This window comes from Meriones unguiculatus, chromosome 7 (assembly GCF_030254825.1).
Source record: "Meriones unguiculatus strain TT.TT164.6M chromosome 7, Bangor_MerUng_6.1, whole genome shotgun sequence".
Taxonomy (NCBI): Eukaryota; Metazoa; Chordata; class Mammalia; order Rodentia; family Muridae; genus Meriones; species Meriones unguiculatus.
In genome coordinates, this window is record NC_083355.1 from 103973285 (window position 1) to 104080465 (window position 107181).

The 107181-nt window shown below is 40.0% G+C and overlaps 2 protein-coding genes and 1 pseudogene across 4 annotated transcripts; 1 reads left to right on the forward strand and 2 right to left on the reverse strand.

Moving 5' to 3' along the window:
* Nucleotides 1-15251: 15251 nt before the first annotated feature.
* On the reverse strand, nucleotides 15252-73737 carry Galc (galactosylceramidase). Of its 3 annotated transcripts, none has more exons than XM_021641714.2 (17): nucleotides 73507-73737; nucleotides 68742-68810; nucleotides 68508-68571; nucleotides 59980-60093; nucleotides 57708-57847; nucleotides 51959-51997; nucleotides 47327-47457; nucleotides 43694-43849; nucleotides 41447-41571; nucleotides 39590-39717; nucleotides 34483-34572; nucleotides 28934-29020; nucleotides 27052-27202; nucleotides 25591-25771; nucleotides 21510-21673; nucleotides 20359-20435; nucleotides 15252-17289 (listed from the first exon to the last, which is right to left on the reverse strand). In XM_021641714.2, the coding sequence occupies exons 1-17, from the start codon at nucleotides 73702-73704 to the stop codon at nucleotides 17143-17145; spliced, it is 2061 nt and encodes a 686-aa protein (XP_021497389.1). In that variant the 5' UTR covers nucleotides 73705-73737; the 3' UTR covers nucleotides 15252-17142. The 3 variants fall into 3 exon arrangements, with proteins under 3 accessions (XP_021497389.1, XP_060243980.1, XP_060243979.1); XM_060387997.1 differs by lacking the exon at nucleotides 73507-73737 and adding an exon at nucleotides 73103-73339; XM_060387996.1 differs by lacking the exon at nucleotides 73507-73737 and adding an exon at nucleotides 72250-73076.
* On the reverse strand, nucleotides 66651-67752 carry LOC110551252 (nucleophosmin-like; annotated as a pseudogene).
* Nucleotides 73738-79618: 5881 nt separating the features above from the next.
* On the forward strand, nucleotides 79619-88705 carry Gpr65 (G protein-coupled receptor 65). The gene is made up of 2 exons (XM_060387998.1): nucleotides 79619-79692; nucleotides 84379-88705. The coding sequence occupies exon 2, from the start codon at nucleotides 84799-84801 to the stop codon at nucleotides 85810-85812; it is 1014 nt and encodes a 337-aa protein (XP_060243981.1). The 5' UTR covers nucleotides 79619-79692; nucleotides 84379-84798; the 3' UTR covers nucleotides 85813-88705.
* The last annotated feature ends 18476 nt before the right edge of the window (nucleotides 88706-107181 follow it).

The following is a 107181-nucleotide window of genomic DNA, read 5'->3' on the forward strand; positions in this document are numbered from 1 at the left end:
GCGATTTGGAAAGCACCATTTCCCTGTGACATTGCAAAGCCATGAAGGAAATGCAGCTTGGCTAGGGAGAGAAGGATCTGACAAGATCAATGGTGTAGGATGCCTGAAAGAAGCAACAGGCAGCAGAGGGCTGGATATAAAGTCTTCTTCCTGAAAGGAGGACCAAGGGCTTTCTCTCCTGCAGATGCACCATTCACATGTGCTGTGAGATGGAGATGCTCCCAGCCCTCTTGCTGATCACCCCAAGAGCAGCACTGCTCCCCACTTCTCACCTTGCTCATTACCCACATTCTCCTTTGCCTCCCTTCTACCACACCGGCTACCTCTCTGCTTCTTTGACTCGTGTCTCCCCTCCTTAACCTCCAGACCGAAACTGACAAACATCCCACATCTCAGTCCTTTCAGCTCTCATCTCATTATCTCTAAGTCTCTGCCTGATCTCACCTAGAGCTAAAGAATTATACACATGTCAGTCCCCGGGCTGTCTTTGGAAGGTAACTGTAGGTCTTGCCCCTCATCCTAGAAGCTCCTCTTTACAGCAAATGGAGATCATTACAGAAAAACACAACTAGACATACCCAGAGACCAACAGATCATGGGAGCCCAGCCCCACTGGATACATCTACAACATAATTCCTGTACCTGAGGCTCAGGGAACAACTAGGAAGAGGAGGCAGGAATATTATAAAAGCCAGGGGACCAGAAATCTGCTGTGTAATCCTGTCTCCTAGAAATGACAGGGAAGCTACACCCATGATACCACAACAACATGGCTGCCTAATCAAGTACCAGACAAAAATAGTATCATCAATATACATGCTAACAGGGAGAAAAAGAAATACAGAGAACTAATGACTACTGACAGTGGGAGAGCTTGTCTTCCCTAGAGACGAGCCTCCAACTAGTTATAAAATACTATGTGGTCAGCACTGATATCATGACATACAAGCCACACTAGACAAACTCAGCAGGTTATAATTATAATGTTATGTTTATGTATATATAATCATAGAAAAAAGAGGCTATGAACATGAAAGGGGCTTAGGGGAGACATAGGATGCACCAGACAGAAAGGACATGGAATGGGTTAGAGGAAGGACAGGGATGTCAATATGTTTTAACTAAATTTTTTGAAAGAAAACAAGGGAAAGTAATTATGTACCTGCCAATGAAACTCAGACTTGTAGCACCAGATTGCTTAATCACAGATGAGTACCTACAATGGCCTTTCATCATCTTCAGTAGGTATCTGGTCTACAGCTTAAAAAGTCACAACCATCACCCTTGGTCTTCTACTCCAACTCTGTTCATCTCACCTTTGATCATCTCAGGAGAAGGAAAAGGCATTCTTCCAGAGGAAGGGTAAAATCTTAAGGCCTTCCTTGGACTTTGCTCTATCTGATATGCCTTAAATCTGGACCATCAGAAAAGTTTATTTCATCTACCTTTCTATCCCCAGGACTCATTCTGCTGTCTGAGTAGCTCCATAGCAAAGTCTTTTCCCCTTACTACAATAAGTTGAATAAATGTTTCATGTAATTTTTAAACAGGTATCCGGTGCTAATTTTTTTTTCCTTTACACTGTTCATTTGCAGATTGTTCATGCTGATGTAAGTGCTACAAGGGCAGGGTTCAGTCATTAAAATAGAATGCATAATCTTCAAATCCGAAAATATTTACTCTCTAGACACTTAAGCTGGTTGATCCTTGCAATCGATTGTGAACTCCACAAAAATAGAGAATTTGTAGATGTTTGGTAAATATTGATTAAATAAATAATAAAAGTGAGATTAAAATTACAAAGTAGGAACTGGTTTTCTAACAAAGTGATCAGGTTGGAACAGGTAAGCAAATACGGCCTTACTGCCATGATTATAATAATAAACATTATATTATTATGTATATAATAATATAGAGATATATGTATATCTCTAAACACAAATTTAAAATCTCTGATGCTACAAATAGTGTCTGCTTCTGAAGGAAGGAGATGTGAACTTATTTTCAAAGAAGATTATACTTTAATTTAGGAAAACTATCCCACTCATCTATAAATAGTACCCCATCTGGTACCATCAAGAACTGTGACAGTCGAGCAACCAAATGTTTAGGCCCTTGATGCTCTTTCATAAGGCAAATAAAGGTGTGTTTCTGTAGAGTTGCAGGCTTTAGATTAAGGTAAAGTGAAACTATTTATACCCCCTCTTTCCTGATACTGAGTGAAATATTATGGGCTCTGAGCAGCCAATATGGAAATAGCTTAGGCCTATAGTGAGTGGTACAGATTTTAATCTCTGTGGTTTTCTTGTCTTTGAAATGCTTCTGTAAATTACAGGAAAAACGTGGCCCAGGTAAGAGATGGAATGGCAAGGTCTGGGTGACAGCAATGTAGGTGCATCATGTAGAGGCTAGAAAATGAAAGGAAGACTTGGTCCTGAGTACAGCTGAGAGACGGCCCTCATAAAGCATCCAGGATTATGCTGAAAATGGGATTTCTAAACGTACAGTGGGCAGAATGGTCGAGTGTGGATGCTTCAAGGGGAAATGTGACCCTATTTAAACCACACACCACTGTCTTTTTCCTGTTTCCTAAGTTGATTAGGACAAGGTTTCTGGGAGTCTGGGAAGTGTGACCCAGTAGGCAATTCTGTTTTAGAAAGATCTGAAAAACAGAATGCCACCCCTTCCTAAGCACCCAAGAACTCTACAATGATCCTGCCATGCTCATAAAATGAGAACAGCTTCACTGAGCTACCCTGTGCCCTGTGCTCCTCCTTAAGACCTTGCTCCACACTTCCTCAGTGTTAGAGCATGGGCAGAGAAGACAATAGATGACCCCCACTTTGCGTCCATGTTAGTGGAGATGGGAATGGTTTAAGCAGCCTTTCTGGATGTTGGGGCAGTCTCTTCTGAGAGATGACCTCTTCTCTCTTTCCATGGAAATCAACCTCTTACATCCATAAGAGAAATGATTCAACAGGAGTGAGTCCGGATCTAATTGGTGTCTCCTAAACCATGGGTTAGTAGACAGACTGCAAACAATACACAGAGGGTCCACTACTTTGAGGTCCCAGTTGCAGGGTTTACTGGAAATGCTAGAAAAAGTGAGTCCACTCCTTACCTGTCTATCAACCACACCTTTTTATTTTTTTTTAATAGCTTAAGACCGAAAATTTTATACTTTCTGGGCAGACCTCAGAGAAAATCACTCTTTATCTTTGGCTAGAGCTCTCATAAATCTCTGTGATGTCTCTTTTGGTAAAAGAAGATAGCTTGGATCTGTCAGCAGTCAGACCACACACTCACTAGCATGAACTAAATGCCCTCCAGATTTCAATGTTGGGCCACCTGAAAGTGTGATGGAATTAGGAGATGCAACCTTTGGGGGCAATAAGGCAGAGATGAGGTCAGGAATGTGGGTGGTGTAAGAGCTATATATGGAAAGAGACCATAGATCTGGCTGCCTGTCTACCTTGTATGGACACAGCAAAAACATAGGAAAAAAAAGAAAGAGAAAGAAAGAAAGAAAGAAAGAAAGAAAGAAAGAAAGAAAGAAAGAAAGAAAGAAAGAAAGAAAGCGAGCCCTCCCCACATACAGAACCTGCCAGAAGAGAAGCTTGGCCTTGAACTTCCAGTCTCCAGACCTATGAGTAATAAATGTCTATTTCCCAGCTTGTGGCATTCTATTATAGTAGCTCAATATAAAATACCAACAACTGACAAACCAAGAAAATAAAGGCATCTTAGGCTTTCCTAGCAGAGGGGCCAGATGCAAGTCCCTGTGTGTCCTGTACCATCCACAGCACATGAGAATCCAGGATAGATACAATCCCACCTCCCCAAGTCATTAGAGTAGCCATTACTTCAAAGAAGAAAATAGGTCTGAAAATAAAGCTTCATACCTCAGGGGCAAGAGCAGTGAAGGAACAACTCTTTGAAAGAAGCATGACATTAAGATGGATACTTGTCCTCAGTTGTGAAGGGCAGACTACATCAAATGGGTATTATCAGGACTGAGGGGACAGCTCAGTTGGCCTGACCCACACATGTCAGAAGAGAAACCCAGGTATAGTGGCTTTGTAAAGCTGGCACTAAGACAAGTGGATCTTTGGACATCACAGGCAGCCAGGCTAGCCTATACAGAGAGTCTCAGGCCAGTGAGAGACCTTGTCTCAATAAATAACACACAGTAACTGAGGGATTACATGATGTTATTTTCTGGGAGTTCAAGCAAACACACACACACACACACACACACACACACACTTCAAATCACAATATTGTAGGTTGACAAAGAGAAGTTGCAATTAGTCTTCCAAAAAAGCACTCAAAAAGCATGACAGTATGATTTGTTCTTATATCCCAAGTATCCCAGAATCCCCAAAATATCCCATCAGGTGCAATAAATACCACTTCCCCAAACTGCTCAGGACAGTGGCCTCTAATCTATTGTAGAGCTCAGATATAGAAAAAGAATCAGGCCTTCTTTGAGTTGATTCTGACCTAGAATTAGAATCAGCTGGTGGAAGTTCTACAAAGGCAAATCTGTGAGTTCAAAAGGAATCATTTCTAATGACTATAACCTCCTGAAGACAAGAGGACATGTCTGTGGATGAAGAGAGGCACCTGCCACAGAAGAGGTCAGGTGGAAATCACACCATCATAGCACGAATTACAGAAATATACTCATAGTATGCTCATCTCAGGTCCAACATGATCTCCAAATGGCTCAAAGAGTTATAATTCTGTTGCAAAAAGGAAGCCACTCATCTGGATGTTGCATTTTCATCATTTTTATTAAACCATGTCCAAGAGCCCACAGGTCATTAGTAGAGGAAAGCTTTGTCAAAGAGGGCCATTTAGGAAAACAGCTTTTATGCCAAATCATCTATTTTCTGTTTGGTCCAATAGTCAAAGTTTGGGGATCTTGCTGTGGCCCACAGAGGAAGGCAGATTGCTGTGAAAAAAAAGTCAAAACTATTTGGGAAGGGAAGCATCTGAATAATAAAGGGAAAGACTTTCTTCCTCCCAAACTCCATAGTTGATGCTGGATTGTAGTTGCCATGGTGACTTGAGCTGGTGCCTGCCCTCCTGCTAGGACACCTCCCTACTTCCTGCTGGGGTACAGTGAGTTTCCAAACTTGGAAGACACAACTTCCCTTCAGGGGCCTCAGAACCCTTCTGCCATCACTGAGTTCTGTTTTGCTTTAGTAAAAATGATTTTTAGAAAGGAGGGACTTCAGAACCTTGCCTTGTGTTCTTTAAATTTTAATAACTTTATAAGATATTATAAACACAATATAAACAAATACATTTGTAAGTACACAAATACTGCACAATACAAAGTAAAACTACCTGGAATTCTATTTAAGGAGGCTCCCGGTATGTACCAGACATGGGAAAATGCTGTTGTTATCTCCTTAATTCAAATATACAGAAACTAAAAGGGACACATTCTATTAATTCATTTAACTTACTGTGACTACTTTACTATTATCTTATTTCACTAATAGCAAAAGGGTGTGCTGGGCTCTTAGACCCCATGGCTAGGATGTGGTTTCAATTTCCACTTCAGCCTTTGTGCACTTAATTGCCACAGATGCTGTGATGACTCTTCTTGGTTGCCAACTTGACTACATCAGGAGTGAACTATAATCTAGAAATGGAGAGCACACCCATGAGAGATGTTGTGTGTGGAGTGGGTGAATCTGCTTCTAGTCTGGACCTTTGAGTGGGGAGACAACAGGCCTTTTGATCCCGATTGTGAGGCAGGAAGACACACTTTTAATCTGGGCCACACCTTCTGCTGGAAACCTACATAAAGGCATGAAAGAAGGAAGGTTTTGCTTTGACAGCTTGCTGTTGCCTTGCTAGCACATCCAGCTGGCATTGGAGCCTGATAGCACTCAAGCTATCAGGAATACTGGGACTCAGGAGCCCAGGAACCACACGACTCTGAGGTGGGACAGTGTCCCAATGGAAGGGCATCCTGAGACACGGGAGCCCAGGAGCCACACAGCTCTGAGAGGAAGCCTCCTCAGCAGAGGCACTGCAGCTCCCAGGGCAGGTTATCCCAGCTGAGCTCAGAACCTCAGGAGCCTCAGCCCTGCTCTACTTCTTCACTTTTTCCAGTCTTTGTTTCTTGGCTTCTTCATCGGAAGAAGAATTAGCTCCCACGTCTAATGAAACTGAAAAGCTTCTGTAAAGCAAAGGACACTGTCAACAGAATAAAATGACAGCCTACAGACTGGGAAAAGATGTTTACCAAACCTACATCTGACAGAAGGCTAATATCCAAAATACATAAAGAACTCAAGAAATTAAACTCCAACAAGCCAAACAATCCAATTAAAAAACGGGGTACAGAGCTAAACAGTGAATTCTTAACAGAAGAATATCGAATGGCAGAGAAACACACACACACACACACACACAGAGAGAGAGAGAGAGAGAGAGAAAGAGAGAGAGAGAATGCTCACTGTCCTTAGTCATTAGGGAAATGCAAATCAAAATGATGCTGAGATTCCATCTTACACCCATCAGCAGAGCTAAGATCAAAAACTCAAGCGACAATACATGCTTGCAAGGATGTGGAGAAAGGGGAACCCTCCTCCCTTGCTGGTGGGAATGTAAACTTGTACAACCACTTTGGAAATCAATCTGGTGCTTTCTCAGAAAATTAGGAATAGTGCTACCTCAAGATCCAAGCTATAGCATTCCTAGGCATATATCCAAAATGTGCTCAAGTATATGACAAGGACATTTGCTCAACTATGTTCATAGCAGCTTTATTCATAATAAGCAAAATCTGGAAACAACCTAGAGGTCTCTCAACCAAAGAATGGATAATGAAATTGTGGTACATTTATACAATGGAATACTACTCAGAAATTAAAAACAAGGAAATCATGAAATTTCTAGGCAAATGGTGGCAAAGATCACCCTGAGTGAGGTAACCCAGAAACAGAAAGACACTCATAGTATATGGTCACTTATAAGTGGATATTAGCTATATAATACAGGATAACCATACTGAAATCCACAGACCTAAAGAATCTGAGAACAAGGACGACTTTAGGGAGGGTGCTTCTCATTCAGAAGGGCAAGCAGACTAGACACCAGAAGTGGCTGAAGAGAGAGAACAGGATGGAGCCCACCATAAATATCCTCTGAAATACTCCACCCAACAGGGGATCTAAGAAGATATTGAGACTCACAGCCAAACTTTGGGCAGAACAGGTGGTCTTATGGAACAGTGGGGGTAGAGAAAGATCCAGAGGGACAGGAGCTCCACATGGAGGACAACAAAGCCAACAAATCTGGGCCTAGGGGCCCCTGTAGAGACTGATGCACCAACTAAGGATCATGCATGGAGAGGACATAGGCCCCTGCTCAGATGTAGCAGACAGGCAGCTCAGTCTCCATGTGGGTTCCCTAGTAAGGGGAGCAGGGGCTGTCTCTGACATGGACTTGGTTGCCAGCTCTTTGATGATGTACCCCTGGTGGGGTGGCCTTCTTAGGTCACAGAGGAAAAGGATGCAGGCAGTCTGATGAGACTTAATAGGCTAGGCTCAGATGGTAGGAGAGGAAGGCTCCCTTTTTTGGTGGTCTGTGGGGTGGGGGATGGGGGAAGAGGAAGGGAGGGTGGGACTGAGAAGAGACAAAAAAGGGAGCTACAATTAGGATATAGAGTGAATAAATAAGAAAGGAAGGAAGGAAGGAAGGAAGGAAGGAAGGAAGGAAGGAAGGAAGGAAGGGAGGGAGGGAGGGAGGGAGGGAGGAAAGAGGGGAGAAAGAGAGAAAGAGAGAGAAAGAAAGAGAGAGAGAGGGAGGGAGGGAGGGAGGGAGGAAGGAAGGAAGGAAGGAAGGAAGGAAGGAAGGAAGGAAGGAGAAAGAAAAGAAAGAAAGAGGAAGAAACAAAGAAACAAAGTCTGGGGAGCGGGCCTTGGCTGTGGCTACTTTCCTGCCTTGAGGGTTTACAAAATTTACAGATAGAGTCCACTTCCTGCTTCTTGAGTTGGTGTGAACAGACAACAGAGCCTACTTCTACTCCTCCTTCTCCCATCCTCCTCTTCCTCCCCTTCTCCTCCTTCTTCAGGATTCCAACATATAAGGAAGACCAGCTGAGACATCCAGCCTGATGGGACTGACTGAGCAACTATTATATGTATTTATTTATGATCCATATATATTTATTTATGAAATAAATATGTATTTATTTATGAAATGTATTTATGTATTTATTTATGAAATAAATATATATATGTGAAATATATAAAGAGAGATAGAAGAGACAGAGAGACAAAGATTCATCCCATAAGTTCTGTGACTCCAGATAAACCCAATGTACATATACCTTTGAGCAATGATAATCTTTCAAAAGTAGTATAATACTGTGTGCCATAAGTGTACCACTGCCTATCCTTCTGCCCCTTTTGATGTGTAGTTAGATGGTTGGCAACAATTACTGGCAATGATGAGCAACACTAATGGACTTGCTTAGCTATACCCCTTGTAGCTCTATGAGGTCACCTCCTTCTTCAGTAGCTACTCCTGACTCACTCATCTCACACAGCAGATGCCTCACTCTTTCTTTTCCAACTTAAGGAAGCAAGGTGAATAGCACCCAAGGTATTATGGCCATGGTTGACTTCTGATCCCCACATGTATGTGCATCCCTGCTTACGGACACACATGAACATACACGAACACATACACACATATGCATATGCACAAGGAAAGAAAACACAGAAACTTAGAAGAGATGCATTCCTTACAGAACTCTCTTCTAGTCTCTCTTCAAGTCTCCTGGTACCATTACTTTTCTTCCCTTCTAGGCTTATCTAAACAAAGACTCGAACCTCAGTGATGTCCTCTGGAGGCAGTGAGACTCTTAAGCTTCTATTTCTCCTGGTGCTTATTTTCTTGTTGGTAAAATGGGAACAATAGCATCTCTTCTTCAGGGTTTGGGGGGATTGGATGAGCTGTTTGACAGACAGAGAATACACTGCTTTCCTGCTTTTCTACACCTCTTGCTGTCTGGTAAGAAAAGTCATGTCCTTGTCTTTCTAATTTCAAGAATGGTTCTCTCTGTGGTCCTAGCATTCCTTCTGCTCTCCCTTCTGTAATGTTCCCTGAGCCCTGTGGGGGTGGCGGGGTATAACTATGTCCTGTTTCAGGTGCAGTCGTCATTTATTCTCAGTGCCCTGAGCAGCTGTAAGTCCCTGCACTCAGCCCTGTTTACTGCTTTTCTGATTAAGATGACAAGTCACCTCTATCTGTGGAGACAAACGTAAACATGGAGATGACAGCTTGGCAGGGATGGAAAGTCATAAAGCAAAACAAAGGTCATGTGAGGGAAAGGGACCTGGAGAGAGAAGGACGAGGAATAACAGAGATGGCAAGGAGATAAGAGAGAGTGGGAGTAAAAGCAAACAGGATGTACTGAGGACATAAATTCTCACAGAACAAATTTAGGCAATTAAAGAATTAAAAAAAAAAAGGTCATTTGGAGGGAAAAATGGTCCTACTTAGCACGCCATCTTACTGTTCATCCAGCACACTAATAGGCTTTCACCAGCCACCTCTCCCATATCTGTTAAAGTCCACACACTTCACCCTCCTTTGTCCATTAATACAGAGAATTGCATTAGCAGATTTCCAAGACTGAGATCCCCCTTTGATTTGTTACACTGAACTTCACTTAGCCATGATGCTATCATTTTATTCACTGCTAGATCCTATTTGTCTGCACTTTATTTGTAGTTTCTCATATCGATATTCTTAGCATGAGCAACTGGAGTGTCGTCCTCCCCACTCTTACCAGAGGCATGCTTCCAGAGCATCACAAGGCTCCTTTCTCCCTGTGCTGCCAAACTGCCTGGGGACTAGCTGCTCCTTAGTCAGCAAAACTGCCCAACTGGAAACTGTTTCTGCCTGATGTTTTATGGCAAATGGCTCAATTTGTTCCATGATAATTGGTCATTTTCATTTGTTTCAGTTTCTTTCAGTTAGTTCTACTTAGGTCTTTTCATAGAAAAAAAAGTACTCATTTAGGCTCATTTTGGCATTTGCTGGCAGGTTATCCATATCTGGGCATACTGGTTACAGAAAAACTATCAAACTTTATAGCCCCAGCTTCTTTAGCATTTATTTCCTTGATTAATTGACATGTCATTTAAAAGAAAGTTCGTTGTTGAGTATATCACACTCTATGTTTCACAGTCCTTTTCCTTTACTGACCTGCTGAACTGGCTGAGCCCACTCCTGAGGGTCATTAGAACATTTTCCAGAAAAATCAAGAACTCACTAGCTAGGCGGGGAAGGCACAGGAAAGGTAAAGGGGGAGAACTGTCTTCCAGAAGAGCCTTCCTTTTCTACAAGCATGGCTCTCAGACCTGACTACAGATCAGAATTATGTACAGTGTTTATAAAAGAAGAACCAATCCCCAAACCCCTCCCCTAATCCAGCCAAACATTCTCTGGGGCACTCCCCGTTACCTGCATTTTAAGTCTCCTCGGATGTTCTTAATGCGTACCCAGAGCTGATGGCAACTGTACTCCAGAAAAACAGCAAAAGCAGGGTGGGGAGACATGAAAGATGTTATGGAAATACTGCCACATTGTCTCTATAAGGGAGTCAGATATTAGCAGGCTTGGAAGTCGGAGGATGGACCCCTCCTTTATAATCTTCGGATTATAAAACCAAGAACTCAAATTTTGATCACTGATCAAAAGAATCATATCTGAGTCATATTTCTAGCCCTGGGTGAAGATAGGAGATTCCCCAAAGCTCATACGATTACTATCAGAGACTCGCTGCTAAGGAACAAAGACAGACTATTCCCCACTCCCTTAATCTAAATAGACTGACCTATCAAGCACCAACCAGTTAAACACATCTGTTCTTGAGATCTTAAAATTAGCATAAAAACCAACAAGGGTAGGCACGCTGGCTGTTCTCCATTGTCCCTTCTTAGACTGGAGAGCAAGTCTATAATAAATGCTTCTTGTCTTCTGCTCTCTGGGTCTTGTCTGAATTAACTGAAGAGAGATCACAGAGACCAGCATGCTGCTGGGATGCCAGAGGCGGATCCCAGTCACACATTCTAACCCACATCTGCCACTGAAAGTTCGGGCTTAAGAAGCCTACTCCAGAGCCAGGGTTAGTCAGTCTCAGCACTTAACATAGGCTTCTAGTATTAAAAGAGCGCAGGACAACAGTCACAAGCAAAACAAGCACATGGCAATGGCCCACTTCTCCCCTGATGGAAATGGAAGGGCAATGCCAGAGGCTCTGTTCTTCACCTCTGCAAAACTCACGGTTTCCTTCAGAAACTTTAGAACCATGGAAATAAACCGAATCCTCAAAGAATCAATGTCTGTCATGCAGGACCTAGGTAAGACGTGCTAAGGTGATACTTTCAAGTTGGATGTCTGGGCTCAGCAGGGCAACATCTCCAAAAACCTAAAGCGGAAGCTTTCATGATTAACTGCTAACCACTCAGAATCAGCCCACCCACCCCCCAAAATACCCACGTATCTCTAGCTAAATTAGTTTCTCCTATTGTTTATAAGGTTAATTTTTGTGCTCGATAACATGTCAACTAGTCAGATAAGACTTTTAAAATTCCCACTCTCGTGGGCTAGGGAATTCACACAGTGAAGTACTTGCCACATAAAAATGAGGTCTTGAATTCAGATCCGCAGTACCCATGTGAAAATTCAGGTGCAGCAGTACATAGCTGTAGTCCCAGCACTGGGGAGGCAGAGACAAGAAGAAGATTCCTGTGGCTGCTGACCACCAGATAGTCCAGACAAATCAATGAGCGCCAGGTTCAGAGATACTCTGCTCAAAAAAAAAAGAAGAGTGATGAGGAAGATGCGTGATGATGACTTCTGACTGCCATATAAATATGCATACATAAGCATGTGCAAACACATGTACACATCACACACACATACACACACAAGTAGTTTTAGACATTTCATATGGCAGTCATTGGCAATTCTCAGCTCCCCTGATAATCTAGGAGTCAGGCTGAGGCTGACTAAGCCAGGCGCCAGTACTCTGTTATGCTGTCAATCTTAGTTGCAACATTACCTAATTTATGGTTCCAAGAGATCTGAAATGACAGAACACAAGATTTACTTAACACATGATGTCTGCAAGCCCACAAATTATCTATCCTACTGTAGTGGTTTGAGTGACAATGGCCCCTCTAGGCTCATATATTTGGATGTTTTAAATGTTTGAATGCTTGGTTTCTAGTTGGTGGGTTGTTTTTTTTTTTTTAAACAAGGATTAGGATATACAGCTTTGTTGGAAGAAAATGTGACATTGTTAGAAGAGGTATCACTGGGGATAGGCTTTGAGGGTTCAAAAGCCAGGCCCCAGTCTTTCTCTCTGCCTCTTGCCTACAGATCAGACATAAGCTCTTAGCTATTGCTCTAGCACCATGCCTGCCTGCCTGCCTGCCTGCCTGCTGTCACGCTGGACTCACCCTCCAAAACTGTCAGGTAAAGCCTCAATTAAAAGCTTTCTTTTATATGTTGCCTAGCTCATGTTGTCTCCTCAATAGTAACTAAGACACCTACCAAGAGCTAACTTATCTGTTGCTTCTGCATTATCAGGGGCTAAGATAGATACTCCAGATATGACTCTGCATGGAATCAAACTTAATCCCTGCTCCCATGGAGCTTACAAACTCACAATAAATGCCTGCTGATAGTATTTCAAGACGCTAAGAATGGGAACAATCCATTCACTGCTAAAAATAGTGTAAGCAGTACAGCAAGAACTTACGATCCTTTACTTGAACACGCTGGTTCCCAAATGCAGGGATTTGTAAAGTTTCGTGAAAAGAAATAATGCAGCCCCAGAGGGCTAGTACTTTCTACCGTTGATTAGATGTGAAGCAATGGAGACTGCTGCCGAGTAGGTGCAACCCAAGAGTGCCATCTTCCTGATCCAGAAGTCTTCTCAAAGCCCTGACAGTCATTCTTTCCACCTCTCCTGGGCCTGGGTGGGGGTACATGCATACGAATTGAGAAGCCTAAAGAGATCAGAGGTGGTATGTCCCCTGCAACTGAATAATAGGTGGTCCTAAGGCACCTGATGTGGGTGCTGGGTACCAAACTCAGGTCATGTACAAGAGCACTAAGCACTTTTAACCTTTGACCCATCTCTCCAGCTCCTATAACACAGATTTTAAGTAATGCCATTCAGAGAGAGTGAGCGAGCGAGCAGCTTGGGAAAATGATCACACACACCCTCAAGAGTGAGTGTGGACTTCCCAAAAGAGATTTTCTTGAGAAGTTATTAGTGAGATATTGGAACTGAAGTTTCCAAAAAATAGCATGTATGCTAAACGTTCTCCAAGGCTGATTGGCTGATTAGAATTCCTTTAACTATGGAGAGCTGGAATATTTTTTAGTCTGGAACCAAACTATCTTGGGCTATCTTTACACCATAATTCACTGCCAACTCTGTTTGACCTTAATATCCCTGTGACCCTCAAATAAACCCCTTTTGAGATTTATGAACCAACCCTACACTGTCATCAGATAGCAGCTGAGGCCCATAGCTGGCAATGTCCCCCACTTTGCTGTTAGCCATCTGCTGATGTTGCCATCAATTTACCTTAAAAGTACATTCATAGACGGAGTCTGCTGTGTCGTTACTGTAAGAACTTCACGAAAATGCTTCCACACAGAAACATGGCATTTGAGATAACCTAAATCTGTGTGCCTGGGCTGCAGTCACTCGATTTTGCTCCAGAGTAAACTATCACCTCCCCTTGAAGTGAGATCCACACTTAGGCATTAACAGCGTCACATGTACTCTTACACATTTCAGGGATTTTAAGTGTTTGGCATTTTGTCATTCTTGTGTCTACTCCAGCAAGCAGTTTTCCTCCTTGCCAGCTCCAGCATGCATCTCAGCAAATGTGTAGACCTTCAAGGCTACAGTTAAACCATCTTCAATGACAGCCAAACATCAGTCAGTGAAAAAGACCACTACCAAATCTGCTTCTGCTTTGTCCCCACCAGGCTGCCATAGACAATAAAGTAGGTGATCCTTCCCAATGCTTTTCTTGCTTTTTTTTTTTTTTTTTTATAGAAGAGGGTGAAGATGGGGCAGTGCTTTTCTGTGTAGCACTGGCTGTTCTTTAAGTCATGCTCCTCCTACCTCAGCCTCCTGGGTGTTGGGATTGCAAGCACTGACTGGCAAGCCTGGCCAATTCTTCAAGTCCATTAGAGTTCTTTTAATTCTCAGGCGTTTATCTCCCATGGTTAGTTATGATGCTTTATATTAATTTTTTTTCTGGTGTGGTTTCTGTCTTCTATCTTTTGATTGGACCCTGAGAGAATTTACAAATTCTAAGAATCAAGAGTCACACAAAGTGAAGGAGAAAAATCAAGGAAAAGAGACCATTTCCAAGTTAATTTTAGAGGGATCACTCAGTAGCCCAAACCAGACAAAGATAGTATAATTAAATAAAAGTAGGGCAATATTACATATCGGCACAGATGCAAAAACCCTTATTCAACAAATGCTAGCAAGTCAAGTGCATCAAGATAAAAACAGGGTGATGAACCCAATTGGGCATGATACATCTAAGGAATGCAGATATATTTTAACATTTGAACATTATACAATGTAATATACAACATAAACAGATAAAAGATAAAAATAATACAACTACATCATCAAGACAGAGCATTTTAAAAAATCTAATTCCTACTTATATTTAAAATCTCAGGAAACTGGAAACAGTGGAAATTTTCCCTAGATAAAGGGATATAAAAATAAAAAAGAAAGAAAAAGAGAGAGAAAAAGAAACCATCTATAATATTACACTAATAGTGAAAGACAGTCTTCCTAAGACTAGAAACAAGGTGAGGAATAAGCCCTTAACACTTCCCATTGTTGGACCTGAAGTTTCCATCAGCACAACAGGGCAGAAACCTCAGAAATAAAGAAGACATGGTGGGAAGGAAGCAAAACCACCTGTAGCCACAGACAACATAACTGTACTGCAGAAACCTTCATACATTCCAGGTACAGTGCGCAGCCCAGGCAGGAATGCTGTCATCCGGGCCTTAGCGCTGCTGATGGGAGCACAGCAGCACAGCAGCGTTTTGGGGAAAGTTGGCGATTTCTCATGAAGTTGAAAATACCTTAACATTAGAGCTAGTAATCCTTCTCCCCAGTTAATCCGGAGGAAATAAATGCATACTCTGAAAGATTTGTACGTAAATGCTGTTTTATTGTTTAATATCATAAAATTAACATTATGGATAATTTATCAATATTATAATACAGAAATATATTATAAAATCACAATATTCATAAAAAGCATAATATGGCTTTGGAGTTAGTTTGTTAGTGAGGCATTTTCAAATCATCCCACCATCATTTCACACAATTCCAAAAGCATCATCCTGGAGGGAGGGAGGCAGAGAAAGGGAGGAGGGAGGGAGAGAGGACTATTTGCTGAAGTGTTCTTGAAGAGTTTGTAATTTTTAATCATAATTTAAAATCATAATTTTTAATATCATTAAAATTGGAGATGGAAAGCCAAACTGTGGTATATCCATTCAATGGAGTTCTCTTCAGAAATATGAAGGAGCATCTCACTTCAGCAAACAATACCCTGGACAAGTCTCACCGCATTATACTGATGGAAACCAGCCATTCAGAAAAATACATAACACACCATGTCACTTTCATGCTTTCAAAGCAAACAAATTGTTAGCAACAGAGATATCAATGCTGCCTGAGCTTAGCAGGGAGAGGAACTGATTGCACTGGTGTACCAGAGGACGCTCTGGGTGTTAGAAATATTCAGTAGCTTCATTGGCATAGTGGTCACAAGGGATGTTTACATTCATCGAGACATCAAGCTACACACTTAAAATGGGAATATTCTATCATACATCAATTATACTTGTGGGTTAGTTTTCAAAAATATTTAAAAATCTAAACTGTAAATCACTTAGACTTGATTTCAAGTTTTCAAAAGCAACACAAAACCTCACTGTAGTTCTACCCATCTTAGACTGCTACAAATTCCCATGTAGTAGAACTAATTTTTCCTTATAAAGCATTACAGAATTCACTTTACCCATATGGAAAATTGATTTGTTTCTAGGAGTTACATTAATGTTTATGCTAATGAGAAACATGTTTACCACCTAAATACAAACACTGGGAATTTAGTAAGTGCTTCTATCCATAAAAACATTAGATGACCCAGACTGTGAGCTAGTTAAAGGCTAGATGGTTCCTCCTGCCACTTTAGAGAGATAAAAGCATTCACCAGTGCTCTGCTGTTTTCAGAGTCCCCTGTGAGGACATACCGCAAAAGGCACCAGAAATGAACAGGGAAGTGGGTAGGCCCACCTACAGCACTGGCTTCTGTGGGGAAAATGTTCTCAAGACAGTTATAAGGGTGATGAGACTTAAAAGTTGGAGTAAGAAAATTAAACAGTACAAACAACCTAATTAATATCATCATTTTTATTACTGCAAAATGACTTTGGAGTTAGTTTATTAATGAGGTAATTTTCAAATCATGCCTACATCATTTCACATAATTCCAAAAGCATCATCCTGGGAGGAGGGAGGCAGAGAGGGGGATGAGGGAGGAAGGGAAAGAGAAAGAGAGGACTATGTGTTGAAGTGTTCAAGGGTTCATCAGCTTCCTCTTAAACAGGCACATTCTAAGGAAATCTCAACTCCTGCGGACACATGGTCAGAGCTCACAGATGCACCTCTGTGTTCGTGAGGCCCCATCTATATGCATGATCATTTACATGCAATATGGAAAGACCTAGCTTGGTACTAGAGCAAGGCTGCAAGCCAAGAACCACCCAGACCACTCCTGAGGCATGGGACTGACAAACAGTAGATCTCAAGAGCTGCCACAAACAATGCCAAACACTATCAGCATTCCCTCTGGAATTAGTTCTAATTAAATCCTTCACAGGGTTCAGTAAAAATATACCATTTCCCCTATTTACTCTTCATCACTGTTAGCCTCAAAGGCGCACATATAGTTCCATCAAAACTAGAATTGGCCCTGAACCAAAATAAAAAGTAGAAAAATCCAAATTGTGTCTTGATGCCCGTGAGTCCTAGCGAGCAGCTTCCACGTGGAAGTTGTCGAACTGCGCAAACTCGAAGGTGTGCGTCCCGATCGCAGCCCAGCCAGCTTCTGGGTACTTCACCAGGACCTTTTCCCACAGGACCTTGCCGTTCAGCATGCCAGAGGCGAAGTAACCCTGTAGAAGAGAGAAACATGTCCCTTGAAAACGTAAACGTTGCTCTGAAGTCTGTTTAAGAATGTAGCTCAGCTACTTAGTGGAACAAATGTCTCTCTTACCCAAGACCTAGAACTGTAAAATACATTTCATGTGTTTTACAAAGGTATGAAATATATCAAAAATTTTCTGAAAGAATTGATAAATAGTACCTATTTAAATAGTTCCCCAAATACATTAAACCCCGGCATTTCCTGATGTTCCACCCAAAATCAAGACCGAAAACTAGGCCTATAATATTTTATAGCATTATGACCCTTCAGACAAAAGCCTATTAAAATAACTCTGCAATCGCACTACTGGTATTTTGGCTAAGGGGAGAGATCCCTCCAGAGATTGCTGGAGCCCAAAGGCCTGCTACAAACTACTGTGTACTTAAGGTCTCAATTAAGGGCTGTGCACTCAGACAGAGGAGAAATTGGCCTTCATTTAGTCTTTTTGTCCAAATGAGAAGCATGTCACTACAAAGCCATTATGGATTGCCTACTCTGAAGTCAGAAGAGCAGTAGCCATGGCTAAATAGAACAATGGGAAAAAGCGGTAGGAGCAAAGTGCACATAAGGTATGATTTACCAGTAATGATACAAAGAAACCAAGTATGGCTTTGTCAGAAACTGGCCATTACATTTCTCTCACTGTCTGGCACACAGTAAATTGTAAATTTCAATATTTATTACCACTGCTATAGCACACTATGAGCACACACTCAAAAGCACTCCAAGTACACAGCTGGCCATGTAAAACAAACTACTTTCAAAAGATAAAGAGCTTGAGAGTTGAACCATTAGGCCAAAACTTAACACAAATCTTTCTGATCCAAAATTATAATGCAATTCTTTTTAATTTTATGGATGGAGACACCAATGCTTGGGCTGATTGAAATTTCATGTCGAAAATTTTCCAGAGGAGCCAGGAATTGAATCCAAGTCACCTAATACCCAATGTGAGGCCAATGCCTCTGACACCACATCTGGCTAGTTGTTTCCATCTCAAAAGCACTCCCTGGACATCCTCCGCCACTTCTGTTAGCACTGGGTCAATGGGCACGCATGCACGCACGCACGCACGCACGCACACACACCGTATTAAAGTACAGCCTGAGCATGGGGACACAGTGCCTCCTGGCCGCTCCCCAGGCTCCAGTCATCCTGGCTTCCCAGATGCTCCCTACACAGGGCGGGACCAGCTGCCTTTACTGCTGCTCAGTTTGTTTCCTTGCCTCATTTACATCTGAACTCAAGCATCACCCACTTGGCACACCCTTCTCTAACTTCCTTATTAGGAGATCAGAGCAAGAGAGAATTCCAGCATGGTTGATCTGATTTCCATATCAGAAGCAGCAGAGGTTAAGCTGATTTGCCCCAAGTCTCAAAAACCCATTAGTGACCTAGGAATAGACCTTTTAGTGTTTCTTTTACCTACCTGTCACTATTATCAGGACCAAAATATTTATGCTAGACAGAGCATAAGATCCAGGAGAGATCCCATCACTACTCTTATTCCATTCAATGAACATAATATTATGTTATGTTCACTGAATGGAATAAGTCAACTCTTAGTGACTTAAGCCTATAATCATAAATTAATACATTTTCCACCCTCATCAGAGAAGCTTCCTTTTGCAGTAGATGGCGATTAACATGGAGACCTACCCCTGGGGTAAGGTGCAGAGAATGAGAAACTTGTAAATGTTCCACACTCAATAGGATGCCTACATTATACCCCATCCTCCCAAGGCTCAGGGATCACGGTGGGAAAGGAGGCAGAGGGATTGAGGGACTCTAAGGAAAACAAAGGGCAGCTGTGCACACCACATCATAGCAATTGTGACAGCATGCATGAAGCCCATGCAAGCTGAAGGCAGACAGCATTCCAACACGGGGAGAACAGGTGGGTCTGAAGTCCCACCCCTGGCTGAGGAGCCAGTGGCAACTGAGAACCACAGCGAGAGGAAGTCAGTTTCCACTGTGCATGTGGAGCCCAGTAGATGGAACACACTCAGATGAACCACCAGACTCAAGAGGATATGGGCAGCATAAATGCACTTGATGGGTTTTTGTTGCTGTTGTTTTTAAAGAAGACACAAAGTTATTATGTGGGTAGGGAAGAAGGGTAAACATGGTAGAAAATGGGGAGGGGTGAATATAACCAAAATACATTATATAAAATCCTCAACAATCATTTAAAAATTAAAATGCAATTCTTCTTAGTGCTTGCCTTCGCCAACAATACCACATAAGCATTCGGGAACTGTGTCTGGGATCATTCTATTCAAGAACAATTAAATTATGTCCAGTACGAATGTTATGGTCAAATAAACTACACTACACCTCAACTAGATCCTCAACCTTATTAATAAACATCTTAAAAGTCAGAATTCTCATTTTTAGTGACTGGAAGGGAACAGAGATCAAATTTAACAGTTCTTTGAATCTCAATCTCAATTTCTACTTACAACCTAAACAAAAGTATGAAAGAACTACTTTGGGAGAGTCACATATTACAAGACACTTTCTCTACACAGCATCCTTTGGGAGCGCTGTCAATCAGTACCTCATGATCAACCATGGATGCTGATGATGGTTTTTAGATTTCCTTTATCATATGATTACTCTAGTTATCTTCTCTAATAATAAAAACTGTAGAAAATTGTGCTCACGGTTAAAGCAAAATGATTCTATCAGAAAGAAGATTCTATTATTTCACATATTCCTGTAAATTTTATTTATATTCTTGGTTGAAGAACAATAAAAAATGCAGTTCATTTGCTGACTTAACCAATTATACCCTCGATTTAAAACACAAAAACAAAGTTATAAAAGAAAAGATCGGTCTATAAAATCAACTACTGGTTCTCATAAGATGACTTTGACATGCAACTTTATCCTGTGGATGGATGAGTTTAGTGATTCCATGGCAGGCTCCCTCTTTTCATCATAAATCATATCCTTCCATTTGTTTTTATAACAAAAAACTCTAGGAAGTTACACAAACATTTTAACCCCATTCTTTCTCATCAGCAATACTCACCTTAATGCTTAAGGTGAGTGTATACCATCGTTTTGCTGTGATATCAGCACGTCCTGAAGTGTATGTGATCCACCCACCTGTAAAATACACACACACAAAGAAAAACAAAATATCTCAATTGGCCAACTTTTAAAACCTAAATCCCAGGATCACACAACTCTGGGAGGTTGGTAAATGGCACCTATATATAGTAAAGCTAACATTGGCCCTTCATTTCCAGATCTACAATTGATTTAGAAGGAAAATCCCTCATTCAGCTATACACTACAGAAGCATGTATTAAGATTCTACTCTACACTACAAAACACACGTGCATCACAGCAGAAGGCATGAGATAAACATTAAAACTCACTGTCTGATATATCAGCATCTAAGCCCATGGATAAGACTACAAAAGACTGCCAGCTAGTAGATCTGCTCACACGAAAATGTAAGTATCAAACGAAAAAGTAAGAATCTACTTACAAGATGAATAATAAACTAATTTTGCATGTATGACATTTGAATGCCTGGAAACCTAGGACTGGACATCAAGCAGGTGATTTAAAAGTACAACAGTTTCAAATCAGGGGACTGAGATGCAGATGGAAACTTCTAGTTCCAGTCTCACTAACTAGTTTTTGGAGACTTGGAGGAAATGAATGCATGTCTGTGGCTCTGCCTTGGATCAAAAACTCAGTGACAGTGACATACCCCCTAGTCGGGTGACATGATGATGACATTCCCACCACCTGTTTCCTTTTTGTTATTTTATTTCCAGAGCTGGGGCAAAGAGCAGATTTTTTTTTTTTTTAAGTTACTAGTGCAGGTCAGTCGAGAGACTGAGAATTGAAGAAGTTACCACCACATTTTAGGAGGCTGAACCTGTTCCTTGATTCCCATAGCACCAGAGTTCTTAGTCTTTGAGTGCCTCCTCGGATGTTCTCCCTCCCATCCCTCACAAACCTTGCCATCCCAGCACTGCGCACCATGAATGTCCTGACAGCCTTCCATGTTCTCATTTACTGAGCTGCCTTCTCTTTACAAATTAAATAGCTATGATTTTAAATAGCTTAATGCTTGCTGGGCCATGTTGACATTCTTTCCACTAAATACAGACACTTGCAGACAGTCTCAAGGCAAATTATGAGCCCTTAAACCATGGCATTTACCCAGGTCAGCTGTGACTCTGTAAGATCCGCTTGCGTAAATCCAGAAGAAAACCCCTGCAGCCGTTCTAATCAAGATGCCACCTTTATTCACTCTTCCAGCAATGAACACGCCTCCTCTCTGAGGGGTCTCTATGTAAACGTCACACTGCACAGTCATGTTGGCCCTGCAGAACCAAAGAGTCAATTACCCTCGTCAGCTATGCTATAATCTGGTACTAACATGACACTGTACAGCAAACGCCTCCAATCTTCGGCTGAAAGAGTGACTTGCTACATCGTAAGATGTAGGCTTGTAGCAAGGATGGACTTCCGGAATCTTCACTGATGGCTGTTTTAAGTTTTACATGCTTAAATTGATTAACTTTGTTGATTCTTTTAGTGAGTTGTTGGGCAATATTTACAAGTTTTAGCACCATAACAGCATGCTTCTTGCCTAGCTATTCTAACACACTATGTCATCCTGCAAGTGTGATATTGAAAGGGGACATCTGTACAGTGCCATGAAGGCAGTTCCCAGTAACTCTGAACAGAAAGGTTTATTCCTATTTCCATCAGCAGGGATGCATGCAGCTCTTGCAGCAATGGCTACAGAACTTTCATGAGGCTAGTGTGTACATTTACATCTAACAGGATTTAAACCTCCCCAAGTAAAGAGATCACTAAATTCTGTCTCTAATATGATAGTCAGTTTGGGGGCTGCAGTCAAGGCTCAGCAGTTAAAAGAGTACTGACTGCCTTTTCAGATGACCCTGGTTCAAATCCCAGCACTCACACAGTGGCTCACAACCGTCTGCAACTCCAGTTTCAGGAGATCTGATGCCTTCTCTGGATGCTGCCAGGACTGCACACACATGGCACACAGACATACATGAAGACAAAACGCCCAAGTACATAAAAACTAAATCTCAAAACATATGAAGATAGTATTTTGTGTTGATTCTGCAGTAAGACCACTGAAATATAACAAAGGGCTTCATGTTAGCTCAGCCCAATGGTACCATCTCCAGTTGCCAACTCAGTAAGTCTGAGCTTGAATGGTCCCTTTCCAAATAATATGATGATGCTGGTCTGCATATCTCCTTTTGTGATGCATTTTACACTCCACAGAACGTCTGCCTTTACAGTTGCAACACAGCAACTCAGTGGTCCACGGGTGTATCAAAGGTGGGGAAAGACTTTGCCAAGCAGGACCTATCAGAGCCTTTATAGTAAGCCCTCTTCAGGCTAGTTCCCTGTGCATGTTACCAGGCACAGCACTTTCCTTCTGAGACAATACCAGCATTCTAAACTATCATCCCTGAAAACACCACCATATGCAATTATCTAACAGCAAAGAGGAAGAAAATGTGCATATTGTCAAGATATAAATCCTGCAATTTATCTAAAGTAAGACTAAGGACAAGACATCCATTTTGGACATGAGGTAGGAGGACATTGAATTATATGTCTTTTACATTCCTCAAACTTTCTTCTTAAGTGAATTGTGCACAGATGAACTTTACCACATATAGGAGGAAGGAGAGAGGAGGGATGAGAGTGTGTTCATGCATGTGTGCATGTATGCATGTGTGTGTTTGTGTATGTGTCTAAAGGGCACTTATTTTAGGTACTCACTCAGGAAGGGCCACATTTAATTCTCTGGGCTGCTTTACAGGAGGACTGAACTAAGTCAGTCACGCCATGTCTCTCCTACATGCTCTGACATCAGGAAGTTTCTCCCTGTGTAAACACTGACTGGCATAAAGACACTAACATCTACCCACATCTACTCACATCTACCCACTTTCACATTCATCACAGGCTTAAAAGTGAACTACACACTGTCAGTACCACAAGAATGGTTAAGAATGAGAGAAAATGAAAGGGTTTTTTTCTCTTTTTCTCTGTATCACATTCCTGAACAACTGGTTCTTGCATTAGAATGTGCTGAATAGTTTGTAAATAATAAAGAATATAAAGTGTGCTTTATATTCCACATCCATACTCCTAGTCACTCTAAGAGAAGAAAACCTTCCACATTTTTATTTTATTTTATTTTTTTTTCCTTCCACATTTTTAAAAATCTTATTAAAGTAACAGAGAATTCGTCTGTGTGCAAGAAGTTATTTTGTGGTAATCGTCAGATCACAACCAAACCTTATTAGGAGACAGATTTCTTACATATCGCTTCAGCAAGGCCTGCCCTTCGTGCTCAAATGACTCCACTGGTTCTCAACAGGAGGTCAGGCAGAGGCAGCTTCTGAGGCACAGCAAGGAGGACTGCTCTACTAAAACAGCACTGCACAAAACTGATCTTCCCTGTCTTAGTGTTAGGAAAAACAGGCCGATTAAAGCAGGGCTTTGGGTATAGCCCACAGAACAGAGCCCAGGTTCAAGTCCTGGTCCTGTCACTTTTATGAAAGGTTATTTCAAAACCTCAGCTTCTCAATCTACAAGCTGAGAGCGATGCATCTGCCATCAGAGGTTGTGAAAGTTTGCAGAAGTGCCTTTGGCTACCCAGTTCTCATTCCCTCCCCACCCCACAGTAGCAGGCATGGCATCTGTGTGGCTTTCTGAACAAATATTGCTGCCTCAAATAGAGGTTACAGTTTTGGAAATTAAAACAGGATGAAACTAAGCCAGCAAACCACATGGAAAGTAAGCATAAAAGTGTGGCACTACTCCAGTGCAGGGGAGTCTCTTGGTATCCCTGAACAGAATAGCATGTGGGAAATGCAGCTCAGGGCTAAAGAATCCCTGATAGGACACGTGCTACTTGCTACCTTCTTTCCTTCCAGGGTGCCAGTCTCTCCTCCTCTCCCCACTCTCTCAGCTCTCTACCCTCTCCAACAGGTCACTGCTGAGACTGAGCATAGTTATCTAACCCATATAAACTATTTACCTGAGGGTGCTTTTGTTAATCTTCAGCTAGTGCTATACCTCATCTCTCTACTCCAGTTAAGGGGGTCTCAGTTTTTCTGGCATTTAATTGAGAAATAAGAGAGTTTGAATTTAAAGAAAGTATACCAGAGTGTTCAGGGACACAGAGACAGGAATGACACAGAAAAGTAAGATTTCCTATGGTGGCTAGCTTCCAAATTGATGGCCAAGATAATGGGGCCCACACCTTGGACCCTTAAGCCCAAACCCACCTACAAAATCATTAACATAAATGAGGAAAGCACAAATTCCGCCATGATCAGAGCGTTCATGAGAAGCATCAACGTCACAGACGGTGAGAAGAGCAGTCACTTCTGTTGTGTAAGGAGGGAAGCCGCCAAATGGCATAGGAAACACATGTCTCTGTGCCTCAGTGGTGCTGCTGCATGGTTCCATGTAGGTAAGGGTTCCGGAAGCTGCATGCTGAAGGTTTCTCAAAATTGAAGTCAGAACTCAGGGCTGGAGTCTGGATTTATAAACAAGACTGGGGAAATACCAAGGAAAGAATGACTTTCTGTACTTTTCTAACTTCCAGTCTCTAGATAAGGTGGCTTGGTGATGAGAGAGAGAGAAAGACAGAGAGAGAAAAACTGACTGTGGGTGTGTATGTGTCCATAATGAAATTAGAAATACAACTTAAATAGAAAATACAACCTAAAATCCTACAACTAAATTAAATGTGAAGATGAAATTTTGATTTTCCAACTGTGTTTTAACTGGAAGAATTATAACTTGTAATGTTTACCATATATCTGAAGAAAGGGCTGAATTGCTTTAGCCTTAGCAATTAAAGCTGGTCTGCTTTTTAATCAGCTTCCCACACTAGCTACATGAATGTAATTCTACTGTTTGTCCAGCAGGTGGCAACTCGAGTTCAACAAATCAGGTCTGGTAAAACTGAAAGTACTCAAATCACAAGGCCTGCAAATAAATACTAAACTATAACTGGGCCCAGAAATTCTCAATTCTCTTATTAAGGCTAAATTTCTCTGACCACAGTTATTATCAAGCTGGAATAATCCGAGAGGAGGAGATGGAAACTAATGTGCTCATTTGAGGTCACCTGCCTTAGGTTCTTGACACAAGAAGGGCTATTGGAACCTCTACACTCACAATGTACCCAGATTCACAGTTATACACTGAGGGCATCTCTCTCACACACCAGTGGTAATCGCCTATAATGCTGATTGTGCTGGAGGCATCAGCAGCCCAGGTAATAGGTCGTTGATTGAGAACTTGACGCAGTGTGAAGCGATGCTGTCCGGGGTCTTCGTTATTCTTGTAGTACTCAAATACGCCAGTCTGGTCAGCAAAATTTGGAGCTTCACTAAAAAATGGGTAATCTGTTCAGAACACAACAAATCCTCCACTTAGTGGCTGATTATCAGTCCCTTACCATATCTCTCCTTTCTGTTATCTGTGGTACACTGTGAAACACTTCTGAATCATTTTTAAACTATCAATACCTTATAACCAATCAAAGTTTAGATCGTAAGATTCCTGTGTGTGTGATGTATTTGTGATATATATGCAAATGTATATATCTCCAAATAACTGACCAGATGCCTGTAGCAGAGTCTGCCTCTCTATGCCAATCAGCTGAAAGGTCATGTCCTGCCATGAGAATGTGGCAGAGGCAGGAGTCTCCATGTTGGGCGGAACAAGCGGTGCTGCCCCTGCAGGAGGGTACAGGTTCATCACCTTGGAAATGCTAATCTTTTCACTGTTGCTTTTCTCCAGCTGTCAATTTTGGAAGCAGATTATAGAGCTACTTAACTCATCTTTGAAACCTTCAGTCCTGCCAAACATTTAGTAAGCACATGCTGTTGTGTGCTGGGTTCTCTAGAGATATAAGCACAATGAGCGAGCCTCTGTTTTCAAACGCTTTTCCCCAACTGCTCCAGCAAGGCTTCTCCAAACCCCTTACAGCAGCATCTCTTAAAGACCGGGGGGCTAGGCTATAACCTCCACAACAATGAGCTGGAGCCCCCAACTGCAGTGTAACTGCGCCTAGGCACTCAATACCCTGGCCCTGAGACAGGAACATAATGCGGCCTAGCCTCCACCTGGATGAAAAACATCAGTGACAGCCAAGGAGGCACTACCCAGCTGTACATCCTAACTTATACCCAGGACAGCTTAGATTTATAACTTTCATCCTCACAACAACTTCTGTGTTTTCTTTTTTCTTATTTTTTTTCTGGAACTGAAAAATAAAAATTCATCTCAAAGAACTAAAAACATTGGTTATCTTTTAACCAAATAAAACTCAAAGCAGTGGTTCTCAACTGGTTCTCAATGATCAAAGGATCATAACCCCTTTGGGGGAAAAGGGAGTTAAACAAACCTTTCACAGGGGTCACACATTGGATATCCTGCAAATTAGCTATTTGTATTATGATTCACAACAGTATCAAAATTACAGTTATGAAGTAGCAATAAAGATTATTATGGTTGGGGGTCAGCCCAACAGAGGAAGAGAATTAAAGGGTTGCAGCACTAGAAGGTTAGAACTACTGCCTGCTCTAAGGGCTAGCGTGCGTGCTTATGACATCACACTATTGTTCACCCAGTCTGACAAGAAGAAACTCCACCCTACTTCCAGAGATGGTGAGCTGCTTACCGACATTGAAATCATCCTTGTAGCTGCTTGGGAAGGGCTGCGATGTGGGGGCAGGAGGGTAGGTGCCTTTGAAACCTGTAGTGAGAGTGGTGAGTGTGAATATCTCATCCTCCTGCAATTCCAGTGTGAAGCTGCCACTGTTGTCAAGGAGCTGGAAAAGAAAACAGGCCCACATTCAAGGCCAGGTAGCAGGGAGAAGACAGCTTTGAAAGAAACAAGCTTCGACAGTCACTCTGTTAGGGGGAAAGGACACAGAGTCGGTGGCTGTTAGCCGACTCTTCCATTACACTGTAAGCTCTTTAAAGCTTGTACACACTCAGTTATTACAACTCAGAGGCCTGCCTGCTTCTTTCGGAGCTTTACTAAGAGAAAAGAATCCACAAAACCTCACAGACAGCCCAACTCTTAGGCACAGGAACATTTTATAATTGAGAAATAAAAATTAAAATCTGTTCATTATATACTCTGACTAAATTTCAATTAGTAGGTTAGATTTATGTTACTTTTTTATCTAGTTTTTCATCTCATCCTCGAGGCTAAGAATACATACCTCAGAGGGCTGTTGTGAGGAGTAAGCCAAATGTTTATAAAGGTCTTGCTTAGCTCACCTCAGCATGGGGCCAGGGAAAACACTCTCTAGGGCATAGTTCCTGTAGAAGCACAGTCCTCTGGAGACATTGGGATCCTTACATAACTAATGCGGGCACTGAACTTGAAGCCAACTTTAAAATTTTAATAAGTTTTTTATCGACACTGAATTCAAGGGTTTAAAGTGCCTTATTTGCCTTAAGAGTGAATAGATGCAGAACCATGAGCATCTATCTGATGCCATGTTGTGGCTCAGAATTAACTCCACATAATACTCCTATAGCAGAGATCAATTTCATTATGCTATTCCAGCAAATTATTATATAAGTAGAGAGTGTTCTAATGGGTATTTAACCACTGATACTGATTAGCTAATTATAACAGTAATAATTATTAAAATTGCAGCAGGTTGGGTAAATTTGATAATGTAATGTGCTTACTGGGACCAGTTTATTCTCTGAATCTTTGCTGAGGAATCACTAAGTACTAAGCACCATATTCCTCTGGGCTAAAGGCAAAATAAGGCAGAGCCCCAATCTCAAGGTAGCCCAAACGCCGGCATGTGTTTAACATGATCCACACATAGTCTTGCCCTGGGCCAGGTGAGCAAAGCTTCAAAGAACCTGACACTTGAGCTGACATGTCTTCACAGATATGAGGGAAGCTATCTGTGAAGTTTACTCTGTGAGGAGAGGCCAGCTACTAAGATCTGCATCTGGAAAGGAAATCTCTTCTACCTCATAAGAGGAGAGTGACAGTCATGTGACAGGACAGTGAGAGTCATGTGGGGAATATGAACTGATGAGGAAAACTGCTGACACAACCAAGGCATTTTAGGTACAACATTCTAATAGCACTGTGATGGCTGGCCCTGAGACTCAGGCTGGAGTCTGTTGAAACCAGGAGCACTTTCTGAATAATGAAGAATGAGCAGAAAGAAGAAACAGGGAGAATAGGGAGCAATAATGAGTAGAAAAATACGCAGAGGGCAGATCTGCCTACAGTCAACTGTCGTGGGGACGCAGACCAGGACAGAGGAGGACAATCTCAAATGGGACATGCATCTCTTGCTTGGCACATTTACCAGCATAAACTAGCATTTAGGAACAGAGCACAGCTATAAACAAACAAGCTTCTCAGGCCTTAATCAGGACTTCTATTTTAGGAAACTTTGGGAACTTTTTATCTCTACTGTTCTGTAGCCATAAAATCAACTTCATTGTAATTCATTAATCAGATTTGTTCCCTTTTACTGTTGTAATGCCCCAAACATAGAAATCAATTTTAAGACTACCCATAGAGAATCCAGTTGTATAAAATGAAGTTTCTCCGTTTGTCTTCCAAGCTTGGTATACCACACCTGGAGCTCTTGTATTTCTCTCTGAGGAGAAAAACACAGAAAGAATGCTTGAGAGATTCACCTTCTCCTGAAATTAATACCTTAAAAAGAAAGCAGCATCCACTGTGTCCAATTGCTGAAAGAACCACCTCTAGATTTAAAGAGTAACACTTTGCCAATCCCCTGATAGGGGAGGACCTCCTCCCCTTGAGGGAAAAGAAGGAGGGTGGGTGGGACTAGGAGGAGATGAAGGAGGGAGCTACAGGAGGGACACAAAGTGAATACATTGTTAAAAAAAGGAACACTTTGAAAACAGGAAGACAATGTTCAAGCAAGTCTTTCATTTCCTACCAACACTAGCCACTAAGCAAAGCAGGCACCACCAGCAACAAACGCCTGAATTAACGCATCTCCACACTTGTCTTTTTCTGTTCTGTTTCAGCTAAGACACTTCAGAGAAATCTGAGGAAAACCAGCACAGCCCTGGGGACACTGACTTGCACTGTCCTAGGGAATCAACGCAGCTACGTCATTATAATACTGAACTGGGCATGCTCAGAAGTGTTCCTGCCACCTTCTCCTTTTGAACACGTGTTCTGGGATCTTGCCCTAGGTAGGCCCAGACTGTGTCTATTACCTTCCCTTATTACACTTCCACAGTAACTCAGGATGCTCTGGAATGCGCCTGGTTCTTTCCTCCCTGACTATGTACAGGGTTCCTGAAGAAGCCCGCTCACGCCTCCTTTTGCAGCAGGGGAAGCACTGTAGACAATAATCTCTATTCTTGGAACCCATCGCCTTAACGCCTGAGAACACTGGCAAATGTTAAAAACAGATCTTAGTGTCTGTCTTCACTTCAAAACACTCATTTTTCCTACGCAAAAACTTTGTTAAACATTTTATTGTTTACTTTAAAACATCTATTTATTATTATAGAATCTTAGACTTCTTTCTTCTGCCTTCTTGTATCTTATTGTCATCATATAAAATTGAACTTGTTCAAAGGTAGTCATTATATGCTAAAATTTTTCTTCAAAAAATATATTATGATAACTGCAAAAATGTTAAGGAAATATTGATCTGATATGTTGATAGATAATAAAAAAACGGATGCTCTTATATGAATAATTAATGTTCTAAAATATCTTAAATTATTTTTCATACTTTAATAATTATCATTATTATATAATCAATATTTCACTAAGTCAGTAATACCTAAGTGCCACACTGAAAATGATAATAATTCTAGACATATAGACACATAAAAGGAGATAAATCTCCATGTTCACAGATGAAGTACATGAAAAGTAACAGATCCACATGATTTTTAAAAACTTGGGGAAAAACATTCCAATTGGCTTCTCAGGGTTTTTGAGTGACAGCATCCACGGGTAGTTGAGTAGCCTTAACATTAGAGTGGCTCTGGGTGTCTTGGTCACATGCTTTAGATAAATAAATGGATAACTTGAAATTTTTTAATAAAACAGTTTTGGGCATGGTTTTAGAGACAACTGTTGGATTGCTTGAGAGATTCATCATATCCTGAAATTAATACCTTAATTAATACTTTAAAATGCCTGTATCAGGGCCTCTTTCTGAAGCCTTCCAGGTTCCTGGAGTCAGATGTTTAATGAAATACAGAATACAACTATTTCACTCTGTTCTTTGTGATCTAATTTCCCTTTGCTAGATATTAGAAAAACTACACTGTTTCCTGATTACTAATATTAGATGCTTTGTCTATTTTTTATTTCAAAGTTTCATTCTCTTAACAATTTATGCATATATATGCTGCATTCTTGTTGTTCCACCTGTCCCTCACCCCACAGACTCTCTTTTCTCCCTTTCAGCCCTGCTGGTCCGCTAATAATTCTCTCACATAAAAACTAATTCTATGGCATTACTAATAAAAAAGCACACCAGGTTCTTCCAAATCTAATCTAATAAGAGATTCTTTTTTTAAATGGTGATTTTGGGGTATTTTTGTTTAATTTTGGCTTTATTTTGTTTTGTTTGCTTTTTAGTTTAGAATACTCTAAACTTCAGTGTTTGAAAACTCCTCACCAGGTAGTTGTGGTGTACCCCTTTAATCCCTTTAATCTGTGCGTTCAAGGACAGCCTGGTCTACAGAATGAATTCCAAGACAGCTAGGGCTATACAGAAAAACACTGTCTTAAAAAACAAACAATGGACTGTGAGCTGAAATTTGGACTTGCTGAAAGCTGATGAGATTGCTCCCCATTTCTTCAATTGGATCAACTAACCAGGTGCTTGGACTGCCCCATTGCCCAGCCTTTGACTGGCATTTCAGCCTCCCTAGCCCTTGATGCCAATGGTCCATTGTCAGAACTGAAGAAGCTCCAGAAGATGGATCTTCAGCCCCAAATCCCATCTAGCAGGCTGAAATGCTAAGTCAAAAGGGGCTCCCTGACATAATTATCTTGGACACCTGCTTAGCTGAAATGGGAACTAGTATTGCAGCAACTGGAGTAAAAGCCTAGAGAGACACTAGAGACAAAGGATAATAGTTCTCCTTGGCTTACTACCCCTATATCCACCCTGAAGGGACCCCTACTCATTTTTATTTTTATCTTTGGGCCTTGTATTTTAAATTGCTTAATGGCTCTCATGAAAAAATGTTTGGGAGCAATACACTAATGGTACTCAGATCCCATTGTAAAAAGGTAAATATATAGGATAAAAGGGGTCATACCTGGAAAACCCATGACTGGGTCTTCAAATGATCATGGGAAGTGGGGAATGAGAGACCAAAAGATTTTTAAATCAGCAGTTATTAAAGTTTAAGGCCTGAACTAGCTGGGTGAGGTCCAGTAATGCCCTGAGGGGAAGAACCTGCCTGCATTCTTTCCCCACCCACTAGAGATACAGTTGCTAGGAAACTGGCCCATCCCCCTAGGGAGGGACACCAGATCATTACTGGTTTGGGGACCTTCCTATAACCAAGCAATTCAAAATGTAGCATTTTGACCAATAGATGCTTGCCAGGCAGGAATCGACCCTGCCTTCGGCATGCTGGGAGGGACCAAAATCTTTAAATCACCATACTAACCTGAGCACAGGGCTCTTGGCCCTCACCACTTCGGCGGTGGGGTGTGTGGGCCCAAGCTGCAGCTTGTAATTTGTAATAAAAAGATCCTCAAGTGGTTTGCAACGGAAAAAAATAAACACAAAACAACAAACAAACAAACAAACAAAAAGGGGGGATCCTTAGACCACACACTGAGGCTAGGATCACAGACAGCTTTATCGGGTATTGGCATGCCTCAGCTGGTAGAAGGCTTAACTAACAAGCAAAAGACCCTGGTTTCTTTACCCAGCACTACCTGAACCAGGTGTGTGCACATGTCTGCAACCCCAGTACTCAGAAAATAAAGGCTGGATGCTCATAGTGCCTGTTTAAATGAGGCCTTCCTAGATTATATACGACTGTGTCTGTTTTGTTAAGCTCAAAATTATTTTTTAATAATTTTTATTTTTATATAAATTACAGGTTATTCAGTTTGTATCCCAGCTGTAGCCCCCTTCCTCATTCCCTCCCAAACCCACCCTCTCTCCATCTTTTTCTCCCATGCCCCTCTCCAAGTCTACTAATAGGGGAGGTCGTCCTCCCCTTCCATCTGACCTAGCCTATCAAGTCTCTTCAGGACTGGCTGCATTGTCTTCCTCTGTGGCCTGGTAAGGTTGTTCCCCCCTCAAGGGGAGCTGATCAAAGAGTCAGCCACTGAGTTCATGTCAGAGAAAGTCCCTGTTCACCTTACTAGGAAACCCATGTGAAGACTGAGCTGCCATGGGCTACATCTGTGCAGGGGTTTTAAGCTATCTCCATGCATGGTCCTTGGTTAGAGTATCAGTCTCAGAAAGGCCCCTGTGCCAAGATTTTTTGATTCTGTTACTCTCCGTTTGGAGCTCCTGTCCCCTCCAGGTCTTTTTATCTCCCCCTTCTTTCATAAGATTCCCTGCACTCTGCCCAAAGTTTGGCTATGAGTCTCAGCATCTGCTTTGATACACTGCTGGGTAGAGTCTTTCAGAGGCCCTCTATGGTAGGCTCCTGTCATATTCCCAGTTTTCTCCCTCTTCCAATGTCCATCACATTTTCCTTTCTGAGTAAGGATTGAGCATCTTACCAAGGGTCCTCCTTCTTGCTTAGCTTCTTTAGGTGTACAGATTTTAGTATGTTTATCCTATATTATATCTCTAATATTTTATTTTAGTTTTTACAATTTATTCATTTTATATCCCAATTGTAGCCACCTCCCTCAACTCCTCCCAGTACCATCTTCCCTCCCTCTTCCTCCTTATCCCCTTCCCCTAGTCTACTGAAAGGGGGAGATCTCCTCCCCTGCCATCTGTCCCTAGCTTATCAAGTCTCATCAGGACTTCCTGGATCTTCTTGTTCTGTGGCCTGGCAAGGCCACATCACCAAAGGGAAGTGATCAAAGATACCTTATTTTTGATGAAGATGCCAAAATCATACAATGGAAAAAAAATAGCACCTTCAACAAATGGTGTTGGTCTAACTGGATGTCCACATGTAGAAAAATGCAAATAGACCCATATCTATCACCCTGCACAAATTAAAGTCCAAGGGGATCAAGACCTCAACATAAAATCAGATGTATTAAAAATCTGTTGCAACAGAACAAAAAACCTGGGCACAGGGGTCTTTTCTGAGACTGATACTCCAACCAAGGACCGTTTGTGAAGATAACCTAGAACCCCTGCACAGATATAGCCCATGGCAGTTCAGTGTCCACGTGTGTTCCATAGTAATGGAAACAGGGACTGTCTCTGACAGGAACTGATTGGCCTGCTCTTTGATCAGCTCCCCCTAAGGGGGGAACAGCCTTACCAAGCCACAGAGAAAGACAATGCAGCCACTCCTGATGAGACATGATAGACTAGGATCAGAAGGAAGGGGATGAGGACCTCTCCCATCAGTGGACTTGGTAAGGGACATGGATGGAGAAGGGGGAGGGAGGGTCAGATTGGGAGAGGAGGAGAGAGGGAGCTACAGAGGGGATATAAAGTGAATAAACTGTAATTAATAAAAATAAAAAATAAAGAGGCTTGGAAAAAAATCTGTTGGAAGAAAAAGTAGGGAAGACTGTGTCTAAAACAAAAAAGAGTCAGGAGGTACAAGGCACCAGGGCAGGCATCAGTTATATGCAAATTCTTAGTAATTCTATAATACATGATTTCACTTAAGAATTGATGGCCTGTAATAGAACGTAAAATTTTCATAAACTTTTAAAGATTTATATTTTTTATTATTTGTGTTTCTATAAGTTCACGTGTGTGACCTTTGGAAGCCAGAAGAAGGCATCAGATCCTCTGCAGCTAGAGTTATATGTAGTTGTAAGCTGCTTAGCAAGGCTGCTTCCCAATTTTTTGGAAAAGCAACAAGCACTCTTAATCTCTGGGCCATCTCTCCAATCCTAACTTAACATTTTAAATCAAAATAAAAGTCAAATACATGTACTCACCAAAGATCCCTTTAGAGTGAAGGTAGCAATCTGGTTTGAGACATTATAATATGGTAGGTATGGCCGTATACATATAGAATGTTTATAACTCTGTGGGAAGAAAGTCATGTAAGTTATCCAATAATACACAAGCTATTTTGTGGGGGAAACATTAAATAGCAGGAATGGAAAACATTTATAAACAATATGAACTTATTTCAGATTATAAAAAATAATTTGCTAACATAACTTTAATGAATGTATACTGTGAGTGGCTGGCCAAAGCTTAGAATAAGGAAATGACCCTAATGCTAACTTAAATACATAGAAACAGATCTAAAAAACCACAACCATAAATAAAATGAATGTATATGTATATAAATATGTACTGTTCTCTTTTTAAAAATTACATACAAAGTAGCAATTTCACAGCATTTTTTTAACTTTCTGTTGGAGGTGTGGCACTTACAATAAAATGAGAAACTGTAAAAGCTTAAAGGGAATGGAACAACAGAAGAATAGCATTCCTGCACTGCCCCAGGATCCAGTTTAAATCTGAAGTGATCCTGAGGCAGGAAGGTATGTGTAATAAATTCTGAAACCATTGCTTAGATACAACTCTTTTAAAGTGTACTGGAAAGATCATTAAAGGAATAGAGAAGCGGTATTAAAAAAAAATAAAGAAAAATGGCAGAGGAGGAATGCTAAATTAAAATAAAACCATGAATTGTAGAAAATGAAGACCACAAGGAAAAACTAAACCAAACCACAGTAACACTAATGCTCACTCAACAGTCCAACCAAAATGCCAGATGAGATTAAGGAAAGCAAGATCCAACTATGTGCTTTTGAAAGGGGACATGCTTTACATTAAAACACAAACAGAAAAACAGGCTGAAAGTAAAGACGAGAGAAAATATAATAACAGATGCTACAAAAAGGTAGCAATGACAAATAGCAGCAGAGAAAAACAAAAGGAAAAATATAAACAGAGAAAGTTTAACACCAGAAGACAATACATTAAAATATCAGAAATAAGAACAAGAAAATCTTAAACTAATATAAAACAAAAACTAACAGAACAAGGGGAAAGAAGAGAGATGATTCTATAACAGCTAAAACTTTACTTGTCACTATTAGCAGCAGACAGAACAAGAAATGAACACAGACAACCAAACAGAAGAAACAGTCACGTGGAATTCCGCAGGCAACAAAGCACCTATTCTTTCAATACCCTTCTCAGTATGGCCCATGTGTGCAGCAAACACCAGGAACTATGCTCTCCAATCAGAATGCAATAACATGAAGCATCAACACCTAAAGCTACAAAATCCACAGAAATACAGATATATAAATACCTTGCTACAGAGAAATTAAGTCAAGGAAGAAATCACATGGACAGTAAAAAATATACTTTGTGATAAAAAATGTTAAAACAAAACATAAAATGGATAAACTAACGTACCACATACAGACAAAGTGAAGGCTACTCATGCCCATATATTTTTAAGTGTTTCCAATAAGCTGGCCTTCTACTTCAAGAAGCTTAACAGTTTTCAAAAGAGCAAACCAAATCCATAGCACAAAAAAAAGAAGACAATAAATACTACTGTGAAATACTAAAATACAGAAAATGAAGAAAACAACATTATTCCCTTGGAAAGACAGATAAACTGGAATTCTTTTTTTTTTTACAGTTATATGTATGTTTTTAATTTAAAGTTTTAGCAAATAGACATGAGATTGAGAAGACATTTAATTTATGAACAAAAATGAGAAGGTGTGGGGTTTGATTGGCAACTATTACATCAAATAAAAGTTATGTCCTCATCATCCTAAACTCAGGTTGCTACAGTCAGATAAACCAGAACATAAATAGTTGTTTAAGTTCAACAGATAAGGGGAGAAAAAAAGAAAATTTTAGTTTCTCTTTCAGCTAAATTTTTATTGCCAATAATGCAAAAAGCTAAACTTTTCAAAAGAGACAATGAGAAATCTGGACAATCCATAACGTTTTTTAGCTAATTCCTTCCTGGGTACTCGCCTGCCTAAATATGAATGACATGGGTGGGCCAATTGGGAATTCTAATCAAGAAGAAAGAGACAGGACTCCCGTAACTACAGATGAGAATGAATGAGAAACACTCCTAGCTTTACACAACTAAAATTGACTAAACAAGGGATTTGGTGCTAGACAGCACAAATAAGAAAGACAAAATGATAAAAACATACAAAATTTCAAAGCTTCTGAAAAAATAACAGACCTACAGTAAGTAAAAAGATTGTTAAACTAAAACTCTCATGAAGGAAAATCCTGGGGCCAGGAGGCATCACATATGAATCTTGTCAAACAATTGAAGAATATCAGACCTTCAGAAATACTCCAGAAACATTCCCAAATCACTCCATGTGGCTGGTAATTGCTCTGATATCAAAACCAAACAGAACTTCACAAGCAAAGAAAATTCTAAGGAATCTAGGACATCAAATCCAACCTCAACGACAAAGGATAATGCACAGTGTCGAAGAGTGATTCATCTCAGGATCACGTGGATGGTCCACATATAAAAATCAGCCAGTACATGTGGCACCCTGTTAGAACGAATAAAGGGCCAAAGCTGCAAGAGCGTGCACTCTGTGGAGTCCAGAACTCTGGGTAAAAGGATTCAAACATGCTCGGAGCAAAGACAAGCTCCTCACCTCGAGTTTTAAATAGTGACAAAACCCCCAAGATTAACAAGCACACTCTAGAGGGTTCCTTCTAGACCAGCAGCAAGGCAGGACAACTGGACAAATGACAGAGCCTACTAGAGAGGGTCATCTGAAAGGCTCCATCCCACAGGGGATTAAAGCAGATGCTGAGACTCACAGCCAAACTTTGGGCACAGCACAAGGGGTCTAATGGAAGAACAGAGTGGTAGGGTGGATAGGACACAGAGGGGACAGGAGCCTCACAAAGGAGACCAACAAAACTAAAAGTACCCCATGGGTACTTCAAAGACTGATACACTAACCAGGGACTATGCATGGAGAGGACTTAGACTCCCTGCTCAGATGTAGACTATTGACAGCTCAGCCTCCATGTGGGTTCCCAAGTAAGGGGAGCAGGAGCTGCCTTTGTCATGATCTTGATTGCCTGCTCTTTGATCACTCGCCCCTGGTGATGCAGTCTTGCCAGGCCACAGAGGAAGAGGATCCAGGCAGTACTGATAAGCTATGGGCAGATGGCAGAAGGGGAGAACTCCCCTTTTCAGTGGACATGGGGAAGGGGAAAGGGGAAAGAGGAAAGGAGGGACTAGGAAGAGTTGAGCAAGGGGGCTTCAATCAGGATATATAATAATAAAAAAAGAAACATAAGGCAGTTCTAGGATGGTAAAGGGAGGACTGAAAGGATCTTACTTGAAGGTGAAATGCTCATTTAAACAAAATTCCCTGGAAGCTCACAGAAAGAGCCAATTGTGAGGACAAGACCAATACATAAAAATTAACTGCATTTCTACATGAGAAATAAAAATTTAATTGAGAGAACCCATCTATAGTGGGTTCCAAAAGAATAGGATACCTATTTATAATATTAACAAAAAGAAATATGGCTTCCACAATGAAAATGGCTAAGTATGATAGAGAAATGAAGTCAGACACAAGGCACAGAAAGGCACCCTAGTCTGGCAGGATAGAATGGCAATGCTTCCCAACGGTCACGCATAGACTAAGTAAAATATCAATCTTAACTTATATGCTTGTAATAATTAGCTAGTTCTAAAACTCATGTTGAAATCCAAAGTACCTAAAATAGCCAATCTTGAAAATGATCAAAGCTAGAAAACTCACACCAAACTCTCACTAGAAGCACAATAATTAAGATGCAATGATGACCTCGAAAGCACAAGTACAGAAAAAAAACTCTCAAATTTTTTACAGATTGCTTTTCAATACTACATGCAAATATAACTCAAGGGAAAAATAGACTTCTCAAAACATGGTAGAAGAACAGCTAGAACAGCATATACACCCAAAATGAGAAAGCCGAGCCAATGCCAAGCCCTTCAAGAAATAACAGACTTAAAACAGCAACAATCCTACCAAAATTAAAAAAATCTTTGTAAATTTCAACTCTTCATGACCTTGAATTAGTCAGTGGTTTCCTATATCTGGTACTAAATGTACACAAAACAAAACAAAACAAATAAACAAACAAAAAAACAAATTTGCTAGGCTTTAATCCCAGAAATGAGGGAGGCAGAGGCAGGCGGATCTTTGTGAGTTCAAGGCCAGCTTGGTCTACAACTCAAGTCCAGGATAGCCAGGGCTACACAAAGAAACACAGTCTTGAGAAACCAAAAGACAGACCCAATTTTTTTCCACACAAATTTAGAATTTTGTTTTAACCTCAAAGAATGACATTAAAAAAGTTAGGCATAGTGACTTCAGCATTTGGGAGGCTGAGACAGCAGCGTTATGAATCTAAGATCAGCCTAGTTAAGTATACTAAAAGGATGGGAGCAAATATATAGAAGCCACATGTGTCTTCTGAGAGGCTTTTAAATAGATTATACAATGAGCTCTTAACAATTCAAGAAGAAAAATAAAAATACTCCTAACTTAAATGGGCAGTGAGGATGTATGAAAATATAACCAGCATCATTAGTCACTAGGAAAAGGAAAATCAAACTACAATGACACCGCCTCATACCCTTGACAATGGCTATAAGCAAGTAGATGGGCAATAGTGGCTGGAGACAACATGGTGATACTGGAAGCCTTATGAGCGGCTGGCAGCTCTTCACCAGGTTTAACTTGGCAGCCCCACTCCTAGCCGCACACCCACAGGAACTGACACGCATTCTGAGGAAACCCTCCACGTGTTAACTGCACTATTCACAAAAGCCATGATGGGCTTCAAGGCCAACAGATCTTTAAATAGAAAGAAGTCTTAGAAACAATAGAAGAAGCAAGGTAAACCACCAGTCCCCTTCTCCCACCTTTCTCCCAGCGTGCCAGTCATAAGACTCTTGGAGAGGTGCCCTCTTATGCCCAGAAGAACACAATACCCTTCTTCTGTCTGAAAACAAAGTTTCTGATGAAGTATGAGATGTCCACAAGTTAAGTATCAACAATGGTAAATTACCATAGTTTCAACGATGATGGTGAAGTTTCCTAAGCCATCAGTCAGAGCTACGTAGCTTCCTCCTTTCTCTAGATGGCCAACTGTCTTCAAGTAATACCAGCCTGGTTGAGTAAACTGAGTTGTATGAGCTACAGAAAAGGGGGGAAAGATGGAAAAGAGACAACTTTAAAGCATTCTACCAACTTGAATCTTACTGATTCTAAACAGCTATAGTCTATTCTAATAAAGTATCTCCCAACTTTATGCTTCCACTTTTAAATATTTCAGCTGAAAGGTATAATTGCAGGAAGGTTTTTTGAATGACTGGTTAAAGTTAAATGAACCTGAAAATTCAAGAATACTGATTATGCAGTCCTTTTCCTGAAGTGCAAAATTAATTTACTCTTCCCAAACCTTGTTCATCACTACTTATTTTAACAGAACAACAGCAAAAAGAATTAAAAGAACTTAAAAAAGAAGTTCTTAAAAGTTAATAAACGTATCTTAGAACTACTGTAGAGTCTCAAACAAGTTTATTTCTAGTTATATATGTCATCACCTCAGAATCTGAGCCTGAACATATGCTAAGCAACATTCCGTTTCCTGCCAGCTCCCCAACATCACAAAACTAGAAGTGTTACCTCACCAGACCAAGGGGAGCAATTCCACCAAGAGGCTGTCCTACCAGCACAAAGGCCTTATTTAACTTTCCCACTATTTTAAAGAGCTACTTTAGGAATTTAGAATAATGTCATGATTACAAATCTGAGAATAACACAAAACTACAAACAAAAAATTATCAAAATGTGAGTTTAAAATTAAAACTAGTTGACTAAGAATTGTCTTGATTTTTAAGAAATTGGTTTTTATAAAAGACGATGGTATAATTTTGAAGCAAAGTAATGATTATGTTAAATATCTAACTAAAATGTTAAAGAAAAAATTTCCTATTGTTATTCACCTTATGTATAATGTTGCTGTCTATGTTTATGGTTATACTCTTTCAGATGCCATTCACTATCTACATTATAGCAACTTCCATTGTGACTGATATAATAGGCAAGGATATTGGTTTCAATGGAAGTAGATGAGTCTAACAGCCCATCTTCGAGCCATGTAAGTTTTAATTGTTTTCACCCAGTTGTGAGAAACTCAACTTGCCTCTACTTATAACTAATCTCAAATTGCTTGGCTTCACTAAAAGCAGACACACAGAGCTGGAACTGCTGACCTGTACTTTAAGCTGCTTCTAGCATCTGCCTGGTTTCTTCGCTTCATGTGAGAAACATAAACTCCTCGGCATATAATGATTTTTAATCTATATGAGAGTCATAATTTTCTTTTCCTGTCATTCAGATCTTCAAAAACTTAGTAGATTTAGGAGCCAATGTAAAGCCATATTCTTTCACAAAACATTGATTTTTTTTTATTAATTAATGCTTACAATTTTTATTAGTCATCTAATATTATTTACTTACTTTAGTATAATCAATAAAATGCAACTGATATAAAGGAATAATCCCAAAACTTACAGACACACTGAGCTGGACTGAACCTTTATAAGTATATTCATTCCATTAGCTATTACCATGATTTGGGATCTTAAATGATTAACTCTGTCTCCATTGCCAGACATCCCCTTTCCCTATGCTGCTATCCTCTTTCCTTCCTTTTTAAGGGCCTGGTCTTAGAATAATCAAGGATGAAATACAGAAAGTATTCAGGTTATCCAAAATAATATCATAAATCACTGGCAGATCTCCCTTAAAATAGTCACAGAATTATGACATGGACAGTTCACATAGCCTCATTTTGTGATTTCTGGTATGTCTCTTAAAAAGAATTTGTGGAGAAAGAGATAGATCTAGGCATCCATACCTGATACCCAGATAGGAGATTCTACTACATAATGCCCACTCCATGGCTCCTGGGCTGTCATCAATCCACTTCGTCCATAAGGCAATTCTTCATAGTAACTAGCCACCAAATTCCAAGCAATTGTGCTAAAATATTAGTTTGATAAAAAGAAAAGGAACATCAAAATACTATACAATAAAAACAAACACCCAAAAGACTGGAGAAAAAAATATCTTTCCTAATGATATACAAGTAAATCAACATAAGCTCTGAAGTATCCCACACAAAACGTATGTTGCCTCAGTTCACTCCCATATTTAAAAACCAGTTCAGTGTTTACCCAAAGCATTTTCATGGTAAATCAGAATTAAATGTAACACTCACAAACATATTCTTGTACAGCACCCATGCACACACATGCATGCACACACACACAAAATCCTTGTACAACAGACATACACATATATATTCCTGAACATACATACACACCTACTGTTGTACAACACACACACACAAATTCTGCTTAACAGAAGCAGTAAAGCCAAAAGATCAGTCATGCTTAACACGTCAAAAAAAAAAAAAAAAAAAAAAAAAAACCCTGCACAGACGTAGCCCATAGCAGTTCAGTGTTCCATAGTAATGGGAACAGGGACTATCTCTGACATGAACTGATTGGCCTGCTCTTTGATCACCTCCCCCTGAGGGGAGAGCAGCCTTACCAGGCCACAGAGGAAGACAATGCAGCCAGTCCTGATGAGACCTAATAGACTAGGATCAGAAGGAAGGGGAGGAGGACCTCCCCCATTAGTGGACTTGGGGAGGGGCATGGGTAGAGAAGGGGGAGAGAGGGTGGGATTGGGAGGGGAGGAGGGAGGGAGCTACAGGGGGGATAATAAACTGTAATTAATTAAAAAATCCTTAATAAAAAATCGAAACAAGTGCAAGTAAAAGCTTTTTCTGTAACTGCTCTTCCACTGACAGTCTTCCTAATACCCCAATTTCACAATATAATTTTGATGAGCTTGACTTGAAACTGTTACAGTTTTAAAAGGAGGTCCCTTAGAGTTAGACTGTCTGGGTTCAAATCAGGACTCCACAAGGTAACCTCTTTCGATCCTGTTACCTCACCTGTGAATGGAGGATAAAGACTGCATCTGAGGATAAGGGAGGGTTAAACACACTGATGCAACTCTAGCCTCTATTATTTCTGCTTCTGCTCAACTGCTAACTGGATCAGCTTGCTTGCCTAGCTTGGGGCCACCTTTCCAGATGACAGACACTCAAAATTTAGAGCACATAATGAGCTCCAGGAACAGAGCTGTGACAATACAGCTTTCAGAAAATTCAAGCACAAAACATAAATTTTTATACCTGGCCAGGTTCCTTACAGCTGAAAAACAAAGAGCACTCACCCAGAGAATTTCACTTCCCTAACCAAGTTTTCTCCCAACACACGGAGCTACTCTGGCAAGCTTAGAAAATTTAACCCTTCTCATTATCTCAATATAAAGTAAAAATAATAATGCATATCCTAAGAGTTCTCATGATTGAGAAGCACCACAGGGTGTTTTCAGACAAGGTATAGTTAGTAAATACTTTTTCATGTACAGAAAATATGGAAATATGATAAGTATCTGGATGTGGTGGTATATGCCTATAATTTCAGTTCTCAGGAGGCTGAGCAAGAATATAGAGTTCAAGGCCAGCCTTAGCAACAGTGGAAGACTGGTAAAAAACAAAACAAACAAAAAAACTGGGAAAAGGGATGAAGTAAAACATACACTTAATGTGAGAAAAAGTCATAATATTCTGTTAAGTGAGAAGTAGCTTACTCAACAAACTATATACTAAGGGGTCAATTTTATATTTAAAAGTATATAAAAAGAGGAGAATGTTTGAAGGTCCACTATTTTGAGATGGTAAGATTATAGGCATCTTTGTCTCACTCACTGTACACATTTCCAATCTCAACTATCTGTAATAAATATGCATTATCTTAATACCAGACAAGCCACCACAAAAATATGCATATTGACTAGTTTTTATTAGACATAAATTATTTCATGACTAATTTGCATTGGTCATAAGCTGTTATCAAACATTTAGAAAGTATAGATTAGACAAATACTAGGCATATGTAGATTAAGTCAATAAGTCAACCATTAAATCTAGGATATAAAATTATAGTGATCCATTATATTCTTCTACTTACTGTGTTTTCTAAAATTCATTATAATAAAAGCCTCCCAAAGTTTGTAAATAACTTACGCAGTCATATTGCCATTGATATAATTCTGGTTCAATATGCGACCCCAACAGCCGGCACCAACATCACTGTTGATAGTGCTAAAATCTTCAGACGACCAAAGTTTCTTCCTCGACATCTTTGCATTCCAAACTGTATGGGTTCCAGGATAATGAGCTCTAGGAAGAGAAAGGTAGAAGAGGTCAGAAGGTACCACTTCCATACACTGGATGAATGAACTGAAATCCAGGTCTTTGCCAAGGTTTGTTATTTTAAAATAGTCAAGCAGCTTCCAGAAGACAGCCAAGAAATGGAAAAAGGACAGCTGCTTCCCACTCTTCAACTGCAGGCACTCTACAAATGACAGCAGGTAAGTAAACAGAAAGAAATCTTCAACCACACAAATAAAATGAGAATATGCTGAAAAGCACAACTGGAAGGAAGTATATTGACTGGTGAGTGCCAAAGTGAAGAACAAAGTAAAGAAAGATGAGCCTTTCCAGGGGAAGCTTGGGAGCTTTGGAAAGGAGGAAAACAGCCAGGGTGCCAAACAAGATGAGTCACTCTAGTCTATGAAACAAAGACCTTTCCAATGATTTATTTTTCTGGTAAAGCTTCTATGATAAAAAGATGACAACTGCTTTATTTCCCTTCTTGATAAATTTCTAAGTGTTCAATACAGGAGAATTCTACTCTCCTCCATGAAATGTCATCTTAGTAAAATTTTAAACAGAAAAATTTTCATTGGTGTTAGGGGTCAAATTAGTTGTTACACTTTGGGGTAAATGTGTAGAAAGGTTTCCAACCTGCCTGGATACTTTACAGTTTTCTGGGTGATATATTAATATGTAAGGTCATTCTATGGAAATTCAGTAGCTATATGTCTATGACTTAGGTCCAAACTTTACCAAAAAGAGTGCTTGCCTAGCATGAGAAATGGCAATCCCAGAAGCAGTTTGATTCTCATCATCACTGTTTTAAAAAAGAAAACATAAACAAGTGACCAGATTATGAACATAAAGCAATTTCAGCATGACTCAAATTGTGGCCAGTTAATTTTTTATATAGGAGAGATGACCTGTGTACCCAGGCATTCCTGCAAATGCTCTGGCATCCACCCATGAGATGCAAAAAGCATGTTTTTACCTAACTAACATAATTACAAATATCCTCAGATATTTCTAAATGTTTCCTAGGAAATAAAATTATCTCCAGCTCAAACTGGTATCAAACTATCAATCAGAGTAACCATGAATGGCAGAAACAAAAAGAAGTCTTGCTAACGATAACTCCTTAAACAAGACTCAAGAGGAGAAACATCACAGTGAAAGATTCTGCATTACCAGAACCATAGTACAGATCACTCAGTAACGGGAAATAATCTGTAATATGGAAAACACAAGCATCAGTCACATCATGAACTGGAAACGCGGGTAGGAATACAGAGATAGTGCAGTAGTTAATAGAGCTTGCGACTCTCTTCAAGAGGCTGCAAATCTAGTTCCCAAACACACACATCATACAACTCTGGAACTCCTGGAGGAGTTCCAGAGGATTCAAGGACCTCTTCTAGCCTACAAAGGCACCTGTTACATGTGACATAGGAACACACACTTAAAAAGAAAAAGATTTTTCAGAGCAGTATTAAAAAGCAAAATCTAATTCAATGCAAGAAATGCAACTAAAAATGATCCTGAAAGTAAAAGATTTAAAAGTAAGTAAAAATGAAAGCAGAATTCTCTTAACCACATATAAGGCAGAATTCAGTTAAGACTGAGTGAGTCACAGGATGACATTTTCTATCAACAATAGTTATAAAGCACAGAGATAAAACACTATGTGCCAAGTAACATGGTAGCAACTCTCAGGCAGACAAAACTGTATAGGACTGAAGGAGCCAGCACCCTACTAGTAAGAGGAAATGTACATGCTCTGCACAGATCACATGGAAAATATACATGTATATATACATATATACAACTGTATCAGTGAATTTATATGGTGAACCCAATCTGTAATCTTATAGAAAATATATCCTAAGTCAGAAAGCAGTTCTTGAAAAAAAATTTAAATAATACATTTACTAAACATTTTATGACCACAATCAATAAAACATTAATGTGAACAAAAGAAACCCTGCTATAAAACTATGCCTCAGAGGAAAAATAATGATATTATAGTTATAAAAATAACTATATGAATAATGAGTAATCAAACACCAAACTTCTTCATGAAGTACAATAGAAACTATACTTCAACTCTAACAGCTTTCCTAGCCAAATAAATTCAAGCACAGTCTTGCATCCCTCAGATATGAGCTATTTATGCACATTCTAGTAAAAGGGAAAAAACTTCCATTTTAGTGTGTGAAGTGTTTAAATATAAATGTACAATTACATTTTTCTCTTGCAAAAGTAAAAGGCCAAATCTAATTTAATCACAAAAATTTCTCAGAAAAACACACGTCTAGTGTGTTAAATGAAAGCACAGAAATGAAATTGGTAAAATACAGCCTAAGAAAACTTCAGAAAACTCAGTCTCTGCAGTAAGTTACAAGAAGAAGAAGAAGTCAAGAACAAGAACAAGAAGAACAAGAAGCAACACACTAAAGGAACTGCATTACAAATCAATTGGAAGACACTTAAATTACCAACAAATACATGAGTGTTAAATGGGATCCAGATCCAATCAAATAAAACTACAAAATGAGAATAATCTATATTTAAAAATATCAAGAAACAATTACATATTTGAATATAATAATGGTATTGTCTATGGTAAAAAGGAAAAGAATCTATATGTATAGAGAGGCATGATAAAATCTGTATAGAAGAAATACAGCACAATGTCTGAAGTTTGTTCCAAAACATGGAGAAGATAAGAAAAAAAGAAATGTATAAAGACAGGTATGAAGAATGGCCATGGGTTCTTACTGTCTAAGGCTGAGTGATCAAAACTTAGATTTACTATTTTGCTTACATTTGTATACATAAAAAAACTCTGAAAATGAAATATTAAAATGAAACACTAATAAAAAAATAAAAGAAAATAATGTTTCATTTAGAAACAACAAAGTATATGCAGAGATTAAGCCATCTCATAAGAGATTAAAAATCAAATTTTACTGACACACAAACTCCGAATGCTTATACACTATCACGATATACAGAACATATGTTTACTTTTTAAAAACAATCTGCTGAACATAATTCAGTTAGGACCAGAGAACTGTAAGGAAAAAATGGATTAAGAAATACAGTCAGAAGTATAAGAGTCAAAATACTAAGGATACAAGAAAAAGTTACAGTCAGTGCACATAACTTCACACATGAACACTGAGTCACAGGAAACCTGAGTTAGGTACTAATGTCACAACATTGCCTTGGTAAATTCTAAAATTAAATATCTCCCTTTAAATCTAAATAAAGCCCTGCTTTATTAATCTAAACATTAACTTATTTATTTAAAAAGTCACCAATACATTTCATAATCATAGAGGCCCAAATATACACCTCAAAGAGAAAGAAATGAACTGTGAGCAATCGATGGCTTATTGAGTAAATACTGCTATAGGATGTAACCAAAAGGACAGAGAAGGGAAGAAGAAAGATTACCAAAGCACAAACTGTTGGCTTTCAAAGTAAACCACACCTTACCCAATAACATCAACCACGTTCCAGAGTTCGTGGTCAAGCAGCAGAGAAGAAGAAATAGGCTCCCAGAGATTATCACTTGCTATGATTTTCACTCTCTGGAGACCTTGATAATCCAGTACTTTTCTTAATTCCTTTGGAGACATAAACAGAACAAAGCAGGGGTTACAAGTGGGCCTTAGCTACTGGAATATGACCAAAAAAGCCAGAGTATCATTCAAAAATACTGCATTCTGATGATAGTTTGAGCACTGCTTCTCAACAGGAGTGAGTTTCTGGTATAACACTGTAGAGGCATCTTCCTCCCGAGTTTAAAACTAAGTTAAAAAATAGAAATTACAGGGTTGGAGGGGATGGATGTACATAAAATTTATCAAATAGTATTACATAAAATAATATTTTTTTCTTTTCCTTGGTATGTTTTCTCCCTCAAGTTTTTTAACGTAGATATAATGATAAAAGTGAAACATTATCTGTACTACTCAGTAAAAATACTCCAATGTTATATTTTAAGTATTTTTCAGTATCTTTAAAATTTTTACTATTATCTTTAAAAAAATTTTACCATTATTGAAAATGTAACAATTCATACATTTTACATACAATATTTACTATAAGTACAAACTATTCATTTTTGCTTTCCTGTCTCTTGTGCTTATAAAAGGACAGAAAATAATATATACTTGCAGGGCCATCTGCTTACAAATTCTAAAGGAAGACACAACATTCTATCAGGAAAACAAATACTCAACAGGACACCACAATGTACATATTGTCTGTACAGAAATAGGGACAGAGGAAAGGACACGAATTTATCCAGGATCAGAAGGAGCAGATTTGATACCAAAGATGTTTTTTGATTAAACTGATAAAATCAGCCCCACTGTAAATCCTGCCAACACTGGACAGTCTCTGACATAAGCATCAGGTGTTAAATGACAGTTGGACCAAATAACCTAAGGAAAGGTGAAAATTTTCACCAGCTCTTTAATATTGTGATTTTTCTCACTTACGAAATTTCCAATGAATGTATTTTTTATGGAAGCAAATAATTCTCTAATTAAATCATGATGTACTTTACAATATTTTTAAACTTATGTTATTACACACTGTACTAGGTAAGAAAATGTATTCAAAAACTCTCACTGAGCCCAAAAGATCAGTAGTAAGTTGAAGAATCTCTTACCCCATATTAGCAAACCAATTTTTTGTTTCAGTACTCAAGTTTTTATTATTCTTACAGAAAGGAAAAAGTCAATTTTACATTCATTTATCACTGTCAATACTTCTAGTCTTTATGGACTTACTCCTAAACAATCATCAGGAATTTTGTGTACATTTTTACATGCAGTGTAACTGAAGAGCTTTTAAATGCACATAATCTATAAACTGTGATTTTAAAATCAGTTGCTTTCTCATGATCAGTATGATTACAGCACTCTGTGCAAATTTTTCTCATATCTCAAAAGTTATCTTTATTTTTTTATTTTTTTATTTTTAATTTTATTTATTTGTTTGTTCGTCTTGGTTTATTCAGGGCAGGGTTTCTCTGTGTAGACCTGGCCGTCCTAGAGATCAGCTCTGTAGACCAGGCCAGCCTTGAACTCAAAGAGGTCTGGCTGCCTCCCAAGTGCTGGGATTAGAAGCATGTGTCACCAGTGCCTGACAAATGTTAGCCTTATTGAGTAGTCCTTCCCTCCAAAAAACCACATGTATTTATCTATTCACAGATAAAGAAGGGAAGATGGTCTGAAAGGCCCAGAGACTCACATATTCACATCTGTCTACTCTCAGGGAGTAGAAGGGAGTTTAAAGACAGCATAATTACAAACTACCATGAAACCAGAGTCAATCACAAATACAACTTTACATAGCAAAAATAACCTTAAAATAAGTTAGACACTGACAAAGTACATAAAGAGCTTGTATTATAAATCTTTCAGTCTTAAGAACAAACCCTTCCTCTCTCCAGAAGTCATCCCACCACACAGTACTGGGACTATGTATTCGTTAAGGTCACAAGAACTGAGAACCTCCCTATACCTGTCATGCTTTAACTTAAGTAAAGGGTTTCAACAGATCACAGAATCCAATAAAACTCCTGCTCTAAAAATGGAAGACACAAAGTTAATTATTTTATATCCTGGGACTTTTATTGTAGGAAAACACAAGGTCGGAAGAAAAATAAATGAAGTCTGACTACTCAAAAGCACTGATATTAAATTCTAGAGCAGTAATCAAATCACTAACTTAAAAGAAAATGGAAACCAAATGTAAATAATTCTACTGTTCCCCCAAAATGAATCAAACACTATCATCATGGGTACTACTACACTAGGCATGCATTAACTTTGGCTTCTGTTCCTGCCTCTTTCTAGCTCATATAGCACGTGACCTTCCACTAACAATCCTATACGTCCCTTTTCTAATAGACCCACTAGGCCATCTCCCAAATACAACCTGTGTGAACAAGAACTCCTAGAAAGAAACAGTAGACTTATCAAAACGTCATTGATGGGGCTGGGAAGTGGCCAGAGCCTAAGTATACATTTAGCCCTTAACATGGCATGACTAACAGGTAAAGCATCCAGGGTATTGTTTTGAGAGGATTCATTGCAGCCTGAGATGACTTACTATCAGTGCCAGGCTGCAGGCATGAAGTAGGGTGAATGAGAAAAGGGTGATATCAATGCAGTAGGCAAAGGCTAAGAGGTAATTTATTCTGGAGATAAATACAAGTGACCATGCTCTAGAAACACAGATTTATCTTACTCCAAATTTCACATTCCAATGTGGAAGCATTTTTACAAAGTCTTATAGAATAGAACAAAGTCATAAATCAAGACACTTCTCATATATATTAGTGGAAACATTAAATAGGTGGTTACAACAAGCAGGAAGATTAGCTGTCGGCCTCAGACGTGGCCTGAAAATACTCTGGGCCTTTTAAATGGAAGAAAACAGGGTTCTGTTAAGTAATACATCTGCAGATGTTTTATCTGTTAGTCATGAGATGTCCTTCTAACTACAGATTTGTTAAAATGTGACATCACTCCAGTGACCACAGTGGCCTACTAATTGGGCCCAGTCCCCTTCTTGCTGCTCTTTTGTCTACTCCACCTTTTTATGAGTGCTTTACTTTTCATCTCTGACTTCCTTCATTACCATGCACCTGCCTTGGTAACCTGAGAAGCTTCTAGCCATGTTCTTGAGGATTACAACCACACATTTCTTACTTTGGGAGGACATAAACAAGAGTTCATATAATCACATTCCAAACATAATCGCAATGCCTAACTTAGTGTGTATAGAACAAATATCTGATTTGTTGACTGAGCAAGCCAAGGAAATTCATTGGGAATTATCTGATTAAAAGCATATACATTCGATTTAAAGAAAACCTGTAAAAATTTGAAAGAAATGTAATCACAAAATATTTCTTAGAGGAAAATGTCATAAGACAAGACAAATAGAGATAAAAAGTAAACTAGTGAACAGCTAAATCTGAAAATAAAACTGCTGCGTTTTTCCAATGATAGGAATCAAATCTTTCAGTTCTGTTTCCTGAAACTGATGATAATAACAACCACCTCAGGCGAGAGTATTAAAGAGGTAGTAAAGTTGTCCAAGATAAGATTTCCAAATACTGCATACTACCTCTTCAGTGATTTCAAATAGCACTATGCTATACTCTGACCTAGCTAGCTGTAACTATCAAGTGGAGTCACATAAGAAGCGAGGATCATCTGAGGGATTGCCCAGATCAGACTGCTCTGTGGTCATGTCTGTGGGAATTGCCTTGACTGCTATTATGGAAAGGCCCAGCCGACTGTGGGCAGCACCATCCCAGCACAGTGGTCGTGGGATAGCTGTATGTGAAAGCTAGCCAAGCATGAACCGGAGAGAGTGCCAGCAAACAGCATTTCTCCATGGTTTTTGCTCCAGGATCCTTAAGTTCCTACCCTAATTTGGCATTTGACACAGTAATGGGCTAACTTGGAGATGTAAGACAAATACATCCTCTCCTTCCCAAAGTTGCTTTTGGTCAGAGTATTCTATCACAGCTAAAAATGTAGCTAGAACACACTCCAGCAATATCATGAATATTTCAAAGAAATTCAGAAAGACAGAGTCTTCAAATCTAAAATAATAATTGTTTCAATACTGTTAACCAGAATTCTAAAACTAATATATTATACACTCACACATCTATTTATATGTTCATGTATGTTTGTTTGTTGAGATCAGACATAGCCCTGATTGTCCTGAAACTCCCTGTGTAGACAGTCTGGCCTCAAAACCATAGAGGGATGCCTTTGCCTCCCAAGTAATAGGATTAAAGCACTAGTGTAGCACTACGGTGCTAAAGATAGAAGTAGAGTTTCATATAAGCAGGATTCCATTGCAAGCCACAGCCCCACCCCACAAAGGAATATGTAACCCAACTCCAGACGCAGGCCATTCAGGGCCCAGGAAAAATTACATTCTTCCATCTCAGGAATACAGACATTACAAATTTAGTTTAGGTCATATCTAGCAAATAAACTATGCTGTCAAAATATGTTTCTAACCTAACTGTCCTCCAATTTTCTGTACATGAAAGTATAAGCAAAAGGAGATTAAAGTTTTACAGACCTTTATATAGTTGGCATCAAATGGCCTTTCATTCCAAATCTGCAAAACAAAAATTCAAAATGTCTGAATTGAAAGTTTTCAAATATCAGAAAATAAACACAATCTTTAAAAATCCACTTCTCATATCACTTTTCACTATATCTGATGAGCTAGTTTCCTACCTTTCAAAAACTATCATAGAACTTATACTTTTATAAAACAAAACAACTTGTAAAATTCCAAGTTTTAAAAAAATATTTAAAGACTATTTAGAAACTATTTTACCAGAAGTCATTTATGGTTGAGCATCTTTCAGATATATGCTCAGAAGTGCTATTTTAGCTCAGCTATGTTCATAGTAGCTTTGTTCATAATAGCTGGACTCTGGAAACAACCTATATGTCCCCCAACCAAAGAATGGATACAGAAATTGTGGTACATTTACACAGTGGAATACTACTCTGCTATTAAAAACAAGGAAATCATGAAATTTGCAGGCAAATGGATGGAACTAGAAAAGCTCATCCTGAGTGAGGTATCCCACAAGAAGAGAGACACTCATGGTATATACTCATTTATAAGTGGATATTAGCCATATTATAAAACATACTAAAATCTACGACCTCATGAAGCTAAATAACAAAGAGGATACTAGGGAAGATGCTTAATTCTCATCCAGAAGGCAAAGCAGGATAGACACTGGAAGCAGTAGAAGAGAGGGAGAAGGACTGGAGCCTAGAACAGATGTCCTCTAAAAGTCTCCAACCAGCCAGGGATTGAAGCAGATGCAGAGACTCATAGCCAAACTTTGGATAAAATGCAGGGATTCTTATGGAAGACAGGGGATATAAAAGGACCTGGAGGGGACAGGAGCCACACAAGAAGAGACTGATGTATCAAGCAAAAACCATAAAGAGAGGACATAGACCCCCTGCTCAGATGTAGCCCAGACAGCTCAGTCTCCATGTGGGTTCCCTAGTAAGAGGAGAAGAGACAGTTTCTGACATGAACTCAGTTGCCTACTCCTTGACCACTTCTCCCTGGTGGGGAAACTTTGCCAGCTCACAGAGAAAGAGGATTCAGACATCCCTGATGGAACCTGATAGGCTATGATCAGACCGTAGGGAAGGAGGACTTCCCCTATCAGTGGACTAGGGAAGAGGGATAGGAGAGGGAGGAAGGGAAGATAGAAACAGTAGGAGGTGAGGAAGGGAGCTACAATTGGGATACAATGTGAAAAAATGTAAATAATAATAATAGTAGATAATAGATAAAAAGAAGTCATTTATGGCACTGGAGAGGGAGCTCAATTTAAGAGCACATGGTATACAGGCATACCCACAGCCAAACACTCATATAAGTAAAACCTTTTTTTTTTTTTTCAATGCAGTTTATTCAGGAACCTTGAACAATCCTCAGACCCTGGGGAAAGCCAGCCCACAGCTTAAATAGCCTCTGGGTAGCCAACCCAGGCGTGCCACGTGGGCAATGCAGATAGGTCCACATACATGGAAGCAAGCCAGATCACAGGACTAGCCACAGGATTATCAACATGGATTGCTGCAGCCATGAATCATCTGAAGGAATGGGCGGGCATGGGAGCGTTAGCAGGCCTTCTGGTGTTGGTCTCTTTGGTTTGCCTGTGGTATATATGCAAGATTAGAGTCTCACAACAGTGTGATGCAGCCATGATCATTCAGGCCTTTACAGCCATTGAAGCAAGACATTCTCCCCAAGCATGGTTGGATACCATAAAAAGCTAAAATGTTACGCTCAGGATGCGAGGCTAAGCACTGCACTCAGGGTCAGCCATTTTTTTTTTCAAAATAAATCATTTATTCCAGAGATTTCCAAAATTAGAATAGGCATTCATGCAAAAAATATTAGAAGTGTAATGTATACAAAGACTACATTGGGTATTGGAGAACTACCAGGTGTGAGAACCATTGAAATAATTTTAATATATAGACAGAGTAAAAAGAGAATTATTCACCAGACCATGGTCTAGAAGGAATTTTTTAACATGGAGAAATATAATGCAAAAACACAAGAGCAGGCTCTCAGTGAGGGTCAAAGAAGACCCACTCTGCTCTCTGAGGTTCAGAATCACGAGGGTGAGGCTTCAGTATTCTGTAAAGCCTGAGCCTTTAGTCTTGTAAACAAGAAAACTGTCACAGTGATGAGCCTAGAGTCTAGGTGTGATAAAGAACTGATTAGAGAAGTGCCTTACCATTACATGGGATTATTAGAGACTAAAACAACACACAGTTCATCATTACTCATGGGAAATATTTTATAAACATGTATTTATCAGAAAACTAAGAAATCCATCTGCATTTAATCACACTAATAGGTTAAATATATCAACTTTTTCTTTTAATTTCCCAGATACAAATTGTCAGTTGTAATTTGGAAAAGGAGAGCAAAAGCAAGTATGTTCTTGACTCTGCCTTCTTGTGGTCATGGCTCATCCTCACACCTCAACCATCCTATAGGATCATGGATATGCAGCACTGTCCGTCTCTCACTGACAAAAACTCATTAATCTTGATGCTGGTGGAGCATTACAGCCACTATTCTACCACACATTAGGAACCCTAGCCTATCAGGTCTCATCAGGAGTGGCTGCATTGTCTTCCTCTGTGGCCTGGTAAGGCTGCTCCCCCCTCAGGGGGAGGTGATCAAAGAGCCTGCCACTAAGTTCATGTCAGAGATAGCCCTTGTTTCCCTTACTAGGAAACCCACTTGGAGACTGAGCTGCCATGGGCTACATCTGTGCAGGGGTTCTAGGTTATCTCCATGCATGGTCCTTGGTTGGAGTATCAGTCTCAGAAAAGACCCCTGGGCCCAGATTTTTTGGTTCTGTTGCTCTCTGCTCTCCTTGTGGAGTTCCTGTCCCCTCCAGGTCTTTCTATCTCCCCTTCTTTACTAAGATTCTCTGCCTAAAGTTTGGCTGTGTCTCAGCATATGCTTTGATACCCTGCTGGGTGGAGTCTTTCAGAGGCCCTTTGTGGTAGGCTCCTGTCCTGTTCCTTGTTTTCTCCCTCTTCTGATGTCCATCTCATTTGCCTTTCTGTATGAGGATGAGCATCTTACCCACAGGGTCCTCCTTCTTGCTTAGCTTCCTTAGGTGTACAGATTTTAGTACATTTATCCTATATTATAGTCTAATATCCACTTAAAAATGAATATATACCATGTGTGTCTTTCTGCTTCTGGGATACCTCACTCAGAATGACATTTTCTAGTTCTCACCATTTGACTACTAATTTCATGATTTCCTTGTTTTTAATTGCTGGGCAGTATTTCCGCTTTTTAAAACATTAAATGATGTTATATAGCAATTTAGGACAGGAGGCAGATTTTCAGCAGCCTGCAAAACCTTGCCCACCACCTATATTTTCCATGTCTGAGAGTGAAAACCAGTTTTCAGTTTGAAACGGTTATACTATAAATGGCTATGAGTCTTAATATTGTCTAATGTCAACTTAATATTTATGCACTAGCTCTTTATTAAAAAAAATCAGGTAATCCCTGGTTTAAGGCACTAATAGAAAACTTACCAAAATGACAATGAGTTTTAAAGTATGAAAGAATCACATTATTGTTTAAGAACTAGATAAAAAGGTTTGAAGGAGAATCTGAATTTCATCAGTACAACAATAATTACTAAACACAATCAAAACGCAGACTCGTGGAATCCACCCCAATGGATAGATCTACAAAATACTCCTACACCCACCTACAGCTCAGAAAACATTCCAGCAGAGGGGCAGTAAGATTGTAAGAGCCTGAGGATCAGGGAGTTTGCTGTGAGATTGTGACTCCTATTAATGTCAGAAATGATACCCATAAAAGTCTCACCAACATGACTGCCCAAATATGAGCTGAAAAAATACAATACCAATGACCATGCCAAAGTGGATAGGAAAAGCCATGAGGCCTCAACCCCACATAAAGAACTACAGGCAAATGGAGAAAACTGGGAGGGAGAGAGGTGGTCTTCTCCAGAGAACAGCACTCCACTTGATTGTCCTAAGCGAAATGGTCAACCCTGAAAACATATATGTAAATACATTATATGTATAGAACAGGTTACATTTAAAAATGTATGCATACACATATATGTTTGCAATAACAATTAGTAAAGAGCCTATAAATTTGAAGGAGAGTCAGGAGGGGTATATGGAAGGGCTTGGAGGGAGGAAAGAAAAAGGAGAAATATAATTATAGTATAATTTTAAAAATAAAATTAGAAAAATTAAAAAAGTTTTACTGTGAAAAAAGTAAGAGAGAGAAAAATATTCAGTACTGTTGAAAGGCAAGAATAATTTGGATTGGCAAAGAATAACAATAAGAAGTCATGATACTCTGCTATGCTTGGAGACAGGAGCCTAGCATAACTGTCTTCTGAGAGGCTCTACTCAGCAGCAGATCAAAACAGATGCAGAAACCAATAGCCAAACATTAGGTAGAGTTCAGGGAGTCTTATGGAAAAGTGGTGGGAAGGACAGAAGGTCCCAGAGAGTCCAAGAACGCCACAAGAAGACCAACAGAGTCAACTAACTAAGGACCATGTGAACTTGCACAGACTGAAGCACCAACCAAAGAGCAGACATGGACTGGACGTAGGTCTCCAACACATATGCAGCTGATGGGCAGCTCTGTCTTCATGAGGATCTCCTAGCAATTAGAGTGGTGGCTGTCTCACACATGGACTCTGTTGCCTGCTTTTGGATCACTTGCCCCTAGCTGGGCTGCCTTGTCTGGCCTCAGTGGAAGAGGATGTGCTTAGTCTTGATGGATTTGATGTGCCAAAATAAGTTGGGGGTGGGGGAGTCTGCTTTTCTGAGAAGAAGGGAGGGGTAGGAGGGTGAGGATTAGAGGAGAGGAGGGAAGGGACTGCGACTGGGATGTAAAGTGAATAAATAAATTTAATAATAATAATAAAGAACAAGTCAGTCTCATGACAGAAAAGAGTTAGTCAGCAAAGTGCTGTAGAAACAAGTATTAGGTGGGAGGAAGGACTGAATAGAGCCAAAAGGACACATGAGTTATAAAAGAGAATACAAAGTCAAATTTTTTGTTTTAGTTTCAACTCCATCATAATTGGTTTGGTTTTTTACATGGTAGATATGAGACTTCAGCTTTGCTTACTGAAATAGCAAAAACCTTTTATGCATTCCCTAAAAAACTTCAACATATTTTTTTGAGGCAATGACATAAAAGTCTGATTTCCTTTTAACACCATTGACTAAGAATTAAACAAACTAGTTCCTGAACACTTTTTCCCCATTGATCCATTTAGAAAAAGTGCTTTTTAAAATCTGCTCTGAGTTTTGTAACCAGTTTTCCCAGTTTTCTTCTTAAAATTATAACAAGGGGCTGGAGAGATGGTTCAGTAGTTAGGAACACCAGCTGCTCTTCCACAAGACCTTGGCTCAGTTCCCAGCACCCGAAATGAGGCTCACACAATGTGCAGCTCCCAGTTCCAGGGGACCCAACGTCCTCTTCTGACCTACGAGGACACTGCACATACATGGTGCACAGACATGCATGCAAGCAAAACTCCCACACACGTAAATAATAATCAAAAGATAAAATCTATATCAAACCATCCTATTATAGTGTTAGACAATATGTAAATTGTATTTCGACACATAAAGTACGGTTGCAAATCTTTTCAGTGGGTCAAAAAATTAATCAAATTAGTTTATAAAATTATATAGACATATTCAATAATAAATCATATTTCCAATATGTTACTAACCCCAATATAATCAATGTCCAGGTCATGATAATGCTTGGCACCCAAAATCCATCTCACAACATAGTAGGAAGTCAGCTGAAGATTTACATAAGGCCAACTGAAACCTTTGCCCAGCCATCCAGGGAATGACCATGGCAACCCTGCAGGGAGAACAGAGGCAAAAGAGGAACATGAAAAACAATGCTGACACCACTAAAAAAAAAAAGTGCACCAGGCAAAGGCCAATGTAAGGCTGGCTGAAATAAGAGATTCCACCACACAGAAATGTAAAAATTCTCTCTATTCACCAGAAGCTATGATTTCTTACTGATCCTTACAACTATGTCTTATACTTCCAAATGTCCTTTCAATGAATTTTTTAAATAATACCTGTCTCTAACAGAAAGAAATGCATATTTTGACATCTCTATTTCCTAGGGGTGTTCAATATTACATTCTTATTCTCTTGAGTTCAAATTGAAGTGTCCTGAAAGCTTATTCCAAACTCCCAATCCACCCTCATAAGTATAAAGTAAAGTGCCCACTCACAGGATCTCATCTTACAAATGAAGATTAAGTTATCTTCATTTAGCACTGGTAGGTCAGGCAACCAAGATAAGCAAACCTAAATCAGCCATTAAATAAATGTATAAATGTCAATGACACAACAGGAAAATGGCTGCTGTGTGAAGATAGCTTCCCTGGGTCAGGGCATATTCCTCCATAACTCCTGATTGAGAATTTAAAATGGAAAACATTAAGTAACTAGGTATAATTCCTGCTTCAACTACAATATTGTAAACTAAGCTCAACAGCTCATATCCAGTTAAATATATTACCAGTCTACTTTACTGTTAAAACTGAAAATCAACCTGACACGATAATTTTTTCTAAGCTAATTTCACTACATAAAAAAGTATGGCAGTGGAACAAGAGAACATTTAAAAAGAATGAAATGCTAACGACAATGAAGGGTCACCATGTGAGCCTTTGCTGTGATGTCGTTTAGCATGCCAACTGTCTACATTTAAATGAGGTCTGACCTTGCAAACAGTACAATAGGGAGAGTTGTACTCAATTCAAAGATGCTTGTACTGTTCCAAACATTTCTGGAATCTCATAAAAATTCATTTGGAAGAATGCGCTCTTCATTGTTTTTTTTAATTTGGAAAAGTAATACTCTTTTCCTTTAATTATCAAGTGAACTAATTTTCAATAACTTAAAATAAGTTATGTAAAATAGGTCATAATTTTATTTAACTCAGTCTGAATGTAACCAAAATAGCATATCCATGGCAAGTGATAAAAGCCCTATGTTCCAGCTGTTTGTAACTCATTCTGCTACAGAATTGCAAAATAAATACTGTCTGGCTTGAGCAATTATCCAGTGTACCAACTGCTAATACCTCAGCTTGATATGGGCAGAAAGTGGACATAGGATTGTGAGAATTTCCAGTCTCTTGATCACCAAGTGAGCTGGACAGTCTTATGTCAACTGGCACAAGCTACAGTCATCAGAAAGGAGGGAAGCTCAATTAAGAAAATGCCTCTGTAAGATTTGGTTGTATGCAAGCCTGTAAGGCATTTTCTTATTATTGACTGATGGGGAGGGCTCATCCCATTGAGGGTGGTGCCATAACCAGGCTAGTGACCCTGAGTGCTATAAGAAAGCAGGCTGAGCAAGCCATGTTGAGCAAGCCAATAGGCAGCACCTTTTTATAGCCTCTGCATAAGCTCCTGCCTCCAGGCTCCTGCCCTACTTAAGTTCCTGTTCTGACTTCCTTCAATGATGTGATAGAGAAATGTAAAACAATAAAAAAAAAAAAAAAAAGAAAAGGAAAAAGAAAACCCTTACCCTGTAACTTGTGTTTTGGTCATGATGTTTCACTGCAGCAATAGAAACCCTAAGTAACACCAAGGTTTAAAAATAGCAAGCCAGGCACAATGAAGGAACCCTGCAACCCTAGCAGTTCAGAGATAGGAGCAGGATGAGGTAGAGGTCGGTCTGAGCTACATAGCAAGTTCCAGGCTACCCTAGGTCACAAAGTGAGACTCTATCTAAAAGATCAATAACTCATATATATATGTATATATGTATACATAATATATATAAAAGAATAAAATTATAAACTACAAGGCATAAAGATACAACATAATAAACAGTGACAATGAAAGATCATTCCTGGCATATGTTTTGTAGCTGGTAGTACAGGGCTAGTATCAAAACATTAGCATTTCAATGACACACAAGCGTAAGTTAAAAGAAAAGATACTCCTAAGTACTTTATCTTACCCATAAGTATGATATTTGGGTTCCTCTTCTTAGCTTCCTTCATTAGCCACCATTCATAGCCTCGGAAATAATTCTCATCCAGTTCATAGTGCATGTGGGAGGGTTCAGTGCCATCTGAAGAGGGAGAGAGAAAAAGGAAAGAAATGACCCATAGATGGTGCTTCCTAGAGCCACTGAAGTGCATGCATGCACGCACACGCACACACACACACACACTCTCTCTCTCTCTCTCTCTCTCTGTCATACACTCACACTTAACCACATTCATGCAGTCTCACATACACAAACTCATACACTCATACTCACACATGCACTTGTTCTCACATTCAAATTCACACATACACTCATACTTGTACACACTCATACACACTTGCATGCACACACTAAAACAAATTTTAAACGCTACTTCTCTTGTATTCTAGTTCTAATTCAGAAGTTGTGCAGATAAGAATTATATGAGAAGATGGCTTTGCAAAGTATATTATTTCATATTTTTCATTATCTTAAGCACTGTAAGGGCCCCAAGTAATGAAACCTCAATGTTATTTTAAAAGCAGTGCTGAGAGAAATTCTATCACAGTTTATTCCTGAAAAATCCTAGGACTAAGCTCTCTTGAGCTCTTGAGCTCTCTGAGGATTTTTTATTTCTTTTTTTGTTATCATTTATTATAATTTATTCAATTTATATCCCGGCTGTGACCCCTCCCTCCCTCTTCTCCCCATGCCCCTCCCCTAGTCCACTGATAGGGGAGGTCTTCCTCTCCTTCTATCTAACCCTAGCCTAACAGGTCTCATCATCCAAGGTTGAGAAAAATCTTTTTAAGAAAATCATACAAGAAAATTATCCCAACTTAAAGAAAGAGATGTTCTTAAACATGCAAGAGGCTTACAGAACACCAAAAAGTCTAGACCAGAAAAGAAACTCTGACGTTTTTAAGCTCCCGTGTCCAACCTCCAGTCCGCAGCACCTCAACCTTCCCTCTCAACCTTGGTTGTGAATCCTGTGCTCTTGAGCCCCGATTCTTGTATCCCAGGATATAACATGATACGATAAACTCTGAGAAGTGAATATGCATGCCTGCTACAAGGATATCAGAATAAGGCATGAAGTAGGTCTCTGAGGTCAAAGTCCTCACACTCTCTTGCTTCCTGCTTCACCAACACCAGTCTTTGCTAAGTGGGGTCTTATCGGGATGACGATTCTGGCCCATTTCTTCTTTCCTGTCAACATGAGGACTCATAAGAACTGCACCAATAGACCTTTATCTGTAACTTAGCTTCAGCAAACGCCCCAGATCAGCACTGCCCTTCATGAGGTTTTAACAGTAAGTCATGCTTATAGAAAAGCCTCTGGGAGGGAGGCACATTCCAGCCTTGCTTTTCACTTCTTTAAACACCAATGCCCAGTGACTGACCTCCTTCACGCTCATTTTCTCCACTCTGACTTCACTTTGCCTCATTAACTTTTTTTCCTTCTCAGTTCTCTAGCTCCCACACCCTGCAGTTACCTTGGCTTCAAAAAACAACAGTTCTGATCCACAAACATCTTTATCACAACATACTAACACTAACCCCCAAATCACTGTGAGCCTTCCACAGGAGGTTAGAAAAGGGAATCAAGCTGCCCTCTCAAAGGATGTAACTTCTCAGGACCATTGCAGAACCAGCCACGAGAATGAACAATCAGACCAAGCCTGATCAAGGTTAACTGCCTTGCCAACTATGCAAAACTCTAGCTAACTTAACCATAAGCACAGGCTTTGTTCCCCTTTTCAATAAAGCCTCAAAGGCCTTGTCAGCCTCTCAAAGACAAGCCAAGGGTCACTAGACCTTTTTCTGATCATTCACTGTGGTCTAGATAAGAGTGCCCTTCCTGTATTATCTGTCACCACTACCAAGGCCCTGATAAGGAGTCAAACCTGGCTTGTTACATTGGAAGCCAGAGCTTTTTGTTCTAAAACTCCAATAAGAGTACATATTCAGGTGTATCTGTTAAAAATTAATTCCAGAAAGCTAAGATGCAACAGGAAAGGCTGCTCTTCCAGAGAATGTGGGCTTGGCTCCCAGCACCTATTTGATAGCTTACAACCATTTGAGACTCTAGTTCCAGGGAGTACAACACTCTCTTCTGGCTTCTGCAGGCATTAGGCATGAACACGATACATATATCATAATATAAAACAGTCATACATATAACTTAAAAATAAATCTTTTTTTTTCACTTTATTAAGATACTGAAGTTTATTTCACATGTATATTTGTCTCCACACCATTTCCAAATCTGACCACCACAATAACTAAGTCCTTTATAACATTCCATACATACTTAAACCAACTAAAGGGTGAAGTTCCATCCTTGAAAACCAAATAGTCATTTTTGTCAGCACATTCTTGGCAATTTAACCTTGACAACATTTATCAGACACAGCAGGGAAAATTCCCACTTTGCATTACAAAAAGGACAAACAGATAGATATCAACTGTTACAGAAATGAAGTAAGATGGAATATTTTAAACTGCCTAAACAGTTTAGACATTTAAAGAGTTTAGAGTAAAGAGTTTAAGGAGTTTCTTTTTTTAATTTTCATTTTATTTTTAATTACACTTTATTTACTTTGTATCCCCCCCTCTAGTTCCCTCCTTCCTCCTCTCCCAATCACTCCCATCCTCCTCCTTCCTAACGCATGCCCCTCCCCAAGTCCACTGGTAGGGGAGGGTTTCTTTTTCTTCCTTCTGATCCTAGTCTGTTAGGTTTCATCAGGAGTGGCTTCACTGTCTTCCTCTGTGGCCTGGTAAGGCTGCTCTCCCCTCAGGGGGAGGTGATCAAAGAGCAGGCCAATCAGTTCATGTCAGAAGCAGTCTCTGTTCCTATTACTATGGAATCCACTTGGACACTAAACTGCCATGGGCTACATCTGTGCAGGGGTTCTAGGTTATCTCCATGCATGGTACTTGGTTGGAGTATGAGTCTCTAGAAAGACCCCCGTGTTCAAATTTTTTGGTTCTGCTGCTCTCCTTGTGGACTGCCTGTCCTCTCCAGCTCTTACTATTTCCCACTTCTTACATAAGATTCCCTGCATTCTGCCCAAAGTTTGACCATAAGTCTCAACATCTGCTTTCATAGTCTGCAGGACTGAGCCTTTCAGAGGCCCTCTGTGGGAGGCTCCTAACTTGTTTCCTGTTTTCTTCTTCTTCATCTGATGTCCATCCTCTTTGCCTTTCGAAATGGACATTGAGCATTTTTGCCAGAGTCCTCCCTCTAGATTAGTTTCTTTAGGTGTACAGATTGTAGTAGGTTTATCCTATATCATATGTTTATATGAGTGAGTATATACCGTGTGTGTCTTTCTGCTTCTGGGATAGCTCACTCAGGATGATCCTTTCCAGTTCCCTGCATCTACCTGCAAATTTCATGATTTCCTTGTTTTTCATTACTGAATAATATTCCATTGTGTAGATGTACCACAATTTCTGTATCCATTCTTCAGTTGAGGGGCATCTGGGCTGTTTCCAGCTTCTGGCTATTACAAATAAAGCTGCTACAAACATAGTTGAGCAAATGTCCTTATTGTGAACTTGAGCCTCTTTTGGATATATGCCTAGGAGGGGAATAGCTGGATCCTGAAGAAGCGCTATTCCTAGTTGTCTGAGAAAGTGCCAGATTGATTTCCAGAGTGGTTGTACAAGTTTACATTCCCACCAGCAGTGGAGAAGGGTTCCCCTTTCTCCACAACCTCTCTAGCATGTGTTGTCACTTGAGTTTTTGATCTTGGCCATTCTAATGGGTGTAAGGTGAAATCTCAGGGTCGTTTTGATTTGCATGTCCCTGATGGCTAATGAGGTTGAGCATTTCTTTAAGTGTTTCTCTGCCATTCGATATTCCTCTATAGAGAATTCTCTGTTTAGCTCTGTTCACGATTTTTTAATTGGATTACTTGATTTGCTGCTTTTCAACTTCTTTAGTTCTTTATATATACTGGATATTAGCCCTCTGTCAGATAGAGGGTTGGTGAAGATTCTTTCCCAATCTGTAGGCATTCGTTTTGTTTTGATGACAGTGTCCTTTGCTTTACAGAAGCTTTTCAGTTTCATGAGGTTTCATTTATTGATTGTTGCTCTTAGAGCCTGTGCTGTTGGTGTTCTGTTCAGGAAGTTGTCTCCTGTACCAATGAGTTCTAGGGTCTTCCCCACTTTTTCTTCTAACTGATTTAATGTGTCTGGTTTTATGTTGAGGTCTTTGATCCACTTGGACTTTAGTTTTGTGCAGGGTGTTAAGTATGGATCTATTTGCATTTTTCTACATGTAGACATCCAGTTAGACCAACACCATTTGTTGAAGATGCTATCTTGTTTCCATTGTATGGTTTTGGCATCTTTGTCAAAGATCAGGTGTCCATAAGTGTGTGGGTTTATTTCTGGGTCTTCTATTCGGGTTTCATTGATCCACCACTTTGTTTCTATGCCAGTACCATGCAGTTTTTATTACTGTTGCTGTATAATACAGCTTGAGATCAGGGATGGAGATACCTCCTGAAGATCTTTTACTGTACAGAACTGTTTTAGCAATTCTGGGTTTCTTGTTGTTCCATATGAAGGTGAGAATTTTTCTTTCAAGGTCTGTAAAGAATTGAGTTTGTAATTCGATGGGAATTGCATTGAATCTGTAGATTGCTTTTGGTAAGATGGCCATTTTTACTATGTTAATCCTGCCCAGCCATGAGCATGGAAGATCTTTCCATCTTCTGATATCTTCTTCTAATTCTTTCTTCAGAGACTTGAAATTTTTTTCACACAAGTCTTTGATTTGCTTGGTTAGGGTTACACCAAGGTATTTTATGTCTTTTGTGGCAATTGTGAAGGGTGTTATTTCCCTAATTTCTTTCTCAGCCATTTTGTCTTTTGTATACAGGAGTGCTACTGATTTTTTTGGGGGTTAATTTTGTATCTGGCCACTTTGCTGAAGGCGTTTATCAGCTGTAAGAGTTCTCTGGTAGAATTTTTTGGGGTCACTCAGGTATACTATCATATCATCTGCAAATAGCAATACTTTTGATTTCTTCCTTTCCAATTTGTATCCCCTTGATCTCCTTCAAATGTCTTATTACTCTAGGTAAGGACTTCCATAACTATGTTGAAGAAATATGGAAAGAGTGGGCAACCTTGTCTTGTCCCTGATTTCAGTGGGGTTGCTTTAAGTTTCTCTCCTTTCAGTTTGATGTTGGCTATAGGCTTGCTGTATATTGCCTTTACTATGTTTAGGCATGTGCCTTGTATCCCTTATCTCTCCAATACTTTACACATGAATGGATGTTGGATTTTGTCAAATGCTTTTTCAGCATCTAAGGAGATTATCATGTGTTTTTTTTTCTTTCAGTTTGTTAATATGGTGGATCACATTGATGGATTTCCATATATTGAACCACCCCTGCATACCTGGAATGAAGCTTACTTGGTCATAGTGGATGATATCTTTGATGTGTTCTTGTATTCGGTTTGCAAGTATTTTGTTGAGTATTTTTCCATCAATGTTCATAAGGGAGATTGGCCTGAAATTCTCTTTCTTTGTTGGGTCTTTGTGAGGTTTAGGCACCAAGGTGACTGTGGCTTCATAGAATGAGTTTGGTAGTGTACCTTCCGTTTCTATTTTGTTGAATAGTTTGAAGAGAATTGGAGTTAGCTCTTCTTTGAAGGTCTGGTAGAATTCTGCGCTGAAACCATCTGGTCCTGGGCTTTTTTTTGGATGGGAGACTTTTGATGACCGCTTCTATTTCCTTAGGGGATATAGGACTATTTACCTGGTCCTGATTTACCTGGTCCTGATTCGGCTTTGGTAAGTCAAATCAATCAAGAAAATTGTCCATTTCATTTTGATTTTCAAATTTTGTGGCATATAGACTTTTGAAGTAAGTCCTAATGATTGTTTGGATTTCCTCAGTATCTGTAATTATGTCCCCTTTTTCATTTCTGATTTTGTTGATTTGGATAGTATCTTTCTGCCTTTTAGTTAGCTTGGCTAAAGGTTTGTCGATCTTGTTGATTTTCTCAAAGAACCAGCTCTTGGTTTCATTGATTCTTTGAATTGTTTTATCTGTTTCTAATTGATTGATTTCAGCCCTGAGTTTGCTTATTTCCAGCCGTCTACTCCTCTTTGGTATGTCTGCTTCTTTTTTCTCTAGGGCTTTTAGGTGAGCCATTAGGTTGCTGGCATGAGATGTTTCATTCCTTCTTGTAGGCACTTAGTGCTATGAACTTTCCTCTTAACACTGCTTTCATTGTGTCCCATAAGTTCGGGTAGGTTGTGCCTTCATTTTCATTGAATTCTAGGAATACTTTGATTTCTTTATTTCTTCCCTGACCCAACTGTCATTAAGTAGCAAGTTGTTCAGTTTCCATGTGGTGTGTAGGCTTTTTGTTATTCCTGTTGTCATTGAGATCCAGCTTTACTCCATGGTGGTCAGATAGGATACATGGGATTATTTCAATCCTTTTCTATCTTTTGAGACTTGTTTTGTGACCACCTATATGGTCTATTTTGGAGAAGGTTCCATGAGGTGCTGAGAAGAAGGTAAATTCTTTTGTGTTTGGATGAAAGGTTCTGTAGACATCTGTTAAGTCTATTTGATTCATGATCTCTATTAGAGTCATTGTTTCTTTGTTTAATTTCTGGTTTGCTGACCTGTCCTTTGTTGAGAGTGGGGTGTTGAAGTCTCCTACTATTAATGTGTGGAGATCTATGTGTGGTTTCAGTTTTATTAATGTTTCTTTTACAAATGCGGGTGCTCTTTTGTTTGGGGCATAGATGTTCAGAATTGTGGTGTGTTCTTGGTGGAGTTTTCCTTTGATGAGTATGAAATGACTTTACTTCCTTTACTGCCAGAGATCTTGAATAGCCTCCTGGTCAGTCATCCAGAAGTAATTCTTCCCATAATTAATGAACTGGGCTCCCTTTAGAGCAATACCTTTTTCTATTCGTGCTTGCATTTTTGCCTTAACATCTTCTACAGAACTAGGTCCTTTGGGTGATTTATGAGTTTTTTCCTGTTTTTTGAAGGACTCTTGACCCTTTGATCTTGGTGTTGATGTTTATAAATCTTTTCCATTTTGGTTTGATTTTTGTGATTTTTTGCTGGTGTACCTCGTAGTACAGATTTCTTTACTGGAACTTTTTCTTCAGTTTCCTCATCATCAAAATCATCATCTTCATCATCATCATCATCCTCATCATGTTCGTCAAGTTTTACTTTTTTTTGTGGAACCTTGCTACCACCTCCAGGGCAGATGGCTTTCCTGGTATACTTAAGTACATCTTCCTCATCTTCATCTTCTTACTCTGAATCTTTCTCCACAGCTACTAGGTGCTGTCCATGTGCACATGCCCTGATCCACATTTCAACCTCAACACCGCAGGTGGTGTAATTTCAAAGCCCCCAAGGGCTACTGTTGGTGTACAGGCATTTTCAAAGTTGCCAGTGTTACTTTAATTGGACTGCCTTGATGGTTCATTGTTTCTGCCTCTACAATGAGTAATTTGTCCTTTGCCCCTGTACCTAAACTGACCATTCTTAATGATAAATGATGGCCATTTTCATCATTATCCACTTTAAAGTGATAATCTTTGTCAGCCTTTAGTTCACAACTGAAAAAGTAGTTCATGTCCATGTCCATAGTCTTCCATGAGGCGGAGATGTGCACTTAGATGTGAGAGAAGTCAGACAGAAAAAACCACCTACTGCTCCCCAGAACAGACACACAGGATGGAATTACACCAAGCAAAATAAATCCTTTTCTAAAAAAAAATTACTTTGAAATCAGTAGCAGGAAGACAAATATACAAAATATACTCTCAAGTTAATATTAATGGACCTTGCCTGTAAGTATTAAGTCATATCTAATTACTGAGAATGCTTTAAAATTTGGATATGAAGATTGTTTATTTAAAATACATTTGTTTTTAAAAAAGACAGCTATATCTGTATCTCTAAAAATGCATTTGTTGTATTTTACAATACATTTTAAAGTTTGTAACATCTTATATAGTCTATACATAATTAATGTTTTCTTATATCTTTTCTCATAAAATTCCAAATGTGCATGATTTTAGAAAACTGGATTTGTTTTTCTAATGATAACTTCAATTAATGAGCAATTGAGAGTTTCAATACTATTTTGAAATTTTTACATTTAACATAATTTTTAAAAGTAAAAATAAAAAAGCCAAACCAGCAAGATGGCTGAGCAGGTAAAAGTATACGTCACCCAGCCTGATGACTTCAGATAGATTCCCAGGACCCACAGAGTGAAAGGAAAGAAATGATTCCCTCAAGCTATCCTCCAACCTCCACATGCACAGAGCTACAGACATACACACACACACACACACACCTGAAAATGTAAAAGGAGAAAAGTCAAGCACAATCTTGAAGGGCAATCAACCTCAAATGAGTCAACCTTCCTTATGTCCCACATGTTTGAGTATAGTATGTTTAGGTAAAATGTTGGGGAAAATCTTATTTCCCACATACACACACCTGTTGTTTGTCCGTCGCCACCTATTTCCACTTTTAGAATATGCAAAGAGGCACCAAAGTTTGGCTGTGGAAAAAAGAACAGTATTATTACTGTGCTCCATCATGTTAGAGGCCTTTGGCTGGACAGGTGAGAGAAGAGCAAAACTTTGATCAGAAAGCTCATAAAATCCAAGGCTGAATTCACCATACACTTTTGAAACATCACAAGCCTGTTAGATAATTATTTTTCTTTACCTTAAATAGATAATCCAGTATTTCAGAACGATAGGGCTCTGGGTAATTTACTAGAAGCCGGGAGGTTGCCTGGAAAAAAAAGAAGCTTTTCAAAATTATGAATAAAACAAATATAATCATCTATGCTTGTCTATGGTATTCACACACACACACACACACACACACACACACCAGCATGAACAAATGGAGCTGGGGGAACTCCTATGCCGTTGTAAGAGCTGGTTGAGTGATAAGCTAATAAAGGCTATTAAAACACTGTGATGGTTAACACTGACAGCTTGACAGGCGCTGGAATCACTTGGGAGACAAACTTCTGGCGTGACTGTGAGGAAGCTTCAACTGAAGTGTCAACTGAAGTTGGAAGGCCCGCTCTCACTGTAAGTAGAGCCATTTCATGGGCTGACGCCGCAAGCTGTATAAAACGGAGAAAGCTAGCTTGAGCGCTGGCAGTCATCCCTCTGCACTGTCTAACTGCAGATACAATGTGACCAGCTGCCACAACCTCCTTCTCTACCATGATGGAGCAAATCCTCAAATTGGGAGCCAAAATAAATCCTTTTTCTCAAACTATTTTTGGGCATTTTGTCATAGCAACAAGAAATATAATATATCTCAAGGGCAGGCTCTTTGACCTCCCCACCCCCACCCCCAGGGGAAGAGCAGTCCTGCTAGGCCACAGAGGAGGACTTTGCAGCCAGCCCTGAAGATACCTGATAAAACAGGGTCAAATGAAAGGGAAGGAGGTCCTCCCCTATCAGTGGACTTGGAAAGGGGCAGGGAAGAGACCAGGGAGGGAGTGTGGGGTTGGGGAGGGAATGAGGGAGCAGGATACAGCTGGGACACAGAGTTAACAAAATGTAACTAATAAAAAAAACAAAATTAAAAAAAAAGGAAAAATAATATAAAGACTATTTCAAATTTATCTTGAAACTGAAATATTCTATACCAAGACCACTTATCAATATCTGGGGGCTAGGATAAATGAGATGAATCTCAGACAATTTTACCTATCAATATCTTATATATAAGAGCACTGTTGAAGCTGAAGTTGGGGTCTTTTTGTCTTATTAGAAACTAGGGCACCAGGACACTTTCTCAACTGCCTGCCACATGTACACACCAATACAAGGATTGCATCCTCAAAAGATCCTAAACTTCATTTCATTTTCATTATGGTTTTGACCCCTCAACTTTCCCCTATACATACATAATATTTTTCAAGATATTATCAGACTATTCTAAAGCAGATATCTGGTCCTCCACGATTTGGCAGAGAAAACTGGAACTTATTCATGAATATGGCATCAATCTCATAGTCATAAAAAGTCTTTAAAATCTGTAACCCAAAGCCAACAGTACTGCTTGCCCCCTTGCCTTTGGGACAATCGTAGCGTCTCCTTGCAGTGTTTGCATTGCTAAATAATCATTTGCTTAAATTCTGTGTCAGACTGAATTCTCACCTTCAAGAATACAAGAACTAAGTAAAAGCCTTTACCTGGTGACATAAGCAAGGAAAATAGAGGTAGTTTACTTTTTTTTTTTTCCAGCATAAAACTGGCAATGAACTGCCAATCTGCCAAGTATATGACAAGGGTAAGGCACTTGGTATTTTATGGGGCTCCACCCACTCTACACTCTCACATGTGACATTCTGTTTGGTGCCCATTCTACCTACTTAGACCCAGAAGCTTCCTACTTTGTCTATGTGTCACAAACTATGTCAAGTACACAACAAACCCCACAAAACAGCATTCTTACCAAATCTGTTCCTTCTACATCTTCTACCTTACTAAAAAGAACATCTGTCTAAGCCATTAGCCTGTGGTCAGCCTTTCACCAAACTCTCCATCTATACTCAGTCACCAAGAGATCCTCAGTGCGCTCGAATCAGTCTCCTACCATTCAACCCCACTGCCTTAACCTCACCCTCCTCTCTAGAATAGGGAAAATGGATTCAGGCTTACCATCCACCTCCCTGTAGTTACTCTCCACACTACTCACAAGTCTAATATTCTCCAAACAAAAGTGAAACCCTGTCATTACCGTGCTAAGTTTTCCTGTTCTCTAATAGCTTTCCAAATATTCCAATTGCTTAGTTTCATAGTAAAATCCCTTAATAATTTGAATCCAGTTCTGTCAGTTTGCCTCTTACCATTCTCACATCTTTAATCCACACATATTAAATTGTCTTTTGTTTCCTGCCTCCCTGGAATAATATACTGCATCTTCATTTTCCAGTCAAGTCCACTTCAATATTTAGGTATCAGCTCAAGGCTTACTTCTCCAGGGAAAGCTGCCTTCAGCAACCCCCCATTAACCCCAAGTATTTCTTTGAGCAACACTGATACCAGGTCCACATCTCATTATAACACTTGTAATCTACATCTGTGATATGTGATGCCTTCTTCAAGTTCTTGTCCTTATTCCTTCTTATCCAAAAGGCAGTGATTTAGTATCTTTTGTGGTTTTGTTGCACAAGTACAGGGAGCCTATACAGGAGGCTTTGAACTGATCTGAGTCCTTTTTCTCAAAAGCTATGAGACCATGAGCAAGTAATAAAGTGAGGAACTCATTCAGGTGTTTTGACATTAAGATGCCCATTAAAAGCACAGCAAGAGCCCAAGCATATAGTAAGTCCGATAAATGGCAGGCTACACACACATACATACACACACACACACACACACACACACACACAGGTGAATTTTAAAACAAATATATTGTTCTAAAAAAAATAACTTTACAGCCTAGCTGATGCTCCAATGCCAAAACAAGCATCCAATAAATGAATACTATCTGCATGCCAACATATCTTGTCATTACATAAGACTGTCATAAGTAATCTTGCATTATGCAATTTGAAAATGTGTTATTTGTTGCCTGGGAATTCTTTTGCTGCCTATGCACGCCTCCTCTTACCATAGAAAGTACCAGATCTAGAAAAACAATACTATAGTCACAATACTATTGTGTGAATATAGACCTATTTAGACAATAGACTTAATGTTGAAACACACTATTAAACAAGGAATTTCCAAATTACTGAGCTGCCTAAATAAGGTCCCATGCCATCTGCAACACCAGGAAGTGGCCGTGGGTACACTTGTTCATCATACCTTGAAACAACTTCCTCCTCTACAATCCCTAACACCTCACAGTAATCACAATTGGCTAGTCACACCTGTCCTCACAATCCTACTGTCAAACAGTTACCTCTGTTCCCTCCGAAAAGAAACTGAAGCAAAGAGAAATTAAATACCTTGTCAAAACCATCAGGTCCTAAGCCAGAATGACTCCAACAACCTCTGAAGCCCACATTTTAACTACTGCAGCAAATTTTAAGCTTTCTCGAAAAATGTGAAGGTGAAACGAGAGCAATCTAAATACCGCTACAAACTGTGTTAGGTAACAAGAATTTTACACACACACACACACACTTAAACTGGTATGTAAATAAAATGTTCAACAATCTTCATTCATTATATTTTATAGATCAGATAAGAATTACCTGCTCTAGAGGCTGCAGTGATGGCAGCTCACAATGAGCTGGTACTTCTGGTCTCTACAAGTACCTGCACTCACATGTACATAGAATCCCACACACACATCATTAAAATAAATCTTTAGAAATAAAAATGAATTTCCGGTTCTAGGTTCTCAAGGGATTGTTTTAAAAGACAGGGTTTCATTGTTGCATTTGGCTGGCCATCAAGCTGGCCTCAAACTCAGAGATCCATCAGCCTCTGCCTCCTGGGTGCTGGGATCAAAGAGCTTCCTCCATCACACCAGGTTATGAAATTATTTTAATACTTTAAAATTGAGCTAAATAAGCAAAACTAGAGATTTCATTTATTAAAAAAAGCCTATGCACTTCGATTTAATATCACAACGATATCAAAAGGGAAGATTTTTGATGAAATACTGGCTGTTCTAAATGTAAATCAAAAAGAGAGAGAGAAACTGTACTGAGAATAAAGATATTTGTTGATTAGGACGCACACCTTGGAGTATGCGAGCACATTATACTGTATTCCTAACTTTTCTGCAGATCTAACAGTCTAAGGTTTCAACTTAAAAGAAATCCTGAGGATCTTTGAATCAAATCTCTCTCAAGACCTCCTCTTCTGAGAATTAACTGGTGTTTATTACAAAACCAAAATGAGAGAGGAAGTCAAATTTTAACCAGCACACCTGGCGATTATGATGCACCTAAGAGAGCCAGTTTCCTCATTCCCTCACACACTGCATAGCCCCAGAGCAGTTTCTGTTAGTGGATGAAGATGGCTCTCTTTAAACACAATATCCCTGACAGCTTCAGACCTTACACAACCGTTAACGTGTCCATGAGGCAACAGTCATACCGGGAGGGAGACTGTACTATTCGCTGCTCGGGAAGGGTCGCCAAACACCCACTAGCGGTCCATGGCTTCCGACCCTGGGCCCCAACCAGCTAACTCCCTAGGAAGGATGAGAACCACTAAAGCGCCCCGCGGAGGCTCCGCGTTCCCGCCCGGGCTCCTTCTGAGGCGACCCTTCCACCAGGGCGAGGCCATCCGAGCGAGGGCTCCCTCGAGTCCACCTGCGCCCTCGAGACTGCGGCCGCACGGTCCGTGCCTCCCGGCCGCCAGCCTGCGCTCGGCTCCGAGCGGCGTGCGGGAAGCGGCGTCCGTTTGCCGGGCAACGCCGCGGGGGCTTGTGGGACGGGGCGACCCCGGCATTCCCCGCGCTCGGGAGAACCCTCGCCTCCCGCCGGCCCCGCGCTCACCCCGCCGCCGCTGACTGCGCCGATGCCGTCGAACTCCCGGCCCAGCCCGTCGGAGTCGTCCAGCACGTAGGCGCCGCCGGGCGCCAGCATCGCGCACCACAACAGCCAGGGCACCGCGACACGGCACGCCGAGCCCGCGGCGGCGGTCATGACTTTTGCTTGCCGTTGCCGGGAAGCCTTAAGTCGGCTGCGAGCCATTGTGCGGGTCACGTGACCGCGGCGCCCAGGGAGGCGGGCCCGATCGCCTCCGGAAGGAAGAACTGCGGGCGGCTGGAGCGGCCTTCGCCATCTTTAGGGAGGGCGGCGGGCTGTCCGCGCGGCCGCGGTATTGTTCAGCGGGGAGGGGTTGAGCGAGGTTTGCCTTGTCACTTCTGTGTCAAAGACGCGGTGCGGCTCTCTGCGTGTAATGAGTGACCGCTCTTCCTACCTCACCTGGTGGACGGGAAGTGAAGGAGAGGACTGCGATTGGTCCTACCCTAGTAGCTCATTCTCAGTAGCAAACAGCAAGGAGGACCTGGCTTGGAGCCCCAAACTAAGCAACCAGTTAAGCCACTTCAGCGGTCATTTGGGTTGAGTTGCTTGGCTTTAGGACCCTGAATTTTTCCGAACCAACGTGAGTAGAGAACAGTAAGTCAGGGAACTCCGGATAAGATAAGATAATAGGCACTCAGGAAATCTTAGTTGGATGCTCTTACACACTTAGCGAATGCTATCTGACAAAGGTTTTCTTTCAGTTAAGTACTCTGCTCTGTGCAGGGCTTTTAGCCTTAAAAGAATTAAGAATACGATTGATTATACACCCAAAATGTCGCTATGAATTATTTACCATCTTGAGTTAAAAGACCTAAAACATACAGTAGGTCTAGGATACTCTGACCTTTATTGTTTCTTCAAGGAATGTGAAATTCACTTATGAGAGATGCCCTGACTAAAATATAGAAAGTGGCAATGTTTGCCAGTACTTGTTACAGTAACCCTTACCTTCCTACTCACACTTCTCTATCCAGTTACTCTTCCAAGTACATCCAACCTGGGCCTGCAGACAGTAGTAGATGATAGCTATGAAAGCAGCCAAACACGAAATTATGGATAAGCTTAAGACATATTGAGGCTTTTTATGATTAAAAAAAAAAAACCTCAATTGTGCAGATCTCAAGAGTGAAGTCTGTAGCTGACAACAGTGTCACAATATGAAAAGGTTGGACATGTCTGGTGTCCGCTCTGCATAACCACATTTTACAAGTTCTGGTCTGATTCAGCATATAAGTTATTAACCTGAGTGGGGGGAGACTTCATTTTCTTAAGCCCTGTAGTCTCAGTTTAATTCTTAGGACTCAAAGATGGGGAAAGTAAATTTATGCTCCCTTGAAACTATCGTAAAGTTATCTTCCACTGCCAGTGAACAGATCCCAAGCAGGTAACACTAAATTGTTCAAAAAGTTATGAACTGTCCCGGGAATTCTGGGTCCCCTAATATTGAAGAAAATACTGTGTAAAAGGCTGAAGAGAAAGTTTCTCTAAAATTCCCTTTAGCGGGAAGCATAGAACCATTTGAGTTCCCTCTCAAGCTCCTACAACACCAGAGTGTCAAGGAGAAGGCACACACTAGGGCTTTGGGGAACATAGGCCATTCCATAATTACCTTAGGAATAAGTTGTGTTGTCCCTTAAAAACTTGCACCCATACAAGTCAGAGCTTCTCTCCTACCACATGGCTCCCAGGGGTTAAACTCAGGTCACCAAGCTTGGTGGTGGGCACCTATACTCACAGAGGTGTTTCACCAGCCATTGTTTTGCTCTGAGGTTTGTTTTTTTGGTACTATCGTCATCCAGACCTGTCACTGAATCTCGTGGTTAGAGTGGTGGGAGGCAGAATTATGCCACCTCCAAGAATGAAGAAAGCAGCTTCTCCCTCTTGCTGCTGTCAGCACAGGCTACAGCAGTAACCAGACTCTTTCAGTCAGGTATTTGAAACTGTTCTTTGACCTTGGAAGGGTGGCCAGAAGCTTGCAGAGTGGATAGATCACATTGGAACCCAAAGAGTCAAGAAGAGTTAGTGCCACAGAGACTGTAGCTAACGTGTCCTTAAGGGCCCAGCACAGTGGGTTCAGCAGTGCTAAACTAACCAGAATGTCTTTTCTGTTCTTTGTCTCTAACCAATTTTACAAGCCTGTTCCTCAGGGCTCTGCATTGATCACAGACCAGAGCCTGACTGCTTTACAAGTCACAAACACAGTTTGTGTTTACAGCAAAGAATTCTGGCTTAATAGAATCCTTGGCAAATGTGATCATTACAACAAATTCTCCAACTTTGAAAACTGCCTCCTCTACGAAGTTCATTTGCCAGCGATGTTTACTGCACAGATTTGCTCAAGCAATGAAAAGGCAGCCCCAGTTTTGCTCCCATGCTTTAGCTGCAGTATGTTTTGTCAGAGAGCAATCTAGCAAGTCTACCTCGCTCCTAAGTGTGAAGAAACTGTCAATTATTTTATTTTTCTGTCACTGTAACCAAATAATTGACAAGAAGCAAGAAAGGGTTTATTTGTCATAGAGTGAAAGAGGGTATAATTCATCATGATGGGGATGATATGGCATCAGGGTGTGATATGACTGGTCACCTTGTGTCCACAACCAGGAAACTGAGCATGAACAAGAAATGGGGCTACTCAAGACCCATTCTTACTGGCCCACATCCTCCACCAAGGGCTTCACAGCCTTCCCCATACAGCACCACCACTGGGGACCAAGTGCTCACACGTACACACTGCGACATATTCCATGTTCAAACCACAGCACAGTTCAGCAGAGAAAGTATTTCAACGTCCAACACAGTGCTGTCCAATAGAGAGAGAATGGTAAACACAGACATCATTTGGACTTTTCTATCAGCCACACTACGGTTAAAACTGAACATTAACCTTTATGGTATATTTTATTTAACCTCATTTATCCAAATTACCCTAACAGTATGTAATTAATAAAAATACTTAACATATATTAGTTTTCTTTGTACTTAATTTTCTAAGACCCCATACTTTATGCATATGTCACATCTGAATTTAGATAAAGCTTCACTATCTCTGCAGCATTTCCCCAGGCAAGTAGTCCAGGACACCATGCTTTCCATTCTTTTCAGTGCCTCTTTTGAGGCTAAATTTATAGCCTTTTCCCCCTCTTACTTTCTGCCAAGAATCCTTTCTCTCTATGCAACAAACACAAAATGACCAATTAAAACTGTAAAAATAAAAAAATGAGAATACGTAACAGGATCTCAGAACTTGATGCTGCCATATTTGCTCGCTTCTTTTAATCTTAGAAATTGCACCAGACAACTGGTGCAGCTTTAAAAGAGAGAAAAAGAAAAAGAAAAAGACCTTCATCAGCAAAATAATCGCCCACACTGTCTGCCCCATAATTCTGATTCCATAAGGCCAGTGTTTTGAATAACTGTTCATTGATTCAGCCTTTATATTGTTAAAATACCTCGATGTATCTGGGCTCTGGAAATCTCCCAACTATTCATTTAATACCATTGTAATTAAAATATGTTACTGCTACATTTTTAACTAAACAAAATGCAGAGTCCGTAATAGTTGGTGACTGTCTCCTTGTGTGAAGTAAGCAAGGTTTGGTCACTAACATTTTTCCCCTATTTAAGCAGAAGTGAAAGTTTGTGTTTCTCATGTTCTCTTGCTACATCCTCTTTTTTTTCTTAGTGTTTGAAGAATAAATAGATATATGATATGGATTTGAAAATAATCTGTCTCTAAAAACAGCAGTATGGTCTATCTAGGTAAAATCAGATATTGTACGAATCATGAGATACCCATGAAATAGACACAATAGTTAGACAAATGTGCAAAACGAAGCATAAAAATAGATTTGGGGAGTGTCATCATGAGTAAACAGAAACTATTATTTTCATTTTGGTAAATTTTTAATCCCCCTATTTCTGTGTGTGTGTGTGTGTGTGTGTGTGTGTGTGTGTGCATGTATTGTGCAAATTCATATGTGTGTTTGTGTGTGTGCAAATGCATGTGTCAGCCTGAGGACCACCCTGGGAATTGTTCCTCAGGCACCATCATTCTTGCCTTTGTTTTTCTTCTTTCTTTTTAAATTTAAGACAAGTCTTTTCTTAACCCAAAGTTTGCTTGTTCCTGCCTTCCCAATACCGGCGTTTTGATCACGCACAAGCACCCTTGCCTTTTTTTAAACTGGTTCTGAGGATGGAACTCGGATCCCCTGGCTGCAAAGAAAGTGCTGTGTTAAATGATCCCTGAAGCTTTGAGCTTTAGTCCTCCTCCTCCTCCTCCTCCTCCTTCTTCTGCTTTTACATTTTATCTTAATTTTTAATCACCTTAATGACAATATGTCTTAAAGTTTTCAGTTACTACATACTATTTTCAAGCCCTTGAATAATTTACAAATTCATTATTTTGTGGTTTTGGTTTTTGTATGTTTGTTTGTTTTGAGACAGGCTTTCTCTGTGTAACCTAGATGTCCTGGAACTCATTCTGTAGACCAGGCTGGCCTCCAACTCAGAGATCCAACTTCCCCAGCCTCTCAAGTGCTGGGATTAAAGGCATGAGCCACCACAGCCAGGCATATTTTTATGATTCTTAAAGTCATACAAAGAAAATTTCAAAAGCCTTTACATTCCTGATATACCCTAGTTAACTCGAAGAGGAAAAAAGTCTTTGCTATATCACAAGATCACATTTTTCCATTAACAAATTCAGACTTGGTATAGTCTGGCTAAAGCCTAAAATTAAGTTAGAATTTTCCACTCTAAACTGATTTCATACTTATAATATTCTTGCCTTCATTTCTAAACAAAGCTTATTGGAAAACAGTTTTGAAATGATGTCAATCTTTTCTTAAAAGTAGCATGTTCTAGAAACTAATTTTACTTGTGCATTAAACTACAGCTTGTTTAAGTATTGCATTAGTGTTTTAAAATAATAATCTATAGCACTCAAAGCCACATTTTCAAGTATCATGATTATCTATTTGCCTGAGCCACACACATTAGCTGCTTTTAACAATCACTATTTTCTATTCTCAGAGGATTACTAGAAGAGAAAATGATGCTGTAATCAAATACTATACATCTAATCCTATTGGTACCCCAGAAGAAAAGAAAAGGGTTTCCACAATGGTGGCCATCTTGACCCTCTCATATCCCCACCTTATTTTTGCTATTAAACTACTGTATTCACCACAACCATTTACCCCTTCTGTTTTATTTCCATGAACCAACTCATCCCAAACTAATCCACAGTATCCTCCTCATTCTCACACATCCAAATGACTCATGCTTATTTACGCGTATCTCTAAGTGCTTATCTGTGCCTCTGTTGCGCCCAGGTTGTCACTAAGTGGTCCCTGCTTACGTGGTAGTATGCTTCTTTCTGGGTATTAGTCAGGGCCTATGTAGACATCCTCACAATCACTGTACACTAAGAATATCATAGATGTACGGACAAGACAGAGAAAAGAAGGGATTAAATAATTGCAACATATCCTATTAAGAAAAATGAGAAATCAGAGGCTGTAGAGATTAATCAGTGGGTAAGAGTGCTTGCTGCACAGCAGGAAGAGCTGAGCTTGCATCCCAGTGTCGAGGTAAAAAGCTGTGCATAGCTGTGTATATGCCTGTAACCCCAATGCAGCGAGACAAGCTGAGACAGGAAGGTTGCTGGAGCTTGCTAGCCACTAGTCTAGGTCCAGAATCAGTAAGAGACTCCAAAGAAATAAGGCAGAGAGAGAGAGAAAGCAGGACTCTTGACATCCTTTTCTAGTTTTCAAAAGTATTTATCCTGGTGACACACCTGCACATACATTACATACATTACACACATATATGTTCATACATTACACACATACATATATAAGAAAATAAAAAGGTATACTTGTAAGGATACATTTATAATTACAATACAATGAGAAACGAGTTTTGAACATTACACCACAATAAATGACCTAAACATCAATTAAAGAATTGAAGGGATCCTTTTGTTTGAACTCAGATAAAGTAAGCCTCCTCATTAAAGAGCTGCTTCCTCATTGGCTTATGACAAAATATGAGTGCAATTTCCTGTCTCCGCAACACTACTGGTTTCTCTTCTTGATACAAGCAGATTTGCCAGCCTCCTCAATCAAGAGAAGCATCACTCCAGAAACAGGGGTGAGTATGAGATTAAAAACTAGAACAGGATTTCAAAGTAGATTGCACCCGTTGGCATAACAATCAACAGTGTCTGTAATGTTTCATCTGGTTTAGGCTTTGTGAGTGTAATAAGACCAAGCTTTGTGAAAGAGATAGAAATGAGGAAGACACATGGTTTCTTCTACTTTGAGTGGCGGTAAGGGGGTATCAGAACTCAGACTTAGAACTGGATAGGTGACGATGTGGGTGTAGGAGAAACCATGTGTGCTCAGCTCTCTTCAGGATGCAGCCTTTTGGCAAACTGATGGTTTAGGAAGAAGCTCTGCCATCCCTGGCGGGAGAGCTGCCTGCCACTAGAATCTCCTCGCTAGTGCAGAGGTCTAGAAATAGTTTTTACATGGATCGGAAATCAGGTAAGGTTGCTGTATGTCCCTAGTGCCAGTAAGCATCAGTTGTAACTATTTGTTAATTGAATAACTGTCATAGTATCAGAAACATGTGAAGACCTCAGAAACAGCAAGTAAGCTTATAGGTGAAATCGAGTGTTTCTGTAACATTGTATGGGAACAGTTTGCTTTTAGCTATTGTCATAAATTATGTTACTTCTAGAGCTATGCCATAGATTGTCTTTTTGGCACTTCACAAGATTTAACTTTAACTCATCCATATTTTCTCATTTGGAAAAGTGCAGTAATAATGTCTTGTTCATACTATTATTTTTTAAAAGTACTTCCATTGAATTAATAAGTGCTATCTACAAGGCTTGGCATTACATGTACCAACTCCCTAGACCACCCTGTAATGCTCCTGCCTGACAGTCAAGGATGGCTTGTGGGACAGTAGAAGGGAAAACAGCACATTTCTGAAGTTAACATATAGTGAAGGCTTTCTCTGTGTTAGGGTTTTGGCATCATAGGCCATCTCTTTTAACCCTCATAGCAAACCAATGACATGAGCACTAACATGGGAGGAAACAAACTTAGACGAACCACAGATTCCCCAAGAACTTTGGGAACCTTTGAAAAAGCAACCACAAGCTTGTACTGCCTCTGTTGCTCAACAGACAAGATGCTATCTGCTTTATCAAGCCACCCTGGCTGGTGGGTACAAGGCAGGAAATGCTTTTATAGCTTAAAAAAATTCATCCTGTTGAAAACTCTAAAACCTTACTAGAATAATTTTCTCTGTCTTTGCTTTCGTTGAGACAAACATAATTTATTTAGTAACACACAAAAGAAAGAGGCCCCCGCTGCCCACCCTTCCATTCTTGGTCCTGGTCTCAAGAGAGGAAACGTTTATAGTTTAGATGTTTTTCCCTTAGATGCAGAAGCCTACCCGGGGGTGTGATGTTGCCATTTTCAAGTGCCCTGTCCTTAGCAAGTTTTGCAGTCAGCCCTTCCTTCATGTGGTTCAGATCACAGAGTTTCATTTTCTGTCTTCACCAAGAGCCTTTAAAGGGTTTTTCAAGAACTGAGGAGTAAATTTTCTGAGTGGCAGTTACCTGCCAATGTCTAGATTTTGTTCTGGTTCTTACAGTATAATTATAGGATGACATTCATTTTCTTAGATTATAGAAACATGGATACTCTATCATCTGGTTTCAATGACTGCTACTGATAAGCCCTCTGTGTCCCCCCACTCCACCCCCCACTTAGTTCTTGGTCTCTGCAGTTTGATCTAGTGTGTCTAACTTTGTCCCATCTGGCACCAAGCTTCACAGGTCACAGGACTACATGTCTCTCATAAGTTTTAGAAATCAATCAGCCATTATGTTTGGGAACACTGCTCTTCACTAATCTCCCCTTTCTTCCTTTATGGAGCTCTAAACTGATCTTTTCAGTTTACACTCCATGGATCTTTGATGGTGTCTGTTTCTTTTACACTGATATTTTTTTTTATTTTCTTAGTTTTATGTAACAATGCTCTCTTTTGAGTAATTTTTCCTCTTGCATTTTTATTCCAACAAAGTCTACTCTAATATTTAGAGAAAATATAACTATTCTATTTTTACATCCTCTCTCTCCTCCCTTCTTCCTCCCCACTCCCCCCCTTTGGATACACGACTTCATTCTACAGCCCAGGCTGCTTGCAAATTGATGATGATGCCCTAAGCCACAGCTTCCCAAATACTGGAATTACGGGAGTGAGCTAATCCTCCCCCAAGCTGTTATTTTTATTTCTCTTCAATCATCATGTGTTTGATTCCGTCTTTTATCTCTTTAAACTGATTAAATATGTATGCTTCATGTTACGTGTGTATTCATTTATCTCTAAAGCTTTTGTGTACCTCGTTCTCTAGGAGTCTCTGCCCCCTCCCTTTCTTCTCTTCCTTCCCCTTCCCTCTCTCTTGGGTATGTTTGATGAGGTCATATTTGCTAGGGCTCCTATCTGTGGGATCCTTTGAAGCGCAGGCTGAGAAAGCCTTCTTCATGAGAGAAATCTATGTTAATTTCTTCAGGGTGCCTTAAGAGTCCCATGCTTTGCATTTAATCCATATCTTCTGTGAACTTTTCCAATACTGTTCACATTATTTTTATTGATTTTCATGTAAGAAAAAATAAGTAAATTATATTTCTTAGGAAGGCTTACATGCACCATCTCCATGTCAAACATGTTGTCAAGATGCTTTCTGTCCCCAATCACCACAACCATTTCCACCACTTAACACTTCATTTACAACATTACACATGTGCAGACAAATGTGCATGTCCTAAGAATACAATCTAATCAGTCTGTACAAGCTGAACCTCCTCAAAGCAAGTGTACAGCTTGATAATTAATTGTATGAACCGGACATGCTCAGTCAACCAGCAACCATGTTATGAAACTATCGAACTCTCAGAAGTCCCCTCACACCCTTTTTCAGTGTCACCTGAACCTGCCAAAGGTAATCGCTGTCCGGACTCCTAGCATGAGCTTTAGCTGGCTTTGTCACATAATATGACCTCTGTTGTGTAGTCTTGTCTATTATCATTGTGTTATTAAGCTTCAACATTATAATTTTATTTAGAACAAAAAACATCACTGGTGTATAGGTGCTAATGATCTATTCTACTGCTAATGGGGATTCTAGTTGGTGTATATTACAGACATGGTACTCTAAACATTCTAATCTTAGTGCCTGCTGCTTAGCAAACGTATATGTATTCATTTAGCAACAAGATTGCCAGATCATGCGTAAATTTTCCAGCTTCACATATGTGTGGGTTTGGGTATTCTGCATCACCACCAAACTTGCTATTTTCTGCTTTGCACTTTACTCTGGTGAGTATGTTAGTGCTGCCTCATTCATATTTCCCTGGTGGTTAATAAGATTGAACTATTATAAGTAGGTCAAACAAACTAAACTAGCAATGAAGACTCAGAGCCTTTCTAAGTGAGGCTCCGCTAGATTCTATGAACACTCGGGGGAAGATTGTTTTTCTTTAGCTCCTTGCATAAAGCAGGCCAAAGTAAAAAAGCTTGCCAGCTTTTCTTTGTTGTCTGTAAATGTCTCTGGAACATGTGAGTCTCTTTTCTGGTTTGCACTTTCTCAGAAGCCAGAGCCCCCTAAATCCCAGTGTGTGTGATGGTAAAAAGGCGCTTTCTGCCTTCCTGGTGTGAATTCTGTTTCTGTAATCCAGAGGCCCTGCTTGTCTCTTCCACCCACATCTATCTCCAGCATATCACCTCCTGCTCCTCAGCTCTGCTTTCTGTTTTCATCACAAACATTTTGCTATTGATTTAACAGGCTGCTCTGCATGTTTGATTCATATCATTAGGTATGATAAAACCAGAAGGTTTGGGGAGTTATACTGTTCCCTTTTAAGAGTCAGATGTATCCTAGATGTATTCCAGCACCAGGATCATGCCCTTGTGATAGAAAGTCTTTTTGTGTATAGAACTTGTCTACACTTGGAAAGAGAAAGGTACTGATGGCCAGAATATTATTCCCATACAACAAATGGTCCCATCATGTAAACCATCTAAATTACCAAGAGATCCTACAAGTAAAAGAATTGGGAGCACTTCTCTATGACATTGTCACTTTACAAAGGAAAAACCTCAGCTCTATGGATGAAAGTTGATAATCGCAACATTTCCTCAGAGCTGAGATGGTTCTGTCTCCTCACGTATGGAATATGTGTGAGACACTGTGAACTACATTTCATAAGAAACAAAGACAAACAGAAGAGGAATGACTGTGTATTAACGCTCAACAAACTATATTTTATTAAACTCCACTCTATTGTGTTATGGAAATATTTTTTTAATAATGTGACTTCTGAAATCCTTTTTACTGATGTATATTAAATTGAAACTTCTAAGTCATGTAAGCATGTAGTTTAAGAACACTCCAAAGCAACACAATAAAGTAGCATTTTCTCATCACAACCAACTAAATAACATTCTAATTTCAGCCACCAAAATGGCTTTAATTGTTTAAAAAACTTTGGTTATGGTTGTTAGATATTGTCCAGGGAGAAATATAATTCTCTATATTATAACTTCTTTTGAGTAATTCTTATTTGAAATAGGCAAACCATCCCCATCGGATAGTTTATTTACTAAAGTCCATTAGTTGTTTTAGTTAAACACTTTTTTTGTACTTTAAAATATTTGTTATTGTCAATAAATGAAATAAGACTGCCCCAGAATCATGATTGTAATAAGGTTATATACTTTATAAACCTCTAACCTGTTCTAGTTCATCTTTCATTACAGAAACAAGACACTTTCAAAGAACACCAAACGGTATGAGAATAAAGCCTGTGTGCTCATATTTGCACCCATCTCCAATCTCCTGTAAGATTCTAAAGCACAAATTGAGAGGGCATAACCTTTCAAGAAAGCTAAACACCCCATGCTATTGAACACAAAGACTTCTGGTGGCTTAATTCCATTAATCGCTTTAAATCACCCTCAGGAGCCTGGATCCTGACTTCTAGTAGCGATAGTGTGTGTAAAAATTGACCGATAACCACTCTCTACATGCATTGAGTTCACTAGAACTTCAAAAATCAAGGAAAACCTACAAGAAAAAAAAAAAAACTAGTGAAGAGAATTTAACATTGGAAACTTACACAGCAAGGCTTCCTTTCCCTGTTTACGGCCTAAGAAGTGATGTAATTGCCACCATAAAAAATGACGATGAACAGCACGTGTGTTGAAGAACAGCATGACCTGGACCACTATCTGTTCCCAGTGGTCTACATATTTGTGTTTATAGTCAGCGTTCCAGCCAACCTTGGATCCTTATGTGTGTCCTTTCTGCAAGCAAAGAAGGAAAATGAACTAGGAATTTACCTCTTCAGCTTGTCACTGTCGGATCTGCTGTATGCATTGACTCTACCTCTGTGGATCAATTACACTTGGAATAAAGACAACTGGACTTTCTCCCCCGCCTTGTGCAAAGGAAGTGTTTTCTTCACGTACATGAACTTCTACAGTAGCACAGCATTTCTCACGTGCATCGCCCTGGACCGCTATTTAGCAGTTGTCTACCCTCTAAAGTTTTCTTTCCTGAGAACGAGAAGATTTGCATTCACCACTAGCCTCGCTATCTGGATATTGGAATCCATCTTCAACTCTATCCTCCTGTGGAAAGATGAAACAAGTGTTGAGTACTGTGATGCAGAGAAGTCTAACTTCACTCTCTGCTATGACAAATACCCCTTGGAGATCTGGCAGATCAACCTCAACCTGTTTAGGACATGCATGGGCTATGCAATACCCTTGATCACCATCATGATATGTAACCATAAAGTCTACCGAGCTGTGCAACACAACCAAGCCACGGAGGACGGCGAAAAGAGAAGAATCATAAAGTTGCTTGCTGGCATCACGTTGACGTTCGTCCTATGCTTCACCCCCTTCCACGTGATGGTGCTCATCCGCTGCATCTTAGAGCGGAACATGAACTTCAGCGACAAATCTGGAAAGCAGACCTTTACAGTGTACAGAATCACAGTAGCACTGACGAGTCTGAACTGTGTCGCTGATCCAATTCTGTACTGTTTCGTGACTGAAACGGGGAGGGCTGATATGTGGAACATATTAAAATTGTGTGCTAGGAAACCCCATAGATCACGAGGACAAAAAAGAGACATACTTTCTGTGTCCACGAGAGATACTGTAGAATTAGACATTATAGAATAAAGGGCGGAGGCAGGTTAAGTTGCATGGTATTATATAATAAAAATTATATTTTGGAAAGAAAATCTGGGAGACCAGGTGTTCTGAATGAATAGTCTACCCCAATGGAACATCGCAAAGGTACATTGTACGACTTCTATGTTGTCTTTTATTAAATAAGGTATGAAGCTGTATTGTTTTGTACATATCCTAATGAGTTGGTACCATCCTTATTAGTCATAATATCCTTTGTCTCTGTGCCATAACCCCTAAGAGACAGGTAGGACTGCTAGTCTTTAAATCAGTGGCCATTCTGTCTAATTGTTACCGTTCCGTCGTCGTTGTTCTACCTTTGGGTTTTCAGTCTGTCAACGCCACTTCTCTTATCTCTACGAGCCTGTCTCCAACAAATGGAACCACTAACTGCTTCTAGTTGTGTTCATTAACAAATGGGGAAGCCACCCCATGTACTGGGATTTCCCATTAAGCACTTACTGGGGTTGTGAAAGAAATGGTCTCCTGAACTTCCATGAAGTTTACATCCATTTAAATCCATTAGTCACTGAGTCACATAAGGGAAAAGTTAATGAACTCTATATTTTGATCTTGATTTCCTTAAATTTATAGCTGAATATATGGTAATTGAAACTAATGGGAGTTTCCATCCAGACAAATAGATATTTATTGGAAATCTTACACTCACAGGCTTCCTCTTTGACTTAGGATGTATAAAGAACCTTGACCTAATACATTCTTTCGAATCTTCATTGTGGAATTTATCCTGCCTAGTTTTAGGGAGGCACTGGATAGGCATTTCTTTTAACCAAAGAAAGTTGGAAGGTTCTTCTACCTCCTCTTTCCCCTTTACACCTTCTCTATCTCCCATTTCCCATATATTCTTTCTCCTCGTACAAAAATGATCAGCTAGCAAGTGTCTTGATACCACTTTGGTCCTATTCATTGTGAAACAAAAGCTTGATAATCACAAGGACTGATATGTGTGACCCAGGATCTGTGCACATATGGCAGTACTTTTCCATTGGTCCTCCGTGATGAAGTGTGTACACAGTAGAAGGCTACCTTGCCTTGGTGCCGTATATCCATGCACTGTCCACTGCCTTTTTCTGCTCAAAATGCAATGATTTCCCCAAAGCTCTCTTTCTACAAAAATGCAGAAATAGTGACAGCCCCTGATCTTACTGTTTATTTATTTTTAATCTTGTGTATGTGTGGACGTTTTACCTGCAGGTGTGTCTGTGCTCTATGATTGCATCTGCTTCTGACAAACAGACAAGAGAACAATGTGCACTGTCTGTTTAAGGATAGTTGTTGCACCTATCCTTGTCAGGACTGTGGACAGCTACTCAAGAAGCAGCATGCCTTCAGAGAGCTGGTTAGAGCAAGGAGAGCCAGTTGGAACTGGCTCCAGGACATAGGTATGTGGGAAATTCTCAATAGTGCTGGCTCCTGGGCATTCCCCACCACGAGGTGACACATTGAAGGCATTGGCATACAGCTAGATAGACATTTTAATTTATTTGCATGGGATTTTTGTTTTATTTTCTTACTCAGAATGATTTTTTTATACAATGTACACTTTTGGAAAGCTACAGGAAAGACTACATGAAGACCGGGTTTCTTTGTTTTGTTTTTGTTTCTTGTTCTTTGTTTGTTTACCTCTACCTTCCAAGCCTTACTTAAGGAATCTATGGATTAAAAATATAAAAATTAACTCTTTGTTCTGTCTAAATTATATAACATTATCTTCCTGAGAACCTCTGTAACAAATCTTTTTGTAACAAATTTGTTACAAATCTTTTGTAACAAATACAAAATGATCTATTTCTATTCCTTCTCTCTGATGCTAAGCTAACAGTCTTCCAAGGACAACTGGTGTTTATTCTAGAGTAATGATTGAATAAGTCACTGCTTACCAGTTACCTCTGCTGATTTTGTTAAGGTGATTTATTTATTTTTAGTGGGGTGAGTTTTGATTTCAAAATAGAATCTATGATACAGAGCACATAAGGCATCTCTTTATCTTTATAATCTTTACCATCCTGGGTGCTTCTTTTTGCCCAACCTCATACTCATCATTCTCTTATCCAGGCATGGGGCTCTGTTCTCTCCTAGTTAAACCCATCCCAGTTGCTATGGTAACAGTTGCTACTGTAGCACTGCTGACCCAAGAAGGCTTTGTGATAAGTGATCATACACTTGTCTGTGTTGCAAACCCATTATGAAATCAAAAGAATTCTTGAAACAGAGACAGGAATACAAATGCATAGACACAACAAACAGAAAGAAAAACATTTCTATAACCTTTTAGCATGAGCTTCTGCTGTTTTGTATTATGTCTAATATCAACTAACAAAACATGTCATCTCTTTAACCTTTGAAGTAATGCACCATTTTGGTTTGTTGGTTTTATTGTTTACTAATCAGTGGCAGAAAGAAACAATTCAAATATTTTCCTTTCTTCTTTCTTCTTTTTGTATTTCTCCCTGAAAGTGTCTGTTAAGGGTTTGTTGCTTGTTTGTTTTCTTTCCTTCCATATTTTATTTTCTATTCAACATTGTAAATAAAATAAATACAATGTATATGTTAGGATGTTTTCAGACACAGAATTTTTTTCTTCCTCAAGATACAAGATTTTATTTTGTGACCTGTCCATTTACCAAATTTATTTTATTTATTATTCTCTTGCATAATACATCCTGACCATAGCCTCTCCTCCCTTCACTCCTCCCAGTTCCCCCATCCCCTCTCTCCTAGACTGGGGTGTTGTTTTAAGAAACTGACTATCTCTACTTTTCCTTTGTTCTATTCTAAAATTTAGTCCTAAGAAAGGACTAAATTTATTTATACCCCCTAGGTAAAAACCTCTGGAGGGAGTTAGTGTTTTATGCATTAAAAAAGCAAGCTGTGTTTTCAAAGTATTCTTTTGTCCTATCATAAAATTCATTTTGATTCAAGTAAAAATAGATAAATAAAAGATATTTGTACACTGTAATCTCTCTCTCACTCTCTCCTCTCCTAATATATTAAAATAATTGAAATAAAACTGTGTAGTATTAAACATTAAGCTGATATTAAAGGATAGCTAGAAATCACAAAGGCAGGGGCAGATATTGGATGAAGTAGAAATGATATGGCAGTTAAGATTTTTCTTTTTCAAAAGTCTTCTAGTGATGAGTAAAGAGGGTAGTCCTCTTTATGACCACTAGGGGTCAATCGTGTTCTATCACGGAATTTTGCAGGTCAGCGTTCACTACCATTCAAGGACCAGCCCGACCTAAGATGCGTTTTTCTTTTTTTTTTTTTATTTTATTTTATTTTATTTTTTTTATCAGTTACATTTTATTAACTCTGTATCCCAGCCATGTCCCGATCCCTCATTCCCTCCCAGTCCCTCCCTCCCTCATCTCCACCGTGCCCCTTTCCAAGTCCACTGATGGGGGGGACCTCCTCCCCATTCATCTGATCCTGTTTTATCAGGTATCTTCAGGACTGGCTGCAAAGCCCTCCTCTGTGGCCTAACAGGACTGCTCCTCCCTTCGGGGGTGGGGAGACCAAAGAGCCAGTCATCGAGTTCCTGTTAGAAATAGTCCCTGTTCCCCTCACTTTGGAAAACCAGTTGGTTACTGAGCTACCACAGGCTACATCTGAGTGGAGGTTCTAGGTTATATCCATACATGGTCCTTGGTTGAATGTCAGTCTCAGAAAAGACCCTGTGCCCAGATATATTTGGTCCTTGTGGAGCTCCTATCCTTTCCCCATCAGACTAACTCCCCTTCTTTCTTATGATTCCCTGTACTCTGCCAAAGGGTTGGTCATGAGTCTTTGCTTTGAAAACACTGCTAGTTAGAGTCTTTCAGATGCGCTCAGTAGACTCCTGTCATACGTTCAATGCACATCCCATCTGTCTTTCTAAACGAGGATTGATCATCTTACCCCATGTCCGCTCAATTGATTATCTTTTTTAGGTGTATAGATTTCATTATGTTTATCATATCTTATAGGTCTATATAAGTGAGTATATCCCATGTTTGTCTTATCCAAGCAAACACCTCCAGTGACCTGGAAATGAAAGGATGGACACACCCATACTCCTTCCTCTGATTTCTGAGAATCTGGGCAATGGATTGTGGGTATTTTGACTTGCTTTACACTACAAATGTCATTCCAGAAATGTTTTTACCAACCTGGTTAAAACTACTGAGTTCTGCATGTAAGAGAGCATACTCTAAATTGTTTAATCTCTCTAAGACTGTGGGAGTAATAGCTAGAGGGATGGCTCAGTGGTTACGAGCACTCGCTGCTCTTGCAGAGGACCTTGGTTTTGTTCCCAGGTACCCGCATAGTAGCTCACAAATATCGGTAGCTCAGGTTTCAGAGAATCCTATGACATATATGATCTCCAAGCACCAGGCACATGTGTGCTACCTATGCATACATGCAGAAAACAAAAACAAAAACAAAAACCACTCGTACCCAAACAGTGAATAAATCTAAGATTATAGAGCTAGCCACTATGTGTGTGTGTAAGGCATTTCAACTGTAGGCGGTTTGCATGTGAACCTGCCATTATGAAATTACTATGCCGAACTCAAGATGCAATTCAGTATAGGTGCAGTTTTTAATTTGTAATTCATTATTGTTAGATCACAGCACATACAAATTGACATCTGTTATTTTGAATTGTTTAAATCCACCCTCCCCCAAAGAACAGTAATGCCATCATGCTCTCATTTAACAGCATTTGCATATCATTAAATACATAATAGCCTGTAATCTGTTTTTCTTCCGCTTATAATTTTCAGATGCCTTTCAAAAAGCACCAATGGATATTTACATGTACAAAATAGGTTTCAATTCCTCAAACGATGTTGCAATTAGGTGTTCAACAATCGAACCAGGGCCTGGAATGACAGCTCAGAGAGTAACAGCCCTTGCAGTACAGCCCTGAGGACATGAGTTTGGATCCCAGTACCACAGCCATGTAACCACACCCTGTGTGGTTTCACATGTGCCTGGAACCCCAGTGTTGTGGGAAGTGTGGAAACGAGGACCACTGGGGTTTGCTGAATGCCGGTCTAGCAGAAGTACACAAGCTCCAGGTTCAGAAAGACCATGTAAAGAAAGAAAGCAGGAAGTGATAGAGGAGGGCTCCCAAGGTCTCCTGGCTTCTATACCTGCATGCTTGCACACACACACTTACATATATCTCTCACAAATATTTCTTGCACACACACACAAGTAAACCATATGTACACAAGAAAATCGTATATACATTAGAAATAGATGAATGAATTAGAGCTTCCGTATTGTTCAATTCCAGATTTCAAATAAAAGTTTACACTTTATTAACTAGAAACTGTGTGCTATTTCAAGCTCAACATAATCAAGAAAATTTTCTAACTTCACCATGCCATGAAAATATTTTCAGACTTTAAAAGTTCTTAGATATTTGACTGAACTTGTAAATATCCTTCCTTTTACAAGAATTCATTTCAGAATTATCCTAAAATTTCGGGTCCTGTCTCAAAGATTTCTTGACACCAAGAAATGCTGGAATCTGGAAGCGATGATCGGAAATTTAGAAATAGCCCCTACTGTTACCCCGAAAGAAAGCGTTTAAAGGTGCTCTCATGAATAATTATAATTATTTATGATGAATGTGTTAATTAGTGGAACAGAGTAGGAACCGTGCAGTTTCAACAGCTGTGGGGGTTGATTCCAGAAACCTTTACAGATATTTGCATTTAAGCTGAAAACTTCAAAGATCATAAGGGAGGAAGTTCAGAAGAGAAACTATGTCTTTAATGTCAATGAAGCAACGTGGTGGAAATGCAATGCCACTGATGTTCCACTGATCGTGCTCTGACAGTAGTGGCTGAGCTTGTGTGGATTCACACTTTATCCACGAAAAATGTTTTCACCAAGCCAAATTTCTAAAACCTGTGGTTTGTTTGTTTGTTTGTTTGTTTTACTTTTGCTTACATGTATGTCCGTGTGCTCCACGTGGGCCTGGTGCCTGAGTAAAGTCACCTGCCCTAGAGTTAGAGTTATAGATGATTGGAGCTGGGAGATGAACCCTCTGGAAGAGAGCAGCTTCTTAACCTCTGAGGCATTTCTCTGTCACCTCCTCCCAATTTTTCATAATTCACAGATCCACTAAATTCATTGTAGGCAACATGGCAGCATCAATCTCTTGGTAGCATCACCACACACACACACACACACACACACACACACACACACACACACAAATACTATTGCATTATCTTTGTCCACTGCAGCTTCCAGACCACATGCTGAGCTATGGGAAATTCCACCTCAGTCATTATTAAACTGTCCTTCCTCTTTGACGTTTATACCAGAGTAAGAGAGATTTACCAGATGCTAAAAAATGAAGAAGAAGAAGAAGAAGAAGAAGAAGAAGAAGAAGAAGAAGAAGAAGAAGAAGAAGAAGAAGAAGAAGAAGAAGGGCCCTTTGGTTTGTACCTCTTGTACAATAACTATGACAATGAATTTTAGTTTTCGGTGATCCTATAGATGTCACTGGTTACCCCCTACCTCCCTGACTATCATGGCATGAGGCTCATTGGCAAAACTGGCTAGGAGCCAGGGTACAGACACCTTCCTGTGAATCATGTAGATGTGATTTCCAAACAAGATATCTTCCAGAGATGTCTCTTTGGGGGATGAGCAACTGCCACCAGCATGTGGTTTTTAGCTCCAGGGACAGAGTACGCAGGTAGTAGCTAAACCAGTCAGCCTAGTGTCTTGGCCGCAAAGAGTGATTCAGTGTAGGTATGTGACTTCGGTTGCTTATGTGCTTGACGGTCTCTCTCTTTGGCTCCAGATGATGGCCTGAAATATTTCTGGCCATTTTGTGATCACTAAATAGCAATGTGTGGAAGAAAGGAAAGCTCAAAGAACCTGAAACCTGAAGCTGAATCTTAATGATGCAGTGTTTCTCTGCATATGATAATTGAGTGAACCAAACAGACCTTTTCATTTAATCTAATCAAAAGTCACTAATGGAAGTGAGGGTGGTGCTATAACCTCACCTTGTTGAATAAACATGGCAAGAGAGGTCCAAATGTGAGGAAAGCAAGGACATCTCTGGCTCATGAAGCCCTCATTAAGCCATAGCAAGGACCCTGTTAAACCTTTGCCTTTGGTATCTTGGATATGACAGTTTGAATATGAAATGTACCCCATAGGCCTGTGTTTAAGCATGGTGGTTGTGTTACATTGGCAGTTTGTGGAACTAATGGGATGTGAGATCCCCAGTTGTTGGCTCTGTGTTGGTAGTCTGTGGAACCTTTGGGATATAAGCATATCTGTGGCAGTATGTCAGTAGAGTAAATCCTTAAAGGTTATCTCTGTCCCAGGTTTAGTCATGAATTCTCTCTTCTTGGGTCATAATAATAAAGGAATCTATATCTCACACACACAGCCATGAAATCTGTCATGCACCCTCCATCATGATAGACATATTTCTCTCCAAATAAACCAAATAAACCTCCCTCTGCTGGCTGGGTTTATGTCAACTTGACATAAACTGGAGTCACTGGAGAGGAAGGAGCCTCGGTTGAGAAGATGCCTCCGTAAGATCCACTCTAAGGCATTTCCTTAATTAGTGATCATAATTGTGTGCAGTGCACCCCTGGGCTGTGGTTGTGGGTTCTATAAGAAAACAGGCTGAACAAGCCATGGGAAGAAAGCCAGTAGGCAGCATCCCTCCATGGCCTCTGCATCGGCTCGTGCCTCCAGGTTCTGAGTCGAAAAAAAATGAACAGCAATATGGAAGTGTAAGCCAAATAAACTCTTTTCTTTCAAACTACTTTTTGGTCATGGTGTTTTTTTTTTTTTATTGCAGCAATAGAAACTCTAACTAAGACACTCTATCACTTATATCAGGCATTGAGGAAAGCAATGAGAAAAGTAACAACACATTAAGCATCAGACAATGTCTTCCAAGACTTTTCAGTTATGGAATTAAGTTAAAAAATCTAAATATTGGTTTTTTTTGTTTTCTTCTTTTTTTATTAAACATCAATGACGTTTTCTTATGTATAAATTATTCAGTGTATCCCCAGATATTCATGGGAATATTCAAATAACAACAGATTTTGCACAGGAAATGTATTTAGGTGTGCCACAAAGAATATGCATCAATCTAGTCACGATTATTTTTTAGTGTGCCTTATAAAAAGATCAGTAGCAAGCAATAGCTTGTTACTTAACATAGTTAACCACAACTACCTGGTCAAAGTGTCTAATTAATGAAATCATGCAAAGAAGGATCATTCTATAGCAAGTCTTCATCAGGGAAGGATCTATTTATTTATCTTCAATTTGATTTTTGTCAAGAATAATACTCAGTATCACTTATAATATAAATCTTAATGGGTTTCTTGATTCTTTATAGGCTTGTTTTGTGAAATTCAACACAGTATAATAAAAGATCATTTGTATACATACTGAAAAAGAAGTAAAAACAAAGATTCAGTGACCATTTGATGCTTCAGCCTTCTTTAGTAACATTCACCTGTAATCTCTTCTAACAAAGCAATAGTAAATAAATAAATAAATAAATAAATATTACATTGGTCTTCACTAAAACTTCCATTTATTTTCAGAGTTGGTTAAACTCTTTTCACAAGGTAGCTTACTATATTGGTTTTCTCATTCTGACATCACAAAATGAGACAGATTGGGTAGCTTGAACAATGAAGTTCCAAGATCCAAACGTCAGCAGGACTGCTTTCTGCTTTCTTGCTGGTGTGTGAGTTGTTATCTTCTTGCTGTATCCTCATAGTACATTTTCTTTCTCTGCTACTGAGCAACCCTGGAGTCTCTCCCTCAACTCTGACAAATATTTATGTCACATCATTTAGTGCATGGTTGCTTGGGCCTGCTGGTGCTGTGGTGAGGGAGAACACCATAGTATGAGGCACCTAAAATTCTTTTTTTTAATATTTTTTATTTTAATTTTTATTAATTATAGTTTATTCACTTTGTATGCCCCTGTAGCTCCCTCCTTTCTCTCTTCCCAATCCCATCCTCCTTCTTTCCCCTCCCTAAATCCGCTGATGGGAGAGGTCTTCCTTCTCCTTCCTTCTGATCCTAGTCTATCAGGTCTCATCAGGAGTGCCTGCATTGTCTTCCTCTGTGGCCTAGTAAGGCTGCTCCCCCCTCAGGATGAGGTGATCAAAGAGCAGGCCAATCAGTTCATGTCAGAGGCAGTCCCTGTTCCCATTACTTTGGAACCCACTTGGATACTGAACTGCCATGGGCTACGTCTGTGCAGGGGTCTTAGGTTATCTCCATGAATGGTCCTTGGTTGGAGTATCAGCCTCAGAAAAGACCCTTGTGCCCAGCTTTTTTGGTTCTGTTGTTCTCCTTATGGAGCTCCTGTCCTGTCCAGGTCTTACTATTTCCCACTTCTTTCATAAGATTCTCTGCACTCTGCCAAAGGTTGGTCTAAAATTCTTAAGGTGAAGTAATTCTCAAACTCTGAAAATGTTGTTGCCTGAGAGACCTCTCCAATGAAGAAGTGTGTTTTTATGCTTTTAGGAAAGAGAGGAACTCAAAATTCCAAGTCACAGTGCCCTGGCCAGTGAGTAGTAGTAGGATGAATGAATGCATGAATAGTAAAGAGAATTAACTACTCTTGAAAATGTACCCCCATCTTTATTTCAAAACTCGCTTGCTTCTCTGGCATTCATTTGATGAAAATGAATGCAGTTTCTTCCAAACAGGAGACACATGAAGAAGAATGCTAAGGTCCACAGTGCCAACCATCTGGCTTCTGATAGCCCACTGAATATTCATTTGGTCATTTGAAGTGCTGATTGGATATTAAAGTGCTGGAAGACATTACAGAATTTCATTGTGTACCTGCTTGAATGAATTTCAGGGGGAAGATGACGAGGGGTCTCCCAGGCATCTCAATGGGGCTAACAAAGGCTGGGTTTGATCAGTGTTTGCCGTGACCTTCATTGGGTCCATAGCTATGGCTGCCTCTCTGCTGAAGTGAATGAGCTGGGAATGGAGGACGAGCTCACTTTGAAGCTAAGCTTTTCTTAGTTCCAACTGGAGTGGGAAATTGGACTATTTATCTTTCTCATATGAGCAACTCTAGAAAAGAATTTGAGAAACATCTGTGAGCTGGGGAGACGGTCAGTGAGTAAAACACTTCATGTGCAACATGAGTACCTGAGTCCTGGTCACTGGTATCCACCTAAAAAGCCAGGCATAAGAGCACATACATGCCTGTGACCTAGTCTTGGGGAAGCAGAGTCAGGAGGATCACAGGAACTCAGTCACAAGCCACTCTAGCCACCTCGTAAACTCCGAGCTCAATGAGAAACGCTGGCTCAAAAACCCAGGTGGAGAAGGGATAAGGGAAGTGATTTCACCATCAACCTCTAGTCTCCGCAAGCAACTACAGTGGTGAGCACATCTGCAACACACACACACACACACACACACACACACAAATAAGTGAGACATAAAATATCTCAAGTCCCTCCAGCAAGGAGGATTTTTATTCCTACATTCTTCTGAATGAAGGTGAAATTTCACATCATCTGTGGAAAAAAAATCATGTTAAAGGGTCGCAGCAATAGGAAGGCTGAGAACCGCTGACTTGCTTCTGCCTCTACCCTGTTCTCCCCTAACTTTCCCCGATTTAACCCTTAGATTATTCCCCTGTAACTTTTTATACCACAGAATTACATCTCACTTCCTTTAAGAGCGCCTCCACCCCTGTGGCTTTTTACTAATTTCCTGACCTCTCTACGGATATTTCAAACAGAGCATACACATCTGAATATTCAAAGCTAACATCCACAGATGAGAAAAAAGGCGTGGCATTTGTCTTTGTGAGTCTGAGTCACCTTACTCATGATGATTGTTTTCTGTTTCATTCATACAGGTTTCAGGATTTTATTTTTTAGCAGCTGAGTAATTAATGTTCTATTGTATAAATATAACACAATCTCTTCATCCATTCATCAGCTGAGGAACATATTAGGTTATTTTCATTTCCTGGCTGATCTCAGCCATCCTGACTGGAGTGAGATGCATCTCAAAGTAGTTTTAATCAGCATTTTCTTATGGCTAAATATATTGGCTAATTAAAAAAAAAAAAAGTATTTAGTGGCCCGTTTGTATTTCTTCTTTTGAGAACTCTCTGTTTAGTTTCATGCGCCAGTTTTTAGTTGAGTCATTTGCTTTCTTGGTGTTTAGTTTTGTTTGCTTGTTTGTTTTAGCTCATTGTAGATTCTGGATACCAACACACTGTCAGCTGAATATCTGGTTAAGATCTTTTCTAGTTCTACAGGCTGACTCTCTACTCAACAGTGGGTTTGTGTGTGTGTATCTGTGTGTGTGTGTGTGTGTGTGTGTGTGTGTGTGTGTGTGTGGTGTGGTGTGTGTGTGTGTGTGTGTGTGTGTGTGTTAGAGAAGTTTTTTAGTTTCATGAAGTTCCAACAAACATCCCTTTTTTTGTTTTGTTTTTATTTTATTTTAAATTCTTATACTAGGAAAAGTTCTACAGGCCACTTCACTCACTCTACATACAGCAGTATTTTCCAGTACGGGAAATAAGCTGCAAATTAACCTCCAGTTTATTCCAGTATTGCACTAAGGAAATGATTTACTATGATTCTGTTTAGTGTTATAAGAAAACCAGAGCAGTCAAGTTCCCTGCCTGACAAGTGAGTCACTGTGCTCATTATCTGTTGATAAGGAGGCAAAAGCACTAGGCATCCCTGTGCATCAGTGAGTTACGAGAGTCTCGTAAGAGCAGGGCATCAGCCATGAATCTCCTTGCTGTGTCACTCCTGCAGTTTCCTGGGAAGGATTTTTTGTCTTTGTTTTTGTTTCTAATGACAGAATCATGTCTATCATTATTTTTGCTCTGTTGGCTCCTCGTCCAGAGTTCTGGACCCCAGTTTGTAAGCAAGAACTTAATTAAAAAAAAAAAAAAAGTACATTGAGAAATGGCCACACATATCCACCTCCCTCTCACTTCACTCTGAGTTCTTAGTCCACACCTTTGCCTGAATATTCCGGCTCCTGGGGTGCTTTCAATGGGATGTCCTCCTTGTCCTAGGTTTTAGGAATCACGCAGTGATAGGTACCTAACCTGGCACTCCACATCTTTTATTGCTTTTAATTGCTCCACCAACCTTGGGGGACTGGTGGTGTTTTCCTAGCACTGTATACGAAGAGACTGAAGCGTAGAGAGATTTAAGACCGAATAAGGTCAGGCCCGGCATTTCTGAGTTGAAAGGCTGAAATTCTAATCAGGCACCATACACCTGCCTGTTGCCACTTGTTTCAGTACGATTTTCCTTTCTTTATAGACTTCTGCGCATTTTAAAGACATAGATCTAAATTAAGGTGCAGAGGTTTTGTCCCTGTGAGTTAAAGAGATTCCGTGTTCACACATACTACTGAAAATAAATGGTGCTTTACTGAAGGGGGGAGGGGCTCTAATATTCCAGGAAAGCTTCATTTTAATTTCCAAGTTGGTAAACAGCATTGACTTGTTTATCAGCCACTATGAAGTCTAAAGCATAATTATTATTAAGTCACATAACAGTCAGGGCCATGAGTGACCAGGAGAAAGCATGCTCTGCCTTGTGATACATCACATGAATACAACACGAGATTTTCAAAATGTAAAATGTAGAAAGATAAGAAAATGTTTATGAATCTATATGTAGAACTCATCCCATTTTATGAAGTTTCTGACTGCCAAGATTTGGAAAAGATCTGTTTCTCTAAAGATTTAAATGAGTTGAAGGTTTTTCTCTTCAACTCAAAAGAATGAAGTTCTGTAATATTTAAGAAGTAGGCTCCATAGTAGATAGTTAGGTCAGTGGGGCTCCAGTCTTTGGAATGAATTAATGTTGCCTCTCTGGAGTGGATCAGATCTTAAAGAAATTGACCTGTAACCCCCACAATAATGGGTTATTACAAAAAGGTTAACCATAATCTTCTTGATCTTTTGCTTCTTTCATGTAAACATCTGTCCTTTTTGCATGAGGCTGATCTCCTTCCTTTCTTCTCCATTGCCATGTTGTGACAGACAAGAGAACCTTGTCAAGATGCTAGCGGTCAAGATTCTAGAATTCTGAAGCACTTTATCAGTTACCCAGACTCAGGTATTCTGTTATAGCAACAGGATGCAGCCTAAAACTCTGCTTTTTGGAAGTTAAGCTCAATGATTTTAACTCTTTGGAAAGTTTCCAATCAATTCCATGCTCTTTATATTCCATTTCATCTTAATTACATACACTGGAGAAATTGGAATAAAAATATGATCAGTTTTTAAATTATATTATGAAACATGATAAACAATTCACTAGAAATTAAAAACATAATTCATTAATACTTTTTTGTTTTGTTTTATTTTGTTTTTAGTTTTTTTGAGACAAGGTTTCTCTGTGTAACAACCCTGGCTGTTCTGAAACTCACTTTGTTGACTAGGCTGGCCTTGAACTCACAGAGATCTACTTGCCTCTGACTCCTGGGTGATTAGATTAAAGGTATGTGCCACCACTGCCTGGCTGCAAGTCATTAATTCTTTCAACAACTGTTTTTGTCACTTAAACTAATTTTGCCAATTTTTGTAGTACTTGATTTTTACTGAACACTAGGAGTATTTCAGAGAATAGAGTCCAATGGGGGGATTGAAAGATAAATAATACAACATAGAGAGGGCACAGCAAGAGTTAAATGATCTTTTCTAGTTCCCACCATTTCCCTGCAAATTTTATGATTTCCTTGTTTTTAATTGTTGACTAGTAGTCCGTTGTATAAATTGTGCCACAATTTCTGTATCCATTCCTCAGTTGAGGGACACCTGGGTTGCTTCTAGATTCTGGCTATTATGAATAAAGCTGCTATGAACATGGTTGAGCAAATGTCCTTGTTACACGAGAGAGCATCTTTTGAATATATGCCTAGGAGTGGTATAGCTGGATCTTGAGGTAGCACTAATCCTAATTGTCTGGGAAAGCACCAGACTGATTTCCAAAGTGGTTGTACAAGTTTACATTCCCACCAGCCATGGAGGAGGGTTACCCTTTCACCACATCCTCTCCAGCATGTGTTGTCACTTGAGTTTTTGATCTTGGCCATTCTGATGGGTGTAAGGTGAAATCTCAGGGTAGTTTTGATTTGCATTTCCCTGATGACTAAGGATAATGCACATTTCTTTAAGTGTTTCTCTGCCTCTGAAAGACTCTACCCAGCAGGTATCAAAGCAGATGCTGAGACTCATACCCAAACTTTGGGCAGAGTGCAGGGACTCTTATGAAAGAAGGGGGAGATAGAAAGACCTTCAGGGGACAGGAGCTCTACAGGAGAGCAACAGAACCAAAAAAAATTGGGCACAGGAGTCTTTTCTGCAATGGATACTCCAACCAAGGACCATTCATGGAGATAACCCAGAACCTCTGCACAGATGTAGCCCATGGAAGCTCCTTGTCAAAGTGGGTTTCCTAGTAATGGGTACAGGGACTATAGCTGACATGAACTCAGTGGCTTGCTCTTTGCTCACCTCCCCTTGAGGGGGGAGCAGCCTTACCAGGCCACAGAGGAAGATAATGTGATTAGTCCTGATGAGACATGATAGGCTATGGTCAGAGGGAAGGGGAGGAGGACCTCCCCTATCCACGGACTTGTGGAGGGACAGGGAGGAGGTGAGGGAGGAAGGGTGGGGTTGGGAGGGATGGGGCTACAGCTGGGATACAAAGTAAATAAACTGTAATTAACAAAAAATTTTAAATAAAAAAGAAGAAATGGAGTTAAATGAAAAAGGGAGGAAAAAAAATGACCAATCCTAGCTTGCTCTTCAAAGGTCCAGAAAAATGTTTCAGAAAACTTGCTACTGCTTCTCAAGTTTCAAGGCTGAGTGAGATTTAATAAAGTGGGGCGGGTACTTAGGCAGAGCCAGATCATGCAAAAGCCTAGCTCCACTTTAAGGAAATGAAAGTAGTTCATTGTTATTGGAACTTACTGTAAGAGAGGAAATAGAAAATAATAAAAGCTGTGTCAAAGCAGAAGTTGTGTTAGAAAGTCTTTGTAGCTAAGATTCACAATTTGGACTTTTCCATTAAGGTCGATACATAAATATGAAAAAGTTTTCAGTAATGAATGACATAATTAAATTTGTCTGAGATAGATGGAGCAAGGGAAAGGTTAAAGGCAACATTAGCTGACATTGGAAAGAGAGGGTTGATGAAATGACCAGGAGAAATTTAATGTGGGTCAGGGCTGAGCGGGGAGCATTTGGGTGGCAAGAAATAGACAGACACAAAGGGTATTTAGAAGGACAGTGGGTCTTTTAACTGGATATCATACATTTAAAAGAAGCAGGAAATCACCCATAAACCAAGAAATTGATATCTGAAGGCTTTGTAGCTGGCGGGTTGGGCGTTCAGAAATAGCATCTACTAGATCAGAAGGGGTCCACTTGAGTCTCTGCCCCTTTGATATTATCACCTGGCTCGCTCTTTTACTCATTGTCCAATAAGAGGCATCAATAAGAGAGACTGCAAGCCTACCAGAGGATCATTAATAGTGTTAGGAGCTGCTTTTCTTCCATGGGTGGGTCTTAGGGTTGGGACCGGCATTGGTTGGACATTCCCTCAATCTCTGCTCTGTCTGTTCTTTTTTAATTTTAATTTTAATTTTTTCACAATTTATTCATTATATATTCCAATTGAAGACCACTCCCTCAACTCCTCCCAGTCCCACCCTCCCTCTCTCTTCCCCCCATCCCCTTCCTCTAGTCAACTGAAAGAGGGAGTTCACCACTAATGCTCCTCGGGACTGCCTGGATCCTCTTCCTCCATGCCCTGGCAAGGCTGCATCACCACAGGAGAGTAATCAAAGAGCAGACAACTGAGCTCATGGCAGAGGCAGCCCCTACTCCCCTCACTTAGAGATCCACATGGAGACTGAGCTGCCAACTGGCCACATCTGAGCAGGGAGTCTATATCCTCTCCATGCGTGGTCCTCGTTGGTGCATCAGTCTCTGCAAGACACCCTGGAGTCAGATCCCTTCACTTTGTTGGTCTCCTTGTGGGACTCCTGTCACCTCCATGTTCCTCTAGTCCCACCTCTCTCTTCTTCCATGAGACTCCTTGTGCTCAGCCCAAAGTTTGGCTATGAGTCTCAGCATCTGCTTTGATCCCCAGTTGGGTGGATCCTTTCAGAGGACCCTCTATAGTAGGCTCCCATCCTGTTTCCTGCCTTCCACCACTTCTGGTGTCTTTCCTGTTTGCCATTCTGAGTGAGATTTAAGCATCCTCTCTAGGATCCCCCTTAGTGTTTAGCTTCTTTAGGTCTGTAGATGGCTGTCCTATTGTCTTTCTGTTTCTGGGTCACCTCACTCAGGGTGATCTTTTCTAGTTCCATTCATTTGCCTGAAAAATTTCATGATTTCCTTGTTTTTAATAGCTGAGTATTATTCCATTGTATAAATGTACCACAATTTCTGTATCCATTCCTCTGTTGAGGGACATCTAGGTTATTTCCAGATTCTGGCTATTACAAATAGAAGAACTCAAGAAATTAGACACCAACAAACCAAATAACCCAGTTAAAAACAGGGTACAGAGATAAGAGATCTCAATAGAGGAATATAAAATGGCAGAGAAACACTTAAAGAAACGCTCAATATCCTTAGTCATCAGGGAAATACAAACCAAAACAACCCTGAGATTCCATCTTACCCCAACCAGAATGGCTAAGATCAAAAACTCAAGTAGCAACGCATGCTGGAGAGGATGTGGAGAGAGGGTAACCCTCCTCCATTGCTGGTGGGAGTGCAAACTTGCACAAGCACTTTGGAAATCAATCTGGCCTGGAACTTTTTCAGAAAATTGGAAATAGCACTACTTCAAGATCCGGCTATATCACTCCTGGGCATATGCGCAAAAGGTGCCCCACCATTCAATAAGGACACTTGCTCAACTATGTTCATAGCAGCTTTATTTATCTGTTCTATCTTTGTCCTTACAGGTCTTGTAGGTAGTGTAAGTTTTAGATTGAGGTTTTTATGGGAGGTTTGGTGATCTCCTCCATCAACTAGGAGTTGTATCTAGATAAAGGCTGTCCTCTTCAGTCTCCATGGACCCTTGTGGAGCTCCTGTCCTCTCTAGTTCCTTCTGTCCCCCCATTCTTACATAAGACTCCTTGTGCTCTGCCCAAATTTTGGCTGTAAGTCTCTGCCACTGATTTGATTCCCTGTTGTGTGGAGCCTTTCAGAGGCCCTCTATGGTAGGCTCCTGTCCTGTGCCCTCTCTTCTGCCATGTCTGGTGTCTATCCTGTTTGCCATTCTTAATGACATTTAAGCATCCTCCCTAGGAGCCTCTTTGCTGTTTAGCTTCTTTAAGTATGTAGATTTTAGTATGGTTACCTTATATTATATGGCCAATATCCAATTATAAGTGAGTATATACCATGCATGTTTTTCCCGGTTCTGGGTTACCTCACTCAAGATGATCTATGTTGGTAGCAGCTCTATTCGTAATAGCCAGAATCTGGAAACAACCTAGATGTCCTTCAGTGGAAGAATGGATAGGGACATTGTGGCATATTTACTCAATGGAATACTACTCAGCTACTTAAAGCAAGGAAATCATGAAATTAGCAGGGAAATGAACGGAATTAGAGAGTAAATCTTAATGTGAACCAGTACTGTGGTGAATAGTGCCTTAGCTGCTGAAACCTAGATATCCGTGGGAAAGAGGAGGGTGCTCCCACAGGGAGAAGTTACTTCGGCCATCCTGGAACATCCAGAGGGCTTCAAGGTCCCCAATTCCCAGGATAAGCGCCCCAGATATTCTCAACACAAGTGACAGGATCCCACCATCTTATCACAGTGGTAACTGTGGTTGAGGCATCCCACCAAAGCTGCGGGAATCTTCTCTACCTAAAGCTCTATCCTGGACTTATCTCTCAGCACATACTGCAGGAAACTACTACAGAATAAAACAGCTTGTCACTTGGCATTTGGATATCATGAGCTTGTCGTTTTCTTGTGCCAAGTCTCTCAATGCAGTTAGGAGGGACACTGTAGTCAATTTTTCTTGCTGTTAGCATTGCCCTTCAAATGTTCAAGTACAGGTCAAAATATGTCATCTTCTACCTGCACCTCACTCTGATTAATCTCAAGTGAAGGCCTCAGGAACTTCATAATAACACAGTCATTGCAGACCTGTCATCAGATGTGAAATGCTTGGATTCTGCCATTATATCACTGAGTAAACCAGCTTGAAAAAATCTTACCCAGATGGTCTGATGATAGATTATTTATAGAGCCTCTGCTGATACCAATTGCTTTCAGCCTGACCTCCTTAAAGAAGAACAGCTTAAAACAAGGGGCTTGAATATAATTCCTGAGCTCAGGAATGAGTGACAAAGGGGGAAGGAGAGATATAAGAAAGTAATGCGAGGGTTTTGCTCACAAGCAGGGTACTGATTTGTCTTAGGTATGATGGAGGGCTCAAATCTTGCAAAGCCACAAAAAAAAAGGCACTTTGTATCTCATCATCACCCGTTGATTAGGAAATGGAAACAGACCTTAGCTATACACTTTGACAGATTAGTCAAGAGAGGGCAGGCAGAGGTTTGAGTTGGAAAAGCAATAAAAGGCAAATGGCTAGGTGTTCAGTGGTCAAGTCTTTAGAATACATTGATTTCTAGATATTTTTTTGTTTGGTAGGTACTAAACTTAAATAGCCTTCGGCATAAGATGAATTTTTCTCACTTGTGACCATCTCTAGCACCACTGCATTACACCCAAGAAAGACCACACATTTTCCTCCTCTTTCTTAATCTTAAACGTATTTTGGCCTAAAACCTGTGAGTTTGGGACTACATTCTGGTAACACGGCAGGGTGCTGTCAGGGACTGCAAGCTTTCCAGCTGACTGGCTCTCAGAAGTGAGCAGATGAGAGTGACTCATGCCTCCTGGAGAAGGTGGGCAGAGGCCTGGTTCCCTGCATCCCTGTGCGACTTCCAGCACAGGAGAGAAGAGAAACAATGGGATTCGTGGATTCACAGAACACTGTGCACATGGCGGAAAGAGAGGCACTGTCTTTTAAGAAATTACTTACTGCTTTAAGAAGATTAAGGGAAGGCATTAGATGTGTTTAAGCAGTTTGATTAGTAAAAATGTTTCATCATTGATCCTATTAAATATGATGATGCTGTGCCTGGCTCTATCCTCCACCATTTCTCTTGCTCAGTGGTGGTTCCAACTCGGCAACCATTTTCCCTCTATTCCAAAGGCAACATAAGACCTATAGCTATTGTATCCTCAAAGCTGAGCTTCAAGGTTACTGACAATACTGACAATAACTCCATGATGTTAAGTGAACTGTCTGCATTTGTAAGGGATATTGAATTTCTTAAGCTCATTCCAAGGCAGAAAATAGATCCTTTAGACATCTTCTTATGAAATGTCTATCATAGACCCATCTGAGGCTCACTCTACATTAAGGCATTGCATCAGCTCTCTTGATGGAAAGCACTAAGATATGAGCACTGCCTTGGGGAGCTGAGGCTCTAGGAGGAGAGCACTTGATGTCCTGGCAAGTTTTCACAGAGCATCACGGAGAAAAGTTAGGCTTCAATGAAGAAATAGCATTTATTTTGAATCCCGGAGATGGCTTGTTCCTGATGCTGAAGTGATGAGATGGGATGTCAATTTAGAGCAGTGAGTCAAAGACAATAATAATATGTGGAACTCCCTGTGCCATCTAACTTCTCTTTGTTCATGGCACTTGCTAACCGTCTCCCTCAGGATGCTACAAACTCTGTCCTTCCACACATCAGAGACAGGCACTTTTTACTTCATGCCTGCAAGCGGCAAACTTGATAGGTCCCTGCACTAGATGCATGGGAATTGTCTTAGTCAGGGTAATTATTGCTACAATGTAACAACAGGACCAAAGGCAAGTTGGAGAGGAAAGAGTTTGTTTGATGTACACTTCCACATTGTTATCCATTATTGAAGGAGTCAGGTGAGGAACTCAAGCAGGGCAGGAACCTGGAGGCAGGAGCTGATGCTGAGGCCTTGGAGGAAGAGTACTGCTTACTGGCTTGCTCACTATGACTTGCTCAGCCTGCTCTCTTATAAAACCTAAAATCACCAGCCCAAGAATGGCACCACACACAATGGCTGCACCCTCCCCCAACAATCACTAATGAAGAAGTACCTTACAACCAGATCTAATGGAGGCATATATATTTTTTCCATTGAAGGTCCTCCTTCCTGATAACTCTACCTTGTGTCAAGTTGACATAAAACTAACCAGTACAAATATCCACCTCTGGATATAAATTCCTAAGTGTAGCATCCTACTGAAGACATCTATCAGCCAAGCGATTGCATGTCCTAAATCTGTTTTCACATTTACTCAAGCTGGAATTTCAACGGCCAGGAGCAAAATTTACTATGCTGCCACTCTTCTCTGAATGTGTGGAAGGAAAATTTATTTGAAGAGCTGTAGGGGACCAGATGAAGAGCCACTGCAGGTGAGATAGCATATACTTCCTGATGGCATATTTAAGTGTTCATGCTTGGTGGTGATTTCATAACTGATGACATTTTTCACTTTCCCTGACCCTGTGTTCTAAGTGAATGATTCCGTTGTCTGGTGTGCACAGCTGAATTAACTAGATACTTGTAGATTGATACCTGGACTCTGCAACTAAAATTGGGCTTTCTAAAGTTAGTCTGTATTCTGTGAACTCCTTACAAGGTTGTAACGTGCCCACTTCCAGAACAACAGAAAAAATGGGGAAGAGAACTTATATTCAGTGAGCATGACCCCTTCTGGGCAACTTTAACGGTGTGTGTGTGTGTGTGTGTGTCTGTCTGTCTGTCTGTCTGTCTGTCTTCTTACCTGTGTCCCTGTGTGGGTGTCTGTGTGTGTCTTTGTGTGTTTGCACGTGTCTGTGTGTTTCTGTGGGTATGTATGGGGGGTATGTTTGTGTGTGTCAGTCTATCTGTGTATCTCTGTGTGTGTCTGTGTGTCTCTACGTGTGTGTTTGTATGTGTCTGTGTATGTGTCTGTGTGTGGGTCTGTGTGTGCTAGCTTGTGTCTTTGTGTGTTTGTCTCTGTGTGTGTGTCTAATAACAATAGTATGGGACCTTGCAGTGGAAATTACTTTTAGAGGCACATTCCACTAATTTGTATGAAATATTTTAATAAGCTGCTTAAGATAAGAGGAGAGTCCTCCCAAGAGCATGGGTAAGAAACAAAGTAATATTACACACATTAGATAAGGACAAAGAAACAGCTTTGAATGAGTGGGATAATGCAAAAATAATAGGAAATAAA

What these genes read in the sequence shown, in the direction of transcription:
- Gpr65 (XM_060387998.1), top strand. Translation starts at nt 84,799, where the DNA reads ATGACGATGAACAGCACGTGTGTTGAAGAACAGCATGACCTGGACCAC.
- Galc (XM_021641714.2), bottom strand. Translation starts at nt 73,704, where the DNA reads ATGGCTCGCAGCCGACTTAAGGCTTCCCGGCAACGGCAAGCAAAAGTC. An exon ending in TACTGGATTATCTATTTAAG is followed by an intron (nt 68,572 to 68,741) that starts GTAAAGAAAAAT and finishes TTTTTTCCACAG; the next exon opens with CCAAACTTTGGTGCCTCTTT. An exon ending in TGGCGACGGACAAACAACAG is followed by an intron (nt 60,094 to 68,507) that starts GTGTGTGTATGT and finishes CTCCCTCTTCAG; the next exon opens with ATGGCACTGAACCCTCCCAC.